Source organism: Microtus oregoni, unplaced genomic scaffold, assembly GCF_018167655.1.
Source record: "Microtus oregoni isolate MIOR12 unplaced genomic scaffold, Mior012 000012F_ref0000307, whole genome shotgun sequence".
Taxonomy (NCBI): domain Eukaryota; kingdom Metazoa; phylum Chordata; class Mammalia; order Rodentia; family Cricetidae; genus Microtus; species Microtus oregoni.
This window is the reverse complement of record NW_024543071.1, coordinates 7,917,417-8,061,227: the sequence shown is the minus strand read 5'-3', so window position 1 is coordinate 8,061,227 and position 143,811 is coordinate 7,917,417. Positions and strand designations below refer to the sequence as shown.

Here is a 143,811-nt window from a genome sequence, read left to right as displayed (position 1 = left end):
TGTATACCAACATGTGCACGTACCCCCCCACACACACACACATACACAGTTGATGGCCTGTCTTTCTTGCGATTAGTACGCACCTTACTTGCTGATGTAACTGAATGGCACTGAGAAGCCTGCCCAACCCTCTAACCTTTTCTAGCAAATGGTCTGTTCTGTTCTGGACACGAAATTCTGTCATAGATGTTGCTGAATGTTCTTTGGATTAGGTTTGTATATTTGAGGTCCTTAGACGTATCCCCCAAAGTGCCAACTCAGCGTTGGTACATCTTTAAGTCCCTCAAATCCAGGTCTTTATTGTCTGGCAGTGCTGGTGATTGGAGCCAAAGGTCCGTCCTCTGCCACTGAGCTGGGTCCTCAGGCCCCCATGTTCAGTACTGAAATAACCACATCCGAATTCCTCTCTGCTGTGCGCTTCTGTGCTTCTCACATGTATGAGTCTGAAAGTCGGCCCGCAGGTGTCTCTCTCAGTAGTGTTTAGATTTTTCATCACATATTAACCAAACATGACTAAAAAAATTACAACGATGCTCACTTTATTTTTTAAAAAAAACCTGCTGCTTTTGTTTTATATGCCTTCCCACAGTTATTATTCCTGGCATATGAGATTTTCCACCGGCAGGATCAAGGCTTAAAAACTGGCTTTTGCATATTCATTTGTCTGAAATTGTTTTATAAGCGCCTTGTCATACCTACTCAAACTTCATTATTAACCTTAATATTAGGTGAAGTAACAGTCCATCAACTTGGTGAAGCAACGCACACTCAACCACCCCGTTCTGGTGGGTGGTGGGGCCACTTCCCAGCCTTATCACGCTGCATCGTGCTGTGTGTCTCTACACAAACAACAGCTTTTTACCTCTCAACCAGTTTCTCAGAGATGGCTTTCCAAGAAGGGCGTTTCCCAGGTTCCATTCCCTTCAGGTCTCATGTCCTGGACTGAAAGGGTTTACTTGCTGTTTCGTTCACACTTCGGGCCCTCACGCCTCCTCTCAGGCCCTGCTCTCTCTCACCCAGCCCACCTTGAGAGGCATGTGTGATCGGCCAATGCTGGGAAGCCATCTTGACTTTGTTCTGGTCAATGGTCTTCACAGGAAATACCACAGTCCTTGAAGGGTTTGGCTGCCAGGAGACGTCGTGCAAGGGCTGTGGGGGAGAACCTTCTTAGCGTGTCCAGGGGAAGAACTCTCAATATGCGGGCTGGTTGCTGTCATGCTGGGGCACATGGGACATGGTTGGTGCTTCTTGAGAACTCGTGTGAGAATAGGTGATGAAGACAAGAAGAGGATCTCTGCACAACCCCCCTCCCCTCCTAGCAAAACTCCCAGGAAAAAACGTTCCTGGATCAGAAGCGTCCAAGACCTCCATGCTGCGTGCATGTCAGGACTGATCTGCGCCACCAGGAGACAGAGGGCATTGCATTGCAAGGTGTGAGTATCCAACTAGCTGAGCAGTAGAGGACTCTGTCTGCCTGATCCAGGGGACTCCTAATGGGCTGTCAGCACCACACAACTGATATATTGGGGAGCAGCATGGGCTCTCGGGGCCCGGGTTCTATCACTTGCCTTGTGTATCAGAGATGTGAATCAGAGACTCTTGTCATCAACAGTTTCCTTGGGATTTGTGCAATGGGAATAACGCTGGTACTTAGGGACCTTGGAAAGTTACAGTAAATCTAACGATGTAATAGATATGTGAACACGTGGTAAACACACACAAGAATGCTGGGTTTCTAAAACTGCCTTTGGCTCTCGTCAGCTCCCAGAAGAATGCTTCCTTTGTGCTTCTGAATGGGGGCCATGATGAGTGTGTCCTCTTCAGTGTCAGGTGACCAAGACTGACAGCTCAACACACACACACACACACACAGAGAGAGAGAGAGAGAGAGAGAGAGAGAGAGAGAGAGCGCCATGACATACACACACACACACACACAGAGAGAGAGAGAGAGAGAGAGAGAGAGAGAGAGGATCTCAATTATATGAAAGGGGAGAGAAACTTTGTGGGTGCCAGATTTCCCCATCACCTATTGTATTCAACATTGTATGAGAGATCTTATTATTCCTATGGAAAAGAAATAACTTCTGAAAAGTTAAATAATGGTATGCATGTTAGAACCGGCGTTTGAACTCGGTCTGTCCAGCTCTGTGACCTGTGTTCTTGCTTCGACAGCTTGTCATCTGTGTCTTTACTCGATGTGGTCAACAGATGAGGAGAACAGGCAGGAGGTTTTAGAGCAGTGATTCTCAACCTGTGGGCGGTGACCCCTTTGGGGGTCGCATATCAGATGTTTGCGTTATGAGTCAAAACCATAGCAAGATTACAGTTAGGAAGTAACAGTGAAATGATTTTGTGAGTGGGGTCCCCACAACGTGAGGGACTGTATTAAAAGGGGCAGCATTGAGGAGGCTGAAAACTGCTGTTCTAGAGGAAGGAGAATATACATGAATAACCTCCTGTGTATATCAACCGGCTGCTGCTGCATAACAAGCCAGTTCGAAAGGTAGCGACTTAAAATATTATACATGCCGTTAGGTCTCCAGTCTGTCTCCTGACCTGAAGGTTCTTCTAAATGGAATAGCCCCATGCATGCTCTTGTGGTCAGCCGTGGATTAACTGTGGGCTGATTTGTTGATCTTGGCCAGGTTTTCATACCTGTCTGGAGCCTCAGTTGAGACAATAAGGCTGACTGACTCAGCTCTGCCTCGCCTCTCTCTTATCATCTAGGAGGCTAGCCTGGGCTTGTCCTCATAGCTGAGCATACACGTGGGCAAGACCTTCTGGAGTCTGAGCTCAGAATCAGCCCACTGCTGCTCTTGCTATCCAAAGAAAGAAGCACCATTTCTGTTCCACATGCTTGCCCTGAACTGGAGCTTTTAATCCCCTTAACACTTCTATGGAGAGGAGCTACTAAGAACTTCGTTTTCACAAATGGGGATATTGAGTTACAGAAGTATTAAGCAAATTTACCCAAAGGGGCAGAACTGCTCAGTGGCGAGGACATGATTAGAACCTAGAATCCTCTCCCTTAACCACGGGTGGCTCACAGTGCTCCCCTGAGGAAGGGCAGACAAAGGAGCCCGCCTAGATGACACAGCGCTGGGCCTGGCTGTACAACAGTGGCAGGTAGCCAACTTAACCAACTTCTGTGACCTCCTTCTTGAAAGAGGATACCAAAAGAAGGGATGGGAATGGCCCCGAAGGGTGGCCTGGTCCAGCCTGGGCCACAGGCCCTATGGCTCCGGAAATTTGTGCTTGTTTACATCGAGAGAGCTGGGACTTCCCATCTCTGGCTCAGTGACAGAGCTGTGCAGGGTGAGCTGGGAAGCCCTGGGACCTCAGAGACCCAAACTGCTTCTTCAGCTCAGCAATGTCACGAAAATAGCTCTTGTCTAGGAAGGCAGGTACCTCCCTCCCCAGCATTTCCCCTCCAGCCCTGCCTGGGCTCTGAAGAAAATGACACAGAGCTGACTCCACACAGGACGGGGACGTGGCTGGGAAGAGGGCTTTATGGGGACTCGCCAGCAACAAAGGGAGGAAATGAATGTGCGGGATTAGTAATTATACCGTACACGTCCCAATTTGTATCTCAATATGTCATTTCCATAATAAAACTCCCGAAGTGAGCGGCTAATGACACGGACTCACGTCAGGGACTTCGCGGGAGGGAGGGGGTGGACCCCCCACCCCAAGAGCAAAATTGCCTTCGGTGGGGAACTCTTTCATGACAGACTGGCTGTTTACAAGGCAGATGCATCCCAGGAGAGGAAGAAGCAGCCCAAGGCTTTTGTGGAAAGGGAGTCAGGGTTGGCTGGGCTACTGCTGTGGCGTCTGGTCTCCAGAACTGTGTGGAGTTATGCTCCGGAATGAGGACGCATCGTGCAGGACCCCCAGACCAGATCAGAGGAAATGGAGATCTGCTTTGCGCTCTGAAGAGCCCTCACGGGAGGGTACAGGTTACCAACAGTCTTGTGCCTATGGCCGCCTCCTATAAAGCCCCCAAATCTATTACTGAAAACCTCCACACATGCTGTTCCTGCCCCTTTTTCTTTGTCCACTTGCGTGTTTGAGTTCCAAATTATATCACCTTGCGGGAACTGACCCTGACGGCACCTGCCGCCACCACGCACCCTATTTGCAGGGACTCTGCTCTCTACGGTCATGGTTTGGCACCCGCAACACTAACCACACCACAGGGGGATTGTTAGGTCCCTTTTTCACCCCTTCCCACCTCACCCCTGCCACTTTACCTCTGCTGGCCTGAGAATCCTCTCAAAATAAACACAGGTCACTCAGGGCCCTTCTTTGGGATGGAGAGGAGCCGGGAACCAGTAAGAGACCTCTCTCCACTTTCTCAGTGCCAGGATATAGTCAAGATCATCTAGCTTTTCCCAAAGCCCATTCCCCAGTTTCTAGCTGGTAGAATGGAATCCTCTGGAAATATAACAGAATCAGTGTCTGGGCACGAATAAAGTAATAATGGTGCCCTCGTAATTGTACGGTATTTTACAATCCCACAGCTCTCTGAGGACACCGTGTCAGCTGATTCTCTCATTACAGCGCTGTGAGGTGAGCCCACAGGTATTATAATGGTTCTCATTTCACCGAGGAAGCCGAGGCCCCACGAGCACCGTGCCAGGGTGCTTGGAACTGAGGCTTGAACCATGGTCTCCAGCCAGGGCTCTTTGTCCTCACAAGGAGCCTGTCAGGGTAGCTTTATGAAACGGAACAGCGGCAGGCTGCGATATGTCACTGTCCCCAGGACCACGACTGGAATTACTTTTAGCTCATTTTTTTTAAAAGCCTGTAGAAAAATATTAAGAACATTATAGACAAAAAGAATTTGGCTTTTATGAAAACGGTACTAGATGAATGGCCTCTCTTCAGGAATATACCTCCACTGAATTCTGACCTTAGAGCCTGGGTAGAATGAAGGGAAATCAAGAAAATCCTCTAGGTAGGAAACCTTGAACACACATTTTTCAATTGAAGTTCAATCTTTTAATTTTTCAGAATCTCCTTCTCCATCCACTGTCTTTTCCACCCAACCAAAAATCAATTTACACTTTCCCTTCATAAAGACAATCAAATCAAGTCAGGGGAGCAAGGGTCGAGGATGGGTAGGAAGCAAAATGCCATCTTTTCTCTGATATACAGAATCTATCTTATACACACATCACACACATATACACACATATATTCACACACATACATCACACACATACACACACCAACATACATTCACACGCACGACATTAAAGCAGTAAGGAACTATCTGCAGAATCTATCTTATACACACACATATTATGTGTGCACACACACACATAAACACATATATTCACTCACATACACACATCAACATACATTCACACACACGACATTAAAGCAGTAGGAAACTATCTGCAGGATCTATCTTATACACACACACACTCTCACATACACATATATTCACACATATACATTCACATGCACACACACAAACACACACACACACATCACACTATCCACGCATCTGACCACCTCTCTGTTGTCTCCAAAGCTGCCCCTTCCCTGAGACCCTGCTTTTGCTGCCCAGGCCCCACTAGAGGCTGTTCATCTTTCATTTCTCCCTGCTTGGCATACCCTAGCCCCTGGTTACCAAAGAATACGTTCCCAAATCCCAGGTTCACACAGGTCTTCGCCCCCACCCTCCCATTCCCTTTGTACCTGGTTTCACTATTCGTGGGATGACCAGGCCTCATGGGGGTGTAATCTCCCCCAGAGCTTGTTCCCCTGCTGATCTCTGTGAGAATAAAGGAAGGGAGAAAAGGAGGTGATATTTAAGCTACAAGCTATATCGACAAATGCACTTGCGTGTGCATAGACTTCTTTTGAAGGATTCACACAAAACCAGATATCTAGATGGTGGAATTCAAGAGTGAGAGAGAATGGTCTGTGTCACTGAGTTAGGCACTAGGGACACATCAATGGGCAAGGTGGGCACAGTCTATCCTCCTTGGCACCATCTGGGTTTTTTCATAGTCTCATTCTTCTTTCAAAATCAAAATAACCATCTTAAAAAATAAAACAGGAAACAGAAGAAAGACGTACCCACACTATTGAACATCATGCACTTGTTCAAAAGAAGGGAACAAAAACAGAGTTAAAGTTTCAGAGAAGAGAAAATTCAAATCACAATACTTTATGCTAAGTTATTTTCTCTGTATGTCTGTGCTTGCATAAATGAATGCAAACATAGGAAGAGCAATCTGGAGAGGTGTACACGGCTGCGCATGTGATAGGCCACATGAGAACTGCACTTTTAACACCATTTTATATGTTTGTATCATTGTAATGATTATGTACAAAAGAGAATTAACTCACTAGTTTTGAAAAGGGCCTGAGACCATAGCTGGTCTCAAAGAGACAGGATTCCTTAGGTCTTTGATGGCCACCTCAGCCCCAGATGGGCACCCCAAATCTAGTCAAAAACCTAAACGCTTCTCCTCTTGGGAAGTAAGCAAGCCTTCTTGTTTTGAAACCCCAAAAACTTGGTACTGGGGATAAAGTAAAAGCTTCAGCAAGGCTGGTGTCAGTGAGGCTGGTGTGGGTGGGAGGACCACAGAGCCTGGAACAAACCACACTGTTGATGCTGCCGCCAGGGCCCTTGCTCCAGGAAGCAACAATGAAAAGATATTGGCGACTTTGACAGGGAGGAAATTGCTTTCTTCTGTAGGAAGGAGGAGCTCTCTGTAGAGGACAAAAAGCCACTTGCCCTGACAAAATGTTTAATTAGAAGATAGGCCAGGAGAGTGGGAGGGACGCCGCTTGCCGGGGATCCTGGGGACTGTGTGCACACACACTCTGTTTTCTAGTCCTGTGGTCAGGGCTGACTAGGACTGTGCGGCCACTGGAGAAATGGTGTGGGAACAATTACTTTTAGGGCTGTCCTGGCCCCCCAAAACCACTGGCGTTGCCAGGACCTTAGTTTACTCTGTCTAGCCTAGGACAGTAATCTCCACCCCACTAGGGGTAGAGAGGAGTAGGTGGAGCCCCAGCATGGCATCAAATAGCTGTTCACTGCTCAGTAACCTGCAGATGAAGTCGGGATGGTTATCACACAGGCAGTTCTCACAGTGCTGAGGACACGGGCTCTCGGGCCCAAGCCTGTGAGGGAGATGCCCGGCCCTCTACTTACTAGCTGTGGACTTGGGCAATCACTTGAACTCTGTGCCTTGGTTTACCAGTCATTAAAATGAAGATGATGCTATTACTTTATCCACCTAGACTCCATTCCTAAGATGAATTGAAGTAGCACCCATTCACGTGTGCCTGGACCACAGTGTTCAACGACTGTGATATATTTAACAATGCCGAGCATCCGAAAGCATGTCCAGGGGATTTGGAGTTTTTATTCTCATTGGACATTATCTAGCTCCCCACTCCGGCTATGTTGGAAGTGAGACAGACCAGAGCATCCCTTCCTTCTGTAGCCAGACAAGAGACGGCAGGGAGGAACAAGGTCACCTTCACATCCTTGGTTATCCCCGCTGCAGAGGTGAGACTTGAGACATTTTTTTAGACACATTGGCCAGCCAGACATGTGGACTAAGTGCCCCCTTGCTGTACAACCAGATGCAGGGTGACAGCCATGGGGGCATTCGAGGGGGAACTGTTAAACAGTGATGGTCTGCAGGTGCTGCTGGCCACACCCTAGAAGCCCAAAATCTGTGGGTTGGCACCACTCAAACTTGAACTCAGCCATATTTAGGACTCACTCCTTCCCCACCAGCCCAATGCTCCTAAAAAAGTAATGTCTGCCATGGTAGCGGTGGGCAGGGAGCACCCCGTCACCAAGGACCAGCAGCAGGTGTTATAAAGCGGGCCATCAAAATGGCCACCTTGAGGCTGGGGATGTAGCTCAGTTGGTACAGGGCTTGCCCAGTGTGCACCAGGTCCTGGGTTTTACCCTCAGCACCACATAAAACCAGGCACTGTGGCACACAGTAATTCCCACACTATGAGGTGTAAGCAAGACTATCAAAAGTTCAAAGTCACCCTGGGCTATGTGAGACCTTGTCTCAAAACAGGGGCAGGGGCACAGCACTTATCACCCTTCTTAGATATCACATCTAAAGTGCCAATCTCCTAGGCAAAGATTATTTGCCACAGCCATCTCCTCGGTCACCAGAAACTGGCTGTCAGCACCTCGAATTAGAACAAAAGCCACACGATGGAGATAGTGTGTGTATTGGGTGTGTGCACAGAGTGGGAATGGACACATTTCTATACAGCTGGTGAGGGCAAATAAACCATGGGACAATGGAAGAAAACCGCTCTCTGAAGATACCACCAGGCTATTCCTGCCTGGGAACGTATACTAAGGAAAGAATTGAGAATGTGGACAAAGATTTTACAGCAGGATCTTTACTGTGACATTGTTTACAGCAGATGTTTACTGTGACATTGTTTATAGCAAGGAAAGCTATTTGGAAACATTTAGCTGTTTTTGAGAGGTGGGTTAATGATTGTGTTGCAGCAATACAATGGAATATTATGTAGCCATAATATTCACAAGAACATTGCAAAAGAATATACTCATTGACTGGAAAGATGCCCAGGATGGCTGTGGGCTGGTCAATAAATCTGTACAGTAGGATACATTTCATTAGAAAAAAAAACCATCGTGCTCGCTTCGGCGGCACATATACTAAAATAACCCTTCCGCAAACACACACATACCGTGGGCCAGGGGAGCTATTCTTTTAGGCAGAACTCGGTAGTGGATCTGTAAGTCTAATACACTGTGCATTATGATAACAAGTGTGTTATGTGTACATGCATGTCTTTGTGTGTACATGCCACACATGTGTAGGTGCCTGCTGAGGTCAGAAAAGGGTGCATGAGATCCTCCAAGCTGGAGTTCTGGGGGCCACCTGATGTGAGTTCTGGGAACTAAATTGCGTCCTCTGGAAGGGAAGTGTGTGCTCTTACCTCTAAGCCATCTCTCTAGCTCTGGCAATAAGGTTTTGTCTTTGTTTTGACATGTTTTAACTTTATACTGGAGAAGTTAGGAAAGTACAAAGTCAGGACCTTAGGTGAGGAAAGAGTGGTGTTTTCTGTATCAACCAAACGGTCACCAGCACTAACTGGGCCTGGATAGTATTTGAAAGGTAGATGGGCCTGTGCGTGACCGAATCCTGCTGTGTAGCCCAGGCTGCCCTCACACTTGGGATCTTTTTAGCTCCCGCTCCCAGGTACTAGGATCAACATGTGTGCCGCCACATCAGGCTTAGGTAATTTCCATGATATCGTTTTGTGTTTTCATCTCTGTGCTTCTATGACAATTGCTTTGAAAGATTTTAAATTTTTTGTTTTTGTTGTTGCTGTTGTGCTTTTTTGGGGGTTTTGTTGTTATTGCTTTTTGTTGTTGTCATGGATGTGGCTTTCTGTCTGTCTGTCTGTTTTGAGGACTAATGGCAGATCAGGTTGGAAGCCACTGAACTGAGAGCTGGAAGGAGGAATGGAGCGAGACGGCTTCAATCTCCCAATGCTCCAGAGTCTCGTCCGCTGCAGTCTCTCAGTGGTCAAAGCCCCTGCAAAACCTGTGAGCTTTCCGGATGACTTCTTGGGGGCACATAGTAAACTGCCACAAATTTCCAGGTCCTCTTTCCTGTGGTCAGACTTTCTTGGGGAGGATGGAGTGGACATGGTCTACATCACTTTACTGGGCAGACTTTGGCTCTGCCACGTGTCTACCTCAGCTTTTGATGAGGCTATTAAAAAACTAAAGAAAAGAAGAAGGAAGAAGAGGAGAAGAGTGGGATTGGAAATAGGGGAAGGAGGAGATGGGAGAGGAAGAAGAGGAAAGAAGATGGAGGAGGAGGAGGAAGAAAAGGAAGAGAGGAGGAGGAAGAGGAGGAGGAGGAGGAGGAGGAGGAGGAGGAGGAGGAGGAGAAGAAGAAGAAGAAGAAGAAGAAGAAGAAGAAGAAGAAGAAGAAGAAGAAGAACTGCTCCAGAGAGCTGTGCGCGGGAACCAGAGTGGGTGGCTACTGGTCCCAGGGCAGAGTGTGCATCTACATCTGGACAGTTTCTAACCATGATTCAACTTAGAATCTCTAAGCTCTATCATGGTCAAAAATGAATCACAGTCAGAAGAAACTGTCCTTCAGATTTTAAATTCTTATCTTTTCCCAGGCTAGCAATGGCAAGACACCAGTGGCGGGCTGTGGCCAGAGCTGCAGCTCACAGCTACTTTCTAATGTCCTCACACACACACCTGTCCTCACATGCTGTATTGTAAGGGGTTGGTGCTTGGTGTACTAGGTGTATAAATACATTTTTAATGTATAATAATTCCAATTTACTATGGAGAACATTAGGGTATAACCCACTGTAACTCCAGGAAGTCATGTGCATAATAAACACACACACACAAACACACACTCACAAAGTAGATAAATACTCAATAAAAATGAAAGAAAAATGTAGCTACTTCGGGCATTTGCCTTTTGTGGTAACTGACCTTGAAGAAGAGGGAACGTCACTTACAGAATTTTCCCTGACTGATTGGCTGCTGGGCTTGTCTGTGGGGGTATTTTCTTGATTGCTGATTGGTAGAAGTGCCATCCCCAAGCAGGCGGTCCCTGTTGTATAAGAAAGCTGACTGAACAGGAACCCACGCGTGAGAGCAAGCAGCATCCCTCCACAGCTGCTGCTTGAGGTTCCTGTCTCGGCCCCCACCCCATAGCATCATAACCTATAAATTGAAATAAACCCGTTCCTCTCTAGGTTGCTTTTAGTTGGCGTTTTTTGTTTTGTTTTGCTTTTGTTTTTGTTTTCATAGCAACAGAAAGCAAACTAACACACATTTCCATAATCAATTTTAGAAAAAAATTATTTATTGATGTATTTAAAATTTTTGCTAGGGCCATTGCTAGAAGATACATTAAATGCGTATCAGTAGTGGAGATCTGGCGTGCTTACTATGTACAGTCTTCTAATCTGTGAACGGGGATTCATCGCACCTCACCCTATTTATCTGTCCTCTTTGGCCCTTTCTGCCTGTGTCTAGCCCTGTGAATGCTGGGTGCAGTTCAGCCTTAACAGGTCTCTCATTGGGAACATTTTTTGCATAGTTGTAAAGGGTATTACATTTTCTTTTTGGTGTTCGCATATTCATTGCCAGTGTATACGGCTATAAAACAAATCTTGTACCTTGATTTCCTGTTTGGCATTGCTCCTGGGCTCTGGGTTTGTTGTGATTTTTTTTTCTTTTTTGGTAGGTTCATTGGGACTGTCTGTATAAACAACCATGTTGTGTAGAGATTGGTTTAATCTTATCTTGTCCTTACTAGTTATGTCCCTATTGCTTCCCATTCTTGCCTTACTGCCTTAGTGGGAGCTTCTAGACAGGGCCTCAGACTAGCACAAAGGATTCTGGGTGATGGAGTTTCTCATCAGGTTGTGTCAGTTCCTGCTTTTCTGAGAGGTTTGTCTTGTTCTTGTCAAGAATGGGAGCTGCATTTTACCAAGTGTTTTTCTGAGTGAACTGATAGGATGACATGGTCTTCTCCTTAGCATTGGGTATCACAAGTTTCCAAACACTGAGTCAGCTTTGCATCTCTGGAGAAACTGCCTGGTTAAGGTGCATGACTCACTCGACACGGCTGAATTTTCCTCACTAGCACTTCGGAAAGGGCCTTTGCATGTATGTACATGATGAATGGTGTGTAGATTTCTCTTTATGTGCGGTCTTTAATTTGGGTACCAGTACCACCTTTATACATGACTGAAGGAATATTGCTCTTCTGTTTCCTGAGTTTGTTCTGAAACGGGGTTAATTCTTTGTCTTTAAAAAATATATTTATCTATTTTTACTGTATATATATATATATATATATATATGGGTATTTTGCTTATGTATCTGTCTGTGTACCGCATCCATGCCTGGTGTCATCAGTGCCGGAAGTGGAGTTACAGATGGTTGTGAGCCCCTGTGTTGGGGAGCCGAGTTGGGGAGACTCAAATGGTGATCCCTGGAACAGTAGCCTTCTCTTACCTGCTGAGCCCTGATTTTCTTTGTAAGTTTTGTAGAATTCTAGACGCCTTTAATCCCAGCACTCGGGAGGCAGAGGCAGGCGGATCTTTGGGAGTTCGAGGCCAGCCTGGTCTACAAGAGCTAGTTCTGGGATGGGCACCAAAGCTACAGAGAAACCCTGTCTCGAAAAACAAACAAACAAAAAAAAAAATTCTAGAGTGAACCTTTATTTCTCAGGGATATTTAATTAATTCCATTCACAATTCAAATTGCTTAATCGTTGATGGGATATTTAAATTGTCTCATACTAAGTGGCTTGCGGTTCCCCTGTAACTGCCACGCCGTCCCTTTAGCTTGTTGATGTCTTCAGGGCTGCAGTAATATCCTCTGTCTCATTACTGACATTTATACTATGTGGGCCTCTTGATTTTTTCATTTGTCAACCTTGCTAGAGATTTGTCAATTTTATTGACCACTTCGAAGGCACGGCTCTCTATTTTATTAAGTTTTTCTTTATACTTTTTCTTTTATGGTTTGTCAGTTTCTGGTTTCATTCTCCTTGCTGAATCATTCCTCTTGCTGAGTTTGTTTCTGCCCTGCCTTTCCCGGGATCCTGAAGAGTGTACTTAGATTATTGACCTAAGATTATTCTAATTTATCCATGAGAGCTGTACATTCCACTCGCTGTTGCTTTAGCTCTTCTTCACAAATTTTAACGTATTATATTTTAATTTAATTCAGTTCAACACATTATTAATTTTCCCTGTGGTTTCCTCCTTTAATCCTGGGTTGAATATATTATTTAGTTTATAAATGTTTGAAGTTTTTTTATTGTGCTTCTATTAATGACTTCTAGTTAGATTCTAAGATGGCTGAAGAACAGACTCTAACATCTCAATACTTTGTATTTGTTGAGCCCCAGGACACAATCTATATTGATATTTTCTGTCGTCACTTGAGAACAAAGATTATGCTACTGTAGTTGGGTGGGATGTTGGATTCGTGTCAGTGAGATCATGCTGGTTGGTGGTGGTGTTCAGTTCTTCTCATCCCGGGTGATTTACTGTCTGCTTGTTCAGTCATCAGAAACTTCAGTCTCCCAACGAAAATCAAAGGTTTCTGTTTATGCATTTCTCTTCTCAGCTGGCTTCACACATTCTCGGGTCTGCTGCTCGGAAAAACTCCTTTAGAACCACGACCTCCTCACTGCGCCGGCCTCCTCAGCATGGTGTACTTTATTCTCTTTCTCTAGGGGCTTCTTTCTTATTGTTCAGATTTGGGACTTTTTTTTTATGCTTTGTCTCATATTTATAAAGCCATATCTACCTTCTTTTTATTAACATTCACATAATATGTCTTTTAAAATATTTTTGTCAACTATTTATGCTGATATAGTCAAGGTGATTTCTGATAGAAATATGATTGGTTTTTGGCAGTTTATTGAGTATATTAGAAGGTGGCAGCTTCCTGGGTTATAAGACAGTGTAAAGGGCAAGTATGTTTTTAATCTGCTTTGGCAAACTCTGTTAGAAGATTGATGAATTAGACTAGATATTGATACATCATGCTTAAATCTGGTGTTTCAAGATTTTGTCTTAGTTAGGGTTTCTATTGCTGTAAATATTTATGTATTTACTTATTTGTTGGGAACATAAGTGCGGCATGTAGGTTAGAAGACAACCTGCAGGGTTTGGGTCTTCTTCCTCCGTGGGCTTCTGGCAGCCGGAGCTCCCACCAACAGACCTGTCTTGCTAACCCCTCTCTGGTATTTTGAGGGTTTGTCTGTACAGATTCTTAAGATGTTTTTAGGATTATTATATAAACATAACAGTCTCCTGATACAATTTTATCAGTTTATACATCGATGCCCTCACTTTTCTTTACTCTCTCTCCCGTTCATAATTACCCCAGCCATTTCCTCCTCTGTTTAGAGCCATGCAGGTGGTCTGCCAGTGTTTACTTTCAATGGGAAGCATAACTTAGAAAGTTCTGGAAAAGGAGAGACTTGTGCTCAATCTACATTATTTTTGCTCACTGTGTCCTTTCTTTGCTCCTGAAGCTTCAAATTTCCTTTAAGGTTTCTTTCTCCTTTTCACAGCAAACTTTTAAAGCCATTCTTTGGGCGTGGCTGCTGGTGACAGAGGCTTTGAGTTTTCTTTATCTGGGAATGTTTTGATAGCTTCCCTTTGTTCCTGAACGATGTTTTCACTGGGAATTCGAGTCTCAAGAAACCTTTCAGGACTTGAAGAAGATTGTATCCTTTCTCTCTGGCCTTTTCCCGTATAAATGAAGCGCCATTGTTCTCTGGCTGCTCTCTAGATATTTTTCTTTGTGTTTAATTTTTAGAATTTTAATTACGGCGAATGCTGGACCAGATCTCTTTGGATGAAGCCTGTGTGGCTATGCACTTGTTAACGCTCTCCTCACAGCAGCCTTTGCCAGCGAGAGGAAAGTTTACAGGAGGAAAGCTCAAACCGGCTGATGGTTTGAGTGACAGACCTCAGTGATGGCCGGGAAGGCATGTCTGTGGGCACCAGTGGAGTGGTGGGAGGGAGCAGCCTGCACGCGGGGGACATTTTACATCCAAAGTAGAGCAGAGTTCACTTAGCTGCCTCCGCCGGTGCCTCCTCCTTTTCCTCTTCTTCCTCAGATTTGCTCTTTTTAATTGTGTGTGCCCCTGTGTGAGAATGCGCACCTCAGCGCAGACAGCCACAGAGTCCAGAAGAAGGAGTCAGGTCCCCTGGAGCCGGAGTTGAGAGCCACCTGATGTGAAGCCGAGGAACTGAACTCAGGTCCTCTGGAAGTGGAGTAAGCTTTCTTAACCAATGAGCCAACTTTCTAACTCCCTCTACCTTACTTTTTGAGATGGGGGACCCTTCACTAAACCTAAAACCCACTGATTTGATGAGACTAGCAGGCCAGAAAGCCCCAGGGACTCTTCTGTTTCTGGCTCCTGAGCACCACAGCTGGCTTTTTATGTGTCCTTCTGCTTGCACACCAAGTCTTTGGCCACCAGGGCTACCGCCTCTTCCTTGTTATTGCCTCTTTGTGCAGTTTCTAAGCCTCTCCCCTCCCTCTCCTCTCTGTCACTCTGCTCAACGGTTCCTTCTCTGCACCCCACGCCACCCCATCCACAGAACTTCTTCTTTTAATTATTGTACGTTTTCTTTCAAGAATTTTCATTTGACACTCTGTATTTTCTATTTCTTTACTAAGACTATTTTTTCATGTGTTTCCAACAACGAAACACCTTTTTTTTTTTGTGGGATTTGCTTTTATCTAGTATTGTCGGCCGTTTTTAAAACTGGCAAATAAGAGCTGTTTGTACAATGATAGGTTGAACATGTATATTCTGCTAAATGACTAAATTAAGAGAACTAATTCATGTGTCGCTCAGATCCTTTTCTTCATATACTTTTCTCTTGTGGCAAGGATACACACTCTCCTCTCAGCAATTTTCAAATATATGCCACGTTGTTATTAGCTATAATCACTGCATTGTGCAATAGATCTCTTGAGTTCCTCCATTCTAACTGAAACTTTGATTATTTGGCCAACAACATCCCTAACGCTCTCTTTCTCCTTCCCCTCTTGGATCAAGAACTTCCTGGTTCTTGGGATAATGAATGATTTTGTACTAGAGCTTGGGTGTTTTTTCCTGCTGTATTCTAAAGTCTTGATTCTTACTTAGAACTCCTGTTTCAAATGGCTTTTTCTGATATCAGAGTTCAAGTTTCCTTCCAGGCCTCCCTTGACATCTGGGGAAAATATTTAGTTAAACTGTAAAAGGGTAGGAGAGGACCCCCTGTGTGGAAGAGGACCCCTGTGAGGGAGAGGAGCCCTGTGTGGGGGAGGACAACCTGTGTTGGAGAGGATCCCCCTGTGTGGGAGAGGACCCCCTGTGTGGAAGAGGACCCCCCATGGGAAAGGACCCCCATGTCGGGGAGAACCCCGTGTGGGAGAGGACCCCCGGTGTGGAAGAGGACCCCCCATGTGGGAGAGAAACCCCGTGGCTCCTGGGAAAGGCATTCATTACTTCGGTTTGAAATGTCCTATCTTGAGGGGCTGTGGTGGCGCAAGCCTTAATCCCAGCACTCGGGAGGCAGAAGAAGGTGGATCTCTGAGTTTGAATCTAGCCTGGTCTGTAGAGCTAGTTGAAGAACTGTCTCAAAACTGAAGTCCTGTCTCACTAGTCTTTTTGAGTATGTGTCTGTGTGTGTGTGTGTGTTCATGTGTGTGTGAACATGTATGTTTGTGTGTGTGTGGCAGGAATACATGTGGCATTCACATCACAACCTAAGATATTGGCTCTTGACAAAGTCCCTTGTCTTGGTTTTCACTACATGCACAGCCTAGCCGGCTCTAAAGGTTCCTGGGGCCCTCCTGTCTCTAGCTCTCTGTCCAGCTTTAGGTGGGTTCTGGGGATTTAAACTTAGGTCCCTACACTTGAGCAGGAAGTGTTTTGCCCACTGAGCTATCTCCCCAGCCCAGGCTTGAAGGTCCTGGCTCCTATTTGTTTTTCTGACATTATTCCGGTGTAGGTGTTGTTATTCTCTCTTCTCTGATGTAATTCAGGTAAAGGTGTTATTCTGTCTTCTCTGACATCATTCAGGTAGAGGTGTTGTTATTCTGTCTTCTCTGACATTCCGGTAAGGTGTTGTTAGACGCTAGCATGTCAAGTGGAGAAAGGGTGGGACCACAGGTTTCCCGTGTGTTTGGCTGGAGGAGGGTGACTATTACAGTAGAGCTTTCTCTTCTGGAAGGTAGGCTGGCCCTGGTCATTTGGTCTTTTTTTGGTCTATAATTCCTGGTGTGTCTGGGTTGCTAGCTTTTTTAGATCCATGACTAGAATATAGAAGGTAAAAAATAAAATCCAGAGAATCAGTTTCGTGTTATTCTTCTGACCTGAGCTCCCTGGGCAGTCTGCACTTTCCTCTTCTTTCTAAGACACCTTACATGTGTTTTTTACATGATGTCCCAGTCAGGAAGAACAGATAAGAGGATGTTTTCCTTGTATTCCTGGAAGTAGTTTTCTCCTCTCCATTTCTGTTTACCTTTTATCCAAAGCACAGTCACTCTGGAATATCAATTCCAGTTTTTAGTCTAACTCACCAACTTCGCTAAGTTCTAAAAGTCTCTTACCAAGGGAATGTCTCCAGGAGATATTTCAAGTCATTCTTTCCAGGGGCACAATGAAGCCTAAATAGTTTAAGTACATTTCTGGGTAGCTCTGTTCTTGCAGTAAACTTAACCACATGAAATGGTGTTTTATCTTGATAGCTCAGAGGGAGAAGACGGCGTTCCATTTGCTATGGTTGCCTCGAAAACTCCACCATGACCAGCTGCTGGGCCTTGCCAAACCTGTAACCGGTGCCTGATGATGTGCCCCAAATTAGTTATCTGTAACCCCCACTTCACGTTCCAGGCTTGATCTTCTGAAGATGCAGCCTAAATTTCTATCAGGCGTTCTTTTCACCGGAGTTGAATCAGAAACAAACCTCTGGATCTTATCCAGGAAGGAGGGGTCTCCTTGATGTCCCTGGAGCCAGAGTCTCTGAGATTTCCTGGACAGCTTCAAAGGGAGTCCAGAACCCGACTGGTTTCATCTCCGTCAGAACGTGATGGAGACAGACTTTCTCTCAGGACCACGATCAGAAAGAAAGTTCGTACATGTCCCCTTTTTAAGACAACAGTAACGCAACCCCTCCGTGGAAAACACCCTAATATAATGGTGTTCTTCCTTGGTGGGAGGCAGATGTTTCTCCAGCTCTGAACTCTGTTATGTGTGTGTGTGTGGGGGGGGGGGACTGGAAACCCAATGAAGGCTTTTCCATGGGTTCCTAGTCTCTCCTTAGGGTCATCCATCCCCATGTTGAACAAACATGGGCAAAACGCTGCCTGTTGCAATCAGAAAAAATACAGCCTTTTATTGTGCTATTACTTGAGTCATTTGGGAATTTGGAGGAGGACTGAGGGGGGCGGTTAATGGAGACAGATGGCCAATGCAATTATCACTAGAAAAACAGGTTTGTCCTTCAGAAATGACAGCAGCAGTGGACTCTCAATGGCAGGTGAAATTTAAAAAAGGATTAGGGAAGGATTTCTACCAGGAGAGGGACAGGTGCGTCCAGAGTGCCGTGGTGATGGGGGAGGGCCTTCAACTTTTGAGTGATGCCTTCAGAATAGCCCGTTGGCATCTCAGCTCTGTCCCAGGAAATTTGACAATGGTCAGTATTGGTGGGTTTGGGGCCATAGTAAAGAAATCGGGGGCACAGACAGCGTGAGGGTGGAAGTTTCTCCTCTATCTCATGAAGAAGTGTAACCTGAGGACAGTGTGCTGTGCAGTTTTAGCAAACCAGATGTCCACATACATCTGAAGAGAGGGCAGGAAACCCACAACTCTCAGAGTGCCCCGCCCTGTGTGAGCCCTGCTGTTCCATTTCAGAGCCCTGGGAAGAGGTGGCAAAAGCTCCTTAGTTCTCCAGGGATGGCTGTGAAGGCAAGGCCAGAATTCCCACAGGCCGGTGGGTCGCAGAATTGTGAACGGGTTGATCATCTGGCCCAACCCTGAGAGGCGCAATGACCTGCGCTAAGTCATCTTCGGCTACTGAGAAGCTCACAGCTCATGACACTGGGTCCCTTTGTTTCTGTCAGCCCTTTCCTTTATTCTATGAGTGATCATATTTTAACAGACGTGGCCCGCGATTTAGTTTTCTCCTCAAAGCCCTAAAGGCCGGACCTAAGTCCTGTGTTCAGCAAAGGGATTGCCTATGAGGGTCTAAGCTGTACCCACAGCCATAGGGAGCAGCAGTCCCTGCTCCCCTTTTGCTCCCGAGCCTGTGAGGGGCTTCCAAGAGTTAGGAATGAAATAATAATAACTTCTTGATAAAGCCTCCTCTACAGTGAGCATTGTGCTAGGCGTTTTATAGACATAATTACATTTGATGTATCTGGGTCAGGAAATGTTTTTGGAGCTGCAGAGATGGTTTAGGGCTAAATCACTCATCGTGCAAGCGCGAGGACCTAAGTTCAAATACCCAGTACCCTCTCTCGAGCCAGGCAGTGGTGGCACACGCCTTTAATCCCAGCACTCAGGAGACAGAGGCAGAGGCAGGCGGATCTCTGGGAGTTCAAGGTCTGGTCTACAAAGTGAGTTCCAGGACAACCAGGGCTTTACAGAGAAACCCTGTCTTGAAAAAACAAAATAAAACAAACAAACAAAACAAAAAACAAAAACAGAGTCCCTCTCTCAATCAACATGGAAGATGAAGATTGACACCTGAGGTCATCCTCTGGTCAGCAAGTGTACACCATGGTATGCACACACCTACATACATACACCTACATACATACACTACATATACACATGCACATATAAACACACCTACACACACATCTATACAGATACACATACACTTACATACACACACACACCTACACACACACACCACATATACACATGCACATATAAACACACCTACACACACCTACATATACACGCATCACATATACACATGTACATATGCACAAACCTACAACACACCTATACACATATACAGACACCTACATACACACACTTACATACATACCAAATATACACCTACATAAGCACCACATATACACATGTACGTATACACAAACCTACACACACACCACATATACACACACCTACACATACACCACATATATACATACACCTATACCAACACCACATGCACACACATATATATACACACACAATTACACACATATACCACCTACACACCACATATACACACACAGCACATATACGCAGACACAAAGATTTTTTTAAAAGAAAATGCACTTTGTATTTATTCAATGCCCATGTCTTCATGTGTAGGGGGTGATATTATAACTCATGGAACAATTTTAAGAGTGAAACAAATTGTGCATGGAAACAAGGCCCTGGAATATTTTAAGCATTAATTACATAAATATCAGCTTTTACAAGTATAGATGTCCCCTTCTCAAGCCTCAGGCTTCATGTTTGCTAGACAGCTACATCACCACTTGCCTGAATTACAACATCTTTAACACAATATGGGTCCAGAGTGATGCTGTAGGCCTGTAATCTCAGGACTTGGAAGGCAGGAGGGTTAAGAATTTGATGCCAGCCTGGGATTCACAGTGATAATTTCTTTCAAAAACAAAAACAAAACAGTGTAAGACCACACAGCATGCGTTTATTCTGTATTCAAAAATGTTCATGTACAAAGGATGTAAGGTTAAAATTCACAATACAAGAAGACATTTGTTGTGGAATATTATTTTAGGATGTGTTATATCTGTTCATGCTGTGTAATGTTTGTTTAATGATGCAAAGATGTGTTGCATTCTTTTATGTTACATTTGTTCAACTATGTGAAGCTGTGTTACTTTGCCTGTCTAAAATACCTGATTGGTCTAATAAAGAGCTGAATGGCCAATAGCAAGGCAGGAGAAAGGATAGGTGGGGCTGCAGTCAGAGAGAATAAACAGAAGGAGATATCTGGGAAGAGAGATAAAAGAATGAGAAAAGACATAGGAGAGAGGATGTTGATAGAAGTTTCTGTCCCACTCGGTCCCATAGTCATTCAGTCCCAAAGAAACACACAGAGGCTTACATTAATTATAAACTGGTTGGCCTATTAGTTCAGGCTTCTTATTAACTAACTTTTACATCTTAACCCATAGTTCTTGTCTGTGTTAACCACGTGGCTGGTACCTTTTATCAGCGAGGCATTTTCATCTTGCTTCCTCTGTATCTGGGTGATGACTGCAGACTGAGCTTTACTCTTCCCAGAATTCTTCTATTTTGGTCACCCCACCTATATTTCCTGCCTGGCTATTGGCTAATCAGCATTTTATTAAACCAGTACAAGTGACAGATCTTTACAGGGTACAAGACCATTGTCCCACAGCAAGAGGACACCAAGGGCCAGCCACCCAGCTACGCGGCAAGCCACAGAGTAAGAAGTAAAGAAAGTTTTACAGAACAGAGAAAGATAAAAGTCCAGAGGCAAAAGGTAGATAGGATAATTTAAGAAAAGCTGCCTAGAAACAAGACAAGCTAAGGTTGGGCATTCATAAGAAAGAATAGTTAGTTATTTATTTGGAAGCTGGGTGATGGGCCCCCTCCCAAAGAGCTAAAGAGTAAAAACACAATCAACCACAGACAATTTTTTTTACATCAGTTCAATATAACACTTAATATGGCTTAGTTCTTGCAGGATGTGGAAGAGGAGTCCGTGAAAGGAAGAAGGCTGTCAACCTTACGCTCTGTCTTAGGAACTTTCTACTTAGTTCATCTGTGATGATGATGTAGTTCAATGTCACAGGTCTGGAGCAGGCTCCCGCATCTGTTTGCCAACATGTTATTGTTGTGTGCCTGCCTGTCTGGGGTGGGTGTTTTTAGAGTGTAGTTATATGGAAACAGCCTCTGATTATGCTCCTGACTTTGGCAGGTACGTTATAATTTCTGACAGTTGTTTTGACGTGACTCTTTGGCAAGGCACACGTGTCTGTGAGGCGCTTGGGCCTTTGTGCATCGGGATGATGCCTGGCTCTCCTTAATTTAACTATTCTGAGGTTGAGGGTGTGACGCAGGGCTGGAGGATTTGCTGAGAGTATCTGAGGCCCTGAGTTCAGTTACCAGCACAGGAAACATTGTTTAGCTTTTCTGACGTATCGTGCATTATGTCTTTGTCATGCTGAGGCACGTGTGATACGCAAAGGGTCGGTTAGAAACAACAAGAGGAAAGGGGGAAATGCGGAGGACCTCTCCTCATTCTTTGTCGCTACTACTCCCGTGGTATATGAGAGGACACAGAAGCCAGTCTGTGTAAATCCTGCTCTAGACTCTACTTGGAGTTTTCATTTGAGTTGTCTGAGGAACACAGGAAACAAGAGACCTGTCCTTGCATATCTGTATGTGTGCTGTGTGTATACTCCATGTGTGTGGCTAAGAAATGAGTCCTGTGAGGGCCGGAGGTCTTGCTTGCTCACCGTTGTGCCCATATTCCTAAAATGAGCCTGGCACACGGCAGACTCACAGTGTCTTCTGATGGCATGAACTAATGTGCATGCAGAATGCGTGCTGATGAATCCGTTACCCTGGATAAACACGCTGACTTCAGAGTTCATTAGTTCTGTTACCCATGAGCCCTGTGCTTGGGTCAGGAAAGGGAGGCTGAGAACAATTTACACAACTTCAGGGCCTTAGGAAAAAGAATTCAAAGAGGGGGAGAGAGGAAGAAAGTGGAGGAGAAGAAGAGAGATGGAAGAGGGGGAAGAGAAGAAAGCAGCTATGACTTCTTAAGGGGAGGATGATAGTTTATACCTGTAATCCCAGCCCTTGGGAAACTGAGGCAGGAGGATTATGACAAACTCAAGGCAGGCTGGGTTACATAGTGAGTTCCAGTCTGGATTACAAAGTAAGATCCTGTCTCAAAAGTATAATAATGTAAGCTTGGTGGTGGTGGGATTGCAGCTTTATCCCAGTACTCAGAGGGCAAGAGACAGGGGTATCTCTGTTGTCCGAGTTTTCTGTCCCACCTGGTCCAACCTGGTGAGGCAGCCATTCAATCAGAATGGCTATCAGAGGTCTATATTAATTATAAACTGATTGACCTATTAGCTCAGGCTTCTTATTAACTCTTATAACTTATATTAGCCCATAATTCTTGTCTGTGTTAGCCACATGACTTGGTACCTTTTTTGGCGAGGTGGTCACATCTTGCTTGCTCTGTGTCTGGGTGACCACTGCAGATTGAAACTTTCCTCTTCCCAGAATTCTCGTTGCCACGCCTATACTGTCTGCCTGGTTACTGGCCAATCAGAATTTTATTAAAAATAGTACAAATGACAGGATAAAAGACCATTGTCCCACAGCAATTTTCCTTGAGTTTGGGGCCAGGCTGGTCTTCAGAGAGAGTTCCAGGACAGCCAGAGATACATACAACTGAGACAAATACTGCACACATGTGCACAAGCGTATGCACATGCGCACAGGCACACAAGGTAAAACGTTTGTCAGGGATTAGGGACAGCAGATTCCAGTGTGAGAGGTCCGTTTTTCATAGTCCCCAGGCCTGGCTCATGGCCTTGGGCCTGGAGCTTCCATATCTTGAAGATTTTTCCTGCCACTGTTCTGTCTTTCAAAAAATAACCAGAGCACCAGGCCTGTAATTCCGCTCTTCTGGAGGATATGACAGGATCTCACAAGTCCAATACTTGGCCGTGGAGTGAGTTTGAGGCCAGCCTGTGCGGTGTACAGAGAGCCTCTCAAATACAAAAGTAAATTGGGGGGGGGGCGGGATTGAGAATACAGTTCCGTGGGAGAGAGCATTTGCTTAGCGTGTATGACTCTCTAGGTTGTTCCCTGAACAGAACAAAACGAGAACAAATGAGAAACAGACTGTTGCAGAGATTGGGACTAAGACGCTGTCTCTGCGTTTTGGTCTAGAACTTTACCAGCTCTGTGGGGTCACGCTGTTCTTCTCATGCTGGTCCAAGACCTGTTGAGCAGTGATGTTCTGGGTTGTAATTAACGGACATAGGGCAAGTGGGGGGTGGAGGAGGAAGTTGTCTAATGAAGCCTTGTTACCTCAAGTGAGGACAGTGAGACACCCCCCCCCCGCAAGGGGGGCAGCATTGTGCAAAACCACCCGCAGCGCCCTGGAAGAAATGTCTCCCTACACCCCTTCCAGGACTCTCAATCTGATTCACCCCCGACAGGTGTGCTAACGGGTTCAGGTCCGCTTCCAGGCTTCCTTCCGCTCCCTTTTCACAAGGCAAACGCGGTTCTTCCCGTTTTGTAGATGGAAACACAAAGGCTCTGAGAAGTGAAATGACTTATGCAAGGTCCCACAGCGGATGACTAGAAAGAAGACACCATCCTACTTGTAGCTTCCATTTCCTGTTACCTAATCTCTCGTTGGATCTCTGTTGTCTTGGTTTGCAGCACGCGCTGCCTTCAAATATCTCCAGAAAGAGCCATATTTAACCTCGTTAATTGCTGGGATCTCATTGTGAAAGCTTAGAATCTTTGGCAGAATCCATCTTTTTGTGTTCACGTCTGTACACACCAATGCACATGCAGATGTATGTACGGTATGCATGCCTGTGTGCATGTATGCATGGAGGCCAGGAGACAACCTTGAGGGCCGACTTCAGGCATGATGTCCATTTTCTTGGAAACTGATCTCTGTGTGGCTTAGAGCTCACCAGTGAGGTTGAACAAGCTGGCAAGTGAGGGCTCACTGTCATCTCTACCTCCCCACCCTGGGGTGACAAGTGGACACCACCACAGCTGGCGTCTTTGTGTGCTTGCTGAGCCTCAAACGAGGTCCTCATGCTTTCAAAGCAAGTACTTGACTGACTAAGCTATGTCCCCTGCTCTTCAATTTATCCACCCCCCCCCCATCTTCACGTAAGTATGGGGTTGATGTGTGTGGGCACGTGTGTACAGGCATTTGTGTGAGCACATGACGTCAGGAATCATTTTTAATCACCCTTCCGTGGCATTCTTTTTTTTTTTTTTTTTTTTTGGTTTTTCGAGACAGGGTTTCTCTGTAGCTTTGGAGCCTGTCCTGGAACTAGCTCTTGTAGACCAGGCTGGTCTCGAACTCGCAGAGATCCGCCTGCCTCTGCCTCCCAAGTGCTGGGATTAAAGGCGTGCGCCACCACCGCCCGGCTTCCGTGGCATTCTTTAAGGCAGGGACTCTCAAACCAACCCAGCCCTTGCTATTGTGACAGCTTACTAGCCAGTTAGCTCTGGGAACCCTCTGCCCCTGCCTTTCAAGGCTGGAATTGCAAGCTGGCCATCAGATGCACCTGGTATGTTATGTGGGTTCTGGGCATCTGAACTCCCATCCCTGAGGCCACGTCTTAAATATGGAATTAAGGCCAGACCTTAAATATGGAATATTGATAGCCAGGCATGGCAGCACATGCCTTTAAGCTTAGCACTCAGGAGGGGAAAGCAGGAGGACATCTGAGAGTTCAAGGCCAACGTGGTCTACTTAACAAGTTCAAGGACAGCCAGGGCTACACAGAGAGACCCTGTCTCAAATGGTCTCCCGATATATAAGTATTAAAGAATTTGGAAAACAATCGAGAACATGTCGATGAGGGAAAGACTCGATGGGATTCCCGGTTTTGCCCTAGGCCACATCGTGATTGCCTGGTAATTAGAAGAAAGAAAAACAAAACGGGAAGCAACTTTCTACATGGGCATCTTGTTACAGAGGAATCCCATCTTGTCCCCAGGTCTGTTGTTATTCAACAGCAAAGACAGAGGACAGCAGAGCCTCCGCGCCTTTTGGTAAAGGAACCTCAACCATCTGGCTCCAATGGGCTTCTGGCTTCTCCACAAAGACAACATTTAAGTATTTAAACTTTAATGTGAGTGGTACAGACTGTCAAATGCCTCTTCTCGCCACCCTGGAGCTGCAAAGCCACGTTAGCCAGGCAGGAAAACACATCCATCGCTCTGAGCCCCATGACCAAGCAAGGCCTCCTGCTTTATGTCATTTATGTTCTATAGCTAAGGGCAGGAGCCAGTGTCCTTCTTGCCCTTTGGTGAGCTCATAGTCCAAGAACGCTGTATGTGTTGGGCATTAGGTAGAAGGAGCTTGGAGCTGGCTGGGCCTGGTCAGAAGAAAGAGAATAGATGTCATGGAGGAGCAGGACCACCCAGTCAGCTCTTATCTAGGGCAGAAACTTCTTGTCCTCTGCCCAGGCCTCTACCCATAGCTGAGTGAGTCTGTGTGCTGGCAGGGAGGGGTTGAAGGTAGGGAGCACGCCACAGAAGAGGCCAATGGCCAGTTACCCCATCTAAACCAGTAGAGGGTTCAGAGACTCGGGATTGTCCTTGTCCTTGCAAGAGAATTCCAGTCCCCCGCCCTCTATTTTACGGGTTCTCTCTGACAGTCAGAAGCAAGATTAAGAGTGCCAAAGATGAGAAGCTGGCTCAGTTCACTGCCAGGTGATTAATTTTCAAAGGCAAACACACTCTGAGTATGAAAGCATGGCTACGGAAGTTCTGCAGATCATGACTCCGGTCACAGAACAAGGGGCAGGAGATCGCTGACCGTGTTTATGAAGACTGAGTGCAGAGACCACAGGCAAAGGGTGGGGAGGGACCTGACTGAGACGTTCTGGCCAGGTACAAGGAAAAGCAGAGGTTGGAGTGACAGCCTCAGGCAGAAAAGGCTAGGGAGGGGAGAAGGGAAGAGGAAGGAAGAACAGAGTCCCCAGAGCCCAAATGGTCCAAGAGGTAGAGCATCCCTCCTAGTGCAAGACGGGGAGTCTCAGTGGCAGCTCTTCCATTGCCTTCTCAGTAATTTACCGGCCTCTGTGTACATGAAGGCGTAATTACAGACAAAACGAGTCCTTTGAAGTAAGAGTATAGAATGTCTAGGGGAAGAGGGATAGAGAACAATCTCGCTTTAATATGTAAACGAGTTGATAGAAAAAAAATACTACTAAACAAATAAATAAGCCCAATGAACTCGAGGTTGGGGAAACAAGAGCCAGGCTGAGCAAGCAGACAGCCCACTCTCCTGGGCCAGCCAGTGTCCTAGCTGACCTCATTGAGCATTTCAGTTCACATACCTTCCTACCAGGGCGGCTGCATCCTCATTCCCTACCTGTTCTCTGCAGATATTCTCAGCAAGTTTCCAGAGAGGCCTGTTTACTTCTGGAATCAAAGCCCCAGAGAGAGGAGGGGTTCCAAAGGGCTTGAATGGCTTCTCCTGGGAAGCAAAGCTAATCGGGAATGGAGCTGAGCTTGTAACCCCGAATCCCGCATGCCTGTCCTGTGATAGAGCCCCTGAAATACCACTCTTTCTGCAGGGGCCAAACTTGATTAGAGAATCTGTTAATTGGGAGTTAGGAGGGGGATGAGAGAGAGAGAGAGAGCAAGGCGATACTAATATGATTTAACACTTCATGGGCTCTGAAAAAAAAAATAAGGAAGGGGCTTCAGGCTTTAGTTTGGCATATTCATTGCTCCACATACATGCTACCAAAACGAATATATGCAAGTAGAGTTTCTGCAGGACTCCAGGGGCACAGTTGCAGAAAGACTTTGGGAAACAAAGAGGCATTTCTCCTGCCTGCACTGTGTCTCTTGTGTGTCATTGCCTGGTGCTAAGAACTCACATAATAACCAAAAACAATGCCCCTCCGATGGGGGGGGGGGGACCTGATTTGGCACCAGCAGTGGTGTTTTCCATGGGAATGACGTTGGGGGCTGTAGCCGACTGTGGGAATAGTGCAAATCAGCGCTTTTTTTGTAGATTTTCTTCAAGCCATTGTTTATTTTGGCTTTGGTCAGATCCATAGCCCAGCTTGAAGATTCCCACTGGGCTTTCTAAAGCCCACAGACCTATGAGAGATGGAACAGGGAAAATAAATAATTACAGAACACCCTTCCCCTACCCCAGCGGTCATGTGTGGGGTGTGTCTGTCTCGGTGGGCGTATACAAGTATACAAACACACATGTGGTTTGCAATACCGTATATATGCAACCATTCCACCAGTAAGGAATTAAAGAGAAGCTCTGGATTAGCGGGTTCATGATCTCACTATCATCTTTCATTTGGGGCAAAGGAGACCAGAACTGTCTTTAAAAGTACCAGTTATTGCAAAATGTTATCAAATAAAGCTTGTTGGGGATTATGTCTACACAAAGCTTTCCAATAGTCCTTAGATGCTTGTGAACATTTAAACATGAACAGTTCAGAATCAGAAGGCTCTTAGAGAAACAAAGAGAAAAAGTTAGTCATTGTGCTGGTTACGGAATGAGCACTTAGCTTATCAGGAGGTCCTCTTTTTAGTCTAGCCCAAGGGTGCAGAGTTCAACCACGCAAAATTTGTCCCAGGATGAAAAAGCGAGGAAAGACTAGGTGGACAATTGCTGTATTCTTTTCCAAAATTGGAATGTGTTTATTTCTAAATTCCAGAAACGGTCTGTTCCTGTCGTAGAAGCAGGTCAGTACATAGGTCTGTTCTTTTTTTTAAGTGTTTGCCCATGTGGTACACACACATTAATGGTATAGAGACATGCATACATGGCACACCTGTGGAGATGAGACAACTCGTAAGAGAGTCTTCTCTCCTTCCATCATGTGGATCCAGGGATGGCAGCCAGGCCACTGAGCTTACCCCTAAGTGTCTTTCCTGGGAAAGCCATGTCCCTGACCATGTACATTCTTTAAAGATCTATTTCATTTTGTCTGTGTATACATGTGCGCCACATGTTGCAGGTACCTGAGGAGGCCATGCTGGACCGCTTGGAACTGGGGTACCAGGGAATTGGGAGATGCCCAGTGTGGGTGTAGCGCTGAACTTGGGCCCTCTGCAAGAGCAGCCAGTGCTCCTAGTGGCTGAACCATCACTCCAGCCCCTGGACTGGGTTTGTTTTACTCATTTATTAAAATTTTCTGTATGTGTTTGGGTGTTTTGCCTTCATGCATGTCTGTGCACCACATGTGTGCGTGGTGTCTGCAGAAGTCAGAAGAGGGGTGTCTGATCCCCCTGGAACCTCAGTTACAGATGGTTGTGAGCTGCCATGTGGGTGCTGGGAGTCAAACCTGGGTCCTCTGGAAGAGCAAGCAGTGCTGAACTACCTCTTTCCCATACACTTATTTTTTAAATGTGTGGATGTGTTCCTGGGGTTGAAACCCAGGGGTTTGTGCAAGCTAGGCAAGTTGCTTTAACCTTGAGTTATAGCCACAGCCCAGGGTATAACATTTTTTAGAACACACAAAGGTCTTCTTGCAGGCTCTATGGAAGGGGTGTGTATACAGGCTCTATGTGAGGGGTGTACAGGCTCTATGTGAGGGGTGTGTACACAGGCTCTATGTGAGGTGTGTATACAGGCTCTATGTGAGGTGTGTGTACAGGCTCTATGTGAGGTGTGTACACAGGCTCTATGTGAGGGGTGTGTACAGGCTCTATGTGAGGTGTGTGTACAGGCTCTATGTGAGGTGTGTGTACAGGCTCTATGTGAGGTGTGTGTACAGGCTCTGAGGGGTGTGTACACAGGCTCTATGGGAGGGGTGTGTACAGGCTCTATGTGAGGGGTGTACAGGCTCTGAGGGGTGTGTACAGGCTCTGAGGGGTGTGTACACAGGCTCTATGTGAGGGGTGTGTACAGGCTCTATGGAAGGGGTGTGTGTACAGGCTCTGAGGGGTGTGTACAGGCTCTATGTGAGGGGTGTGTGTACAGGCTCTGAGGGGTGTGTACAGGCTCTATGTGAGGGGTGTGTGTACAGGCTCTATGTGAGGGGTGTGTACACAGGCTCTATGTGAGGGGTGTACAGGCTCTATGTGAGGGGTGTACAGGCTCTATGTGAGGGGTGTGTGTACAGGCTCTGAGGTGTGTACAGGCTCTACGTGAGGGGTGTGTTACAGACTCTATGTCAGGGGTGTGTATACAAGCTAAAGAACATTTTGCAAAAAAAAAAATTCTATATTTAGAAAGTTATCGTTTTCAGTTTTTGTGACAAATATGTATGAAAGTGTTAGGGGCTGGTGATAACAAGACACAACTCCAGGGGGCAGCACTCTATGTGCAAGTGACTCCTTTAGAGAACAAGACCTGGTGTCCCAGGTAGATGTGGGGGCACACATCTTTAATCCCAGCACTCAGGAGTCAGAGGCAAGAGGATCTCTGTGAGTTCAAAGCCTGCCTGGTCTACAGAGCTAGTTCCAGGACAGCCAAGGCTGCTACACAGAGAACCCTATCTTGGAAAAAGCAAAATGAAAAGAAAAAGAAAACAAAACAAAAACAAGACAAAGTGAAAATCTTTGGAAGGATTTGTTTTGAGATGTTTTCCGGTGAAATGTGGAAAAGTCTTGTTTACCTCATTCATTCTGACTTAGATTCAAGGTACATCAGCAAAGAGGACCTCGGTTCCAGCTGAAAAAGGTCTCAGGAAGGGTTGCTGATGTAGCCCAGGGTGAGAACACGTGCCCAGCATGCACAGAGCTTTGATCTTCAGCAACAAAACAAAACAAAAACTTCTCAATACCACCCAGGATGTGCCGGTGTAGTTTTGACTTAGTCCACCCCCTCGAGCATCTTATCAGAGGTTTCAGGGATGTGGAAATGTTACCCAAGGTGGGTTAGAGGACTTGTCCAGTCTGCATGTAACAAAGCGAACTCCACGCTTCTTTAGCGGGCTCCGGAACACTTCTCAGCTCTCCCGGTGTCTCCCACAAACCTGTCAGGCCTGGCGGCTCTGTTTGCCAGGATTGGGATAAGGGTATAAGGATGGGGGAGGTCTCAAAAAACCAAAAAAAAAAAAAAAAAAAAAAGGATGGGGGAGTGAGTGCAGGCTGCTCTGAGGGTAGGCGAGGTGTGGTTCCCAGCCTGTCACTTCTCTCATTGGGCCACTCTGTCACATAAAAGGGGGCCAATTGTGGAGCTACCCTACCGTGAGCTTTGCTCAGCTGGACTGAGTTGTGTGGAGAGCTGCTCACATCTCCTCCCCCTTCCTGGAAAATTACTTTGCATTTGAAGGGTTGCAAAGGGGTGGGCAATCGGTAAACCGGAGAGGGCAGCCTCAAGATTTCCTTTGCCTGTGTGAAGGTACACACAGGTGCGTGAGTCTCTCTGTGTGTGTTCACGCGCGTGCGCGTTCACGCGTAGAATGTTTGCGTTGGGAGGAGTTTCTAGTTACTGGTGCTGTTTCGATTCTCCCAGTCAGAAGTGGACTTTTATTGTTTGATTTTGAAACAATGTCTTAATATTTAGCTCAGGCTAGCCTTGACTTAGCGACCCTCCTATTTCAACCTACCGAGAACTGGGCTTTTATTTAGTAATAATAATTTTTAAAAAGCCCTAGCAGCTGTTATTTACCGGGGACCTACTACGTGCCAGGCATTGTACTGAATTATTTTACTGTGAAGAAAAACGTTTTTGTGCAGATGCACCTGTAGACATCGAGTATTTTTTTTTTTTTTCCCAGTCGTGTTAAAAGAACAGTGCTCTCTACGCAGCTAGAATCTGGGGAGAGACGGGGAAGGGTGCTGGGATCGGCGGGGGGCGGGCACTGCCTCCCTAGTCTCCATTTATTTTGACCGGTCAGATGGCGACAGACTCGCACTAGGACCCAGGCGCCACAGCGCCTCCGTCTGTCCTGTAGGTTCATTCAATCTCCCATACACACAGACCCACACCGCGAGAGCGACACACACTCACACTCACAACTGCACTCAGCGAGCCTCGGGAAGGCAGGCCCGCTCCTTGCCCGGGCGCTTTCTCGGCTCCAGCAGGCCGGCTCTCCCAGGGGGCCCGCAGCTCGGCCGGCCGAGCAGCCCCGGACCAGGACCAGCTCGCCGGACCCCCGTGCCTCCATGGGCAAACGCGGGCGGCCGCGCAAGGAGGCGCGCTGCGAGGGCTCGGGGCTGGTCCCCGTCGCGCCCCTGGCCATGCCCCCGGCCGCGGCCGCGCCCCAGCCCCCGGAGCAGCCCGAGGAGCCGGCGGGGGCCAAACCCCGGTGCCCCTTCTCGGACATTTTCAACACGAGCGAGAACTCGATGGAGAAGCACATCAACACTTTTCTGCAGAACGTGCAGATTCTGCTCGAGGCAGCCAGCTACCTGGAGCAGATCGAGAAAGAAAACAAAAGTAAGTTTGGGGGCCCCGGCTGCTCGCCGGCGCCCAGCTCTTTCTTTCTCGCCCCCTTGGGCGACCCCTGTCGCCTGCTCGGCTCGCCCCCCCCCCCCCGCCCTACACACACGCACACATACATGAACCCTCGGCAGTAAAGCCGATGACACGGGAGAAAGGACACGCACGCACGCACAAAGCTGCTAAAGATGTAACAAAGACAGCGAGGGGAGAGGGGGCCTGTCGGTGCCTTGGTCTGTCGGTCTCCAGCAGGCCCGGAGGACGGCCTGGCCGAGGAGTGGGGGAGTGTTGTTGTTTGCTGACAACTGAGCTGGGAGGCTGCGAGCTCGTCTCTCCGAGGTCGCCTTTCTTCCTTTTTTTTTTTTTTTTTCCTTTTTCTTTCCGGAGCCTTCTCGGGCAGACAAGTGTTGTTTTTTTTGTCGCTCGTTTCCAGGGTTGGGTGGGGATTAGAAGCTGAAAGTTGGAAATGGTAAGCAGGGCTCAGGCTTCCAGAAAGAAAACACAGACACATCACAACAATAACAACCACCACCACCACCACCAAGCAGCTCTCCACGCCGTGGGCCCTGGCTCCGGCTCTTCCTCCTGCCTACTTTGTTTTTCCTCCCTTCCCACTGGGCTCGGGCCATCGTGTCTAGGGACACAGTTCCCCCATGCCTTCTTGGCCTTGGGATGCCACGGCCTCTGGTCCCCTCCAAGAAACAGGCCGGTGGAGCCAGGCAGCGCCAGCAGCTCTCCCTGGACCTGCGGTCCAGCGCGCGCTGGGTGTGGGGGAGACTTGGCGAGGGGGATGTGGCTAAAAGCAAACTTTAGGATTCCATAGAAACAATAGTTGGGGAAGAAGCTGTTGTGTACGTTTTCTTTATTTTCTGAGAGACGCACAGGGCGAGCAAGGCAAATGTCTTACTGGGTACCGTGCGTTTCCCCCCCTTACCCCCCCCCCCCCCCCCCGCCTCAGGTGGAGACCGATGCTTGGAACCCCACCCGGGCCTGGGCTTCCTTTCTGTATTTGTTTCCTTTTTGTCCTGCCGGTCGGGGCCCCCAGCTCTCGTCAGGCATTCGACTTAGCACCCTAAGGGGGGCACGCGTGTGCTGCCTCTTCAGCACCGTCCTCAGAATAATAGATGTGAGAAGGAAGACAGGGCCGAGGGGGGAAAGACTCACAGAGAGGAGAAAACCGAGATGTGTAATCTGCCAGAACAAGTAGGAAGATCAATGAAAAAGCGAGAGAGCTGATTGCAACGTGTCAGATCTTGCACAACCCCCCCCCCCCCCCGTCACCACCACCACAACAACCATCAAAACACAAAAACACCTTCACCAAACACATCCGGGCCTTTAGGGTTAAAGCGCAATTGTGGGGACTTGGTAAGACCAAAACAAGGATCTGTGACGGGAGGTCGGTGGTGCGATCTTTTCTTTCTCTTGTTGCCTCTTTGCTCAGAGTGCCTGCCTAGCTTGCGAGAGGCACATCGCAGTCAGGCTGTGTAGCCGAGTCGCTGCACGATTATTCATTGGTGTGTGTGTGTGTGTGTGTGTAGGGGGGGGGATGGGGGTGCGTTCGTCTGGAGAATAGTTTCTGAAAAGCCCAGGCTAGTGGGGAGCTGGGTGAAGAGGTGGTTTTGTTTGGTGTGTTTGCTTTTGTTGCAGGGGGAGGGGCGTGATTTCTTTAGTCGTCCCCCTCCCGGATCCCCCGTCTCTGGAGTCTATCCCGTGGCGCCGACTCTTAACTCGGGGGGTGCACCCAAAGAGGGCACCTTGGCAATGCTCAGCGAACCTCGTCGTCGTCCCCCCCCCCCCCCCCCCCCCGCCTCGCGCAATGAGATATGTTAGGAGGTGGCCAGAGATTCCCCAGCGTCTCGTGCCCCCCCTTTCATACCCGGAGACAATCGGAGCCCTACCCCCCCCCCCCGCCCTGGCCGCCTCCACCTCCTTGTTTACCCCGTGTCGGGGCTCCGGCGTGGCCACCAGTCACGTAAGCAGAGAGCCGGGCGCGCCCGGCTGGGCTGCCCCGCGCGGGGCGGGCCCGTGGTGGCCGAGCCAGGGCTCCAGAGGCTGGTACAGTTGAGGGGCTTCCTCCCGGCCCCTCTCCCAGGGTGTCCGCTCTGCAAGCCCACCGGCCCTGGAGAGGGGCTCCAGAGCCTCTGCACCCCAGTCAAAGTCAACTTCATGTGCGTAATCACCCCCTCGGCCCGCAGCCCCCCTCCTCCGACCGGCTCCCCGCGGGAGTATTTTTAGCACTCTCGCGTCTTTTCGCCGCGCTGTTTGGCTCAAAATGACGTGATGCCAACAGCCCCCAGATTTCCCCGAGAGCGTGGGGCGCTGCGCCGTGCCTGGCTCGGCTGCAGGGACTCAGCTCCAGGCCCTCGCTCCCTCCGCGACAGCTCACGTAGGCGGGGGTGACCCTCCCACAAACTCAAGGAGACCACCCGTCGGACCCCCCAGATTATTTTAACCGAAGCGGCCCACTCTGTCCACTTTACCCCCTCCTCTCTCCTCCTCCCCCCGAGTATGGCAAACGCCGAGCCCTACATCTGTCTCGCTTTATTGGGGGCGCTTCTCCGCGCAGCCGGCGCTCGCCGTTGTTTTCTGCTCGCTGCACACAATGCCCGCGCGTCACGGCGGTCCGCGTGTGCACAGCAATAACGCGAGTCGGGGGGCGGGTCGTGCGTGCGCCGGGCTCGGGCACTGCGGGTCGCTCCGCGCGCGCGGGGCTTGTTTTGCTCCAGAGCACTGCTTTCCGAAACGCTTACATCATTCAGTTGTTGTTGGGGAGGGGGGGGGGAAGGAGAGTGGATCTGGGCGTTCCGATAGGATTCCAGCATTTCCCTGGCCCACAGCTTTTTGGAGGAAGGAAAGACCCTCGTCACCTATGCTTTGTAGTTATTATGGTGGGGGTGGGTGCCCAGGTTTTGTTTGTTGTGTGAGTCTTTTTTCCTTTTTTTTAGGTCACTACTGCAAAGGGCATGGCTGGTGGGTTCAGGTGCACAACCTCCCCGCCTTCATTTCAGCGAGTTCCCGTGTAATCACTTGATCTCAGTTTCTCCGCCTCCTCCTCCTCCCCCTCCCAGCACTAGACACGTGGTTTCCACATGGAGACAAACTTCTTTCCTCCGACTGGACTTGACCTAGCTGCATCGTCCAGCCAATCGGCAGCATCCGCCTCTTTTGACGTCACGCGTTGCTGAGGCCGGAGGCTGGGGGGCGGGGCAAGGACGTGAGCCAGGAAATCACTAGGAGCTGTAGTGCAGCCAGCTAGTCCAGTCTTTTCTTAAAGGGACTCTCTAGTCAGTGACCAGCCGGCCCTTTCGACTCCATTTCGGGTTCTCTGAGCTCTTCTTGAGATGCGCCGAGAGCGCCTGATCACGCGTTCACACGTTTGGTCTCCAGAGTTTGCAAAGTAGTCACTTGCTTATTTTCCGCTGTAGTCAGAACTACTTTTTATTGCCTCTTTGAGGTTTCCGTACTGGGAGTGTTCACCAAGTTTTGGCCGGCCGCAGTGATGAATTATTTCCATTAGATGGGGTGATTTTCTTGAGGGAGGAGTTTGAATAGTTACTCAGTGTTGACCATGGACTAGCAAGGAAAGGGGTTCCCTAGGTCATGCAGGTACAGTCTTCTGAAATGTCACCTGGTATGAAGCTTCCAGAAATATTTATCACGGTAGGCAGTGACGCTGTTTTCACAGGCTCGGAAACAGCCTGTGGCATCATCGCCTATACACCCGTGGAACCCACTGGAAGGGAAACAGTTGCCGAGTACTACTCAGAAAAAGGTTTGTCTCTATTTTGACAAAGCCTAAAACTTACAAAATAATTGTTCTCTGAATAAAACTGGAAGTTGGGTGCTGGAAAGATGGGTCAGCAGTTGAGTGTGTCCTGTTCTTGTATAGAGGACCTGAGTTGTGTTGTGTTCTCAGTACCCTGTTGGGCATCTCACAGCCGGCTGTAACTCCAGTTCAGAGAGACCCAACGCCTCTGGCCTCCATGGGCATTTCCACAGATGTACACACGCATACATGCACATATAAATCCTAAGAGCAAAGCGCCTGTAAACCGGAAAAAGCTTTCGGTGTTTGGGGCAGGTGCTTTGGAGCCGCATCAGACAGGGGAGTGTGCCTGGATGAGAACAGAAGCGGCAGTGTACTCTGGAGTGGACTGCCCGGCTGAGGTAGGGCGTGTTCCTAGGGGCATGGACAGGGCCCGAAGCAGCTTCCTCCTGTTGGTGTAGGAAGCTTCAGCTGGAAGTTGCTGCTGTGTGGTATTATTTGGCCCCACCCTGCCTTCCTGACTTAATCTTCTCCGCCTGGCCATGAAACCCTAACTCCTGTCCAGCAGGTCCACCAGCAATCAGGGTTCACAGTCATGCCCCTGTCCTTGACTCAGCTGAGGACACCCTCATTCACCTACTCCCCAGGGTTTCTGTGTCCTACCCTTCCTTCATGACTCCTCCTTGAAGGCTATGGGCTGTTTCAGCTCACCGGCTGTCAATTTCTGAGTCAGATTAGTTAAGAGTTTGAAATACATTGTAGTCAGAAGGAGCAGAGGTCCAAATTCCTACTCTGTGGTTGGGACACAAGTTGCTTAGCCTCTCCGCAGCTGCCTTTCGTAAGTAGGGCATGTGAGCGTAATGATACCAGTTCCCTTACATCATCGCAGAATCACTGAATCACCAGCTTTAAGCATTTCCAGCGCCTGAAATACAGCACATGCTCAATAAATAGTGAGTTGTGGGGCTGGAGGGATGGCTCAGCAGCTAAGGGCTTGTTGCTCTCGCAGAGGATTTGAGTTTTCTTTCTAGCACACGCACCAGGAAGTTCACAACTACATTGACTCCAGCTCCTGGGGATACGACACCCTCTTTTGGCCTCCTTGGGCAGCAACGTGCACTTGGTAAACACACACACGCTTTTAATAACTTACTTGAGTGTGACAATCTTCAGTTTGTTTCCTATGTGTTCGCTTTATCTTTGCAGGGATAATAACGTCTTGCGTGTGTATGCGTGCAGGGTGTGCATACGTGCAGTCGGGTGTTGGATGCATGTGTGCTCCTCTCGTGTATGCTCTGTAGAAGCCAGAGGTATTTTTCAGAGTCCTTTAATGAACTTGAGGTTCACCAATTGTCTAGAATGGCTGTCCCACGAACTCTGGGGTTTGCCTGTCTGCCTTGCCCCCAGCACTGGGGTCACCGATGGGCGACAGCACACCTGGTTTGCCTGTGAGTGTTGGGGATCCAACCTCAGGACCTCACGCTTGAGTGACAAATGCCTTACTCTCTGAGCCTCCTCCCCAGCCCATTTATTAAGGTCTTACAGGATCAGACCGACTACCTTATTTCCGTATGCGTCATCTGTAAGGTGGGCACTTGCTATAGATTCCTTCAGGGATTGCATTTGCCATTTCTTGGCTGTGGCCTACGGTCAGATTTGGAGGTCAGAGGCATGATCAAAACTGGAAGTTCCGAGTTCTGGTTGTTCGGGGGCAGTAAGTCCAGGGCCAGCAAGGAGATGATGGGTCAGGTCTGGACAGCTGCATCTACAATCTGTCAACAGCTGATGGCCGAAGAATGACTAAATTCTTGCTTAGAAAGTAAGGGGCGGGCTGGAGAGATGGCTCAGAGGTTAAGAGGACTGACTGCTGTTCCGGAGGTCCTGAGTTCAATTCCCAGCAACCACATGATGACTCACACCCATCTATAATGAGATCTGGTGCCCAGAACACTATATACAAAATAAATAAATTTTTTTAAAAAAGTAGAACAGATTTTAAAAAAAGAAAGTAAGGGGCTAGAGTGACTTGTGCTAAATTGGAGGGCATTAATGTTCAAACAGGTCGTATCTCTGCAGGGCAGGCATCTCTGGATGAGTCCATTGCTTCCGTAACAAGTGCTGAGTGTCTACTCTGTGGTTGCCTTTTCCCCCTGCAAACAGTGTGGGTTGTTGATTCACAGTGGGGTGGACAGGTAGGGGGTTCATTTTTGGAGCTTCCAGGTACTGGGTATCCCGTGAAGGGGATCCAGGGGGTGAAGACAGGACTGTAGGAAGTTAAAGAAGATGAACTGAGCTGTTGCTGCTATGGGGTGGGGGGGGGGGGGGGGCGTGGAGGCTCCCTCAACTACATAGGCGAAGCAGCAATGGTTCAAACATCTTCTGTCTTTAAGTCAGTTTTTCACTGGCACACCCAGATGTGGGGTCCTCCTTCGGAGATGGCTGAGTAAGAGCCCAGAGGTGAGACAGGAAGACAGAGGGTGCTGGCACAGCAGCTGTGGCAGCTAATCACATGACCTAATATTAGAATGGGCTGCCATTGCTGAGTACGGAAAAGGGCTAGCACGAGACTAGCCAGGTCTTATCGTTTCCAGTCCGCAACCACTCTACAGCATGTGCGGTTTTATTACCTCTGTTCTGCAGTGGGGGCTGGGGGAGTGAGGAGCAGGGATGCTGGGTAACCTCTCCAAAGGTCATGTGGCTGGTAGCTGAGTTTGCCACCTGGGCCTCCAGTTCCAGAGCCCACATGCCTTCGCCAGCATACACGTGGACTCATTTAACAGCCGAGGAATGAAGTCCAGGCAGGTGACATGACTTGCCTAAGGTCGCCCCGCAATGCTGAGTGCAGCTGGTATCTGGAACACCCTGCTGGTTTTCCAGTCTTCCTGTACACACCTTGTTTAGAGAAGTGAGACCGAGCAGCCAATCAGAGAGGTTTTTTCCAATTCTTAGTTATTCAACTATCCTGGCCTTAACTCAAGTTCAGGGCTCCTAAAAAACACTGCCCCCTCCTGCTGCTTGTCCCAAGTCTGTCCTCTGGGCATATTAGAGGACTTGGGGCTGTTGCTATGGTACTGAGGCCAACTGCAGGTTCATCAAATTCTACATCTTTCGCCAAAAAAAAAACCAAAAAACCCCAAAACAAACAAAAGGAAAAAAAAAAACAGACCTTAAAGAAGCAAATTGGCCACTAAGATTAAGATTTGCATCGGTAATTGTGAGAGTTTTGTTTTTTGTTGTTGTTGTTGTTTTAGATCCCCCTGACTCCCCACCCCACTCCCTAGCCCTACCACCACCACTTTCTATAAATATAGTAGGATAAATATTGATTTAAACTGGGTTTCTGGAGGAGAAACACATGCTTGCCCTGGCTTGGTTTTCACTTAGATCCCACCAGCTCGTCGGGCCTGACACACCTAACCCCACACAGCCGGCCCTGGCTTCCAAGTGACCCCATTCTTTTGGGGAGGTGAGATGTGGTTTTGTGGCTTTTCGGTTTTTTTTTTCTTTAAGCGAGAGAAGGGAAAAAGAGGGAAAAGGGCAACAACTGAGCAAGAAACAAGACATTCTGCAGAACAAGAAAGAAGCAAGTGGTTTTCAATGGGCAGGAATCCCATTCTTTCTTCCCCCGCCATTTTCGGTTTTGTGTTTAAAGGTGGCAGGTGGTAAAACAGTCTCCTGGCCACAGGGAGTCCCTGCAGTCCCAGAGCACCCCCAACAAGGGGACACAGACACACAGACACACACACACACACACACACACACACACACACACACAGAGGGCAGAGAGCACACAGAGGGCAGAGAGGGACAGCCGCTTGCCCGCGGTGATACAGCAGAGGCAGAACAAGGCTTTTCTGTGCCACGATCTCCTCTGTGTGATAGGAGACCGGGCCACAGACAGAGCCCCAAACAGCTTTTGTTTTACAGGTCAGGTGCTGGTAAAACCAGCACTTCTCAAGCCTGCCTTACTGAGCCCAGGGTGTGTCTGGTTATTGCAAAGGTCATTGCCACATTCTCAGCAGTCTTTCAAAATGAAGCTAATTTGACTTTGCTGGACTGAGAGAAATGTTTTCTCTCATAGATGAGGGGTGGTGGGGAAGGAGACAACAGGCTGATGACAGTGAAGGTCACTCCAAGCCTTAACTGGAGGAGGAAAATTCCAGTCTTTCCGAGGGGACCGGGTGGGGTGCGGTTCCAGACTCAGAGTGGCGGAAGAGAAAGAAGTGGGGGGGAGAGAGAGAGAAAGGGCTCAGAGCGATGGGCACCTGCCCCTGGGATCCTGAGCTAGAGGCTCAGTCTTTGCTTCCTCATCTTGGCAGGATGCTGGGCTGGGCCCCTCGTTTGAGAAACACTGGGAAAGTTCAGGTGAGCCCTTAAGCAACAAGTCTCCAGGAAACACGTAGACACAGAACCCCTTTCAAAATAGTCTAGGCCAGAGAAATTCCTCTTAAAGGCTTTTATTTGTACTTTCTTTGTAGACCAGGCTAGCCTCGAACTCACAGAGCTCCACTTGCCTCTGCCTACAGAGTGCTGGGACTAAGGGCGTGTGTCATCATTGCTTAAAGGGTTTTGGGCTAAGACACTGAGTTAGGCTGTGGACCAGAATCGCCCTAAGTCAGTTATGTGCGTTCATTCATTCATTTGTTAAACTGCTGCCTATGGAGCTCACATTCCCCTTCCATTTGGCTCGGTGCTAGGAGAGCAGAGTGCAGTTGTCACCGCCCTGTGCTGGGTACTCTATTTCGGTGTCAGGATTAGAAAATTTAGTTACTTTTTTTGGGAGTGAGGAGTCTCATATAGCCCAGGCTAGCCATGAAACCCACTATGTGGATAAAGACGACCTTGAGCTTCTGATTAACCTGCCTTTACCTTCCAGTGCTGGGGATCCTAGGCATGCGCCACCATGTCCGGTGTATGGGTGCTGGGGATCAAACACAGCAGGGGAGGCAAGGACTCCACGCGCTGAGACACGTGTCTCTTCAGAAACTCATCTGTCTCAAAGTGAACCCCAGCAGTGGGTACGGTACTGAGTTGATATTTGTGTATTTGGCTCTATCCCCCGTTATGAACAGAATAAAAACTCATCCTGAGGTTCCAAAAGGCATCCCCGTGTTCAATCCCAGCGTTTGGAAGGCAGAAGCAATTGGGTCTCTGAGTTCAAGGCCAGCCTGGTCTACAGAGCAAGTTCCAGGACAGCCAGGGCAACACAGGGAAACCCTGTCACTGTGTGTGTGTGTGTGTGTGTGTGTGTGTGTGCGCGCGCGCGCGCGCGCGTGTGTGTAAGAAAGGAGTTCCTCCCTACCTGCTGCACCCTAGCCCCCAATCAAACATGTAAAAAGCCTTGTTTTTGTACCTCTAACGTCAACAGATCCGATGGGCCCTTCTGCACTCGGAGGACATTTCCACCAGGTCACGATACCCAGCCCAGATAGCATGCCCTTGGCCACCAAGTTCCAGTGTCTTCTAGGGAATCAAAGCCCTGCAGAATTAGAAAGATAAACACGCTGTCCTGCGGGAGGACGAGATTAGGAGATTCTAATTTAGACCAAAAGGGAGAGATTTGGGCTATCTGGCATTTGAAATGGTTTACTTTGTATATTTATTGTCATTGCAAGGACACAGGAATGAAGATGATTTCGGAGTTTCAACAGACAGGCTATTGTTTTAAAGTAGAGGGCAGGCCCAGGCGATTGGTGGCAAACAGGAGCTGCTGTTGTCTTTGTTTTCACTCGACAGGGGCCAGAGCTCCAGAATGACTCCCACAGCAACCTGACCGTTTCTGCCATGTCTCTTAGTCCCTTAAATTCTGATTGCCTTGTGTACAACTTCCCTTCATCCTTTTGGACCAGCCGTGAAATCCAGCTTCATGCAAAAAAGAAATATCTAAACTGGCCGGGAGCTAAACTCTGTGCTTGGTGCTCAGAGAGGGAAGCATGCCGGCTCTCCAGGTCAGGGGCCTATCCCAGTTCAAATATTAGCCAGATAGAAACCAATACCCAATTCTAGTCTGTCTCCTGGGAGTCTGGTAACCAGTCCCCAAAAGAGCTGCTGGCAAGCACAGCCTCCTCTCTGTTCTCCAGAGGAATGGTGCTAATGCCCCCTTTTACTGGGCATTTACTGTGTGCCAGCACAGTGCTAAGGGCTTGATATTAAATCCTCGCGAGCATCCAATAAGCAGGTGCTGTAATTACCTTCATTTTTATAGCTGCCCAGGGCTTCAGCCTTAGCCAGGCTGGCTGACTTTCCCAAGCCCACACGCTAACAGTGGTGGGCCTGCAGCTTAAACCCACTTTTCTTCCTTTGGGGTTTGGGAAGAATCGGGGGGAGCCTGAAGTTAACAAGAGGCAAGACCTGGAGGCTGGGGTGTTGGTGGGACAGGCTGAAGGCTCCAGGAAGACTGCTCCCTTGAGTGACTTCCTCTTCTCCGCACCCATCCTAGAGTGGTGGAGAGAAGCAGCCAGGGTTTTTCCAGCATTGACACAGAAGCCATTCCCTGGAGACTCATGGTCTGGGGTGTTTTTGCTTACTCGCTTATGCCACCTTGCCAGCACCCTCTGAGAAACTCACCCGACCAGTAGGGCACCTGCGGTGCTACAGGCTGGCTCTCAGGGCTGCGGATCCACACCCTGTCAGGCTCCAAGACTTCCTGGGACGCCCCAGCTTGTAGGACAACTGGGCTGGCGGTGCTTGCTTGCTGAGAAGGCAGTGTGGATTTCTGAGAGGAGCTTGAAGTCCCAGTTGCTGCCGGACAGTGTGGGCCAGCTGGTTCCTGTCAGCAGCATAGGTCCAACCCCCTCCTGGCCTGAGCAGGGCTCTAGAGAAAGGAGTGGTGTTAAATATAACTGGGTTCATGTCACTCACATGTGAAAGTCCTTCCATGGTTTATTTCCTGCCTCACTTAGGATAAAATCCAAACCCCTTGCTCTGACTTTCATCCTTGCTTTTCCGAGTATAGAGATCTCTAGGACAGGTCGATGAGCCTCCCAGACCCCACGCCACCTGCTAAGTCAGAAGCTGCATTTACCATGGTTCTTTGTCATTCATTGATCCCTTATCCCCCTTACCTTACTTTACAGTTTTACTTGCTTCTCCTCCGTCTGTCTGCCTAGACTGCAAGCACTCTGAGGAGAGGGAGCAAGCTGAGTTTTGTTCATCAGTGCATAGCATGAGGTGGATATCTAGGGAATATTTGCTGGGTTAATGATGAATTTTCTGAGCTAACTTTTAAGAAGAACACCCCTGCGCCAGTTGTGGAGGGGTCTGCAGCTATCATCCCAGCACCGGGGAAGCGGAGGAAGGATGATAGCCTGGGGTACATAGCAACATTTAGGGTAACCTTGGCTGTACAGTGAGACCTTGTCTTGAGAAAAAAGCCACAGAACAAAACAAACTGAGAGCTATTATTTAGACAGAATAGTCTAGAATACCGCAGGATGCAGCACCGTTGGTTCCCACCATTAAATTCCACGGAAATCCCATTCTAGCAACCTAGCTCAACCTCCTCAGGATGAAAACCATAGACCTAAGCAACTTTGCCTGGTCAAATGTGTGTGCGCGCGCGCGTGCGCGCACAGGAGGGGGGGGGTTGGGTGTTAGAAGATCCGCCTTCGAATCTAGTCACTGCCTGTGTTGCTTTCTGGGCCTCATCTGTCACACAGGAATCTCAGAGATGTGCTGCCTGTTAACCGGGCAGACTGAAGAGGCCTCACAGTGCATAGTTTGTGGTGGTTTGAATTAAAATGGCCCTGCAGGCTCTTAGGTAGTAGAGGAAGGATTAGGACGCTTGGCCTTGGTGGAGTAGGTGTGGCCTTGTGGGAGGAAGTGTGTCACTGGGGGTGGGCTTTGAAGTTTCAAATGCTCAAGCCAGGCCCAATGTCACTGTCTCTTCTTGCTGTCTGCGGATGCAGGTGTAGAACTCCCGGCCACCTCTCCAGCACCATATCTGCCTGAACACAACCATGCATCCTGCCACGATGACGATGATGGACTAAGGCTCTGACACTGTATGCCAACCCCGACAAAATGCTTTCCTATATAAAGTACTGTGGTCACGATGTCTCTTCACATCAAAAGAACAGTGACGGAAATATAGTTACAGGGCAGCAAGTTGGTAAATGGATTCATTTTGTTTTAGGCTCTGTAGAGATTCCTAACATTCTAGAATCAAGGTTGGAGCTTGATGTGGGGGTGAGATGACATCATGGATCTCTTTAGATGAGCCAAGAGCCTGTGTTTTATTGTAGATGCTGCACCTGAGGCTGAGCCCGAAGACCTGAAGAGAAGGAGCTAGGCAGGGGCTAGGTGTGTCACTTAGTGCCCAGGGCGTGCTGGGGCCTACTGTGACCCTTCACCAGTCTGTGCCACCAGGAAAGGGGTGGTGGTACCCACAGAGGGCAGGGAGAAGGGTCACTCCAGGCTAGCTTCCTCTAAGGGCCATGGCAAGAACTTGAACCTGGCCTTTAGCAGTGTGGTTGGCCTCTGGCATATTTTTAGTTTTTGGTTTAGTTTATTTGTTTGAGACAGGGTCTTGCTACATAGCCCTGCTGGCCTAGAACTGCTATGTAGATCAGTCTGGCTTCAAATTCACAGAGATATGCCTGCTTCTGCCTTTCGGAATTAATTCTGGATTAAAAGTGTTTCCCAAGACACTCAGCTCTTTTTATGATTTCATTTCATGTATTTATTATTTTTCAAAGGCTCTAAAATCAAGTTGCTTCTAACTGGGGTTGGGGAGACAGTCGATGACGGCCTGCCGCACAACCTTAGACCCAGGGGTTCCACGCTCATGTAAAAGTCTGCATGGTTGCAACTCCAGCACTGAGTGACTGCAGGAAGAGACAGGAGGATTGCTGGTTTGGTTGGTCATTCAGCTTGGCTGAAAAACAGCAACCTCCAGGTTCTGTAGGAGACCTTATCTCAAGAAGACATAGCAGAGAGGAATAAGGCAGGATACTCAGTCTTCCTCCGACCTTGGACTGGGCATGCGTTTACGTGCACGTGTGTGTGAACACACACGTGCACACACATTAATAGGAAGTTAATTTAAAAAAAACAAACTGGGAAAAAATGATCTTTGTACTAGCAAAACCTGAAAAATGAGTTAGCCTGGTAAGGTGGTAGAGGCCCGCAATCCCAGAACTTGGGAAGGTGGAGGCAGGGGGATCAAGGAGTTCGAGGTCATTCTTGTAGTGAGTTTGAGGCTAGCCTGTGCTAAATTAGACCCTGTCTTAAAACAAAACAAAAATTACAATTTATTTATTTATTTTCGCGATGTTAGGGATTGAATCCAGGATCTCAGGCAGGCTAGGCAGTCTCTCACCCTGAGCCACACCCCAGCCTTTTCTAGTTTATTCCTGTTCTTGAATATAGGTGAAAAATTCTAAGTAAAGCACAAATTATAGGTTTGAGAAGGGCTCTGAAAAAAAAATACCATTCCATGGTTGACCAGGTCGCATGCACAGGCATCACTGACATCATGAGATCATACGTGGCTGCAAAAACAAATTACAGGCGATTATGTGACACTCGAGACAAAGATGAGGTCTTGAGAACAGGAGCTTTGCAAAGGAAGGCGGCTGCATTACTCAGCAGGGACCCGGGGGTAGAAACTGTGTCCTTAGAGAGGGACCCGAGGTCAGGTCTGAGGCTTGCCATCGTCACCAGTGGGAAAGCAGCTGACAGAAAACCTTTCTTTAGGGAAAAATGAGCCTTCAACAGGAAAACAAAGCAGATTTGGGTTGCTTTCAGATCCTTTAAGAATGTAACTTAACCGTGACATTTACAGGATTGAGATGGGGGGGGGGGGTCCCACAGGCCTAAAAGATCTGAAAACTTACTTTCCTTTAGAGAGTGTGTGTGTCCCTTCTTTCTTTGACACGTGTGTCAATCCGAAAAGAAAATTCTAGAGAGAAGAAGGGAGCATCTTAAGACCTAGGTTTCAACTCTTTCTCCATCAGTATGCTGGCTGTGTGGCTTTGGCATGTTGGCATACTTCACTGAGCCTGGATGTTCTGAACTGAAAAAAAAAATGGACTCTCGCTCTGAGAAATCAGTTTAGTGATAGAAACTTCCAGGACTCAAACTATGAAATATTTTGGGGGAACATTCACTTGGCATCAATCTACCAAAACCCTTTTGAGTTCCTTACCCCTCCCTATGATGGCCCCCACCAGGGTTGGGTTTGAGGTGTGTTCTCTGTGGTGAGCAAACTTAGACGTGCACATTAGCAGAATCCTGCAATGCAGACTTATTGGATCCAAGTTCATGCGAGAGAGAGAGAGAGAGAGAGAGAGAGAGAGAGAGAGAGAGAGACACGAGTTTAGTATACCAATACAATCACCAAAATAGGCAGCCGTAATAAGGGCCATTTAATAAAATATAAAAAGCCCTTTTCTAAGGTAAGAGATGGGTCAGGGTGGAAGTCAAATGCAGCTGTTTGAGCCTTTGCCAGTGGTCTGATCTCACCAGAAACACTGGAGTTAAAAGCAACAAACTTCCAGATTCAGCGATCTGGGATTAACCACCGCCTCCTCTGCCGCTACCCCCTCCCCTACCTCTCCGTTTCTCCCCAGCCTGGGCACCTGGGTCGCTTGGTGCGTTTCCATGTGGTTGGGAAGTCAGCCGGCAGCCCTGGCGACTGGAGCCCTGGGAGACAGCAGCCACCTCTCGGGCTTAGCATTACGTCATCCCTTTAGACCCAAATTTATCTCGGCTGCACACAGCCCCGCTGCTCCGAGCTGCCTGGTGGTGACTTGAGAGCTTTCGCACCGAGTTAGACAAGGCTGACTCACTGGGCAGAGCCAAGGTTTTCAGTAGCTCTTCACGTTTCTGGACCCTGGAGGGAGAGGAGGCTGCTGCCGTCATGTGGGAGTGGGTGTGTTGGTGTGTGTGCAAAAATGGGTAACTGTCCAGGTAGTTGATTTCTAGGACCTCGGGATTCATGCTCCCCTGTCCGAACCTTGGTTATCTGACAGTTTTACCGATAATTGCTGCAAACTGTGCCTACACGGCAAACACTGTGCAGATTCCAAACCGAACAACGCCAGTGTCCCCAACAACAATGACTACGGACTTGTAACTGAACTCCCCGGACTTTTCCTCCTTTCTCCATCTCAACTGTCTGCCGAGACTATATGCTAAGCAGCCTCCATGTATGAGTTTGCAATATATCCCTTGGGAACTGACATCTACCAAACTGTACCCGGGGAGTGGAGGAGCAGGAAAGGCCCTAAGAGTGAAGAACTAGGCCTGCTTCTTCTGAAGCAGACTGAGCCCATCCACTCTCAACTGTGGTAGAGCTGGGGGACTTTTGCTATTTTCAAATCAAGAGGAAGAGAGACAGAGATAAGAGGATGGCAGAGCTCTGTGAGTTCGAGGCCAGCCTGGTCTACAAGAGCTAGTTCCAGGACAGGCTCCAAAGCTTCAAACCCTGTCACCAAAAATCAAAAATCAAAAAAAAAAAAAAAGCAACCCCTGTCTTCCTGTTTTCCCAACCATGTTTGTAGTGCAAATTGGCTGCATCTGAACAAAAGCAACACCGTGGCTGCCTCTGGGCTCCCCCTGGCTAAGCTGAGGGGGGTGTGCGGATTGCAGTCTCTTTAATTGCGCCTGGAAAAGGCTGGAGATTTCTGTACACGTGTCAGCCCACTGACGCCGTTGCCAGGGCTCCTTTGCCTTTGGTGACTCTTGTGGGGCTTTCCACCCCTTTGTCAGCTTCATAGTCAGTGCTCTAGGCTAGTTCATGTGGTAGCAACCGTGACATATATCCAGCCTTTTCCCACTAGTCTTCCCTTGGCTTTATAATTTAACCTTTGGAATCAAAGCCATTTTCAATCTGTGGACATTTTGAGGTTTTACTGTATTTCTTGATTGCATGCTACACAGGCTTTCCTGTCACTGGGCACAGTACACCATCTCTTGCTATCAAAATGACTTAAATTCCCAGGCCTTGGAATTTAGAGTTGAAAACTTAAAGGGGTTCTGCAAGTGGTAAAAGTGAACTTTTAAGCCCATAATCTTTCTTTTCTCTGTCCCCTGTGCCCCACATGGTTTCACAATATAACCCTTGTTGGCCAGGAACTCACTAACTCACTATGTAGACCAGGCTAGTCTCGGACTCACAGAGATTTATCTGCCTCTGCCTCCCGAGAGTGCTAGAACTAAAGGCGTGCACCACCACACCTGGCCCTTAACCTTATATTTTTCTTTATTTTCAACTAATAGGTGTTCTGAATGAGTGATACTTGTGTTTTTGAGACAGGTTCTCTCTTGGCTGTTGTGGAACTCACTATGGAGACTAGGCAGGCCTCCAACTATAGACACGCGCCGCACACACGCACACATGCACAGAATTTCTTCCTACCTCTATCCAGTAATGCCCTTGGCTGGGGATGAAGGGCAGCTGTTACCAGTGTGCAATGGGAAAACCCATATGATCTATCCCACAGCTGGAAAAGCACAGACCTTCTTTAAAGTCTAGAAAAGTCCCCCTGCCCCACTGTGGCTTGAGAACACCTGCTCCTTTTGGGTCTCTCTGAAATTGATGAACATCTATTTCTTAAATGCTGTGCCAAGTGTAATATTTAAAAGGGCCTGTGACCTCACTGGGGATACCACTCATGAAGAAGAAGGAGGAGGGGAAGGAAGCAGAGAGAGGGAAAAGGAGGAAGAGGGAGGGAGAAACACCAAGCAGAGGAGAGAGGGCATTAAAATGCAGCACGAAGCCATGATGTTTTTGAGAGGGTAAACGACCCCTCCCAAGATGTATCTTCTGCAGTAGCCGTAACAGGACCACAAGGAAGGGCGCAGTGTCTCCTTACCAAGAGGAGCAGGAGAACAAAGTCGGAGTGACTCCGGCTTGCTCCTAGAGTGTGCAGCACTTCCGCCATCTTGTCTTTTTTCCCTCTCCCCTGGAGAGTTCTCGGCTGGCATGGTTTTGTCTCAGGGGACATGTGGCAGTATCTGGAGGCATTTTTGGTTGTCAAGGGGTGGTGGTGTGCTACTGGCATCTAGTGGGTAGAGCCTACATATGCTCTGGGTATCCAACAATGCACGGAACAGACCCCGGCTTCCAGGAGGAACCACCAGATCCAAAGCATCAATAATGTCAAGGCTGAGACATCTCTTAGACGAAGGGCTTGGAGAAGAGGGTAGTGGTTAAGAGCAGCTAGTGGCTGCTTTTCAGTGTGCCCCCTGCTTTTTGTTTTTCTCTTTGGTTTTTTGAGACAGGGATTCTCTGTGTAGCCCTGTGTAGATCAGGATGACCTCTTGAGTGCTGGGATTAAAGCTGTGTGCCACCAGGCCAGCTCTCCTTGCTTGTTCAAGTCCCTGCTGTCAGTCCTTAAAAGAGGAGACCATGGAAGGAGCAGCCATTATCCTAGCTTCTGTTCACTGGGTGCCTAGAATGCACCTAGTGATGGAATTATTCCATTTAGACTTCACAAAGAAGCTTACTAAATATGTATGTTTCCTGGGAACAAACTCCATGTCTGTTTCTCTCAGTACTATATACATGAAGTCTGGTTCAGTGCCAGGCACGCTTTTGACCTCAACACCATGCATGGAAGACTTTAAACCCATTTTATATAGGGGAAAAGGAAGCTTGAGGAGTCCAGCCAGAGCTCCGGTTCCAATACTAAATCTTTATGTCCTTTCCTTGCAGCATCAGAATAGGTTTCTGTCTTAAAAACACTAATGAGACACCGAGTAAGAATCCAGTCCACAAAGAAAAGAGATTAGAAAACCTTTTCGTCACTGTCGCAGCGAAGGGGGAGGACCGCATGGACGTCCTCTCTGGCTCTCATTAAATGATCTCATGTTTCTGAACAGCAATTTTTGCTTCTCAAGTGTATATGTGACGCAGCCTTTGCAGATATGCTATTTTGCTTAACAGCGAGTGAGTGAGGAAACCGAGGCACTAAGTGCCACGAGTAAGCAGTAGATAGAGGACAGATTCAGTTAAAAAATGGATGCTCTAGGCCTTGAGCACCAGCTAAGAAATGAGTCTCCTTGGGAGCAGACCAAAGCTCAACCAACTCTTTTCCTCAGAAGCAAAGTCGTGTAAGTTTAATCTGTCCATCCTTGAACGAGAAAACGAAAGCCAAAGAGAGACTACATCTCCCAGAGGCCATCGCGGAGTCCTCCAGGCGCAGGCGCACTGAGGCGGCCCGTGTCCCTAGACTCCTGACGTGCAGTGGCGGGGCCTGGACTACATTTCCCAGGAGGCATCGGAAGGGGCGGGCGGGGGTGGTGCTCGCCGCTGCTCTGGTCCCTCCCCCGTGCTCGCGCGGAGAAGTAAACAAACCGCGCGCGGGCTGCAGGCTGCGCGGCGGGCGCGGCGGGCACGGCTGGGGCGGCGGAGAGCGCGCCGAGCCGGGGCCGAGCTGGCCCGCCCGCCCGCCGCACATGTCCCGGGGCGTCGTGGGACTGTAGCCGTCTGTGGCGCCTCCTGTCGGCGGGGCGCGGGAGCGCGGAGCCCATGGAGCGGGTGCGAATGATCAACGTGCAGCGCCTGCTGGAGGCCGCCGAGTTTTTGGAGCGCAGGGAGCGAGGTAACGGCTGGGCGCCGTCGCTTCGGGCCCCGCGCGGGGAGTGCTGCGCGGCTGGTGAGGGGAGGTGGTGCGCGCGTGTGTGGAAGTGCGTGCACCGGTGAGGGAAGGTACGCGCCCGCGCGTGGGGAGAGGGGCACGCGCGTGTGGTAAGGAGTGTGCACGCGTGCGTGGTGCGCGCGCGCGCGGAAGTCCACGAGCGCGGGTGGAGAGGTGGGCGCGCTGGGAAGGAGGTTTGCTCAGGAGTGCAGGTGAGTTCCCGAGTGGAGGCGTGGGAGACGCGAGCGAGCGAGGGCCAGCAGGTGCGCGTGCGTGCCTGCGGCGTGAGCGGGAGCTTGGGCGGGGGGGGGGGGAGGGCGGGGGGGGGGGGGGGGGAGGGCGGGGGGGGGGAGGGCGGGGGGGGGGGCGGGGGCTACCGGGGAGGACCCGGGGAGAGGGCGGAGGGCGCTGGACCTGAGCTCTGGTAACTTGAGACCAGTGGGTGGGAGCTGGGGAGGTGTGGATGCAGGAGGTGCGGGAGGCGGGGCCTGTGCGTGCCCCGGGCGGAAAATGTCCCCAGAAGAGCGGCTGGGCTGCGGGAGGGACGGACGTGCAGTGAGGTGGAGACCGGAGGGAAAATAGAGAAACTGGGGTATTGGGGCGTGAAGAGCAGCATTGCTGTCGTCAGGAGAGAGGGAGGCCTTCGTAAGACTTGGTGATCGAAAGAGTTGAGGTACGCAAAAATGTGGAGCCTGCAGAGGAAGTGAAGAGGTGAGAGAGTCAAGCGAAGGAATTTTTTGTTTGTTAAAAGGCAAGTGAAATCTTTTGGGGTTGTATGGGTAACTGGTGTTTGAAACTGGGACTTTTAAAAAGAATCCTTGGTGCTGAAGAGATGGCTCAGCCGCTAAGAGTCCTTGTTGCTGTAATGGAGACTCAGGTTCAGTTCCCAGCACTCAGGTAGGGCCGCCCTCAATGGCCTGTGGCTTCAGTTCCAGGAGATGGACTGTTTCTGCGGGCTTCCAGAGAACATTACATATGGTACACATACATATACTTATATACACATAAAAAATGAGATCCCTCCTTTTTAAAAGAATTCTTGGATGGAAAGGTTTTAGAGACGAGGGGGGAATTTGCTTTAGAAGCTTATTGGTATCTCTTGGCAGCAGGTTGGTCTGCGTGTGCTTCCAGATTGAATTTGTTCCTTAGGGTAGGGTCTTGTCTTAACTCAGGCTGGCCTTGGGACTCAGGATCTTCTTGTCTGGGCCTCCAGGGATTAAAGGAATGTACAGATAAACACTGGGATTTGATCTTCTAATCAGAAAGATTAGAAACATTTTACTTTTTTTACTTTCAAAAAAAAAGTGTTGTTACAGGACCTTGAATTTGTAGATCCATGGATTTGGCTGTCTGTATTCTTCTTATACCTTTCTTTCCTTGCTGTTTTTAGAGTGTGAACATGGCTACGCCTCATCGTTCCCCTCCATGCCGAGCCCCCGGCTACAGCATTCAAAGCCCCCACGGAGGTTGAGCCGGGCACAGAAACACAGCAATGGGAGCAGCACTACCAGCACTGCCAACAGGTAGCGGTTTGGGGAGGCTAGGGAACGAGAGTGAAGGAGCCAGACTCCAGGACAAACACTGTTGACCACTTTCCCTCTGATACCAACTCCAGAACACCACCCCCTAATGGGGATTTCTCTATAAAAGTGAAATGCAGAAACCATACCCTGGCTTTGTATGGAAGAAAATGCAGGAGAATCTTAAGAAGGCAATTAAAATGTTCTTGCTGGTGTGGTTACAGTGTCCCCATCTTCAGCCTAGAGGACAGTGAATTGAGACTTGTAGGCTGTGCCCATGCCCGTAGCTACCTGCTAAGAGTGATGTTGGACCAGTTTTCATTTTTCTTTCCAAGTTTATGATAGCCCAAGAAGAATTCTTTTGTTTTGTTTTGTTTTTGTTTTTTCGAGACAGGGTTTCTCTGTGGCTTTGGAGCCTGTCCTGGAACTAGCTCTGTAGACCAGGCTGGTCTCGAACTCACAGAGATCCGCCTGCCTCTGCCTCTGCCTCCCGAGTGCTGGGATTAAAGGCATGCGCCACCATCGCCCGGCCCCAAGAAGAATTCTTAAAAGTCAGAAATAGCCTGGCGAGATAGAAAAGAAAGTCAAGGCTTTGTTAAAGAAATAAAATACTTAGATATGTTAATGGGCCTGGTCCGGTAGATAAGGGGTGGGGGAAGACCATGCAGTGCAACATTTGAGTCTTCTTTCATGGAAACTGGTTGGGAAGGAGGATTTAAAGATTCCTGTCCTAGGATGGATTTTTTTCCCCAGAACATTCTTGTCTACAGGAGCTGAGACATAAGTGACTTCCCCTTTTTGGTTAGCGTCTGGCTGACTCTTTAGAATTTTGGTTCCAGAGAGCCAGTAAATCCCAAGGATTTGTGTTGATATGCAGTTTTTAAGAAGCCTTTCTTAAGAGAAGGGTATTTTTCCATTGCTAAGAGGGAAGTTAAAAGAAACCTTTCTCGTCCTGTAAACATTGTCTAGAGAATAGAAAGAATGATGCATTTGGCTGGGGTTGGATCCCTACAGGTCCCTGAGGCTCTGGGGAGCTCCAGCCAGGTGGTTTGGGTGAGGAGGTGACACAGTAGCATTGAAGCTAAAAGAAGCTAAAAGGCAGAAAACCCTAGGTTCCTGTAGATAACAGTTGCAGGTTCCTGCATTTTGACATCCTTGAGACAAAGCTGAATTTATTTCCCTCCTTCTGTTCACACCTTTAGAGCAGCATGTTCTCTCAAGACTGATATTTTTAAAATTAATTTTCTTAACTATAAAAATAGCCTTATGTCTGATATGCTATATTTATTTATGAGTCTAGATGGTCTCTTGTGGTATGATATGTTCATGATATATGCACGTATGTGTGTTAAATATATAGTGATAAATGTTTAGAACACGTATTTGATTGTCTTTGTCATTTCTTTTGGTTACACTGTTAGGAATTGAGATATATTCAGGAATGTATCTTTTAATCCATGTGTAGATTTGTCAGTTACTTTTCTATTCCTGTGACAAACACCACAACCAAGGCAACTTACAGAAGAGTTTATTGGGTGCTCTCTTACTGTTTCAGAGGGTGAGTCTGTGACCATCGTGGTGGGGAGCGTGGTAGCAGGCAGGCAAGCTGAGAGCTTGCATCAAGGCAGATAAAGAGACAGACAGGCATTTAGACAGAGTGCCTGACTAGGATGGTAGGGGCTTTTGAGAGCCTGCCCCCAGTGACACACCTCCTCCACTAAAGCCACACCTCTTACCCCTTCCCAACTGGGACCAAGCATTTGAATATTTGTGCCTTTGGGGGCCATTCTCATTCAGACCACCACAAGATTTAAAGAAAAAGTAAGAGGTTTTTTTTTTTTTTTTTTTGACATTTATGGAAAGAGTGCCATTTAGGAAACTGGGCCTGGGTTCTGTCTTGTTAGAAGGGTTTGGATTCTGTCTTCTAGAAGTCAGATCTTTGACTTCATTGCACATCTCTTCCAGCCCTTACTGTTTTCATCTGTAAAATAAGGTGTATTAGATACTCACCAGGTTCTTCTCACCTCAGTTTTGATTGACAGTTTCAGAACCTGGTTACTGTTGGTAATTACATGGATCACCTCATTATTACACATGTGGCGTTTTTACTAACAGTTCATGGGCAGCAAAGACATTCATAAGACACACAGTTCTAGATTTTACTAATTGCAGTTCTTTAATTTGAAGGTTTTGGTCCCTTATTTTTTACACTGAACATTAGGCTAACCTTGGGTTTGACTAAGATTTTCATTCATGCTCCTGTTACTAGGATTTTTTCTTTTTTTTTTTCTTTCTTTTTTGGTTTTTCGAGTCAGGGTTTCTCTATAGCTTTGGAATCTGTTCTGGAATTCACTCTGTAGACCGGGCTAGCCTCAAATTCACAGAGATCTGCCTGTCTCTGTCTCCTGAGTGCTGGGATTAAAGGTGTGTGCCACCACCGCCTGGCAGGATTCTTATATATGAAGCCACAGTGTTAATTATTGTGTCTTAGCATAACATGTCAGATACATTGTAAAACTTTAGGCATTTTAGGGTTCTGGTAATGTTCAAGGAAAAATATATTTACCCTGCACCACTTAAAACCAGTTTTTTTGTTTGTTTGTTTTGTTGTGTGTATGTGTTTTGTTTTTTGGTTTTTCAATACAGGGTTTCTCTATGTAGCCCTGGCTGCCCTGGAACTCATTTTGTAGAACAGGCTGGCCTCAAACTCAGAGAGATCTGCTTGCTTTTGTCTTCTGAGTGCTGGCATTAAAGGTGTGTGCCATCACTGCCCTGTGAGAAATACATTTTTTTCATGGGAACATAAATAACAAGCAAACAAGAAAAAGAAATTGATTTTTTTGTTTTGTATTTTTCGAGACAGGATTTAGAAATTGATAATATGTTATCTTACGGTAGGTCCAGGCCTATGCATGTTAGGTGAAGGTCTGTGATAGAGAACTAGTTTATTAAAGCAAAACGCCAGGAATTATTTATTAGTCATTTGTATAAATTTTCTGGTCCATGGAAATAGGGGAGCTAAATATAAATTTCTAATAGCAGGTATTTTGGGCTTGGTCTGTTTATGACGGTCACTGTAAGCTTCCCGTCATCTTCAGGCTTACTATGAGCATGAATAGATTCTTATTTATACTGGTTCTATAAAACAAAGATGATGTATTGAAATTCCTGTTTATCCCCTCGAGTGAGAGACCAGAGTGTATATGACACTGTTTCCTGTTCAGTCATCTGTGTAGAAGTTGTTCCTTTTTTATCATGTTTGTCCCTGGGGAATGAACCCTTCGCTTGCGCCTGCTAGCCAAGTACCCTGCCACCGAGCTGTACCCCCAGCCCAGCGCTAATGCCTTATGTTACCAGTGTTTCCACACTGTCTGTCTTGAAGCAATATTGTTTTCTGATATTGTAGCATCTTAGAGATACAGTGACTGCCTTTCCCCCTAATGTTCTCAGATATACTGTGATGTTCCTGATACAGAATGTTACTCTGTAAATTTATGTTTAGAGTTATTTGACTCATGACATAAATTTTCTCTTCCCCTTCCCCATAAGTCTTGAAATCATATTTTTACAGAAGTACAAAGGCGAGAAAATGAATTATATAATGTGATATTATAAATATGTACCTTGCAAATGCTAGAAATTTTATCTGGCAGTTGGGAGGTAGGACCTATAATATATAATTATTTTTTAAATACATCCTTGATTTTGCTGTAATCTTGGTCATACCTTTTTGGCACATATCCTAAAATTGAACTTACTAAGATGTTACTTAATTGCTGTTAGGGAAACTTGTTGCAATCGATGTCTACATGGAAACAACAAAGCTCAGAGTCTCAGCATGGCTGTTTGGTCTTACAACTGAGAAAAATCTCAAGAATTTGTCATTTTTAAAGCTCTGCTAAATGAGCCATGGCTTAGGTGTCATACTGACTTATTCTTAAGTATTTCTTAAATACATTGTCTTTTCTCTTGACTTTACTAGAACTTGTTGCACAAGTTCTAATTGGTCTTAATAATAAAAACCCGGAGCCAGATATCGGGGTAAGTGCCGAAAGATCAGAGAGACAAAGGAGCAAGCCACAGCCAGCTCTTACCCTGCTAATTCCTCAGCTGAAACAAGGACCAAGCTCCTGTCTCCTCCTGCCTTATATTCCTTTCTCCACCCAGCCATATCACTTCCTTTCTGTCTGTACAGACCTCCAGACCTCTATGGTTAAGTAGTGGCTAGCTCTGCCCTCTGGTCTTCAGGTAGGCTTTATATGTTAGAGCACAAACAAAATATCACAAGAATTCTTGTAGTCTCAGCCATCGTCTGCCCCCCAACAAGTGGTAACCCCCTCCCTGGTCTGGTGCACTTGGAACTATCATTCTCATGAATTACATTGGCTGGCTTTCTTTCAGTGCCTTTAACATACCATGTTTCCTTCTATTCCAAGGAAGTAGAAGTGTTCTGTTTCGTGTTGGCAATCATTTTTCCTCCCTCCTTGCCAAATTATCTTCAGTGTAGTCATAACTTCCTCCCGGAAGCTATTCTTAATCTGCTGTAGTAGATCAGGTCTCCTTCAGATAGGGTTTCGTGTTGTGTAAGGTGGTATCAAGCTTGCTTTGAGGCCCAGGCTGTCTTTGAACTCCTGATTCCCCCGCCTCCGTCTCCCAAGTGCTGAGATTACAGGCGTGGGCCAGCATGCTTGGCAGTAGATCAGATCTTTATATATTCCATGCCACCGCTGCTTTTCTTTTATAATACCCATTGTACTGTAGAAATACCATCATCTACTTGTTTCTAATATTTGTGGCCCATTTGTTGGGCTAAGACATTTCATAAGGACAAGGTCTGAGTGTCTTCTGCTGTTTTCTTTCTCCTTCTGTGTGTGAACTAGGGTCTCGTGGAAGGCAAGATGTCTCACCTCCCATGTGCTTCTGAGATTATAGGTGTGCACTATTTGGCTGGCTTTTGTTGTGACATTTATCTCTGCTACCTGGCAACACGTAGTGGGTGTTCCTCAAAGTATGGAAGATTGTCACACTCCAGGGGGACAGCTTATAAGGAAACGGAGCGTTTCTTGTGCCAGGTACCATATTAGACTGGAAGGAAAAACAATCTAAGAGAATGCAACGCCTGCTCAGCAAATTCTTGTACGATTGTGTCGTCAGAAATGTTAAGGGTAATACATTTAGAAAGGTAAACAGCGTGTAGTAGGTGAGGATTGAAAGTCTTCCCATTTGAGACAAGTGTACCGTTCTTCTAAAACAAGTGTGTTACTGTAGACTGCAGAGTGTTACATTTCATTTTAGAGAGCACTCGCTGTCATCCTATGTCATGAAAATGCCATCAGAAGAACTGTCAATGCTGGCAGCAGCACGGATGTGAACCTGTGACACACGCGTGGTCCTTGCCTTGTCACTGTCTTGGGGTGAGCTGGGAAGAAGTCATCAGCCAGTTCAGGCTTGAACTTTGAGTCGGTGTGTGATCTCTTTATTACCATGTGGATATTCGAGAATGCGGAAGCACCAGTAGTGTTCCAGCTGCCCCTGCTAAGATAAAGGAAGATTTTACAAAACCCGTCAGGTTTTCTTGTGCTTATAGGGTTTGGTTTAACATTCTTTAAACACAAAGATGTTCTTTGTTCATCTTAACTTATAAGGAATGATTGTATTTTCTATTTTCACCTTTATTCCCTTTTGATTGTCTTCAAGAGTTTGTAATTTTTGACAAAGTAGGATGCCTTTTTCTGTTTGTTTTTGTTTTTTGGAGATGGGGGTCTCATTAAGTAGCCCTAGCTAACCTGAAATTCTGTAGATCAGGCTGGCCTCCAAGTCACAGAGATCCACCTGCCTCTACCTCCTCAGTGCTGGGATTAAAGGCCTGGCACCTTTTTTTTTTTTTTTTAAATTCTTTAGTGTGTGTTTTTTAAATGTAGGTGTTTTATCTCCATGTATATCTCTGAATCACATGTGTGCAGTGTCATGGAAGCCAGATGAGGATGTTGGATTCCTTGGAACTGGAGTTAAACTGTTTTGATCCACCCTGCGGACCAGCACTTATTTTTAAAGGATAGTCACAGAGGATTTTTCTCAGTGGTAGTAACTTGAGTGGTTTATCTTTAAGAATGTTTCTGATGTTTGGAGAATTGTGTGGAGACTCATTTTTATGAAATTCCTTTTCCAGTTTTTATATTTTTCATATTAAAAACAGTTTCTGGGTCTTAGTGCTGTGGAAAACTTGTAGAGCAAAATTGCAGACTATGAGCAGTTAAATTCTTCATGATGCTGACAGCACTTTAGTACTTCCTGCATGGTGAGGAACAAACAGGTCCTTTCAAAGATGTTTTGTGGTACTGTCTTCCACCAAAACTGAGTTAAAGGAAAAATTCTCAAGAATTATGTGTCTCACACTAAACGAACTCAGATTTCCATTCGGGGCTTCATTGAAGCCCAGGCTTGCTCTTAGGTTTCGAAGACCTGAAAGATTTTTTGTATGTCAGTAGACACATGACGTGGAACTCCTTACGTCTTAAGGTAATTCTTGGTTTTATCTGTTACAGTTCTCTCCTTTAAATACATGTGGCCACAAGATGCTGTAAGTGATTAGCTATGGCACAGATAGTGATTAAGGTTAATAATGGGGACAGTGCCTCCCCCAGACATTACGATAACAGATAAAGCCAAGTGCCGGGTTTAGGTAACTCTTTGAGTTGTTGGTCATGAGGTCCATAGGTCCCCAGCATTACAAGCTCTTCCATTGCTCTTGGTTACTCTTCAGAACTTAGAGCTGAAGACATCACAAACTTGAAACATAGGACATGAAGAGATCAAGCAGGTACGGACCTAAAAGCTTTTTCTCGACTAGTTAGCTTTCATGGAGCTACAAGGTTCAACACATGCTAGCTACCAGGGGAGAAAGGTTACTTGCAGTGAATCTTGTGAGCTGCAATAATGCCGGCCTAATACAAGATGCCCGCCCGTATAGTGGAGGCACAGGTGTTACTGTAACCAGTCACTTTTTTCGCCTGGAGATTAAAACCCACTCCACAAGATGGAGCGTATGTAGTAATAAGGGCAGCAGGGCCGCTTCCCCAGCACCCCAGCCGCCCGCTCGGCTAGCTTATGCCCCGAAATAACAACACACAAACTGTATTCATTTAATCACTGCTTGGCCCTTTAGCCCTAGCCCTTACTGGCTAATTCTCACATCCCGATCAACCCATCTCTAATACTCTGTGAGAACCGGTCTTACCAGGAAGATTCTAGCCTAGTCCATCCTGGGTCGGAGCTTCATGCCCGGAGTGGGGCATGGCGTCTCTCTCAGGCGTCTGCTCCGGAGAGCAGAGCTGTGGAGTCTCTGAGCTCACTTCCTCTTCCTCCCAGTGTCCTATTCTGTTTTCTCCTCCCACCTATCTTCTAACCAATAAAATGGGCCAGGGCAGTTCCTTTATTAGCCAATGACCTTCCTCCATCATTTCCCCTTTTTCGGTTTAAACAAAAAAAAAATGGCTTTAACTTTAACATAGCAAAATTACATATAACAAAACAGTTATCAAGTAAAAGTTACAATAATCTTTATCATAACTAAGGAAAACTATAACTATAACTAACTATTCTTAACTCCATCAAAGACTCCAGAAAGATATAATATTACCTAAGTAAACAAGAACTAAGAAACTTCAAACTCTAGAAATGACAAAGACATCTCGCTGCCTGGACAGTCACCCAAAGTTCTTTTGTACCGTTGGGGCATCCATCTTCAGCCTTCAGGCCCATGGTATCCAGCAGACATTTCCATAAAGCAGGAAAATTCAAAGTCAGTTCAGTCACTATCTGTTGTGTCCTGCAGAATGTCTCGCAGACTCTTTCAAAATGAATCAGGAACCCCGAAAGATCATCTCACCTTACGCAAGTTCAGTAGTCCTCTCTCTGCGGGTTCTCTGTGTCCAGTTTATGCAATAGTCCAGGCAAGAGCAGTTTCTTGCCCAAATGGCTATCAAAACTCCATAACGAGCCTCTTCGATGCCCATCTTCCTCTTGAAATAGATTGGTGCTGCCAGGAGCAGAGTGTCTCATTGTCATGAAAAGTCCTCAGTTATTAAAACATTAAATGTCCTATTCTGTAATCTTTGAAAGACATGAAGAATGTCTATCTAAAATATATCTCTATATATCTAGAAAATCTAACTAACATGACTACAAGCTTTACTATTATCGATGATTATCCATTAACAACCTATATTTCTTAATTATACAGTACATATTTAAATGAACTACACAATCACAATACCTTAATCAAAATCAGAAACACTTATATATATAACAAACCTGACCTTAAATCTCTATCAATAAAGCAAAATCTATACTAATGTAAATTATTCATATCTATATCATATCCCCCTTTAAATGTAAAAGGACGTTTATAAACCATATTTGGGAACATGGGCGCAGTTTTTTCTCTCCAAACTGCTTCCTGCTGAATGGGGGCGTCGTTAATTAGGTCTTTCATGGTATAACCTGTGTGCTAGTTTCATCTCAGTTGGCAGTTGAGCGAAGCAATTTTCTGAAGGTGTTCACACCAACCCTTCAGGAGGGCGTGGTCCATCATACCAAATCGGAATAGAAGAAATGAACAGCGTCTCATCCTCTGTGAAAACAAAATAAGAAACTCCTTTCCAAAGCATCATGTCCTTAGATCCAAATTTCAAAGTTAAGGCATTTTCAAAGTATCTATGTTGGATTAGTTCGGCAGCATTTATAAACAAATATCTTTTAGCATCTGTTGCTCCTTCCTCAGCATTTAAATAATTTAAAGAGAGCATAATAGCATACAGTATCAAAATTTTCTGTGTATTTTCCATCTTTGTACAGCTTTGTTTTAACCTCGATTTTGTTTATTTTTACTTTTAACTCTTTGCTTTTTGAGACAGGTTCTCTGTATCTTTGACCTGAAGTAACTCTGTAGACCAGGCTGTCTTTGAACTCTCAGAGATCCGCCTGTCTCTGCCTCCCAGGCATTCGGGATTAAAGGCGTGTGCTACCACACACAACAACTCTCTTCCTTTTTTTGTTTTTTACTTTAAGAACTTCAACTTTTAGTCTGCATATATTTTTAACACACTGTAAACCATTTAAAAATTTTATTTGTCTTTGAATCTCTCTTTACTGTATATCTCTCTTTTTCTGACCACACGAGCCTTTAAATTACTGAGCAATATGGGTAGGATTAAAGGCGTGGCTTTGCCAGCTAGATCCAGTCCATTCCTTAGCTTTCCAGCCTCATGGCTGATATACAGGCTGTAGCCATGTTTACTGCAACAACTGTATGGCATTTCAAGGTCCCTGCCAGCAAGTGAGCTACAACAGACAACACTCACGTCCTCTCTTGGTAGCCGGCCCTCTTGCCTCAAACAGTCAGAGTTTGCCCTGGCAGGATGGCCCAGAAAGCCAGCATTTTTAAACGGCGCAGCTTTTTTCCTGCTACGGCTGAAAACCGAAAAGCATGCGTTCAGCTTTTCGTCAACACCATTTAGTGGCAGGACCTCTTAATGAGCTGCAGGCTTTGCAGCTAAAGCTGAGTCAGGAAGCCTCTCTTAGATGAGGTGCTTGCTTGCCTCTGGCAAGCAGAGCAGACCCGAGGACACAGCGAGTCTAGTTGCCATCAAACTAATCGTAGCACTTTACTCCATTTATGCTCTATTCAAAAGCTCTGTCTCCCGCAGGAGCCAGACAGAGATCGCAATGGCGGCACAGCCCCAGGAAGTCGCGCTTTAAAATGACACAGCGTTTTTTTTCCTGCTACTGTTGCCGAAGCAGGAAATCTCTCTACAGCACGCCACCAACAAACAGCAAAAATCTGTGTTAAACTCTCGCTCCCTTATTTTTAAGCCTTCTCAGGTTTTTTAAGTGGGTTTAGTTGTCCACACGTCTGGGCGCCAACTGTAGTAATAAGGGCAGCAGGGCCGCTTCCCCAGCACCCCAGCCGCCCGCTCGGCTAGCTTATGCCCCGAAATAACAACACACAAACTGTATTCATTTAATCACTGCTTGGCCCTTTAGCCCTAGCCCTTACTGGCTAATTCTCACATCCCGATCAACCCATCTCTAATACTCTGTGAGAACCGGTCTTACCAGGAAGATTCTAGCCTAGTCCATCCTGGGTCGGAGCTTCATGCCCGGAGTGGGGCATGGCGTCTCTCTCAGGCGTCTGCTCCGGAGAGCAGAGCTGTGGAGTCTCTGAGCTCACTTCCTCTTCCTCCCAGTGTCCTATTCTGTTTTCTCCTCCCACCTATCTTCTAACCAATAAAATGGGCCAGGGCAGTTCCTTTATTAGCCAATGACCTTCCTCCATCAAGCGTATGCCTGGTACTGTCCTATGTGGCTGGGTAGGTCATAGACCCAAAGAGAGAACCTAGGACTATTACTCTGCCAAGTGGACATCATATTAAACCAGCTTGTAAGATTAATTCATTCATCTTTCAACCCTCATCGAAGACGCTTCGTTTTATAGTAGATGGTGATTAATACAGAAACCTGCCCTGGCTGGTACCCGGAGAATAAAGAGGCGGAGCATTCAGCTCTAAATGTCTGTGTCACATCGCTTCCTCGCGAGGCTCAGGAACCATCACAGAAGGGCAGGAATAAAGATTTTAATTGGCAGAACTAGTAGACGCCTGCAGGAACATAGCATGTGAACTCTTACGGGCTGGGACTGCATGCAGAAGACCTGCACAGGATCAAGCCTGCCAAAATCCCAGCGAGGATGAAGGGGGGATCAGGAAGTCCCACCCCTCTCTGAGGAGGTACTGGCAGTTGATACCTGCTGTGGCAGGATGTCAGTTTTCTTCAGGGATTCTGGCTCTGAGGGGCTACTACACACCAGTAGATACCTGTGCACATGCATGTGGCAATAAATGGATTTAGTGAACATAAAATCTAAACAATAAAAGCACACAGAGTTGTTAGGGGATAACAGTGAAATTGGAGGGAGGTGATGGAGGTGGATTTGATCAGAACATACTGTATGCATATATGAATATTAAAACTTTTTTATTACCAAGCTGAGTTTGAAGACGTGTTCATAGTTGCAGCCTGATAGCATGGACTGTCAAGTTGGGGGCGGACATATTAGCCAGCATATCTACAGTTAAAAATGTTGGCACAGTGCCAAACAGTAGTGGCCTATGCCTTTAGTCCCACACTTGGAAGATAGAGAGAGGCTATTCTCTTGAGTTACAGAGCAAATTCCAGGACAGCCAGGGCTACACAGAAAAACCTTTTCCCCCCAAAACAAAACAAAGCAAAAAGTTAGCACATCCTTATTTGGCATATGTAGGTGTATTTGTATATTTACATAAACACACTGTATTTCTGTTCTCATGAAACTTCCCACCTAATGAAAGAAATACTCATGTGAATATATTATTTCAAAAGATGGTGAGCTTCTCGGAAACACAGAACCCAGTGAGGTATGTAACAGAGGGCCTGGTTAGCTGATCCCTGAGGGAGAGCTTCATGGCTCTGAACATACATAACCTTGCTTTTACTTATCCTGAACATATAAAAGACTTTCTCTAATAAAGGGTATGGTGTGTGTCGGTTCCCTGTACCTGCCCACTTCCCCTTGTCCCCCCACCGTTAATGTGCTTTGTTGTCCTACACAGTTTGACTCTACTTCTGTCAGACATGATTGTGTGTGTGTGTGTGCGTGTGTGTGTGTGTGTGCATACATACAATGTCTAGAAACTACACAAAGAAAAACATCTTTTTCTGAAACTGACTTAGTTCAGTTAATAAAGATACCTACAGTTGCATCCATTTCTCTTCATGGTGACAAAGTCCTATTGTGCAAACATTTTTCTCATGTTTGCTTATCTGTGACATCTTAAGTTATTGTAGGTTTGTTGTTGTAGTTATTGTAGTTTTGTTTCGTGTGTAGAATATTAAACCAGTTAGTTGTCTTTTGATGACATTCAAATAGTCTGAGGTGTTTTCTTGTCCTTCCAAGTGACTCAAGGGCTGAATTATGCTGCATGTACCTTGTATTGTAAACATGGAGACTTAAAACTGTGTCAAAGGGTGCATTTCTGTGGGTACAGAGGTGCATGCCCGTATTCCCAGCACCTGGAAGACTGAAGCAGGAGGATTGTGAATTTTAGGCCAGCTTTGTTTATGTAGTGAGACCCCATCTCAGAAATAAAAAGGGGGAAAAAGGTATCTTATAAAAATAGTAATAATTATCACCTGCGTGTAATATGCTAGCTGTGCATTTATAAAGTCCATAACATGTTATCATCTCATTCCGATCTTAGAAAACTGTATAAAGGGTAATTGTTTTCTTCAGTTTGTTCTGACATAAGGATTGTATTTGGATTGTATTTCATGCAACATCCTAGGTAGAACTAGAGGGGGAAGTAGAGGCCCTGGACTTGTTTCTCCAAGATTAGCAAAGACTTTTTAGTAATAATTCACCTGAAAATTAAGACTCAGACCTGTGCCTGTCACTGTGCCAGTGTTCTGCCTTTGCATCAGAAGCCCGAGAAAGTGGTCCATGGCTGATGTTTGTGATGCCATTTGAACCTTTATTTTATTTTCCAGTAACTATTGAAATTGCTAAATTTGATAAAGCCGTGGACTGTCTTGCATTCTGCATTTAATTAATGAACCAATCCAGTAAATCTTTGAAGACTCTAATAAGAGATTGTAAGGCCATGCATAGTGAGTTTGCCTTGATAATAAGAAGAAACGCGAGTTTCCAGGCTAGTCCTGCCATCACATGACCTGTATAGAAACTCTGACAATGTGTTCTCATCACACTGAACGTGCTAATCTTAGTTTCTGTGTTTGATCTTCCTCTGAGGCCCAGGCTGTTGTTGAGCCTGAAGTGATTATACTGCTTCAGCATCCCACATGCCGGGATGCCAGGCCTCCATCATCACCCTTGGCAGCAGGGTTATCTCTTTCCATCTGCAGGCTGCCCCGTGTGTTATCCTCTGAAGGCAGCGCCACAGTTTTGTTTTTGTTGCTGTGATGAAATGCCCTGAGAATCAGCTTGAGAGACGAGGTGTAGCCTGGCTCACAGTTCCGAGTTAGGCTCTGAAAATGCACGAAAGACACTGCAGGGCTTCAGACAGCTGACCCCATTGCATCTATCCCCAAGAAGTAGTGCAGAATGACCTCATGCCTGCATGGTAGTGCGTAATAGCGCAGAAGGATCGCATGCCTGCACGCCAGAATGTCATAAGTCCAGAATGACCTCATGCCTGCATGCTAGTGCATAGTAGTGCAGAATGGTCATGTGCCTGCATGCTAGTGCACAGTTCTCCATGCTTACACAGTTCAGAACCACCTTCCTAAGGAATGGTGCCTTCCACATTCAGGATGGGACTCCCTGCCTCAGTTAACACAATTAATAAACCTCTCACAGATATGCCCACAGGCCAGCCTAGGCTAGAGACCCCTCCTTTTCCAGGTGACTCTGCCTTGAGTCAGGTTAACTGTCCAAATCGACCCTCACAGGGGTAATCACACAGAGAGCAGTTGGAGTGTCCACCAGCCAGTGGGTGGGCCAGGACAGGGGTAATCACACAATGTGGGTTAATTTCTGTGCTGGTTGTAGGTTTTGTTATTAAGAGAAAACATAGTATGAAACTGTTCCCTGCTAAAGTTTACAAAATTTAAATTTTGCCATCTTTAGTGTCTTTTACTGCCTTTTTCTCAAAAAAAAACTATATATATGCCTTTAAGTGGGAACATGGACAAAAATACTCTTTAAAGAAGTAAAAACTGGGTGTGGTACATAAAACAGTAAATAGTAATAATATAATCAGTGTACTTTGAAGTTTTGCTCCACTGATTCCCAGAGTTCTCCTTTTCTACCCTTTTTGGATATAGGCATCAGAGTCCCGTCACCCTACGATAGCTGCAGTTTTCTGGGTGTGTGTGTGTGTGTGTGAGAGAGAGAGAGAGATGGACTTTAAGTTATGGAGTAGAAGATACACAGTTGTTTTCATAGATAATGTTCAGTTCACTGCGTAAGAGCAGCATTCATTAGGTAGTTGAAGGTTTAGAAGCAAATGAAACAGAAAGTGTGGACTCATTGAAGGCTGGCTCACTAACTAAGCAGGCTATGTCGTCTCCATGCCGGGACGGAGGCTGTTCTTTTCCTCTCTTGGCAGTGATTTTATGCAGGTTCAGTTTTCTCGTCCGCTCTTCCACTGCACCGACTGTGCCCTAAATAAACGCTGAGGAGCTTGTGTTAGAGTTCTGTTGTAGTCAGAGAAACACAGGGATCTACCCGCGTGAGATAGAAGTGCCTGTCCCAGTATGGGCCACACAGAAGGCCTCTCTTAAAGTGATGTTATTGGCAAAGGCCACCTGTGATTCGGTGCTGAACCAAAGATGTTTTTCTGTCTTTGGACGTTGATTCAGCAGAGAAGAGCCGTCTGAAAGGAAGAGCTGGCTGGTATTTGCTCTCAGAGCTGCGTCTCATTTAAAGGGGAGCATCAGCTAACCAAGAGGCTTTTCAGAGCGCCAGAACCTTGTGGAGAACTTGTGATTGAACGTTCCCTGACACATTGGGACGGCTTGGGTGGACCACAAGTTGTCACAGAAGCAAAAGGTTGTTTGGGAGTGTGTTGGTCTGCAGTAGATCAATTTACTCATTATTATTACTAACATCATCTGCATTATTTTCTGGGTGTGTATAATCAGGCACCTTCATCTCATACAGCTCATCCGAGGTTCATCCGTGTATCATTTAGTTACTTGTCTTTCAGTTTCTCTTTTCCTTGTAAGGATTATTTATTTCCAGGCAGATTTCATGTGTAACTGAACACCTGTCAATTTGTCTTACGCAGTATGCTCAACAGTGTTTAGAGTAATATATTTTTAGTTTTGTAAAAAAAAAAAATTTACTGTTGCTGGAGAGAGAGAGGGTTCAGTGGTTGAGAGTGTCGGCTGTTTTCTCCGGAGCGCCAAGGCTCAACGTCAAGCCCCATGTGCAGCTCACAACTGTCTAACTTTAGCGCCTGGGAATCCAATGCCATTTCCTGGCCGAAGGGCACCAGGCACATGGGTGCTACACTGACATACATATAGGCAAAACACTCATACATGTAAAAACTTTTTTAAAAAGTTACCTAGACAGGGTGGTATGGTCTGTGATTGTAGTATTTGGGGGGCTAAAGCAGGTGGATCAGGAGTTTCAGGCCAGGCTGGGTTACCATGCCTCCAAACAATAAGGGACTAACATTTCCTGAATGCGTACTATGTTCCCGGTGATTTTGCATGTTTTTTTTCCTCTACTTCTCACTATAACCTGGTGTGGGACAAATGCTGGCCAAGGCATGATGATATTTGAATTTTACAAATTAGGAAACTGCGAACCAGGTTAAGTAACGTTTCCCAAGGCTTCACAGCTAGTGTGAGTGCCAGGCTTTTGTTGCCTGACACTGTGGGTGTGTGACTTGTGTACATTGGTGTTCCCTGGTGTCCCTTTGGACTGGTCCACTCTGTTTTCCTCTAAATTCTAGTTGAAACAATCCCTTTAAGTAGGTTCCAAACTTGACTGATACCAAATATGTCCATCAATTAAGCCCCAAATCCAAGGGTACCTTCTCCAGGGTTTTCTCAGTAACCCCATTTGGAAGTAAACCACTGTCTTTGCACTCCTGTGACCGTTGGTGTCTTTCTTTGTGAACTTAGTTTACCTTTAGTTACAGTGATTCCTGTACATGTGTGAGTTCCCCAGCCAGAAACCCTTTCGTTCCTTGTAGTCTGAGTCGGTATAGAACCCGGAGAGCATTCAGTATTTGCTCTCTTAATATTATGTGTAAGAGGAGTAAACACTGGGAGACCAAGGTGGGATGGAAGTCATTAGTATGTTTGTGATTGCTTTGTTTCTTGCTGTTTGGGAGCCACATTAAATTCTGTGGTGGTGTAACTAGACGTGTCTTGGGTTTCCTACTTCAGTAAAAAGGTTCAGGTTCTTATCGTTTCTTTCTTTCTTTTTTTTTAATAAGACAAATAATAAGTCTGTTCAGGACAGGCAGAAGGGACCTGCTGTTTTAATTTTGTTCACAGCAGTGGGCCCGATTATGCTCCTTTGGTCTCAGCTTTTTATAATAGGCTCAGTATAGTGTTGGAATTCCACCATTGGTTATCACTGAATGGATTATTCTTTGTGTTTATGGCTACCAGTGGGATTGCCAGATAGGTTAGCATAAGTTTATGGTAAACTCGCATCTACTTTTCTATAAATACAGCGTTGCTGTTGATGGTATACTGTGGAATTTTATAGAGAGATTGTCTCTTATTCTTATTACTTGTTATCAGTTTTATTTTTAGAGGAAGGCAGCTAAACCCAAACTTTCCTTGCTAGGAGGGCACAGGAAATCTCACCATTGATTTTGAAGGATTTTTAAGAAGTTAAATTTCTCAACCAAGCCTTTTGGGAATTGCTGAGATATCTCTACTGTGCACGCCTGGCATCCACATAAAGGTGGGCGGAGAAACCCTACTCCACAGAGTTGCCCTCTGGCTTCCATGTGCACCACGGCACACGTGCCCACGCATGTACACACATATACAACATCAGTAGTGGGTAAATAATTATATCCTACCATTTCCTTTTTCACTTTTTTGCTTGAGCATTTCACGCAAACCAAAAAAAAAAAAATCTAAACGGAATAAACGTAGAGTGGTAGACTTTAAGCTCTGAGCTTTAAGGTCCAGGTTGTTTGGTTTTATGGTTTCTTTAGCCTGAATTGTACGTACATTTGCTGCTCATTTGGCTGAACTCTTGAGATATTCTAAGATTCTTTTTTCTTTTTTGAGGGAGAAGTGCTTCTATTAAGATAATCTCTTTGCAATGAGTGTCAGTCTTTTTCATCATGTGGAACTTTAATTGCCAATAAAGCAAAAGGTAGACAGACAGACAGACACATACTCAGTCCTCTGGCTGTTAAACTCAGGAACTCAATTCTCACAGATTGTGAGGCTCACAAAAATACCTGTTAAGATTTGTGGATCTACTGTTAAATATCCATAGGGAGGGGGGATAAAGTTAAAACAGTCAGTTAGGTATTATTTTGAAAGCATTTGACATTAACAAGGGTACGTAAAGTGATATGGGGCGTTGTAGCTCAGCTGGAGAGTGCTTGCTAGCATTCATGAGAGTGTGGGTTTGGTCTCAGTGCCACATAAAACCAGGTGTAATCGGGCATGCTTGTAATCGAGCACTTGGGAGGTTCTCAGTTACACTGTGAGTTTGAGGGTTCCTGGACTACAGGAAACACGGGCACTCACACAATGTAAAACGATCAAAGTTTTCGTCCTAACAACAAGAACTTAAAATCTCTTTTATCAAAGTCATGTTTTAAATTCTGGGCTTTTACACTAGTAGCACACTTATTTAAGGGAACTAGTGTAGCATAATTGTGATTCTTGCTAACTAGCTCACTGTATTTTGCTGTTTAGCATAGATTTGTTAGCCCTTGTAACAGTCATTTGAGGCAAGTGTAACGACTCAGGTCAGCTGAGTTGAGGTATAGAAGTCTGAATGCTGGGTGTTGAACTCCCTGGTTGTGGTAAACTGCTGATGAATCCCCCAGGGTGCCTTGCGGCTTTATTAACAAGCCTGGCTAACGCTCTCTTTTTTTTCTTCTTTTAGATCTACACACAATGAGTTGGAAAAGAACCGGTGAGTCAGTGATGAAGTGCAGCTTGTATTTGTTTGAAAGTAAACTTGCTGTTTTACCTGAGAAATGAAAGTGGTTGACAGTGTATGGATAGTTGTTATTTTATTTTTAAGATGTGTAAGTTTATCGATTGTGATACATTGTATTTTCTGGAAAAGGTGATTTAAGAAGTAAGCATGATACTGAGCTCATTTGAACTTGAGTTTGTGGGATGGCTTCCTTTCTGTCTCTGAGAACAAGTTAGCTGGGATAGGTTCATGGCTTAAAACATGGTCTGGCTAAAGGATTGTGTTTCTGGATTAGGTAATAAAGTGACAGACTTGAGTGCATTGGATCTTTGCGCTTTGCTCGCCCGGTTATTCATCCACTCAGCAAATGCTTGCCGATCAGAACTGTGTGGCCTCATTGCCGGACACACTGGGGAGTTCGCTGAGAACAGAGAAGGATGTTTAAGGCCATTTATTTGGTCCTTAAGGAACTCAAGTTTTGTGGGTGTGAGAGAGAGAATTGGCTACGATGATGGACGGTCACTTAACTATCATTTGAAGGGGGTCTTGAAAGGCTCTGTTAGACAGTGAGTGAGCAAGAGGTTCCACTTGAGCATGAGTGATGGCCACGTGCACGAGGCACTGGGTTCCATCAGTGACAGTGCAGTAAAATGAAACGAAAACTTAGAGCATGGAGTGCCAGGCATGGCAGCACACATCTGAAGACCCCAGCATCTGTGAATCTGAGGCATAGGAGGATCCTGAGTTCAAGGTTCACCTGGGCTGTGTAATAAATTCAAGAACAACCTGGTCTACTTCAAGCAAGATCCCGTCTCAAAAACAAAATGGGATTGGAGAGCTAGCTCAGCAGTTAAGAGAATTTACTTTCTCACAGAGGACCCAGGTTTAGTTCCCAGCATCCACGTGGTGGCTCTCACAACCACTCATTACTCCAGTTTCAGGGGATCTGACGCCCTCCTCCAACATCCCTGGGTACCAGGCATACACATGGTACACATACATACATACAGGCTAAACACTCAAATACATAAATAATACAAAAGCAACAAAACAATAAGACAATTAGAATATATCTTGCTTGGGCCCCATGAGTTAAATATTGCTAAACAAGTGGATCTTGTAATTATTTCCTCCTTATGGATGTGGCTCTCATTAGAAACCTGGCAAAAAGCTTTTAACACACATCAAGACAGTGTTTGGTAACGATGTGGGTAAGGACTTTGAAAAAATTGAGTAAATTTTATTTATTAATGCATATCATCACTGGCTTCACCACAGCATAGAAATGCGAAGGTGGTGCTTACCCCTCGTGTAAACAACCCCCTGCGAGTTGTCTAGTCCTCTGTCCTGCTGCGATGCTGGACGGCTTTGCAGAGGCGTTGTTCCATGGTCTTCTGCTGACCGTCTCGCAAAAGCTGACCGACAGCCTTCGTTTCTTTCTTCTCTGATTATTTCCCCCTTTCATGCTGCTGTTTGTCTGATTGTTTTATTCTTTTTCCCCTTCCCTGGGCCACCACTGAAAGGTGGTATAGTAACCTTTCCGAGACACAGCCAGCCGTAAAGGCTTCTTGTCATTAGGAACAAAACTGTAAGGTAGCAGCATGCACAAGAGGGCCAATGCCAAAAGGAAAATCAAATTGAATACTTAATGCCTTTCCTCTGGAAGGCTGCCAGCTTGTGGCTGAGCAAGACATAGGAAGATTTACAGGGGTGGGGGTGTTTCTCGGGAAGACAGCACAAGAACGTCTGAAAGCTCAGCCTGTATTCTTAGATATTTTTAGCGCCCACCAAGTATTATTTAATAGTTGTTATTTCCAGGGCACAGTTTTTATTTACACTGTTATTTAAAAAAGGTCACCGTGGATTTTGAGGCTTTTGAGGTCAGCGGCCTTAGAACACGCTCTTCACTGAGGGAATGAGTCTGTCAGAGTAGCAAAGCAGCCTGTCTTCGTCTGGAAAAGGCGTTCCTGGAGTAATTTTGTATTCTTGAAATTTTGCCACTTTATATATACATATACATATGTGTGATATATATATGTCAGAAAAAAATGTTTTCTTTTTAGTTTGCTCTAAAATCTCGACCTAAAGCTCTCTGAGTTGGTGGTTTTCTCTGAGGCCAGTGCAGCGGGAGTAAGAGTAGGTGGTGTACAATGTTAACACATAGTAGGGAAATTCCAGGCGGTTCTCCTAAAGCCCTGAGCTTGCTGAAGCCTGGGTTCTGGCCTCGAAGAGATAATAGCTAACAAATGTTGAGGTTCGTAGTCTTAGGTCTGAAAGCCCCAAAGTGGAGACTCGGGGCCAGGGACCCCTGTAGTACTTTGTTCAAATCACCATTCCCAGATACCTGTAGCTCCCTCATTCCAGAGCTTTCAGTAGCTCGGACACTTGGGGAGATCTCTGGAACTGGTTTCCTCCTGGCATCACTGAGTCAGGAAGGCGTACTGAGCTGACGCAGAGCACGTCCCTATGTCGTCTCTACATAGGCCCTGACAGGCCCAGCACTTGCATGTTCAGTGGCTCCACTTTCCTCGGGAATCCGTGAATTGTCTCACGGTAAATTGTTCCTCAGGAACCTGTGTGAATTGTCTCATGGTAAATTGTCCCTCAGGAGCCTGTGTGAATTGTCTCACGGTAAACTGTCCCTCAGGAACCTGTGTGAATTGTTTCATGGTAAACCTTCAGGAACCCGTGTGAATTGTCTCGGTAAACTGTCCCTCAGGAACCCGTGTGAATTGTCTCACGGTAAATTATTCCTCAGGAACCCGTGTGAATTGTCTCTACCTCAGGAACCTGTGTGAATTGTCTCATGGTAAATAGTCCCTCAAGAGCCTGTGTGAATTGTCTCACAGTAAACTGTCCCTCGGGAACCCGTGTGAATTGTCTCATGGTAAACTGTCCCTCAGGAACATGTGTGAATTGTCTCATGGTAAACTGTCCCTCGGGAACCCATGTGAATTGTCTCATGGTAAATTGTTCCTCAGGAATCTGTGTGAATTGTCTCACGGTAAACTTCATGAGTCTTTGAGATCCAGGTATTCGGATTTACTTGTCTGTTGGCTTACATATAAGTGTGGTCCTTTGACAGAGAAGAGACTGTTAGTGCAGGTCTGGATGCCACTTCATTGGGTTTTCATTTCCTTACCTCAGATTACTGGTGATGTTTTCTGCAGATTCAACAACTTCAGCAGGACTTTAGTGGTCAAGTACCTTAGTGCTGACTGCAGGGGAGGCCATTCAACCTTAGGAGATGCCATTCAGCTGAAACACAAGGCTCACCCTTCTTACCTCTTTGGCAAAGCTGGGAGGGCCAAATGAGGACACTGGACTAAGAACGCCTCGCTAGGCGGAGGGAGTGGCTGTGATAAAAGAGAATTAAGTTCAGTGGATGGTAATGGGTGTCCTCCGTACATAAGACGTCCTCCGCATCCCTGAGGGAAGGATGATGTAAACACTGACGGAGGACCTGCTCTGCTCCCCATCTCACAGGGCTGTTCTGATTCCAGAAGGTAGGAAAACAGAAACTGGGGGTCATAGAGTATTGAAAACTGGCTATTCTGGCCATCACAATTACCATTTGAAACAGGCTGGATGTGAACATAAAACAATCCGGACCGTGACCCTGGCTAATATGGTGGCTATGTTATTATTAAACTTTCTCTTCAGTGACGATTAATAAATACCTGGCATTGTGGTACATAAAATGAAAAATATGATTTAAACTTTATCCTGTATCCTTATGGTTAAAGTCATCATGGTTTGATATTCATAAGTTTATCTTCTAATGCCATGATCTAGTTTAGGGACCTGTTAATGTCTGGAAAGGGGCACCGACAGTGTTTTCAAACTGAAGCCCATTAGTAGTGTGTGATTTCGTGAGCCAGAGAAGAGAGTAGAAAACCCTGTAAATGCAGAACCGCAAAACCTGTTTAAATTCGATCATGACGTCAAAATGCTGTGTGCTGTAGTAAAAGATACCGCTGTATCACCAGGAAGAATGTGTGCTGACCCGTGACGCCGTAGGAAGTAGTCAGTGTGACAGAATTACAGAAGCCGGATGGTGGCACGCAAAGTTCCGCCCGTGCGCCGGTGAGATGGCTCACTGGGTACAAGTGCCTCCTGTGCACAGATCTGACAGTGTGTATGTGTGTGTTCTCCAACCCGGGCACGAATCTGACAGTTTACATGTGTGTACTCCAGCCCGGGCACGAACCTAACAGTGTGTATGTGTGTGTACTCCAGCCTGGGATCCACTGTGGAAGGACAGACTTTGTTTCACAGGTTACCCTCTGACCTTCCCATGTGCACTGTGGCCCTTGTGCCCACGCTGTCATATACATCATACACATGTGCATATGCAATAAAAATTATGTCCAGAAAGTAATAGATCACGTTGACTGGTGGGTTAGCAGAGTCCGTCACATTACTAATAGGAGGTAAGACCAGAAAAGCAGTGTGGGATTGGGCTGTGGGGTGGTGCTTGTACTTCATTTGGTTGGCAGTGATATTTGAGGCTTGTGTTTGTTCTTGTAGTGTTGGGAATTGAACCGCAGGGCCCCAGGCTAGGTAAGTGTGCCACCGAAATAATTACCCAACCAAGAGGATTTGAGGTTTTGTAGGGAAGATAAAGGGGTGACCAGAGCATTGACAGAGGAGGGGCCTACCAGCTGGTGTTGCCCTCCTAAGATTTCTGTCCTATCAGGACATGAAGGCTAGCCCCTACTACGTAGCCAATTTGAGGCCAGCCTTGGGAACATGAGACCAATTAGTAATTAATTATAAAATAAAATGTAGCTATAGAAGATGGGAGACCGGTTTGGTGTTTTTGAAATGGGGACGGAAGAGGACAGGATGAGAAGTACTCAGAGTGTTGTTACCTGCCACCGCTCGGTGCCTTTCTAATCTCAGAGCAGCAGGTGTGGGCTTCCCGAGTATGCATTTCTCTGTGTGCAGCCCCTCAACTGCCTTCTAATTAAATCACATAAAACCTATGGCCTGCGAGTCCCATGACTAACGTCCCATAGGAGAGTCCCTCTTTCCTGTGCTCCACCCCACCCCACAGAAGCACTGTGCTTGCCTGAGGACTTCGTGCTTGTTTTTTCTGTTGGGAAGCCTTTCTTCTAGCTCTCAGTCACTGTGTACGCCTCAACCTTAGATGTCTCCTCAGTGGTAAAATGTTTGTCTGTCGTGAGGCCCTGGGTTCAAACGTACAGACGCACTCTTATCTACCCAGCCAGTGTATCAAATTATAGTTACTAAGGAAAACTGAGGAATATATAAAATACTCTTGAGATCTCAGCATGAGTGATAATTTCATAGAGGGGAATAGAAAATTTAATGAATTATTGAAATGTAAGCAAAGTATATGATCTAAATTTACAAGTGGGAACATTTTTTGGGATTTTTTACCTGGCAGAAAACAAGTCTCTTTTTTGAGATGCTTGGTGCCTCCTCCTGTGCACTGTGGTATTGTGTACTACACAGATAGGGCCCAGACATAGATAAAAGGAACCGGTGTTCTTGATAAAGTTTACACTTTGTGAGATCTTACTCATTTCTTATTGTTTGCAAATGGTTAAACATTTTTATGAAGAAAACTCATGTATATATACTAAAAGGATAAAAATCTCAGAAATCATTTTAACTTTGTCTTAAAATTTTATTTTTTTATTATTTTATCTTTTTGAGACGGTCTCAGTCTGTACCCCCGGCTGGCCTGGAGCACAGAGAGCCACTTGCCTGCCTCTACCTCCTAAGTGCTGAGATTAAAGGCAGGCTAGAATATTTGATGTGTTCTGTGTATCACAAGTGTTTGCTCATGGTAATGAGTACGGTGTCCCACAGACATTTAGATAAACTTGATTTCCCTTTTGACATTGACCCTCTGTATGCATGCTGCTAAATTAGAGTTTTATTTCCAGAGCCCAGAGATACAGCCGTTTCAACAGTGAGTGCTTTGGTCTGCCCTCATCCGACTGTTGAGGATTCCTTGGTGGGAAAAGCATTTCTTAATTTGGTTTTAGCTACAGGTTCTGTGTGCTTGTAGGACATTTGTTTAAAAAAATACTGTCCACTTTTATGCACAGCAAGCACATTCTGGGAAAAAGAACACCTGTCTTATTAGGAAGAAATCCTTAAACTGGCTAGGCTGAACTTTCAGTAATGCTTTAACTAATGGTATTTAAAGCAGAGTTAGAGTAGGTTTCTGTAGTTTTTATCATGTTTGTCTCACAAAGCAAAATTATTTATTTGTGCATAATTAAATGTCTGAGGAAAGTACATGACCAAAAGAGATACGTGTCACCTTGGCACTCCTGTTAATGGGGAAAATACCATGTTGACTTTATTTCTGGTTGGAGTTCTTGTAGCAGGGACACCTTAGTTGTGAAAGTGTGCATGTGTTGTGTGTGTGTGTGTGTATGAAGGTTTTCTTTAAAGGCAACGATAGCAAAGCAATCCATACGTCTCCATAGATCATCAAACTGATCTGGCCTACACTAGTCCTCAGAAGCCTAGATTTCCTAATCCCCAAGCTAGAACTCACTCACACTACCGTCTAGGCACATACAAGACAATGTATTTTTCAGAAACCCTGTCCTGACCATACATAGCGGCCTCTAAACTCTTGAAAGTTCCCTCTTATGTCACTTCTTTGATATGCACGACTCTGTCTCTTTAGAGAGCACACACCTCCCTTCTAGACTGGACGCACCCCATGTGAGCACAGGCTTTGGTAACACCTTGCACTCAGTTTTTAGGTGCTTTTGACTAACAGGTACCCAAGTGAAGTAATAACTTTCTGTAGCAGGTTGTGTCTTTTGTCAGATTAAAGGAGAAGGAAGAAGTTAAATGTCAAGTCAAATTTAGCTGTGCCTCCTCCTGTTCTTCCTTCTCGTGCTCCTCTTCTTCGTGAATCCTGCAGCTTCAAGACAGAAAATATTTTAGGAAGACACAAAGCGAGATACTTGCAGCCCTGCAAACATCTTCCCTTTCCACTCCTGCTTCAGAGAGAACAGTTTGTCCCCATGGGATATTCTAGGTGGATGACCCACTTAGGAAATGCGTGGTGACTGCGAACGTGGGTGTGTGTCGCGGGACAGTGCCTCTCGAGTGGACACTTCTGCAGATGCCGTGGTGCATCCTCCATGTTTCAGCTGGTAGAGCCGACCAAGTATTCAGTTATAATTCGACTTTTACTATAAATGGCATAAAAACCAAGACCCATCTTTTTTTGCTCTTAAAAAAATACACATTCTTTCACATTATTCTATTTTTTTAATTTAGCCAAGTTCAGTTATGTAGCATAGGTTGGCTTTGAAGTCGTTTTTTTAGCCTAACAGCAGTAAGTGTTTGGCTCCTTTAAGAACTGATAGATAAGTTTGTGTAAGATGAGTTATTGGGCTGGGGAGAGATGGCTCAGTGGTTAAGATCATGTACTGCTCTTCCAGAGGATCTGAGTTCTGTTCAGAGCTCTCTCTCGCTCTCTCTGTCTCTCGCTCGCTCGCTCTCTCTCTCTCTCGCTCGCTCTCTGTCTCTCTCTCTCTCTCTCTCTCTCCAGCTTCAGAGTGATCAGGTGCTTCTGCACATTCTCTCTCTCTCTCTCTCTCTCTCTCTCTCTCTCACACACACACACACACACACACACACACACACACACTTAGAGTATTTTTAAATGAATTGGCATTTGCCTATCATTTAAAGTGTTGAACTGGACTCTGGGGGATGGCTCAGCAGGCAATGGCACTGGTCTCCAAGCCTGACAACCTGAGTCCAGTCCCTGGGATCCACATGGTAGAGAGAGAACCAGCTCGAACCAGCTCCCCAAGTTGTCCTCTGACCTCCATGTGCAGGCCACATGAGTGCTCCACATACACTTAAATAAATAGAACAAAAATTGGTTTCATTTGGTCTTAGAATTTACCAGACTGGGCGGTGGTGGTACACACCTCTAATCCCAGCACTCTGAAGGCAGAGGCAGACGGATCTCTGTGAGTTCAAGACCAGCCTGGTCTACAGAGCTAGTTCCAGGACAGGCTCCAAAGCCACAGAGAAACCCTGTCTCGAAAAACCAAAAAAAAAAAAAAAAAAAGAGCTAGTTCCATGACAGCCAGCGCTATACAGAGAAACCCTGTCTCAAAAAACAAAACAAAACAAACTACTTTATACCATTCTATTTCTGTCTAGGATTGTTTATTTATTTATTTAATTTGGGGGGGGGTTTCAAGACAAGGTTTCTCTGTGGCTTTGGTATGTGCCTCCACTGCCCAGCTCTGTCTAGGATTTTTTTGTTTAAATTTTGGAAATCTGGATTACAAACATGTCTGAATTTCACTTTGTACAATGAACCCGTGTTTCCTGTGAAGTGAAGCCTACTATCCAGGGTTTCTCGGTGCCCTTGATAGAGCCTGGAATCATGGGGTCCAGAGGGGCCGGGTGTTCTGCGGGCCCAGCAATGGGCAGCAGGGAAAGAGCAGCTTCTCTGTTCCCAGAGTAACACAGTTTGGTCTCTGCACCCCATTCCTATTTACCCCATTCCAGTTTACATTGAAAATAGGAAATACTCAAAATGCAGGTTTAAGATTTTCCTCTAACTCCTTGGGTTTGTTTTGAACTTCCTTTGGACACTAATCTATGGCGACTAGTAATAAGTAGTTGTCACATATCTGTGCTGGTGTCTCCTGTATACCATTAACCTCAATATGGAGTTTTCTGATTGGAAATCTCTGGTGGAAAGAGGAGTTCATTTGAAGTGGCTTAGTTCCCGGCACTGACAGACTCCTCGAGGTAATTACAAATCCACCGACAAGTACTTATTAGCGTTGGACTCTGCTAGTTACTAGGGAGAGCGAAACAACAAGTCCTGGGTCCTGCTCTTGATTATAACCTAACTAGGTAGAGCACAGATGTTATTACAAAGCCTCGGTAAAGAATATAATTAGGTGCTGGGTTGCGAGTGTGGCAGATGGGAGTTAAGGTAAACTCATTGTGGGGGCTGTTGTGGACTCCGGCTGGTGTGAACAACCTGGTCATGCTTGCTGATTTCTGTGATCTGCCTAGTATTCCAGTAGTTTATTAGAACAGGTCTTGGGTTTTCAGTATGTCCGTTTGAATTCAAGTGTAGTTTATCCCTTGCTCTGAGGTGAAGTCAAACCGTTCAGCACGGATAAGATAGACGGGCGCCTGAGTGTTTTCAGAGAATGGGGTACAGCCTTTTATTCATCTGGTTTATATTGCTTCCCTGCTGTGTCTGTGGCAGCTCAAATAGTCTTCTGTTTTTCTGAGACAGGGTCTCACTATAGTCAACAGTATCCTTGAACTTGTCTTCCTCGGGCCTCAGTTTCCAAGTGCTAGGATTATAATTTATGTATTTTTATTTTATGAGCATTGCCTGCATGTATGTCTGTGAGAGGATATCGGGTCCCCTGGAACAGGAGTTACAGGCAGTTGTGAGCTGTTATCTGGGTGCTGGGAATTGAACCTGGGTCCCCTGGAAGAACAGCCGGTGCTCTTAACCACTGAGCCATCTCTCTATAGCCCCCCCAAGTGCTGGAATTAAAGATGGTATCCCCACTCCAAGTTTTATACAGTGCCATTTTTAATTGAAAATAAAATTATATTCATACAGTGTATTCTGGTCATGGTTTCTCCTCTCTCATCTCCTCCTAGATTCTTTCCCACACTTCCAGCTCCATATCTTCTTTCTCTTTCTGTTAAAATAACAGACAAGCAAATAAAAAAGACAAACAAGGATAAAACAAAACAAAGAAAGAAACAGCTTAGAAATGTAGCAACACACATATAAACACACGTGCACACACAGACTCGTACAAACAAAACCCATCAAAACACAAAATCTAGAGGCCATGACATACAGGCAAAAGAAAGCAAGATAGATGTGCCCCAACAAAGTGTTAGGAGTCGAAAAAAAATGTTTTATCCATTTAGCATGTGTTTATTTCTCCTTCTGTTCTCAAGGTGATTAGTTCTTGGACTCCGTGATATTGTAGTTGAAAATGAAGAGCAGCAGTGCTCTCCTGACCAGTCAGAAGTGATTCTTTACATGGTGCTGAGTATTTGACTGGGACTTTTTTACATGGAAAAATTTCTTGAAGGTTCTTCATAATTGCATTATAGAAGAAATTATGTCATAAGTAGTCAATTGACATCCAGCGGAAGCATTCATATGTTGCTTAATTTCCCGACAAACCCCATGATGGAAAGACTTAAAAATGAACTTGGAAAATACTGAAATTAGATTATCGGGTTCTGTTAAATAGTTACATATGTCTTGCTTAATTTCTGTTTATTAATTTGTATCCGCCCAATTATAAAGTAAATTTGGAGGAAACAACTGAAAAAAAAAGTCCAAAAATACCATGGAGCTTGTTCTGTGTTGTCCGTCTGCTAGTGGGTGTGGGGCCCGTCCTCAGGTGTGATTTGTGTCTCTAGTGAGACTCCCTCCTTGCAGGTGATCGCAGTGCCATTTTTAATAGTTGCAGTTGTCCTGTGAAAAGTTTTCCCTCTCTTTGTGGTGCAAATGTTGGTGAAGACCCAAGTGCCTTGTGAAAATAAACAAAAACTTGAGATTGCCACACTCCACTTGAAGATTTTAGCTGTTTGGGGCTTACAGGAGTAAGATTAACAATTATGGCAGTGTTGGAGCAGAATGAGGTCAACATGTGTAACGGGAACTTGCCAGGGCCCTAAGTCTTTTAAGCACCATTCTGTTTCAGATGAGTGGTGAAGATGTTCATTTGAGTCTCTAGCATGCCCTGCCTGAGGCAGGCTTTGTAACTTAAAAGCACGCCCAACCCTCTGTCTTAAGCTTGCCTAAGAACTGATGCTGGCCTAGGATGTCAAAAACCCACACAAGGACGCACATTCTCTCCCTCTCCCTCCCTTTCTCCCTCCTTGCCTCCTTCTCTCTCTCTCTCTCTCTCTCTCTCTCTCTCTCTCTCTCTCTCACACACACACACACACACACATTCTCTCCCCCTCTCTCTCTCTCCCTCCCTCTCCCTCCTTGCCTCCTTCTCTCTCTCTCTCTCTCTCTCTCTCTCTCACACACACACACACACACACACACACACATTCTCTCCCCCCCCCCCCACACAAACACACACACACACTTCACAGAATGCTCTGCTTTTCACTACTTTGATCAGAAGTGATTGGAACAAGTCTGGCTCATTTGAAAGACCCTAAAACTACATGAGAAAGATTTCATAATCTGGAAATGCAAAGGCTAAATTAGAATATGCGAGTAATTTATAAATTGTAAAATACACATAGATTTCTTCACCAAAACCATGTCTAAACTTTAGGAAACTTTACAACTTAAAGGAAAAATTTCCAGATTTTTCTTTCTTTCTTTTTTTTGAAAAGGACAGTCCTACTTATGTATGTTAACTATAAAGGATCTTATAACCACAAATAAAAACAAATTTAAACAACACTTTTGTGTTGTAATAGGAGCGGCGGGGCTGCGTCCCCAGCACCCCAGCCGCCTGCTAGCTTATGCCCCGAAATAATTACACGGACACTGTATTCTTTTAAACACTGCTTGGCCCATTATATCTAGCCTCTTCTTGGCTAACTCTCGCACCTGGACTATCCCATTTCTAATAATTTGTGTAGCACCCCTAGGTGCGCTTACCGGGAAGATTCTAGCCTACGTCCATCCTGGGTCGGAGCTTCATCAATCGCGTCTGCCCGGGAGAGGGGAGCATGGCCTCTGAGCTCACTTCCTCTTCCTCCCAGCATTCTGTTCTGTTAACTCCTCCCACTTATGTTTTTAACCTATCAGGGTCAAGCAGTTTCTGTATTACTTAACCAATGAAATCAACAAATTGATATATGACACTCCCACATCATTTCCCCTTTTTCTGTTTAAACAAAAAAGAAGGCTTTAACTTTAACATAGCAAAATTACATATAACAAAACAGTTATCAAGTAAAAATTACAATATTTACATCTATTTTATCTTTATCATAACTAAGGAAAACTATAACTATAACTATCTATCTATTCTTCAACTCCATCAAAGACTCCAGAAGGATACAGTATACCTAAGCAAACAAGAAAAAAAGCAACTTCCAAATTCTAGAAATGACAGAGACATCTCGCTGCCTGGACAGTCACCCAAAGTTCTTTTGTACCGCTGGGGCATCCATCTTCGGCCTTCAGGCCCATAGTATCCAGAGACATATCCATGAAAGAGGAAAATTCAAAGTCAGTTCAGTCACTATCTGTTGTGTCCTGCAGAATGTCTCGCAGACTCTTTCGTGAATCAGGAACCCCGAAAGATCATCTCACCTTAGGCAAGTTCAGTAGTCCTCTCTCTGCGGGTTCTCTGTGTCCAGTTTATGCAATAGTCCAGGCAAGAGCAGTTTCTTACCGAAATGGCTATCAAACTCCATAAGGAACCTCTTCGATGCCCATCTTCCTCTTGAAGTAGATTGGTGCTGCCAGGAGCAGATATGTCTCATTGTCATGAAAAGCCCTAAGTTATTAAAATATTTAAAATGCCATATTCTATAATCTTTGAAAGATATGAAGAATGCCTATCTAAAATATATCTATGTACATCTAGAAAATCTTAACTAACATGACTACAAACTTGACTATTATGATTATCTATTAACAACCTATATACATTACATTTTAAGTGAACTACACAATCACAATACCTTAATCAAGATCAGAAATACATATACATATAACAAAATTGACCTTAAATCTCTATCAATAAAGCAAAATCTATACTAATGCAAATTATTCATACCTATATCATATCCCCCTTTAAATGTAAAAGAACATTTATAAACAATATATGGGAACATGGGCGCAGTTATTTCTCTCCAAACTGCTTCCTGCTGTATGGGGGTGCTGTTAATCAGGTATTTCAGGGTATAACCTGTGTGCTAGGTTCATCTCAGTCAGCAGTCGAGTGAAGTAATTTTTTGAAGGTGTTCACATCAACCATTCAGGAGGGCGTGGTCCATCATACCATATTGGAATAGAAGAAATCCACAGGGTCTCATCCTCTGTGAAAACAAAAGAAGAAACTCCTTTCCAAAGTATCATGTTCTTAGATCCAAATTTTAAAGTCAAGGTATTTTCAAAATCTCTACGTTGGATTAGTTCAGCAGCATTTATAAACAAATATCTTTTAGCAGATGTTGCTCCTTCCTCACCATTAAAACAATTCAAAGAGAGCATAATAGCATACAGTATCAAGATTTTCTGTGTATTTTCCATCTTTTTTTAAATATTTATTTATTATGTATAATTTATTTATTTATTTATTATGTATACAATATTCTGTCTGTATGCCTGAAAGCCAGAAGAGGGCGCCAGACCTCTTTACAGATGGTTGTGAGCCACCATGTGGTTGCTGGGAATTGAACTCAGTACCTTTGGAAGAGCAGGCAACGCTCTTAACCACTGAGCCATCTCTCCAGCCCCCTGTATTTTCCATCTTTGTGTGGCTTTACTTTTAACTTTTTGCTTTTTGAGACAGGTTCTCCGTATATCTTTGACCTGGAATAACTCTGTAGACCAGGCTGTCCTTGAACTCTCAGAGATCCACCTGTCTCTGCCTCCCAGGCATTGGGATTAAAGGTGTATGCTACTACATACTTGAACTCACAGAGATCTGTTCATCTCTGCCTTCTACACAGTGGGATTAAAGGCGTGTGCTACCACACCTTGACGTCACAGAGGTCAATCTCCCTCTGCCTCCCAAGTGTTGGGATTAAAGGTGTGTACTACCACACCCAACTACTCTCTTTCTTCCTTATTTTTTTACTTTTAAGAACTTTAACTTTTAGCTTGCATATATTTTTAACACACTGTAAATCATTTAAACATTTTCTTTGACTTTGAATCTTTCTTTTACTGTATATATCTCTTTTTTGACCACATGAGTCTTTAATTTACCAAGCAATATCAGTAGGACTAAAGCCGTGGCTTTGACGGCTGGATCCAGCCCATTCCTTACCTTTCCAACCTCATGGCTGACGTATTGGCTGTAGCCATGTTTACCGCCACAACTCTATGGCATTTCAAGGTCCCTGCCAGCAAGTAAGCTGTAGCATTATGTCCACAGACAACACTCAAGTCCTCTCTCTGTAGTCGGCCCTCCTGCCTCAAACAGTCAGAGTTTGCCCTGGCAGGATGGCCCAGAATGCCAGCATTTTAAAACAGCACAACTTTATTCCTGCTACGGCTGAAAACCGAAAAGCATGCATTCACTGTTTGAGTGTTTTGTGGCAGGACCTCTTAAAAGAGCTGCACGGCTTTGCAGCTAAAGCTGAGTCAGGAAGCCTCTCTTAGATAAGTGTGCTTGCTTGCCTCTAGCAAGCAGAACAGACTGGAGAAACTGCTGCTACCAAGACAACATGCTTTACTCCATTCTTTCCCAAGCCTTCTCAGGCTTTACATGGAATTCAGTCATCCACGTTGGGCGCCATTCTGTTGTCATAGGAGCGGCGGGGCTGCGTCCCCAGCACTTTTGGGCTTTATAAGATGATGGGTGTGTGTGACGTTTGGGTCACGGCCAGGTGGAAGCTTCTCTGGGTTGTACCATTCACTGGTGCCACTGATAAGCGCAAAGCTCTTGAGTGTTTGGATTGTCACTGAGTAGAGTCATTATGCCTATATGTCTTTAAACTCTTTGGCTCATTTTAGTCCAGCACAGTTCACAATTAGTCCTTTACAGTTGTTGTTGGTGGCTGGAATTGAACTCAGGACCTCTGGCTAGTGCTCTTAACTGCTAAACCATCTCTCCAGCCCCTACAACTATTCCTTTATAGAACACCTTGTATTTTGTAAAACTAAAAAAAGAAAGAAAGAAAATTCAGTCTCTTCCAAGTAAGTTTCTTTTTTTAAAAAAAAATAAGTTTTGCGATTTATTATGTATATTGCACACCTGTGTATCAGAAGATCCTGCTGTAGATGGCCGTGAGCCATCATGTGGTTGCTAGGAATTGAACTCAAGACCTGGAAGAACTGTCAGTGCTCCCAACCACTGAGCCTTCTCTCCAGCCCCCGTAAGTTTCCTTTTCAATTAGAAATTCCGCCTTTGCAGGCGAACATAGCACAGGTTATAGCACAGGTTAGGTAGAGCCAAGAGGCTTGCAAAGGAGAAGACTCTTCCTTAGAACAGCTGAATGCTGAGTTCTCATAAAGCTCTTGAAAGCATTTTTTTATTGCTGTATGTTGGGTCATATGAGGAGTGAGTGTGGTTTTCTTGGCTTGCAGTGTTAAATTCTGGTGTTTTTAAAGAAAAATCGAATAAATAAATATTGAGTATTTCAGCATTTCAAAGGATCCTGCCCATATCTTTTGCGAATAACAAATGTTGGTGACCCCAAATGCTGTTTCAGGCCTTTGACCCTTCATTATTTGAGAGGAAATATATGTAGACAGGTTTTGCAAGCATAGTCTCCAAGCCCTATCGGCTTCTCTGGTTGGACAGCGGTTTTTACTTCTTGTTGTAGCAGTGTGCAGCCCTGGTAAGTCTTCTCATCAGCTGTGATGGATCGCGGGTTTTCGCTGTCAGAGCTAACGGAACAAGTTTCCCTCCACTTGGCTTCTCCTTTCTCTCAGATCCATGGAGTTAAATGAATTCTTCTATTGATGTAATCAAAGTGTGCAGTTATCTGTCGACTAAAAGTAAATAAAACCAGGGAAATCTTACTGATGAAGCAAATTGTATATGGAAAATTAGCAACATTGAGCTAAGCCTGGAGGAACACAAGGTAGTCCTGGAGCTCCCATCCCTCTCTCACGTTATATTCCATGAGCTTTTCCAGCAGAGTCTGACTGGACTCAGACAAATGCAGATAGAAGCAGCTCAGATACAGAGCTGTGACCGTGTGCTTTAAGTCAGCAACTTTGGCTCAGTCCCTTAGGGAACCTTCTTCTCTTCAGAGAAAGCGTTTAAAAATACAGTTTTAAAAGATACAGTCCTGAGCCGGGCGTTGGTGGTGCACGCCTTTAATCCCTGCACTCAGGAGGCAGAGGCAGGCGGATCTCTATGAGTTCGAGGCCATCCTGGTCTACAAGAGCTAGTTCCAGGACAGGAACCAAAAGCTACGGAGAAGCCCTGTCTCGAAAAATCAAAAAAAAAAAAAAAGATACAGTCCTTAAGGCACATTCCATTGTGCTTGCATTAGAAGGACTTGCTGGTCAGTCCCTACTACACACTGAAGAACTTCACCAAAGGGTCCCGCTTGGCGCCAGGTGTTTTGCTATGCTAGGCACCGAAACACCGAAAGAAATTCAGAAATTTCTGTTCATTTGGACTCTGTGGTTAGGGACACACATGTGATGTAGGGTAATGAAAGACAAAACTCAGACAATGGAGTAATTTAGAAATAAGATGACGTATCAAAACATCAGTTCTGTGTCATTACTGAGATGTGGCGTATCTTACATTCTGTGAGCTTTACTTTCCCAGAGGTTCTGAACGGCCTGTTAATGCTTTAAGTTTGTGAAGCAAAGCACGTTGGCCAACATTTGTTCTTTGTTGTCCATTTCCTGTCCTAAATTTCATCACCCCTCCCCTCCCCCAAACAAACCACAACATTTTGATTTGGGGAAAATTACAATAAAACGGGACTTTAAAAATAATCCGAGCTAGCTTAACTGAATTGGCGGGTGTCCAGCAGAGTCAAACCGTTTGCCATCTGCTAGTGGTGAGCATGCTTCCCCCTGCGAATCACCCGGCTCTCTCCATCTCAGGTTCCTCGTGCTCAGGGCAAACTAAACATCCACATTTCGGGGACGCGTCAATCCTAGGCTTGCTCTTGTTCATTTAATAAATCATGTCTTTCTTCCTACGTTTATATACCCCCTTAAAACGAGCTGTTATACTAACACATCTGAGAAATGGGGCCATTCCAAAGGACACAGGCTTCCAGGCTTCCATTGTCACTTAGCTTCTAAACGGTTAAATCGTGAAGCAGGCTTCAAGGTCGCTTGTGCTGTATAATATAAGATCGCCACTTTATTGAACTTCATTTCTCTGCCTCCTGAACGGCAATTTGATTGGCTGCAGTAGAGCGGTTGTGCCTGGCTCTGGGTTGGATTGGGGTTCGTTGTGAGAGTTTGCCGTGAGCTGGTGTGGAGGAGATTTAATTCTCTCAGCATCTCGTGTCTCACAGCAGCTTATCTCTGCGTCTCCCATCTGATTTGCCAGCACGTAGGAAGTTTGTTTTGGTTTCAGAATGTACTTTACCCCATGGTTGCTGGCAGGGTACAATGCTATTGACATCACTGTGTTTCAAATAGAAAATTAACAAGTAGCTACTGTTGTGATTGCAGACTGCTTTCCCAGTCCCTGTGAGAGAATGCTTTTTCCTCTGGACAGTAATACTGCTCAGCCCCTTGGTACCATTAAACCAGCCAATGGGGGCTGCCAGAAAAGGGATGAACACCCACAAAAGACTGAAGAATAGAAAACTGTTAATAAGGCAGAAGTCTTTAATCTGTTTCCAAACTGATGTGAAAGATAATTAAAAAAAAAAAATCTCTTGCACCCACAGCTAAGTTTTGACAGTAGTCCAGGTCCGGAGCCTGATCCCTCCAGAGAGTAGTATCCTTTCCCTCCCCTGAAACCCTGGAGAGTTGCCAAAAGAAAATAAGCTATTTTGTATTTAGAACAAATTGCCACTGTTTTCTCCAGCGATGTAGCCCTATTTTCCCAGACCTTGAAACCTGGAATACAGAAAGTTCTTGTGTGACTGGAGAAATATGCTGAATGAATGATGAAGCTGGGTTTTGTTTTTGTTTAAAGAAAAGAAAAAGAAAAAACCCAACAACCCCAAATCCTTATAAACAGGTAGAGAGAGGCCGAAGGCATAGAAAGTGGACTGGGCACAGAGTGCACATGAGTGAGCCTTTCTTGTTACGTCTTAAGCGCTGGAGGCTCCTGCTGGGATTTCCAGTGAAGAGCATTTGCTTCTAGAACAAGATCTTAATGATTTTTTCCCCCCTGAGTGAGGCAGGCTGTCTAAAATGAGGTCTTGAGCCTGGCATGGTGGTGAAGATGGTGAGTGAGTGCCAGGCCCATCTTTGGAACAAAAGTCACAGTTTTGTTTTTGTTTTTTTTTTTTTAAAAAAAAGGAAAAAAGCTAACTTTTCTTTAGAGATGAATGCAGAACATTTAACAAGAAGCAATCATTTGTGTGTTCTACCTGCTAGTCTTGAAAACTCCGTGTAAAGATAAGGTCATCTGAATGTCGTGCGTGGTGCGCAGGCCCTTACTCCCAGCACTCGGGAAGCAGAGGCAGGTGGATCTCTGAGTTTGAGGCCAGCCGCAGAGTGATCTAAGACAGCCAGGGCTATATAGAGAGACCTTGTCTAGAACAAAACATGAAAGCTGTCGGGATTTTATTACTGTTTTCTTCCTCTACATCACTGAATATGAATTTTTCAACTTTTTTTCCTTATACCTAGGTTTTTAATGTATTTGTTTTCTATTTTGTTTTCTTCATGATTGCTTTTTGGCCATAATACTTGTAATTGTTACTACTACTTGCACTTAAAATTCTTTTAAAAATGTATTTCCAATATAAGTGTATGAGTGTTCTGCTTGCACGCATGCCTGGTGCCCGTGGAACCAAACCCCGTATCCTCTGCAAGAGCAGCAAGTGCTTGTAACAGTTGAGCCTTCTCTCCAGCCCTTGAACTCAAAATTTTAACTATAAAGTCAAAAACTTGAAATTGACCCAAAAATGGAACTTTAATTTCTAAATTTCATTTGGCATTGTTGTGCTAGCTTCTTATCACTGTAAATACTTTGATAAAGTTAACCTATTCATGGGTGTGATTTTGAAAGTATGTGGAAGAGAGAAAACGTGAGTATGAATATGGGTGCCCACAGTCATCAGAAGGGAGCACTGGAGCCCTTTGAGCGGATCTGAGCTCCTGGTCTTCTAATAGAAGAGTAAGCCCTCTTACTCGCTGGACATCTCTCCAGCCGCCGTCATGAGTCCTGTTCGTCAACCTTCTACTGTTATTAAAAGAGATATCAACTCTAATCAGGTTGAAGATGTGTCAGTTTCTTATTTCTTTGGTAGATCACACCTTAGCATGTAGTGGTTATAATTGCATCAGTGTTATTTATTTAGAAGCAAATCTCACAAATGCTTCCCTAACATCCAATTATACCGTTGATAGACTCTAGAATTGATTACTAGGCCAACTTTGGTGAGGGAGAGGGATCCACATACATGTACTAGAAGTTTACTTCTTCTCCCTTTATGTGCTCACTTGAGTATTGGGAAAATTGAAATAATAAAAAGTATAAATTTAATATCACTAGAATATAATATGATTGGGGCTGGAAAGATGGCTTAGTGGTTAAGAGCTCTCGATGCTCTTGCAGAGGACTGGGCTTTGGTTCCCAGCATCCATAGGGTCTGTGTCACAATGGTCTGTCGCTCCAGACCCAGGAACTCTAATGTTGTCTTCTGGCCTCTGTGTGCATTGCACAGACATGGTGTTGCGCCTACACACATTCAGGGAACATACAAATACATCTCTTAAAAAGCAGTATAATGAATACAGAACCCTAGTATTAACTATTAAAGTCATATGTAAAGGAAAGTCTCACGAAAGAAACATTAGTTTGACTGTGAGTTGAAAATTCTAACAGATGACTGGGTGTGGTTGCACACACCTATAATCCCAACATTCAGGAATTGAGAGGCCAGCATGGTTTACATAGCAAGATTTGAAAAGCAAAATTGTATTAAGTGCCCACCGTTTGGACAGTGGCGAGCGAGGCGGTCCAGACGGTGGGCAGGGCTAAAAGCATGCTTGGATGTGGATGAGATCCACAAGGGAATGGGTGTGGGAAATGTGGCTGCAGGTAGGAAGTAGAGAGCGAAACTGCATCTTCAAAGGGGCAAAGATTGCTGTTGGCAACTTTGAAGATCTTTATAGTTTCTAACTCAGCTGTTGGCAGGTGGGGCTTGCTTCCTGATGGGATGGCACTGGCCCTTGAGGTTCCTACCTCTGAGTTCCAGCCTGCATATACATTTGTCATAATTTGTCAAGTGTTCAGATTACCACTTCCTTTACACATTTCTCTCTCTCTCTCTCTCTCTCTCTCTCTCTCTCTCTCTCTCTCACCTTGTCTCTGTCTCATTTTTCTCAGCACTGCTCCCCTGTCCATTCTTTGCTTTCCAAATCTTTGACATACATAATCTCAGCCATTGGTCAGAAATGACATTCTCAAGTCCAAAGCTTTACTTAGCACTTTGAACACAGATTTCTGAGGTCTTAGATATTTGATATAATGTGATGCTTGGTGGCTTGTTTTTAATTAAGCTTGTTTGTTTGTTTTTGAGAGAGAGTTTAATTGTGTTTTATACCCCTGACTGTCCTGGAATTAGCTCTTGTAGACCTAGCTGGCCTGGAACTCACAGAGATCTTCCCGCCTCTGCCTCCTGAGTGCTGGGATTAGAGGCCTGCGCCACCACTGCCCGTTTTAAAATTTTTAAATTGTGCATATATGTGTGATCTCTGTGTGTGGGTATATGCACATGAATGCAGACGCCTTTACTCTCTGTGTGGGGATATGCACATGAATGCAGACGCCTTTACTCTGTGTGTGGGGATATGCACATGAATGCAGACACCTTTACTCTGTGTGTGGGGATATGCACATGAATGCAGACACCTTTGGAGGACCAGAGGACATTGTTAGATCCCCTGGAGCTGGAGTTGCAGGTGGTCCTCTGCAGGAGAGGTGTAGCATTGCTAACACCTCTTACAGCCGTCTCTCCGGCCCCACTTCTTCTAAGTGCATTTGGATTGGGTCTACTTACTTGTATGTAAATAATGTTTTCCCAGATTTTTTAAAGAAAAATATGACTTCTGGAAGACACTGTATTTAACCTTAGGTCTTCAGATACCCTCTTGGCTCAATGAAGAATATCTCCAGGGGTGTGCATAGCCCACCCTCCGAACTACTTAGATTTATTGTGAGCAAGTGGTCTTTAAAGGTTTTCCAGTAGTTGTAGTGATATTCTTAGTGGGCTAGGGGTCGGAGTACAGAGAGGTCATGAATTTGTGTCTAGTCCAGCTACGTTTCAAGTTCCAGTATATAGATGAGCCCTTTCATGCCAAAGTTAACAATATGGTGTGTGTGTGTGTGAACTTCATTTGTGACCCTTGTTGATACTTGGCTATTTTATGATACCAGCTGAGAAGAATATGAAGTAAAGGCAGTTTCTTTTTGAAAAGTATGAAGAGGGTCCCAGCTCTTTTGTTGTCATTGAGCCCCATGGCTGCCATGGTCAGGTCTCACACTAGGGAAAGACCACTTGCCAGGTTACTACCTGGGCGTACAGTGGAGTCGTGAGCTGTAGACGAAGCACAGTCACCAGATACTGGTTTATGGGAGCAGCTTGTCGAGCATCCTTGTTTCATAAACAGAATAAGGTGAACAGAATATGATCATATATGTTTTCATAAATAAAATTCATGAGCAGAAAGCAGTGTGCTTGATTTATCTGGATCCATTTTTAATGCTAGTTTTTAGAGTAAGCAGACAGATTTTTGTCTATCTTTAGAGACTCTCAATACATTAAATTATAGAGAAACTTGTGTCTATAGAATATGGAGGATAGCAGCTAGCGGCTGTCATATGCAGGAGCGTGGAGGGAGTGAGGAACCTGGCCACTGGCCAGCGAGCTTGAAGAATGCGGCTCCCGGGAGGACTCCCGGCCCATTGCGCCCATTGCGTAACGTTCAGCAGAGAGGAAAACACGAGCGCTGTCCCTACCCTGCACTTGCTTTCCATTCTGATGCAGTTACTTGGCAGAGTCTCGGCATCCCGTAGTGGAAGAATGAAGGACTGTGCCTCCCGGGGCATCGACCAGCACTGTTTGTGGGGCCAGCAGGGTTAGGTTTCTCACTGTTGGGCAGGGGGATTGGAGTTTCTAGAGAGGAATCAGGAAACACCAGAATCAAAACCACTACCGTATCATGGTTGTTGTTGTTTAGTTTTTTATTTTCTTGTTGTTTTCTGAAAGGGGATCCTTTCTTCCACCACCTGTATGTGCTGCTTTTAGTTGGTGCACCTACCCTTTAAAACACCCTGTTTGTTTTGTGATGTCCTGTTCAGGACTGCAGTTCACACAAGGATTGGAATAAAAGACATTGGTTCCTTCGGGGGGAAAATGATCCCACCCGGCCAAAATAAAGGCAGACAGATGCCAACTGTTTTTTTGTTGTTTTCTTTTGTTTTGTTTTGCTTTTTTTTTCCCCCTGTAACGGGCTTGTCCATTTTGAAGGTGTGGGCAGTTTTGATAGGCTTTTCTAATAGAGTTATTGGCTAGGAATTGCTACTTGAAAAATCTCACTTTAAATCTGACTTCAAAGCATCTTTGAAAATAGGAGTGTGAGTGTAATCTCTCCATGCTTCCAGTCTTAACTAGCAGACTGGGTTTTCCTCAAACGCCGGCCCCTGTGGCAGTATCCGTCTCCAGCCTTGCCGACTTAAACATTATAGTTAACAGTGTTAAATGAAAGTTCAGTGATGGGGGCTGGAGAGATGGCTTAGTGGTTAAGAGCATTGTCTGCTCTTCCAAGGGTCCTGAGTTCAATTCCCAGCAACCATATGGTGGCTCACAACCATCTGTAATGAGGTCTGGTGCCATCTTCTGACCTGCAGACATACACACAGACAGAATATTGTATACATAATAAATAAATATTTTTTTTAAAAAAAAAAAAGTTCAGTGAGTGCTGACCAGGAAGTTAACATTAAAAGAAAAAACAACAAAAAGCAAAACATCTTCCATCAAGTCTAATTCCATCGATCTTATAGTGTGATGCGCAGGGCCATACCTTTTACAAAACGTGGTTCTGGATATCAGTTCTTCTTAGAGGCTTTGAAAAACATCATTATATGTTTGGTTTTCCTCAGTGAGTATGGATTTGCAAATCAAACCAGACCTTCTGTGTCTCTTGTGGCCCACAATTTGGCAACCCCTAACAGGAGGTTTCTGAGCCACCAGTCACATGGGAAAGACCAGATGGCATCAGAAGACAGGCCCATCTAGGTCTTTGGGGCTGAGCCTGTATCTAGTTAGCCACAGAGACATGGGGTAAAGGCCACAGAGAGGCAGTGTGGTAAGTGGACGGAGTGGCAATGAGGTTCTTTTTCTCAGAATTTGCTGTAGAGAGAAAACTTACACAGCAAGGAAGGGCTGACTCACCTTAGGTTTATAAGCAGAGCGTACCCGCTGCTTTAGAAAGGGGTGGCAGTAGACATGTGGGATTCTGGAAAGCACTGCTCCCTCTTGGTCAGCTGCTGGCCCTCAACGGCTAGTAGACCTTCCTTGCTTTCTTTCCAAACGCCTATTTCACTTTCAAGTATGGAAACTCGAGGAAATAGTATTTAGCGTCCACAGACATGCCTCTTCCCTTAGGAATGCGCCCGGCTCACTGGTGAGCCTTCATGCAGACCCTTCCTTTGGAGAACTGAATTCCTCGGGTGTGGAGAATGGTGTCCCTGACCTGTGGGCATGGCATTTCTGGGTATGCTTTCTTGGTGGATATTGATCTTGGAGTATATTTATGTGACTGAAGAAGTGATGGCCATGAAAACCTTTTTCAGAATGAAATTTTGCCTTTTCTATTCATTTTGGGCAAACTTCATTAAAACTTTTTCTCTTGGTTTATTACTTAATACGTTTAAGTAATTTAATAAGACTCCGAGATTATTGAACTTAGTTGGTATGCCCTTATAGAACGCCACCTCAGCTGTTTTCTCTTGCATGAAAGAAACAAAGGCATTCATCAGCTTACAGGGTTTGTTTTAGATGGGTTTCTGTTTTGGGGTTTTTTGTTTGTTTGTTTGTTTGTTATTTTGATCATTTAGCTGTTTTCAGCCCTGGGGATTGAACCAGGGTCTGGTGTATTGTTGGTGGTCATTTATCACCGACCCTTGTCTCTAGCCCATAGTAGCAGTCTATTTAGGTCCCTTTTCCCCCTGTAATTACCTGAAAAATCCTTGCTTCATAGACAGATTTATTATCCTTACATTTCCAAAACCAAGTTTCACCTCCATGCCCTCCAGTAAATCCCCCCAAATTTAGATTGTTTGCTTGGTAGTTTCTTGACTCATCCAGCGTGAATGAGGTAAGTGGGGCGCGCTGGGGTCAGGACCAAAATCCCGTCAACGTTTTCATTTATTTTAAACTATTACTGTTGTTGTTATTTTGCTTTCCTCTACCAAGTAAATGTCTGACATGGTGCCGGCTACACAAAAAGAACACAGCAGGGGAAAGATGAACACGCCTTTCAACTCTTCCTTTAAACCTGCTAGTATTAGCCGCTTCCTGGTTTTCCCCTTTAAATTTGATGTTCTGGGACTAACACCGACCCTTCCAGTTGTTATTTTCAGCGGAGGACTTAGCATGATGAAACAAGAGTATGAATTGCCCTGTTCTAAATCAGCATAGAACTAGCTTTAAAAACTAGGATGTTAAAAGATAATTTGCTGCATACCCCAGAGTTCTGGAGTTGAGTTTGAACAAAACCAGTAGAGCCGCTCTGTTGTGAGGTGTGGCCGCTTGTTTCGTTCCGGCTGCTCAGCCCCAAAATAACCACACAGACACTGTATTAATTAAATCACTGCTTGGCCCTATAGCTTCTTATTGGCTAATTCTTACATATTAATTTAACCCATTTCAAGTAATCTGTGTATTGCCACGTGACTATGGCTTACCGGGTAAAGTTTCTTCCGGCTCCAGCAGGGCTACATGGCTTCTCTCTGACTCCTCCTTTTTCCTCCCAGCATTCAGTTTAGTTTTCCCTGCCTATCTAAGTTCTGCCCTGCTATAGGTCCAAAGAAGTTTCTTTATTTATTAATGGTAATCACAGCATACAGAGGGGAATCCCACATCACCACTCCTCTGACATGCTTCCTTAATTTTAGTAGTTGCTTTGTTTATGAAGAGGCTGAATTCAGAGCAGGGCCTCTAATTGCTGAGAAAGGCAGCAGCCTCCATTGCTCTCTGAAGCCAGGTCACAGGAAGATACTGCTAGGCAGACACCACAGCCACCCTAATGAAGCGTTTGAAGGCACTTTCACCACATGTGTGGTTTTGATCTGGATTTTAGTCTGCTTACCATGTCCACCTCCTCACCTGAGAGAGTTAGGGTTAGTACTTCAAAATGGTTAAACATGGAGAAATAAAGACATTGCTTTATCTACATTAAGTATGTCCAGTTGCAGCCTGGCATCAGTTATTAGACTTAACATGATGAGTTCTGGAATCTGTTCAGATTGTAGCTGAGTCTGTGGGCCCTGAGATAGTCCTGGCAGTTCATCAGCCCAACCTCTGACCTCGCTACCCTCAATCATCCTCACTCTCGGGGACATAATGGTCACACATCACCTTTTCTTACTCCTCTTTCTAATTGCTACATTTGAAATATTCACTTGATGCTGTTGTATTAAAACTCAGTGAGCTAATGAAACCATTTTAGTCTCCTTTGAGTGGAAAGTAAGGGCTTACTTTATTCCTGCTACTTAGGCTGTTGCAAAAAATTCCTACCCAGCCCCAAAGGAGTCCACAGCCTGCACAGCCTGCACAGCCTGCACACTGCTGAACTGTTAGGGGTGGTGGAGCACAGGCTCAGGACAGGGAGAGCAGTGGTGTTTTCACGTCCTTGTTACGTACTTGCTTATTATTCAGGAAGGCAAATCCATGAGGTTCTTTGGTAGCACATTCAGGAAAAATTCCCTCTGATTTTCCCAGAGAATGGTCTGTCAGAGAATTCAGGACTTTAAGTAAATAATTCTGTCGCCCCCTTTCCTTGTGTAGAAAACCAGGGTAAGTCACGAGAATGGAAGAGAGAGAGTTTAGCTGATGGGTACTAATCCACTTAGGATAGGACACGGAGGACTTCAGTGTTGACTGTAAAACCCACCTACCCAGCCAGGCGGTGGTGGCGCACGCCTTTAATCCCAGCACTCGGGAGGCAGAGGCAGGCGGATCTCTGTGAGTTCGAGACCAGCCTGGTCTACAAGAGCTAGTTCCAAGACAGGCTCCAAAACCACAGAGAAACCCTGTCTCGAAAAACCAAAAAAAAAAAAAAAAAAAACCCACCTACCCCACCTACTTAGTCACGCAGCTTCGCTGTCTCCATCATGCCGGATCATGTGAAATTGCCGCTTTCAGTACTTTAGAAGTACTGAAACTTTTGGCCATCAGGAAGTGTTTGTGGTTCCACCTACTATATAAACAGATCTAACCCATAAGATGGCTATGATTACCGAGCAGCGTGTGTGTGTGTGTGTGTGCGCGCGCGCGCGTGTGTGCGTGCGTGCGTTCATGTGTGTGTGTGTGTGTGTGTGTATGTGTGTGTGAAGGTGGAAGGAAGTGGAACCTGGTGCATTTTATATCTCCTTGAGGTGCCATACTGGAACCCTGCTCTAGCCTATGTTTCTAGGCACTCAAATCAAGTTCTAGTGCTTTAATCTTCTTTTTCACGTTAGTAGTACAGTAGGGAGTTTATGGAACGGACTAGAGAAAAAACTAATCCCTGGTAGGTGATAATGTCAAGTAACTTTGTCTACAAAGGACAGAAGTGGCAGGGACGGAATCAGGGACCCCTACCCCTGCGAGTGCAGGTACTCTGAGCAGTTAGGAGTGAGATGTGGTTGTTGGTTGAATAACTGAAGATGACTCTAGACTGTGTGTGTCTAGTGGAATACCCAGGCTGTGCTAATTTGATGATGTCTTTTTTAGACGAGCTCACCTGCGCCTGTGTTTAGAACGCTTGAAAGTTCTGATCCCACTGGGTCCAGACTGCACCAGGCATACAACCCTCGGTTTGCTCAACAAAGCCAAAGCACACATCAAGGTGAGAATGTCCACCTCCAGCTTTGCCCCAGTCTCCGGGTCCTGGGTTAATCATTAGCAGTGATTCCTAGTCGTGCTTGGGTGCAGCTCTCTGGACGATCCTCTTTCTGCACTGACCTCGAGAGAAACCTTTGTAAAAAAATCTTACCAGCTGATCTGATGGAACAACATAACATGATTAACTGAAATTATTTTTTTGACAGTGTGACCACTTAGACCTGAGAACACTAGGGCAATAATAATTACCTTTCTGATACCCAGAAGGAAGGCCGCTGTGCCCTCTTGTGGAGATGACGTTATCTGGCGTATCTCTCAGTATTTTTCCATCAGATACCACACTGCGGGAGGTTTCTCTTTTGTGAAGGTTACCTCATGGACTTTTATAGTTCCTTCTTATTCAAGTAGTCTATGCAGCACTTGTACACAAAAAGGACATTTTTGTGTTTAAAACAGTAAGTGCTTCTCCATATTTATATACACAAGGGTACATAAATACCCATAAATATGTATGTGTGTGTAGATAGATATCTGTTCATATTTTCTCTGCCAAAGAACAATGTTAAGCAAAAATCAGTTTTAGTGCTTTAGACTGGACTATACACAAATAAATAAAATTTCATCGTTTTAGAAACTTGAAGAAGCTGAAAGGAAGAGCCAGCACCAGCTTGAGAACTTGGAACGAGAACAGAGATTTCTAAAGCGGCGACTGGAACAGCTGCAGGGTCCTCAAGAGACGGAGCGGATACGAATGGATAGCATTGGGTCGACTATCTCTTCCGACCGCTCGGACTCAGAGCGAGGTAGGCAGCATCCCTTGACCTGCAGGCACCTTCGCGGTCTAGCTTTTGATCTCCTGGTGCTGGAGACCGAGGCTGCCATGTAGCATGTGTGAAGTCGATAGGAGCGAACTCTCCCATAGCAGCGTTCCCGACTCCCAGCTGTAGGTGTGTGCACCAGACACTGTCTGCTACAGACTTGCCATGCGTGTGTGTCTGTACTGTCCACTTGAGAGAATTTTAGACTTATAGAAAACACATAGTTCTTATCTACCTTTCATTCAGTTCCTTCTCACAGTTACTGAAACTAAGATGCTAACACTGAGAAAATGCTAGGCTTTATCCAGATTTTATTAATTTTGCCACTAATGTCTTTTGAAGTATTTTGGACACTGGCCAGTCTCTTTATAGAACATACTTCAGTTTGAATTTTTTTGGGGGGGAGCGGGGGAGGAGGTTGTTTTGGTTGTTTTTGTTTTTATGTTCTTTGATGTTTTGCCATGAATCTCAGGTCCCCTGGAACTATAGTTACAGACAGCTGTGAACTGCCATGTGGTTGCTGGGAATTGAACCCAGGTCCTTTGGAAGAGCAGTCAGTGCTCTTAACCGCTGAGCCATCTCTTCAGGCCCAGAAATTGTTTTTAGTGTTTTCAAATTATTAGGTTGAGGGTATACATTCAGGACAGGAAACATCACAACAGTGATATTGTGCCCTTTAGTTCATTGTCAGGGAGAGAGAATGATGTCTTATTGTTTGTGATACTAAGTTTTATCTGTGTATTTTAGAGTATCACACCATTTCTCTTCCATGTGTTCTAGAACATTTGTCTTTGGCAAAATTAAGAACAGAAATCACCCAAGAAAGGTTTGAATTTTCCTGATCTGTGTATACCTTCAGCCCTACACCATACCCCCAGAATGGAATACTGATGGTTGTTTGTTGTTTGAGACAGGGTTTCTCTGTTTAGCACTGACTGTCCTGGAACTCACTCTGTAGACCAAACTGGCCTTGAACTCAGAGTTCCTTCTGCCTCTGCCTTCTGGGTGCTGGGGTTAAAGGCATGGCCACTAATGCCCAGTTGAATTCTGATGATATTTAACCTGACATTTCGGAAAGTAGAACTCAAGAAATCTTGAGATTTTAAAATATTAGACAATGTTTTGTTTGTTTGTTTGGTTTGGTTTTCGAGACAGGGTTTCTCTGTAGCTTTGGATCCTGGCCTTGAACTCACAGAGATCCACCTAATTCTGCCTCCCTAAGCACTGGGATTACCTTCACCGCCTGGCTTCAACTTTTCTCTTCTCTTCTCTTCTCTTCTCTTCTCTTCTCTTCTCTTCTCTTCTCTCTCTTTCTTTTTAAGACTGATTTCTCCTTTTGATGGAAATTTCCCCATGTACTCAGAAGTACAGGACGGCGTGTGTATCCAATAGTGATGACAGCAGACAGCAGCATTCTGCTGTTCTTCCTTTATGGTTGGATGTAAATCATTAGGTTTTGAGAAAGAAGAGTATTGAAAAGTCCTGAGTTTTTAATTCTACTTCTATGAGAAAAAATATTTGACTTCCTTTTGGTTTTAAAATGTATATTATGAGTGTGGCCAGGTTTATGCACCATGTAATTTAGGTTGTATTTGAGGACTGTGCACTTGCTTGTCTTGAGGTATTTGGTTCAGTTTCAAGCATTTTTCTCTCTCTCTTTTACACACACACACACACACACACACACACACACACGGAGATGGCTTGAGGCTATACTTGATGCAAGAAAATCAAAAGCAAATTTCTCACACTTTAATGGTTGACTTATTTTTGTTTCTAAATATATAGAATTCCTTACAATGAATCATAGACATCTATAGATCCGTCTGTAGAGTGATATCACCAAAAATTTGGATGCATAAGCATACATTTTTCTATCTTTAATTTTATTTTCCCTCCCCCTCCCCCTCTAAAGCAAGCCTGATTAATAAACAACGCTGTGAATTAGTTCTTGGTTTAATGCAAAACAGATGTTGTTAAACCACTTGGGTTGGGATCTTTTAATATTAAGTCCTAATTCTCAAAAAGGCCGAGGCGTTCAGCGGGAGGTCCAGACGGCCTGGCGTCAAAGGGTTTTAGTAAACTTGCTGCTAAATTAAGACCACCTCTGTATACTAGATTCCCCTTTGTGGAAGAGATCTCTGATGACCTCACGGAATAACCTTTAACTTTTGAAAGTGCACTATATGGTTACTGATGTTCCTTTCTCCCCCCCGTTTTCCTTTTTGCAGAGGAGATTGAAGTGGACGTTGAAAGCACAGAGTTCTCCCATGGAGAAGTGGACAATATAAGCACCACCAGCATCAGTGACATTGATGACCACAGCAGCCTGCAGAGTATTGGGAGTGATGAGGGTTACTCCAGTGCCAGTGTCAAACTCTCCTTCACGTCCTAGAGCCCAGCACGACAGCAGTGCAGGGCGACACACCCATCGGGCCAGTTCAGTACCGTCTCTTCAATTGGGTTCATGACGCAGTCTCCTTCAAAACTAAACAAAACCATACTTGAACAAAAGGGTCAGAAGACCTGTATTTAAGCAAATACTTAACAAAAAGTGGGGTAGAGCCTCCCCAGTAGAACAAATACTCATATATTGGAAAGAATACGGTTCCTAACAGCAGCTGGAAACGTGTAATTATCTGGAGTTGACTTAGTTGACTTCTAAGAGGACAGTGGAGATTCCGTCTCCTTTCCTAGTTTGCTCACGCTGTGTTGAGTAGACGTTTAAGGGTGGGGTTATGAACCCTTCCTGAGCTTCTTGGCCCTAGAAACAAAATCAGACTTAGAGTAAGGAAAAGACAGGATAATCAGGCATTAATCTTGGATAGCTAAAGAGCTCTTAAAACTCAGCCTCAGTTTATCATGAAGCCTGTGGATGATCAATTCTTTAAAAAAAAAATGAATTTTTAAAAAGCTCATTTCGTGCTCTACAGAAGGAGAGACTCCCATGAAGCCTTTCGAAAGAGATCATCACGCAGCTCAGCTTTCTGTTGGATTCCATGCTAAGCCAGCTAACCTTACCTGCATTGTTAGCACTAGGGCACCCAACCGCCCGCTCGCACCCTTCAGCAACATAGGGGCAGCCCATGCATGACAGCTGTGTCACAGAAGGAAAAGCTCCATGTGCCTCTGTGTCTGCGCCGATCTGAAGAGTTGTGCACGCAGCATAGCAGGCCAAGGTCTGAGCCACGGCAGCATTTTTATTTGAGATTTTGATAACTGTTTATATGTGTTGAAAACCAAAATGGCATCTTTTTAAAGCTTGTCCATAAGTAAACATAGATGTCTTTTATAGTGGAAAAAACACGTGGGGAAAATCATCTATTTTGATGCAGCATTTGATAACGATAAAACACCTCACACCTCACTCTTTATAGTGCACAGAATGAATGAGGTCTGGGCGGGGTAGACAAAGGTCAATGCTGTTTTTGTTTTCTTTTAGGATCATTCCCCTTTACCAGCTTCTAACCATCTGCTATCCATAGTAGGCATACTATCATAGTTAACATAGTTAAGTTCAGCACTTGTCTCATTTACTGTAGGCCTGCATTTTCTGCAGGCGGTCTCCTTCCTCACGAACCCACTGTGCAGGTGCTACTGTTGCTCTTACCAATCTTTTCAGAAATGTTATCTTCTAAGTGAACTTTCTAGCCTGCACTTTGATGTCATGTGTTCCCTTTGTCTTTCAAACTCTGAGGTTTCTCTGGGCCTCTGCTTGGCCCTGGGAAGCCTTTCTGGAGACCTTACCCCCAGCTGTTTGGACTTTGTATTCTTTAAATAATTTAACTACCCTTAATTACTTTAAAAAAAAAGCTTTATGATTTTCATAACTTATTGCTGATTTTAATGGGTTGATAATTTCAGTCCTGTAGTTTTATTTTATGTTTAGATAGGGCTGGGCAAGGAAAAAGAAAATAAAAACAACCATATTTAGCAGTGCAGTTGAATTGTGTGTTAATGTCAGGACATGAGCTGTACCATCTTGTTCTCATAAGGCCTCAGCACACACTACTCACCCATGTTCCTTCTGTGCCTCTGAAAGTACTTCTTTCTCGGTTGTGCTGTCTGGGTGAAGTTCTCTGAAGCAGGTGCGAGACACTGCAGGCCTAGATACGGTGTGAGACCCGGAGGCTTCCCTTCCAGCCACCCCCAGCTGTGTATTCCACGCCTTTGGGTTTTCTCTTAGTGAAAGTAAATGGAAGCCATTAAATGGCTTCATTCTTTGTTGTTGCTTTGTTTGGTTTTTAGAGGTGGGATTTCTCGGTGTAGCCCTGGCTGTCCTGGAACTCACTCTGTAACTAGGCTGGCCTCAAACTCACTGAGGTGCTGGGATTAAGGGCGTGCGTCCTCACACCCAGCCAGCTTCATCCTTCTGTTCCCAAGATGACTGACATTTTCAGTCTAGGGCAAGAATTTGGAACATCACTCAGGCAACTTTATGTGCTGCTGTTTTCTGTATATACAGGACAGTGGGCTGTGAAGCCTTTGTTATGAACCTGCTACACATACATCAACACTACTTCCCCAGGTTTGCTCTTGGGGAGGGAGGACTCAGGTAGGTTGTGTGATTAAGTATTAACTCTTTAAAAGACAAATTAGTTTACAGCCAAGTTATGCAAGAAATAAAAACCAAATAATACTCGAGTTATTTTTGTTAATACCTTATCTGTGAAAGCGGAATAATTACTTGAGTGCCCACATCTTTAGGTAATTATCTCCTAAGTACATTTTGCTTTTCCATCAGAAATTTAGAAGTAATAGTAGTGACAGCTCCTGTTGCTGCTGTACAGTTAAGAAGTGTCTACCCAGCTCTGCAGCCCGGCAAGTACTTCCATTTTTCTTATTAAAAATTTTCACCTCCTCCCATCCCCCCCAACTAGTACTTTCCTGGCATGATAGTGGCTTTCAAACGTCACAGAGATGTCCTCTTGGGAATCTCTTTGGCTACCACATGCACAAAGTCTGCAGATCTCACTGCCTCATTAACTTTGTTTAAGGTATTCTTCCATGCCCTTAGAAAGCTGTAGTGCTAAAAGGAAACAGAGGTAATCATTACATACATGTGAGGGTATGTGCAGCTGTGTGTGTACCAAACAACGTGAGCATCAATCATTCTTTAAGCACCACGTATCTTTATTTTATTATTATTATTTTTTAGACTGCCTCTCACTGGCTTGGAACTTACCAAATAGACAAGGCTGGGTAGCAAGCCCCAGTCCAGTCTCTGCTGGGATTATTAACACTCCGCATGCATGTATTTTGTGTGTGCGTGTGTTTCCTTGCATGTATGTCTGCACAGGCATGCCTGGTACTCATAAAGTTCAAAAAAGGGCATCAGGATTGCGTGGAGCCAGACGACTGAAGCGCTGTGTGGAGGCTCAGAGTGGAAGAACCTGCAAGTGTCCTAACCCTGAGCCATCTATTTATTCTCCAACCTTCTTGAGCCTACTGGCTTTTTAAATTTTTAGTATAATTGTTTTTGAGACAGGGTCTCACTGTTGGCTATCCTGAAACTTACTGTGTAGACCAGGCTGGCCCAGAACTCAGAGCTCTACCCGCCTCTGCCTCCTAGAGTCCTGGGATTAAACATGTGCGCCACCATGCCTGGCTCTCTCTAGCTTTTCAAAACACGTGGAGTTTAGGCATTCTGCTCGGGTCCCTTGCTCTCAAGGGAAATAGTTTACCAACAGAGCTATCTTTTCAGCACTATCCACCTTTTTTTTCTTCTTTAATGAATGCAATCTCTATTTTCTTCATCCCTAAATGTCAAATTTTATTTTGACCCAATTTTACAGAAAATAAAGTCCTGTTTCTTAAACTTGTATTTAGTTCAAATGATCTACATCAAACTCCCAAATAGATGTGATTATAGACCTGGCTTAAAATTTTTATATTCTAATTTCTTTGTGTTTTGAGAGAGGGTTTCTCTGTGTAGCTTCTGAGCCTGTGTTGTAACTCGCTCTGTAGATCAGGCTGGCCTCAAACTCAGATCCACCAACCTCTGCCTCCCAAGTGCTGGGATTAAAGGCGTGCTGGCTCTTAAATGCTATTTAAAAAAAAAAAAGATTATGTAAGCGGGGCGGTGGTGGGGCACGCCTTTAATCCCAGCACTCGGGAGGCAGGCGGATCTCTGTGAGTTCGAGACCAGCCTGGTCTACAAGAGCTAGTTCCAGGACAGGCTCCAAAACCACAGAGAAACCCTGTCTCGAAAAACAAAAAAAAAAAAAAGATTATGTAAAATAAATTTATTGCATTTTAGTGATCATGTTTTTGTAAACCCAACCAGAGGCTGAGTCTGCTCTACGGTGATGACGACCACTGCATCACTGACTGTGCCCAGTTAATATTTAGTGATATGCTCGGCTATAAAGGAAAACTGTCATCTGTGCACCAGATCTGACAGTAAATTGCTTTTCTGGCTTTGCCCAGTTGAACCGGGGGCTTTATGTAAATGCCCTTCCACCCAATACACTAAAGACAATTTTACTTGGTTGTTTTACCCTTTTTCAGCCATAATTTATCACTAATAGCACAAGTAAAACGCTATACTTTTATAAACACTGCCGACTGGACTGAATAAAATGCTAGTACGTACAAACCGCTGGGCTTGATGCCCAGCATCCCATAAACCAGTGGGACGATGCAGACCCGTAATCCAAGCACTTGAGAGGCAATGGCAGGAGAATCAAAAGCTTAGTCATTTTCTGTGATAAAGTGAGCTAGAGACCAGCCTGGGCTACATGGTGGCATCTTGACAAAGGAATCGGCCAACAGACTTAAGTTATAGAGTTTCTTGTTTCTTTATCGTGGAATATGCTTAGAAATTTCACTGCCAAGACAATAACTGAACTTTCGGTGTTCACAACAGAAACAGAAAAACAGCATTGTTTTTGTTTTAAAAATGTAGCATAAGCCATAAAGGGTTTCTAAGGCATACATTAAAAAATAACTCAGTTTGTGAATAGACAAGTATCTCATACTTTGGAAGTCAGGCCAAACAAACCTAACTGCTTTTGGAGGAACAAATTGCAGGCAAAACCAAAGGGGTATTCGTTCCTTCTGCTACTCTGAGTGATGAAAAATTGGACAGCTACCACCTAGTAAAGAGTAGCCTAGCAGCTGATCTTGGGATTTAATTCTAATTTCCAGGATATAGGAGTCACGTGCTTCCTCCAAGCCTGAATCCTTTTTTTTTTGGGGGGGGGGGGGGGTAAGGGTGTCATCAGAAATTCCGCTGCATTTTAGGCTGGATGTGGTGGTGCAGGCCTCAAAATAGCACTGGCAGGCAGATCCTGAGGCTAGTGGTCTACATAGTGTGTTCCTACAAAACTAAAGAACACATACTACAGAGAAACCTTGTCTCAAAAAAACCTGGGGCTGGAGAAATGGCTCAGAGGTAAGAGCACTGCCTGCTCTTCCAAAGGTCCTGAGTTCAATTCCCAGTAACCACATGGTGGCTCACAACCATCTGTAATGAGGTCTGGTGCCCTCTTCTGGCCTTCAGAATATTCAAACAGAATATTGTATACATAATAAATTAATATTTAAAAACTGTATAAAGGTTTGGGTTTCACCATGGAGAACAGAACTAGCAAAGTGAGGCTATGGGCCTCAAGCAGAGAAACAAAGTAGCTCTTAAAAAGCCAACCTTTGTAATGAGTTTAACATAGCTCATTTAGCTATGTTCTTAAAAGACTAATCTGTAACACAAATTAGCTACCAGTGTTTACTGTGGGAACTAAACGACTAAGGTCTAAGATTTGGTGTTAACTCAATTTTCAGTTGTCAGCTACTAGACCTATTCAGAACTGCACTCAGCCACAAAGAACCACCTTCAAGTAAGCTGAGAAGGACCTGGAAAGTGTCTTTACGAATACATTGGCTAGACTGGACAAGTGTTTACAACGTCCCATCTGTAGTATCAGTTTCAGAATCACTTATATCTCCGCCTACACACATACTGGGAACAAGGTTACTGTTTCTTGTTAAAGCTCTTGAATTGCCTGGTGTGCTCCCTCTTCACTGCAGCAAAAATTCTTCAATTTACAAGTCAAAAATCCTAGTAAAATGTTTACATATATTCTTGGATTTATAAATTACTGCTTACACTGACTGCTCCATAGTAAAAATAATACGACTGAGCAGATACCTGTTGAACCTCCATAATTTTAAACAAATACAAAACTTTGGTTTAAACATACTTCCATTTTAATATTTCAGTTATTATCTAAGCTAGGCAAAAAGCCAAATCAAACTGAGTACATTTTTGGCTGATGTACAACATATTATTCACCTCTGAAATGTCTAGTTGTAAATTAGAAACTCCTAACCCAAGTCATAAGAAAGTCATCTGTCCTGTTATTTTAAGAGGTAGCTGTTGGTATTTTCAAGAGAATAAACCCAGCACACAACATTAAAACTATACTGGATGGACACACACCAACAAGTACTTTTAAAGTTTGAGTTAAAATAATTTGATGCCTTTTGGTTTGGTACCTAGTCTTCATAATCAGACTAATAAAGATGCCACTAAATATGCTTTCAATTTTTCTTCTGAAACCAAAGCTGTTCTTATTTAACCTACAGCCTAGTTCTCAGCTAAGGGTGCACAGCAGAATTACCTACAGTGTTTGTAGCAGACTTATTTTGGCCTGGGCAAGTCTGGAATAATACCCAGGCAAGACTGCTTGAGTTTTTATTAGAAACGCCACCACATCCCCGTTGAGTGTATTCTAGCATAGAAATGAAGTCAGGGTTTACTTGATGACGTTTCACTAGCAGTATCATGTATGGTCGCACTACAACTCTGAGTAAAGGAAGTCACCGTCATTCCACAGTAAATGGCAGTCATCCTTACAGTGTCACATCCATGTCAGATAGTGTCCCTCCCTCTGAATACGTATTAGCCCGATTCTTGAAGAAAGTTACAGAGAGCTAGTAAGTGGAGTCAGGGTTCCAAAAGCAGTCTGGTTCGAGTCTCTCCTCTTCTAATATGCTCTGTAGGTCTTGCTACATACATGTTAATTAGAACAGCATTTTTTTGGACTATTATAGGTCAACTTCAAGTTAATCAAGCTTTGAGAAGATACTTTTAACCTACTTAAAGAGCTACAAATCAGTATTTGAATTTCAGTTCGTCAGTTTCAGCTTTAAACTCAAAAGTTGCGGGGTGGTGGTGACACACGCCTTTAATCCCAGCACTTGGGAGGCAAAGGCAGGTGGATCTCTGTGAATTCAAGGACAGCCTGGTCTACAGGTGAGTTCCAGGACAGGCACCAAGGCTCCAAAGCTACAGAGAAATCCTGTCTCCAAAAAGCAAAAACAAACAAACAAACAAAAAACTCAAAAGTTTGTAACAAAACATGCTACACTTAGGGTTCCCACTTAATTTTAGAATACAGAGAGCATAACCACTTTATTTGCAAAGTGGTCCTAATCTTTTCAACTTTAGCATGTAACAGCCAGGTCATCTTTCCGGGTTATAACTTTTAGTTTAGTCCAAAGAAACCAACATCGTCAATGGAAAACTACGACAGCCCAAAGAGCCACATTTCATCTCTGACACGAGCTGCTGATTCTATATTGTACACCTATTTTCAGAACAAACGTAAAATTACTTCTATTCCTTTTCTGAGACAAAGCCCTTAAGGAAAAGATATACAGGTGCACTGTTTAAGGCAGAATGGTCCAGTTATTGTTCTAAGTACTGTTCTAGCATACCAAGGCAATATCAAACCATTTACTGTGTTTTCAAAGGATTTCCCTGCAACTGTTACTACATCATTTAAAACTTTCTTTTAGGAGTTCTCTGCTACCCCCCCAAGCCCTGGTAGTGGGGAACTGAAGGTCTTAAACATGCTAGGCAAATACTACCACTGTCCTTAGCCCAAGAAGCCCCCTTTCTGTCTTAACCATGTCTTCTGTCATGTTATTTATGAAGAAAATCATAAAAAGTATTCTACCTCACCACTGTCAGAAAAATTTTAGTTTACTAAGTCAAAATTCATGAAATTTAATTTAAAAAGTTTCATACACATTAATCCTTTAGGGTTCAATTTTTTATACCCAATGAAGGAATTCTTAGGGATTTATGAAACACTTCTCAGACGCAGCGTTCTCTTTTGTAGTAGTTCTGTGTACAAGACTAAGGCTCACTACACCAAGGCTGGCAGCCATGGATTCCACCCCTTTGTTAACACACTGGAGATTTAAAAACACTTTATTTATTAAAGTTAAACATACAAAACTGAAATTAACACACACCCTAAAAATTGTCTTCTTCCAGTAACAGGAAGACCCTTTTTCTATCTGTGTTTTTGGCTTAAACTCAACTTAGGATAACTGTGGTACTCACTTATACCAACAAATGCTGGCAACTTGATCTAGTTAATAAAAATTACAAACTCAGCTACATGAACATAATATACAGGGAAATTATGGTCAGATTAATGCACAAGAAATACAGGAAAATTCAATCATGAAACATTCAGTACTCTTGTTCATTAATTTAGCCTTAGGTTTTTTTTTTTACAAAAATAGTATCTACATTGTATACAGGGCTATACATCAGCTTTTTGTTTTCCCATATAAACATTACACATTCCCCAAAAATGGAAGCACTACCACAAGTGAAAAATCAACAAAGAAAAAAACAATACAAAACACCAAATAAACACGAGAGAAGGGGAGCACATCCTACACATGGTTTGTTTTTTAATATAAAATTCAAACTCAATGACCAAAAAATACAAGGTGAGTCAATTGTGGAAGTGACCTAACAGGCCCAGGAAAGAATTCAAGGAAAAACCTCAAACTAAATCCTGTCATTTATAAATTATCCCATGCTTGGGTTTGTCTGGACAATGGCCAGGTTATCATCAAACTGAAGATATCTTTAGCAGGCTGGCATTTTGCCATGATGTTCCAATGAACTGCTGGGATACATCAAGTGCAAAGCACCTGAAAACTCTAAATTAGGACTTACAAAATGTCTACTCAACATTAGTTAAGTAGGGGCCTGAAGTACACTGAGTCATCTAAGTGCTGATTTAAGCAGCATCATCTACCTAGAAAAGTTGCCTTGTTCAACAAACTCTGAGGGAACTGTGGTAAGTAGTAATGAAAAGTTAAATGAGAGCAGTTATCAAATGTCTTCAAGTTTCATTCTACCAAAGCCAAACAATGACAACAATGTATCTTCCTTACTCATCTAGCAAATAATTTACCTTTAGAAAAATATAAGAATAAAAAGGTAAATGTAAAGCCCTGCAGAGATGAAATCCAACAGTTTTTCTCATTATTGAGGCATCAAATGCCTGACATTGTATTTGGATGTGTCTTGATACTGTGTCATCGGCTTGTCAGCAATCCCGCAAGTTCCTACTCCAACTTTGCCCGTCACACTTTCCGGCGAGGCAAAAATACTCCTCTTCACCTGGGGACAAAGGAAACCAGTTCTGACCAGTGTGCGAGACCAAACCTCAACCTTCAATGCTAAAATACATTCACGTTCCAATATTTACAAAATGAATGGCTTTTGTAGAAAATATCACTACATACTAATATAAAGCTTATCTGTCTCAAGATTGTAGGTTTTCATTCTCAAAGTCCTAAATATGAACTGTTTATTTTGGTATGAATTTGATGGTGAGATCCACTGTGGTGCCCTCTGTCCCACTGCTCTTCAGAAGCCACATCCTGAGGCAGCATGGACAAGAATGAAAAGCCAAGCTATGGGTGAACATTAGGTCATCCTTATTTTGAGTAGCTGAATTCTACAGGTATTTTTTTTTTTAACTACCAAAGCATACCCAGAGAACTTAAAAGCTTTCTTAAACAAATGCTCAAAGTGAAAGTTTGTTTTTAAAAAAAGCAGAGCTCTGCATATTTTCTCCAAAGGCACCAAACAGTCTTAAAAATTTCTGATATAAACTCGTTTATCAGAGAAAGTGGCTAATGATTACCTAAAAGAATTGTTAAGTCAAGAACTGATTAAAACTGTGCCCTTTGGAAAACCTATACCTCCTTTCTTCATTTAGATGTTATTGTAATGACAGCTATATTTTCAGATCTACAACGTGATGAAAGATATACCAACCTGGCCTTTTTTGTTTTTAGAATAAGCCCTGTTGTTGAACTGCTGCCATTTCACCTTCTGGTCCTCTCTTTCCTGCTCAAGTTCTTTTATTCTCTGTGCTTTTTTCAAAGCTTTTTTCTTTTTATATTCACGTTGCTGGGCAATCATTTCTTTTCTGTATGGAAAACCCAGACATAAATGTCAATAATTAAAACTTAAAATATCACTTCTTTGTAACAGTGCAAAAGTAAAACTTACATACTAATTTATTAACAAAAGTACAACTTTTCATTAAAAAAACAATGCCAAAATCTGGGTATGGTAGCATGCCTGTAATGATAGGTGGTCACAGGAGGATCAGAAGTCCAAAGTCCTCCTTGGCAAGCTGGAGATCAGTCTGGGATACACCAGAGCTGTCTGTCATACAAAAATAAAAACAGGGCTAAAGAGAGATGGCTCAGCATGTAAAGGCATCTGCCACCAAGCCAAGCCTCATGAGTTAAGGTGAGTTTGAGCCTGAGAACCACAAGGCAGAAGGAAAATCAACTCCTTCAAGTTGTCCCTGACCTCCACTCATGTTGCAGTGCACACATGAATCCACACAATAAATAAATAGAAATCAAACATCACCACTCACTGAGTACTACTAGACATTTTTTTTTTATAAAAGGCAGACACAACACTTGCCAGAAGTGACAAAGAACAAAACACCACTTAGGTCTATTACAATATAAATCAAATCTTTCTTTTGGTTTGTCAAGACAGGGTTTCTCTCTATAACAGCCCTGGCTGTTCTGGAACTAACTTTGTAGACCAGGCTATCCTCGAACTCACAGAGATCCACCTGCCTCTGCCTCCTGAGTCCTGGGATTAAAGGTGTGAGCCACCACTCAGCTGTAAAACAAATCTTCCAACCAAGAGTTTTTATGTTTTATACCGTTTTTGCCAGCTGTGCTTTAGGAATATGAATATTTGATGCACGTTCATGCCTATAATCCCTACTACTTGGGAGTTGGAGGCAGCTGGATCAGGAATTTAAGTTGTGCCTCTGCTCAGCATAGAGTTCCAGGCCAGATTAGGCCACATGAAATCCATCTAAAAGAAACAAAAATCAACCTTAATGGCTGGCTAACTCTACCAATTTCTAAAAATACAGTTGGTAAAATATATGCGACACTTGGGAAAGTGTATGAAGTAATTTCATCAACACTGGAGGAAGACAGCAGGAGATCGGAAGAGTGGCACAGCCAGCACTCTCTGTGATGACTGTGGTGACATAGTGAGCAAAACCCTGGGTGTCCACAACTAGGATTCTAAGTAGAACCAGGGCCGAAGCTACCAATGTACTCTGCTTGCCTACATGAACTGACAAAAGGAAAAGAAAGGTTTTTAAGAGATCCTGATTCCCCTGTAGCAAATAACCATCAACATGAGGCTAAGTGGCTTTCCTTATAAAGAAGGCAAGAATAAAACAAATTAGGTTAAACAAGATTTTACAATCTGATTTCCTTATTCAAGGTGTTTAAATGTTATTTTAACAAATGGTATTTTTCAAAATTCAAGAACATTTATTTACGTAGCAACTTAAATTTTGGAAATTCTTGCAAATTCATAGACATATTTATTGGCTACACATGGAAGGAAGAAGGAAGGAAGGAAGGAAGGAAGGAAGGAAGGAGACAAGACAAGGCAGTGATGGCAGTAAGGTTGCATTCAGGCACAAATAAGCACAGGGACTCAGAAGTGGCTGTCAAGTGCTGACCTTGACTGCTGTTATCTAATAACTTCTACTTTCTGGCCCCAGGTTTTTAACCACAAGGTTTTGTTACTTCTGTACCTGCCACATTTTTTCTGTGAGTAAGACGTGCCTCCCAGGCATTTCAGAGATTTAATTGAATAGGCTAAGGCTGTTACACGCTATTTCACACGAGGCATATGTTAGTTTGTTCACCATCAACTATAGCGATGGGTCAGGCGAAACAACATAATATCCAATGTCATTGTTGACTTTGCTAACCCTTGTTTCAGTTATTCGTTTAGATGCTATTTTCGTAAGGAAACTGTCCTGGTAACCATGGTATCTTTTTTTGGGGGGGTCCCCTTAAAACTACTGCTATGTCCCTTCACAATTTCTATACTTCACTGTTTATGCGCCCCCCAACAACTTTTGCGGTACTAGGTACAATTATACTTGTTAGGCAAAGGCTCCACACCTAGGCTACATCCCCATCCCTAAGACACTCCCTTATGTGTTTTTTCTGAATATAGCTTCAGCAGGTACAAGGCTCAAGGCAGTCTCCACTGTGGTTTAGCCCTAGGACCGACTTACAGAAATACAGTATTCTTAGTGTAGTGCCCTCTTTATTGAATACATCAGTATAGCCTCCACTTTACCTAGGCACACATACTGATCCGATGTTGCCTATCTGTAAAACAATGTTAAACAGTGTTATAACCTCACTCCAATGTAGCCTGAATGAGTTATCTTTGCAGATTACTTCAAGCACCTAAATGGGAAATCCTAAAATGCTACATTAAAGTCAGTTACTCTGGCCAAATGTAATCTAAGCACTTACTTAAGTACCCAAGTACTCAAAAGACTGAGGTAAGACCAAGGAGCACAAGCTAGCCTGTGACATACAGTGAGTCAGCCCGTCTTGGGGAAACAGAAGTCGCTTACTTTGACATAGGTTTGTTGCCACTGTCCTCTTTTGCCTTCCTTCCTTCTTCTACGGGTTTGAGGTTCAACAACGGAGTCACTTCAGCATTGCCATAACCAGCAAAGGTGATTGCAGCGGTGCCATTTTCTTCATCTATCTCCTCGATCTCCGCTTCGTAACACCTGCAAAGATATCATGGCTGTAAGCAGGTGAGTAAAGATCTAGTACTCAGCCTACAAGACTTATACTGTAGTGACTCAATTATCATGTCTCTAAAATAAACTGCAATCGAATGACCCTCTTAGCAAAATGATGAGAGGTTTAAAGCGAAGCACCTGACATCAAAAGCCCTAATTAAAAATTTTGCCAGAAAAATCCCTTACACATCTACTCGCTATACTTACTCTCATTCAGAAAAGCTAGTTCTTAAAAGATTAATTTCAATGTATGCACTTGAGCACAATAAAATTACCAGCATTCACTTTTTAACTTGAGGAGAAACAAGTCAGAATATTTTAGAAAACAGCCATTCATTTTTCTTTCCTTCAGAATCCAAACCACTCTTCTCCCCAAATTTTAAACTAAATCTAAAATTAAGCTGTTAATAGCAACCACCCAAGAATTACACTAGTGTTATAAATCAAATTACCGACACAGATGATTAAAATAGGGTAGTCCAAGCTGAATAAAAGCATCTTACCATTGTATCTTACTAATTCATGTTATAGTTAGAGGGTTGTTTTTCTACACTTACTGTCCATCTTCACTCCAGATTGCCATACATTTGTCCCCTACTTTCCATGAATGAGTAGGCTGAGTAGAAGCAAAACTGTCTGAACTTGCAAGAGTTTCCGAAGGCTGAGTTGACAGAAGGTCTTTGGTCAATTCTATAACTTCCTAAAGAAAGCAAAAGCCGTAACACTTGTAATTTAATACTGTCAACTACTTTCTTGTTTTATAGCATCACTTCTCATATCACAAAGCAGTTATGTACGCTACACATACAGCTCACTGCTTTTGAGAATACTGTTTTCACATCCATAGAGTCTGAGGAACAGCACTATACCCTAATAAATAGTGAAACTGTGGTTTAAGCCTACATAGGCATCTTCAACTTTAAAAACTATAAGAAATAAAACTAGACAAGTTTTAGCCACTTCTGACTTCTAAATGCCTTTTGATTCTCTACAGTGAGAATCAAAGACTGAATCTGATTCAAGGTTACTTTTACAACCAGCATGTGTCTTCCATGCAACTACAGTTTTATAGGGCATTACTTGGCAGAAATATCAACCGTGTAACCAACATCTCTTTTATGAAATTCCCAAAACAATGGAAATAGTCTCATTAAACACACAATGTTTCTACTTATATCAATTTCTATTAAAATACTGTAAAACATAAATAAAAGAAACCAGTAGTTTTTCACCTCATTTAAGTACTAATTACCAAGTTAGAGCTAAAACAGCCTACACCTACTTAGCAAACAGTAGCACAGCTTCACTTTAAGAAAAAGCACGTAACTAACCTACAAAGGCCTCTCTGGGTGGCGGGTACTTTCTAATCCAGGCTTCTGTGTATTAGTTTGACTCAAGTGTGATAGGGGTGGCTAAAATCTTGCCAAAAATATGAACAGGTATTTAACTAATTATCTGCTACGTTCTTACTCTAATACAGACATACATTTTACCTGATTTTCAAAGAATTTGCCTACTGGTTTCCCACAGTGTTACACTTAAAACATCATTTTCTATGTTTGAAGACAAATATTGCAAAAGCAAACTCTTAGTTTCTTCAGGCATCCAATGAGGTGTCGTTAATAATTGTTCTGGTTCAACAGCCAAGAAAAGTTAAATTATTACCTCTCCTAAAGATTCTAAATCTTCCTGGCTACTTCTAAAATACCAATACTTGAACCAAAAAAATAGATATAGATAGATAGATAGATAGATAGATAGATAGATAGATAGATAGACAGACAGGCGAAAAAAGAATATTAAGTACCCGGAGAAAGGTCAGTTTGTGAATTTAAAAAAGCTACTAAGACTTGGATTTGAGCTGAAACCCAATAGAACCCACCCCTAAGGAGGTGACGCCTAGCTTTATATTCATTAGTCCTGCAGCACTTAAGACTGAACCTAGGGTCCTGTGTAAATCATGTAAGTGCCTTCAAATATTTAATTAAACAATTCTATGTAAAAAAAAAAGCAAGAGAGTTTCCAGTAATATATACAAAAAGAAGAGTAAATTACCCAATTTTGTTCTCAGTTAACCATCTTTAGAGCCTGGAATACAAACCAACAGCCCTGACTCAAGAGCCCACAAAGTCTTTATCATTAAATACTCGCATCTCCTGGGGGCTGGAGAGATGGCTTAGAGGTTAAGAGCACTGGCTGCTCTTCCAGAGGTCCTGAGTTCAATTCCCAGCAACCACATGGTGGCTCACAACCACCTGTATTGAGATTTGGTGCCCTCTTCTGGCCTGCAGCATACATGCAGACAGAATACTGTATACATATAAATAAAAAAATCTTTTAAAAAAAAAAAAAAAAAAAAAAGAAAATACTCGCATCTCCTTCCAGGGATCATGTAATTAAAGCACAAACATGCATTCTACCTCTGGTAAGAAGTCTCAGGTTTGACAGAACATTTATTTCCCCAACACTTTCACAGAAAAGAATCCTGAAAAACTATGCATAATTTTCAAAACCCTGTGCCACAATGGCCTTTCTTATAAACAAGAAAATCCAGGGCATTTACTTCTAAAGTCCTGGAACTCTTGTCATCTTACACGTCCCTCCCAGTAATTCATAATGAACCTCAATCTGTCTTCACATGTGTATGGACCAAAGTGTTAAAGAAGCTGGTTTATATATGAGGGGTCCTTGAAGGTACATACCATTAATTACTTTTCCTCCCCCAAGTCTGAGCTCTGGAACTGCTCCTTCATTGACAGATGGGCAGCAGTTATAGTAACCGGCAATTCCAGGAGCATCAGGTGCTGTGATCTACATATCAGCAGGTCAAAGGGGTGCACTCAAGCACTGCTTCCTGAAGGAAGGCGTTTCGGGGATGCTGAGAGCCACTGTAATATATGAGACAAGTGACTTGACCCCTGCCTCCTTTACAACAGTTTACTCAGCAACACAGCCTAATAAATTGACTAGTTTTGTGATTACTACAGACTACCTGGGGAATGAAAGAGCTAGCTAATCTGATTTTACTATACCCATTTCTCTTCTAAATAAAAAAAGAATTTTTTATTCTATATGAAAGACAGAAACATGGAAACCTTACTGAAAAAATAAACATAGGAATTAGAAGCCACTATGATAGCCCCACCCCAAAAGAAAACAAAGAAGCCACAGGCTTTAAAAAAAAAAAGAAAAAGAAAATCAACCCAACCAAACAAGATTTAAATAACAAGAAGGATGTCCCTAAAAGCAGCAAGTAGGTAGAGGGAGACCTCTACCAAACAGAAGCTAGTTCCTAGCTTCAATGCAAACAACCAGGCTGGAAGCACATATTCAAATATTTTTCATAGTTTTACCTAATCTTAAGTGATAACTTCTATCTTCCAATAGTTTTCAGTTCAAACCACACCTAGTAACCAAAATCAAACTTCTCATAATGAAATAAGAGGGGAAAAAAACAAAACTTATGAAGACTAGCCAAATAAAGAATTCTATCCTGTCAATATTTATGGTATTATTAGTACTTAAGCTTCTAAATCTGCCAACATCCAATATTTAATAAACTGTAGTTATTTAAAACAAAAAAAAATTATCTCCTCAGTTTCCCTGGCCATATTTCAATTACTTAGCAGCTACGTGTGGTTAGTAGCTGTAAGTGCCATTGAACAGCAAAGAACACAGTCACCATACCAGACAGTGCTGTTCTAACTGGCTATAGAAAAGAGGATACTTCCGCAGATATATGACTTGAAAGTCATTATTGCTTTGCCTTTTTTCTCTTTTAAATTGAGACAGTCTCACTATGTCACCACAGCTGGCATGGAACCCGCTAGGTAGACAAAGTTGGCTCAAACACACAGAAATCTGCTTGATTTGTTTTTTGTATTTTATTGACTCTTTCTCCCTGCAGTGCTGGGAACTGAACCATAGGGTATTTTTTATTGTAAGCAGTTACAGCCTCAGCCTCCAGATCATTACTATTATTATTAACTGAGCCCTAGATAAGCCTTTCCGGTAAATACTATTATCTACCCTAATGGTTTCTCCCTACATACTTTCCACTATAGATTTTTATATCAAAATAGCTGACCCCATACTCTAATTTACCCTGGAAACATTAAAAAAGACCTGGTGGTAATGCTGCTAGAAACTCAACTCCCACCTCTCCGTCTACCAGTTCTTCATAGAGCACCCAGTGCCCAGCTGCACACACGTGTTCTTCCAAGAGACAGGACTGTTTTGACGTCAGCCTCTGCTGACGGGGCAGGTTAGTGTGCCTGGCAGGTTAGTGTGCCTCTGTCCCTTCAGCGTCAACTCATACTCAGTACAGGTGAGCAAATCAAAGGGGCAGGCAGGAAGCACTTGGGTTATGTTTACAGAGGCCCTGGGAGTGTGAGCAAGTGTCTTCTAAACACCTCTTCTTACTGAAGGGCACATGCACCCCACTGGCCTGGCTTCTATAACCAAAGGAGAGTCTTTTTTTTTTTTTTTTGGTTTTTTTTTTTGGTTTTTCGAGACAGGGTTTCTCTGTGGCTTTGGAGCCTGTCCTGGAACTAGCTCTGTAGACCAGGCTGGTCTCGAACTCACAGAGATCCGCCTGCCTCTGCCTCCCGAGTGCTGGGATTAAAGGCGTGCGCCACCATCGCCCGGCAGGAGAGTCTTATTAAAGTAAAATTATCCAACATAGTTCGTTTTAAAAAAACAACATTTACACTATTTTAAGTCTAGAATCAGAGTTTGAAAATGTCCAAGTCATTTTAAATTACAAATGAGATCTTTCAGAATCCCAAATCTATTAAGCCCTCTTAAGTTGTACTTGGAAATTTTGTGGAGTTTTTTTGTTTTGAGGTAGGGTCTCACTGTGTAGCCCTGGATGGCCTGGAACTCAGAGCTCTGCCTTCTTCTGCTCCCTGACTACACTTCCTAAAGGTGTATACAGCTAGCAAAACCCAATGGTATCAATGGCCATCAAGAAGATAAAGGAAGGACTGATCAGACGGGACATAGAAGAAGCAGTTTGTCCCAAAGCCCTTCGGGACATGTCCTTCCAAGTTTCATACTTCCTATCTTCGCCTTTTCACTCCAGTCCAACTTAGACAAGGCTCAATAACTACAAAGTCAAGTCTTCAGTTCAAACACTTAACACCCACCCACCCAGACAGACAGCTATCTCTGTACACATTTTGTGTAAACACATCATGATGTGTTTTTATAAAACGTATACTCCATGAGTGTTGAAAAATAAGGCCACATTTCATTTTCAAATAATCCTGTGTCATCAAAAAGGACCTTAATCTGGCGATAATTTCCCCCTCTAATAGTATTACCTTTTCAACTACATTTCCTCACCAACGTGTTAAAAAAAATTAAACCGCTGCAAGGCTTATCATGAAATCCTAAAAGCACACACAAGATTTACAAACCCATGAGTGTTTCATTCATTTTGATGTACACCAAATGGAGGAAGCAAATTTAGAAGCCTCGGTGTCTGTATACAGGTGTACATATACTACACAAATAGGGAGCATCTTCATAGGTGCTCTGAGTGCCTTCTTGAAAAGGACAAATACTCTTCTCAAACAGCATCAGCTACAACAGTCCACCTGTACTTACTTGCAAGTCCTTCTTCAATTTCAACAGATCTTCATTTTCTCCGTTTCCAGACAGAGCAGCTTCTACTTGCTGGAGTTGGGCTTTGTAGCTAGCCAACTGTTTTGCTAGATCCTCGGACATCTGAGAAAAATGAAAAGCAAAGACCATACAAAAACTTAGTCAAATATCGAGCTACAAAAATGTTCCCCTAGCCGGGCAATGGTGGTGCACGCCTTTAATCCCAGCACTCGGGAGGCAGAGGCAGGCGGATCTCTGGAGTTCGAGACCAGCCTGGTCTATAGAGCTAGTTTCAGGACAGGCTCCAAAGCCACAGAAAAACCCTTTCTCGAAAAACCAAAAAAAAAAAAAAAAAAAAAAAAAAGAAGTGCCTCTAACTTGCCTAAGTTAATCACTTTTGTTTCCAACTCGAAGTTTTATTCATTTTTACTTTCTTCAGATTTAGCTAATCCACAAACTTCAAAGCAATAAATCACAAAGACGTCAGATAAATTTTATACAAAAAGACCTCCCAGACAGTATGCTACAAGAAAAAAAAGTGATTTCTTTGAACTAGGAAGGCAGTGTGGGGCTCAACAATGAAGACTTCGACGTACTTCTTAAAAGCTGAAGAAGTCAAAAATCAGAAAAATTAGCACGGACTTCCAAAGTCAGATGGAACTACACAAATCCCTTTCTTTTCCATTCAACTGTAAGTGTGCGTAGTTCCCCAAAACACACACTGTTCACATATAGGTAATCTTAGAAATCCGCCTTTCGACAAACTCAGCTCAGCGTCCTACAAAGTGAGTCACAGCTAAACCCTCCCTTTGAGTGCACGCAAACATACGGGTCCTCTGGGGACCATGTCCGGAACACTCCTGTCCACCGGAAGCCTGGAATCCGGAGAGACGCTTCCAGTCCGAAAGGTTCAAATAAGGCAGGCACCTCTCCTCCCGGTCACCCAGCACTCCAAAGCCCGCCATAATCCTGTCCATCATGTCAGACCAGGAAACTCAAAGCCTCAGCTCCCATGGAAACGACAGAGCCCAGCATCCTCACAGTGGACCTCTTCGGAAGGGCGCGAGCGTCTCCCCCACCCGACGGGTTCCCCAGGACGGCCACATTCGCCGCCTCGGCCCGCAGAAGCCTCCCCGCCGGCCAGGGTCGCCCACTCGGGGCGCCCAAGCAGACGGCTCCACGGACCGCCCGCGCCGGGACCCCGCTGCGAGGCCGGCGCCCGGGCTCCCGGGCTCCGTCTCAACTCCAGGCCGAGGCCCCGGCGAGGCCTGACCCTCCCTCAGAGGCTCGTTACCTTGGGCGGGGTTGGGGACGGGACGGCGGGCAGGGGCCGGGGAAGCGAGCCCAGCGGCGGCAGGGGCAGCTGCAGCAAGGAAAATAGCCACGACGACGAGAAGATTCGGTCGGAAAAGGAAAAACTCCGCCGGCGCCGAGGGGGGAGGGGAGAAAAGCCGGGCTCAGGCAAGAGGAATAGACAAGGCGAGGGAGATCTCGCGAGGCCAACAAACTCTCGCGAACGTGCGCTCGGGTCGCGTGACTCCCGGCGTCCTCTAAGCGGCCGGCGTCTGCGGCCTCGGAAGGCGGAGTGGGTCGGCCCTAATGGGCAGGAAGTGACGTGTTTGGGCTGCGCCAGGCGCAGAGTGCCGGCTCGTCTTACGTCAGTTCCGCCTTGTGGTGGGAGCGGCGAGTAGCTCGCTAGTGTGGGGGCGTAGACTCGCGAGCCTTTCCGGCCAGCGGCGAAGGGGGTAGGGGTTTAGTTCCGAGAGCGGGTCGGGCTTGAAGGCGCGACTTCACTCCCAGCCCGGGGAGGCAAGAGGCAGGCGGATGTGAATCTGAGGTCAGTCTGGTCCGCCTAGCGAGTGTCAGGCCAAGCAGGGTTGCCTGAAGACCCTGTAAGTCAAGAGAAGGGAAGCTTTGTTTTGTTGTTGTACAGAAGATAAATATAGCAGTAAAGGGCGTTGGAGCGATGGCATGGGAAAAGTGACCCTTTGAGGTGCTTCGACAATATCCATAGACGCTAAAAGCCACGTGGAGAAAGAGGGTGTTTACAGGGTCAAGGTATCGCACACAAGTATGAAGCATCAAATCTCAGGGACGATTAATAATTACAGTGATGAAATTTGGCATCCACCTATTTACCCAGTGGTCAACTGCAGCACCACTGATTGTGAGACAACCTGGCTTTATGACCCTCTTGACTGATTGAACATGAGTGGCTGTCACCCGTGAAGGAATATGATCAAGTCTTTTAGTTTAAAGGAAATAGAAGCATAAAGTAACATGTTGAATGGCCGTGAGGAAAGAACCACACATCTAGAATGTGGACGTTCTCTTGACTCAAATTATTCAAGAGTCATGTGGGGTTCTTTGTTGTTTTGTTTTTTGAGAGAGTTTCTCAGTGTAGCCCTGGCTGTTCTGGAACTCGTTCACTAGACCAGTCTGGCCTGCCTCCGCCTCCTGAGTGCTGGGATTAGAGGCGAGCGCCACCACCGCCTGGCGAGGGTAATGTGGTTTTAATGAAAAATGTTTTCCATCGTCTTGGGCATTTAAACTCTTGATCCGCAGTACTGTCTGGGGCGGTTTAGAGGTACTTCCTGGCTGGAGAAGTGTGGCGCCGACGGCAGGCTTCGAGAGTTGAAAGACTTGCATGCCACTTTAGCTTTAGCGCTCTACTCTGTATGCAGTTTATGATACCAGCTCTCAACGAACTGCTGCAGCTGCCATGCTGGCCTGTCGCGTCTGCCCTGCCATTTTAGACTCACTCCAGAACCATAAGCCAAAATAAAATCTCTTAAGTTGCCTTGCTCATGCTGTTTTATCACAGCAGCAGAAAAGGAAGTCATGCTATTATTAAAAGGAAAGGACTGTTTTAGATTGGGAGATAAAAAGACGAGCATGGTGGTGGCGCATGTGCCTAGTCTCAGTATACCAGAGGCAGACGTAGAATCAACAGAAGTTTGAAGACGGCTGGGACCGGTCGGTGTGTTCCAGCTCTGCCAGGGCTACATAGTAAGCCTATCTGCAGAGCCAGCCAGCCAAGAAGTAATAATGTGGTGTGTAGATGTTTACTGGACGGGCCAGGCTAGTGATGTGAAAAAACGCAGTGCATTGACTGACAAGATCAAGGTCCTGGCACCACCAGCCCCTACACACAGAAAACTGTGTGAGAATTTGAACATAGACAATATTAGATGATGCTTATGATAGGAATTTTTCCTAACGCGAGCTCTCTGCCGATGCAAAAATCACAACAAGCCAAATTAAAAAATATTCAGGTTTAATGGGATTTCTGCGCTCTCGGGTGGCCCCCATGGGGGAACCGGGAGACTGCTAATGCAACCACCAGGGGGAAGGAAAAGAGATCACAAGGAAACTTTCCAGGGAAGCAGTTTGAATAGACTGAGGGAGTGGTCAAGATTTTGGCGGGCTTGTCTTGACCCTCCTCAGGGGAGAAGGGTCAAGACTTGGTGGGCACAGGGACTGGGCCTCTAAAGATGGAGGCCAGAGACAGGGGCTTACAGCTTGGGTTCACTCTTGTTTGATGCAAAATTGCTAATTTTATTATGTGTGAAATTTATAGTTACTTAGGGGAAAGGCCCATGTTTAGGTATTTAGGAATACCTCCATGTAGTATGGCAAAAAAACTGTATTACACAGTTGGGTGTGGTGGCGTTATGAGGATAAGGAAATGAAGCCAGCCTCACTGCAAGTGACTTCAAAGTTAGCTTAGGCTACATGTGACTCACTTAAAAAACAAAAATGATGTAAAAATATTTACAGTATCCTTATATTCATATATATGAATATACATGTACCTATATATACACATATATGAGTGTTCACATGAAATTTAAAAGCAAACTGTTAGCAGTAACTGAATATTTTTAATTTTTTAAACAATCTTTTACATACCAAGCTTACAGTCCACAACCCCAGAGAACCTAGACAACAAGGACATACATGGATCTAAGTAGGAAGGAGAAAAAGGCAAATTCTCCTGAGTGAATTGGGAGTATGGGGGTCATAGAAGAGGGTAGGAGGGGAGAGGGAAGGAAGGAAGGAAGGGGAGCAGAGAAAAATGTATAGTGCAATAAAAACAAGCAAACAAAAATGGGCGGTGGTGGCACAGGCCTTTAATCCCAGCACTCAGGAGGCAGAGGCAGGCCAGTCTCTGTGAGTTCAAGGCCAGCCTGGTCTACAGAGCAAGTTCCAGGACTACTGAGAAACCCTGTCTCAAAAAACTACAAAAGAAAAAAGAAAACCCATAATTCATTGCATTTCCCATCAGATCCAATCAGAGGCAAGCATATATCCTGACATCTTTCCTGCCTGCCCACATGTGATCAAGCATGTCTGGTGTAGATGGGTCAAACTGACTTGTTAAGGGTAGTGAAAACACACGGCTTGTTATCTCCCATAAACAACAGCCTCCAGCATTTCAGGAACTGTCTGTTCTTGGGCACGGGGCTTATAGATCAGAGGCATTTTTTTTTTCCCGAGGATTTCTAAGACATAGTAATTAAAACTTAAAACATAACTTTGACTCTTAGGAAAGGATGGGTCAGACATAGCAGGGAAAATAGGAAGGCTAGGAGGAAAAGCCATGAGTAAGTTGGTGAAGGTGTTACTTAGCCTTGCACTCAGACAGGAGTTAGGCGGACCTCACTTGCCCTCTGCTATATAATGGGGCTCTGTGTGGCTTTCTGCTATAACTGTAACAGTAGTCTTAACGTGGTCTCTGTTTTTGATTTGGGTTTTTTATGTTTTTTTTACTGGTGCTCTGTCTGCTAGTGTCTGTACCACCTGCATGCAGAGCCCATGTGAAATTACCTGGCACGAGTGCGGAGGACAGAGAACACTCAACAAACCCGCTTAGGAGTTTCTTAGAGGGGGCGTGTACCGGCCTGAGGAAGTCAGTGGGGGGGGGGGGCTGAAGATGGCGCCTCCAGCACATGTGCACAGTGGGATGGCGTGACTACCTCATATGCAGATGACAGGGCTCATGCATGCATGAAAAGGCTTAGCTGAGTCATATGTGGATGATGCAACCACACATGCACATGTGGGTCATGCATGCGGAGTCCTTTAACATCCCAGGGCCATTAGGCACTTCTTTCTGAGAGCTTGTTCACACATGCATGGCCCTAGAACCTGGAAATTTTAGTCTTATTATGGCTGAAATTACATTTCACCCTTTTGTTTATTTAAAAAATTTGGGGAGTTTGGAGTCTTTAATGGGTGGGAATGGGGCGTCATAAGGTCTCTTATGACCTAGTCTGCTGATTTTGTGGGCGTTGGAGAGTTGAGATGCTTGACCATGTCCTGGGGTGGCTGATTACTTTGTGTTTTTTCCAGGCTCTGGAACTGGCTGTATGGACCTCACAAGATGCTGGAAAGGCAGAAAATTATGTCTGGAAAAAAATTTAGATACTGGTGACTAAGGGAGGAGAGTCCCAAGATGGTAGATAGGGTTTTTTTTGGGGGGGGGGGGTAGTGGAGGACAGAATTTCCCAGGGGTTTCTGAGACCAGGAATAATAAGGGAAGAATTAAATGATACTTATTCTGGGTGAGTCTGGTCCATTTAGATGGGTCCAACTGGCTCCCTGGAGCTTATAAAAAAGTTTGAAAATAAATAAATAAATTTTAGGCATATTAAAAGCTTATGATTACAAAGATAGAGTGTTGGAATGGAAGATGGTGGGGAGGAGGGAGGAAAAGAAGGGGGAATTGTTGGTGGATCTCAAGTTCAAGGCCAGCTGGTCTACAGAGTGAGTTCCAGGACAGACTCCAAAACTACATACAGAAACCCTGTCTCTGAAAAGAAAAAAAAAATACTGCATTTATATAATAGAACAATCTATTTTTAGGATTATTTGAACCAATCAACCATAAATTACAGTGGGTATGTGTTCCCACGCATAGATAGGAAAAAGGGAACCACTTGTTTTTTAATTTGTGTGTGTGCACACACGTGTTACTGTTCAAACGTGTGTTTGGGTGGAAAGGTAGGAATATACAGGATAGCATACTCGGGGAGAGCAGAAGGACCTCAGGCATTAGTCCTGGCCTCTGGCTATGTTTGAGAAAGTCTTGTTCACTAAGGCAAGCACCGGTCTTCCTGGATGGCTTGATAAAGTCTTGAGATTTTCCCATCGTGGTCTCCCATCTTGCTTGAGAAGTATTAGGATGGCAGATTTACTGCCATGCCCATCTTCCACATGGGTTCTAGGAATTTGAATTCTGGCCTATGTATTTTCAGGGCAAACGATTTACCCACCAAACCAGTGGTTCTCAACCATATAAGATATTTACATTACAGTTCATAACAGTAGCAAAATTATAGTTAAAAAATAGCAATGAAAATAACTTTACGGTTGGGATCAGTTAATACATGAGGACCTGTATTAACTGCCGCAGCATAGAAAGGTTGAGGGCCGCCGCACTGAGTGATCTCCCAAGGCCATAGAAGCTGTCATTTTTACAAAGACCAAAATGAACTCCAGAGTTTCACACTTTGGGGAACAGTAGCCCAGAATTTGATGTGGCCATATTTTATACTACTTTGCTGAAAATAAAACAATTACTGATACACCAATACTCAGAAATTCCACTAGGTGGCAGTCAAGATCTAGGCATCATCTAATACTAATTTTCTTTTTCTTTTTCTTTCTTTTTTTTAACTTGTTTAACACTTTTTAACAGTGATGGAGCCATGGTGCAGAAACATTGCCAAAGGGAAGTTTGGGGGAAGATGAGGAAAGAAAAGTAAATAAACCTACTGTAACCTAATAATAGTAATAAACGAGTAGCCAAATGACAAGGGCGACACACCCTCTGCACTCAGCTCTGATTGCGGTTTAACGCACAGCTTTTGATGTGTGCTTGTTGTGATTCTTCAATACATTTTATGAATTGTCGTGAAACCTTTTAGATCACCATGTGTGTTAAAATGTACATAGGAGCCAGGCGGTGGTGGTGGCGCACGCCTTTAATCCCAGCACTTGGGGGGAGGGGCGCAGAGGCAGGCGATCTCTGTGAGTTCAAGGCTAGCCTGGTCTACACAGGAAGTTTCAGGACAGCTAAGACTACACAGAGAATCTCTCTCTCTCTCACACACACACACACACACACACACACACACGAAATGTGGCTGACTTTGTTTGATCCCTAGTACATCTTGTGCATTTAACACCCACCCACTGCTGCTCCTGAAGCGCTCTCTGTGGTCCTGGCGGTGCATTTTGCATATGACTCAGGTTTCCATGCAAAGTCATTGGAGAGTGAACTGGGGGGCTGGGTGCCGCGCACAACGCCCCCGTGTCTGCGCTCTGTGCGCTGGCACCCAGTTAGCGAGCTTAGGGCAAGGGAGCTGGAGGTTAAAATACACAGACACAGACAGAGGAGAGACAGCGACACGGGTCATCCTTGAATTCCCCAAGAATGCCCCCTTTATTGTGTTCAGGGGCAGATTATATAGAGATAGCCATGCCCCAGCCAAACCCACCAGAATCCACTCTCCTGCCATCAGGAACTCCTGAAGGTCTCGTGCTCAGAGCAGCTGTAGGCACTCAGATCAGGGGATTACAAGAAATTCAGGATCTGGGGTCTCACTGCTCCCAACAGCTGGGGACAGTTGCTCTAGCCCTAGGCAATCCCATAGCGGGAGTTCTGGTGCCCTCCCTCACCCTGAGAAGAACCAGCTCTCCTGCTGCTCCAAAACCCAAGTCACTTACTGAAGGAGAGTTTGGGCCATAGACCACGGTGTACACCACTGTAGGCAGGAGAGCCATTCCTGGGTTTGGTGTCACTGATGTGAGTTTTGCTGCAGAAGTTCCCCACATTAGAAATGGTGACATCTGGAGCTAGAGGGATGGCCCACAGTCAGGAGTCATGTCTCTTGGTAAGGACCTGAGTTCAGTTCCCCTGCACCAAAGGTGGGCAGCTCCCAACCATCTGTAACTCCCTGACACCCTGTACCGTCTGCTCTGGCACCTACACTTATGTGCCCATACCCCGTTTATTTAATAATTTTTTTTTTTTAAGGAACTGTGAAAGACGCCTCCCTTTGGTCATGTTTTCATTGAGTTCAAGCGAATGGGGAATGGCTGTGCACTTCCTGCAGATGCCGTCTGCACAGCACTCTCTGGTCTGTGCCTGTGTGGTATAGCTTGCTTATGCATAAGCACCTCAGCTGCGAAAACTGAGCATTTCCTTTGTTGAAGAATTTTCTTATTTTTACACATAATTGGTGATTACCATTTTTGCTTTGTTTTTTTCTTTTGAGTCAAGGCTTTAATGTGTAGCCCTGGCTGGCCTGGAACTCATGTAAACCAAGCTGGCTTTGAATTCACAGAGATCCGCCTGACTGAGTGCTGGGATTAAATCCGTGTGCCATCCGCCCAGTCTATGACTGGGGTTGTTTACTCTGGCACACTGAAGGCTGAAAGTGAGTCTCATGTTCTGAAGAGGGCAGGGACCGATGCTGTTTTTCTGAAAGCACCTTCTTCGCAGGTAGTAAATGCATGACTGAACATTTATTTAAAAGATTTTAAAACTTTTGTTTGGCCTTGGCGACTTGTTTTGTCCTGTCACCACTGATACTTTTCCTGATTTTCTTTTTCAGTTTCAGCATGCCCCTTATTTATTATGTATACAAGTGTTCCGCCTGCATGTATCCCTGCAGGCCAGAAGAGGGCACCAGATCATAAGATGGTTGTGAGCCACAGCATAGTTGCTGGAAATTGAACTCAAGACTTCTGTGCTCTTAACCTCTGAGCCATCTCTCCAGCCTCTATATTGTTTTTTGATTATTACATATAATTTTCAATATAATAAAATTTTAAGACATTATATGTTATATAATATTTCAAATTATATATATTTTTAAGACAGTCATATTACGTAGCCCAAGCTAGTCTTAAGTGTCTTTTCTCTCTCTCTCTCTCTCTCTCTCTCTCTCTCTCTCTCCCTTTCTCTCTCTCTCTCATTCTTGAATTTTTGATCCTCAGTCTCCCAAGAGCTAGGACGATAGGCATGGGCCATGGGCCATCACATGTGATCACCAAATCTCTATTTTTTTGTTTTTGTTTTTTCAAGACAGGGTTTCTCTGTAGCTCTTGTAGACCAGGCTAGCCTCGAACTCACAGAGATCCGCCTGCCTCTGCCTCCCGAGTGCTGGGATTAAAGGCGTGTGCCACCACCACCTGGCTTCCAAATCTCTATTTTATGATCAAAGAAACACATGTTGCCAGTCTCAGCTAATACAGAACAGCACAGTGGACGGAGTCTTCAGTCCTAGCATGGATTCCCCCTCTCACTAGCACCGAGCACTTCAGCAGGGAGACTGTAGCTTCAGTAAGCCTGTGTTTCCTCCGTAATGTCCTTGTTACCACCTCTAAGACTGTGATTCTTAAGTTTATAGAAAGGCTTTTTGTTGTCTTCCATGAAGGATCCATTCCATAATTACTCATTCCTACCCCCTCTCTTCCTTCTGACTTTCTAGGCCAGCACGACAGGCCTGGCTTTTGTTATTCCTCTGCTAGTGAATTCCAGTAAGACAGACTTGACCCACGAAATCCTATCTCCCTCCTCCGCCACTGACCCACCTGCTCCCAGGTGTAGGCCTCTGGCGTGGTCACTGTTGATGCCCCTCAGAACTCCGGCTGTCTCCTACTCGTTGCCTTCAGTTCTTGGCAGAGAAAAGAATTTCTGTAGATGTTCTTCCCTCTCCAACACCCGCCTGAAATTATGCCGACTCACCCTTGAAATTGTGGAAAACGTAGGACTGGCATGGTTCAAATGCCCCCACTGAAAGCTATGCTCACATTTAATTCCCGTGTAAGTTGTTAAGAAGTGGGGCCAGACGACCCTTAGACGATGACTGGGTCGTGAGGTCTCTACCCTTGGGAATTATTGAAGTACTAAGTTCTCTCTTCACTTGGTGTAGCAGAAAAATAAAAGCCCAGAGTCAGAAATTGGGGTTCAACCTGAAGCTTAGAAAAACAAAACAGCCACTGGCTCTTACCTTTACTTCAGTCCGAAATGGCGATCCTGCCTCCAGGAATCTCAGAATGAGACTGTGTCTGAGAGCTGTCTCCTCCCGTCTTATATTCCTCTATAGTGCTGGGATTAAAGGTGTGTACCACTATCACCCAGTTTCTATGGCAAACTACTGTGGCTACTGGGATTAAAGGTGTGTGTCACCACTGCCTGGTCTGTAAGGCTGATCAGTGGGGCTGTTTTACTCTCTGATCTTCAGGCAAGCTTTATTAAAATACAAATGAAACAGCACTACAGCTTGATCTGTTGTAGAAGCCAATTTGGTCCTCTCTGTTGGATGAGTCTTCTCACCGTGTGCTGCCTGCTGCACGCCAACCAGAAGCCCTACTCGGGCCCTTAAAGTTGGACCTCCCACCCTCCATAACCGTGAGTTTAAAAAGCCGTCACCCTTCGTAAATCACCCAGTTTGCATTATTGAGCTAGGTAGCAGCACAAACAGACCGAGAGAATGACTGTGTTAATGCTCATTCAAACCAAACACCATGACAAAGTTATTACAGAAAGCGGAAGAGATGCTCACTGTGCCAGCACAAAGATCCCAGTTCAGATCTTCAGTGCCCACATGGCCATATACATCTGAACCCCAGCAATGGGGGTGAGGGAATCTTCAGTGCCCACATGGCCACATACATCTGAACCCCAGCAATGGGGGTGAGGGAATCTTCAGTGCCCACATGGCCACATACATCTGAACCCCAGCAATGGGGGTGAGGGAATCTTCAGTGCCCACATGGCCACATACATCTGAACCCCAGCAATGGGGGTGAGGGAATCTTCAGTGCCCACATGGCCATATACATCTGAACCCCAGCAATGGGGGTGAGGGAATCTTCAGTGCCCACATGGCCACATACATCTGAACCCCAGCAATGGGGGTGAGGGAAGAAAGCAAGAGGTGAGATCACTGGGCCTTGCTGGCCACCAGCTTAGCTGCAAACCTGTGAGCTCTAGAGTTCCGGTGTCAAATAACCCAGGATGCTATGCTGGCCTTTACCCATGTGCACAGGCACATACACACACACAAAATAAATAAGAAACAAAAGTAATTGTTGAAGATAAGTCGAATCATGAAATAGATTTGTAATAAAAATTACTAACTGTGGGTCAGATGTGGTGGCGCATATTTTTAATCCCATCCAGAGACCGAGCTGAGCCAAAGCCTCAGAAATAATCAGGGAGTCCTCGGTCCCTGATGCACACATGGGTACTACATCAGGAGGTTGGTTGGCGGGGAATCTGCTGTTGCAGGGTTCGGTGTCTGTCACTTTATGGGGCCCATGTGACAGAGTTACTGAGACTTTTCTTGGTGTTACATCCAATAAGTTTCAAGATATGATTTAAACAGACTCATGGTGTGCCTACAATCTCAATTCATCTGGTGGCTCCCTTTCTACTCCCAGGAATGAGTCATTTATCACCCTTGCCTGCTTGGTGGCACATGGCAGATGGTGCAGTTTCTGGTTCCACCTGGGGCTTCAGTCACCCTTCTCGCCTGAAGCAGCGTCAAAAGCTGCCTGTAAGATGGAGGCTCTTAGGGCAGGGCACAGCCTAGAAAGCCGCCGTATGTATAACATGGGCATCACCTAATCCCAGCATCAACTGTTCAGTAAAACGAATTTGAAGCTCTTCAGAAGAATGTAACCGAACTATGGTCTATATATTAGTCATGATGCGGAGATCCCAGTCCCTGGACACTCTGAGAAAGAAAACAGTGGCACATTTATAGGCAAGAGGAAAGGAAACCAGTCGAGATCAACTCTTTTTGTTGTTGTTACTGTTTTGTGACAGGGTTTTTCTTTGTAGCCCTGGCTGTCCTGGAACTCACTCTGTAGACCAGCGATGTAGAATATTATTCTAAGATGTGCTATATCTGTTTATGCTGTGGAACATTTGTTTAATGACGCAATGATGTGCTGCATTCTTTTGTGTTGCATTTGTTTAACTCTGTGAAGCTGTGTTACTTTGCCTGCCTAAAACACCTGATTGGAATAATTACGAGCTGAACAGCCAGTAGCAAGGCAGGAGAAAGGATAGGCAGGGCTGGCAGGCAGAAGGAATAAAGAAGAGGAAAAATCAGGGAGGAGAGAAGGAGGAGCAAGAGAAGGAGTGAGAAAAGAAGGGGCCAGCCGCCCAGCCGCCGCCCAGCCGCCGCCCAGCCGCCCCCCCAGCCTCCCCCCAGCCACCCAGCCGCCCAGCCAAACAACTAGTCATGGAGTAAGAGTGAAAGTAAGATTACAGAAGTAAGAAAAGGAAAAAACCTAGAGGCAAAGGTAGATGGGGTCATTTAAGATAAGAAACGCTGGCAAGAAACAACAAGCCAGGCTAATGCTGGACATTTATAAGAAATAATAAGACTCTGTGTGTGATTTATTTGGGAGCTGGGTGGTGGCCCTGCCAAAAGAATTAAGCAAAAAACAAACAAACAAACAAAATCCCAACAAGACCAGGTTGCCCTTGAACTCAGAGATTTTCCTGCCTCTGCCTCCTGAGTGCTAAGCATGAGCCACCACCACCTGGTTTAGAATTATTTTAAAATAACTAAAGTAAACCAGGTGGGGGAGGTGCATGCCTTTAATCCCAGCTCTTTTGTGGAAGAGACAGGAGGATCTCTATGAGTTTGAGGCCAGCTTGCTTTACAGACTGAGTTTCAGGATAGCCAAGGCTACACAGAGAAACCCTGTCTCAAAAAAACAAATAAATATGTAAATAAAATAACCAGTTATTCTGCTCAAGGACATGAACAAAATTATGTTCATTGCCACAATAGAAGATCACAATAGAAGATCAGACTCTTAAAAGAAAAAGGAAAAGTTCTAGAAGCAAAAATAAACTTAAAAATAATTAAGTTTCGTCAGTTTAGTATGCTGTGGAAGGTTCTTCCAGCTCAGAGCCCTGCCAGTATTCCCAGCCTTAGCCCAGTTACACCGCTGGGGCTTCTGAAGGGGCATCGCCCCTAATGCTAATGTTAATCAGTTTTTTCTTCTGCTTTTGCTTTTCTGATGAATTTGTACTCATCCCTCAACCCTAAGCTCAAGAACGTCATTTTGGAAAATACCCCTGAGGTGTCACCCTGGAGCTTCATGTCCTCCCTGTTGCTCCTCGGTGAGGCTGTTAGCCTATGCTAGCTCATTTCTGCTGTGTCTGGTGTTCACTTGTCCTTTCCCCAGTAGTTTTCCTTTAGGTCGTATTCATCTGTAGTGCTTCCAAACATGGCAAAGAGAAGGTGATGGAGCTTTCTGAGCATGTGAATGCCTGAGTCAAACAGAGCTGGAACTGGCCACCTATAAGGAACCTATCCATTTCTTAGCCACTATGTTCTGCTACAGTGATCCTTCCCAGATGAAAATATCCTGGTGAGAAAACCAAAAGAAACCTGAGCCTGCAACCTACAGAGAGGAGCCTTGCACATGTGATTAGGACGTTCTTTGATTCTTTCCTTTTTCCCCACTGTCCTGGGTGAGAGCCATCCTCTTGCAGAAGTTGTGGTATAGCCCTTACTTGAAAAATACATCATTTCTTTTTGTTTCAGAAGCTAAGCATCACCACCGTGCTCTCTGCAGTTTTCTTTTGACTAGCTCAGAGTTCTTACTTCACAAATAATGCAAGCAAGGGTCTTGAAATGTGAGATGTAGTAGGAGTCCGCTTTTGTGTTCCTGGCTGCCCAGACTCCCGAAATAACCACACAGAAACTATATTATTTGCAATACTGTTTGACCAATAGCTTAAGTGTATTTCTGGCTAATTCTTATATCCTAAACTAACCCATCTCGATTAATCTGTGTATGGCCATGTGGCAGTAGCTTACCGGCAAAGTTTTGGCATGTCTGTCTCATGGGCTTCTCCCTGACTCTGCCTTCTTTCTCCCAGTATTCAGTTTAGTTTTCCCCTCTTAGCTCTGCCATATCACAGGCCTAAAACAGTTTCTTTATTAACCAATGCTATTCACAGCATACAGAGGGGAATCCCACATCACCTCCCCTTTTCTGTTTAAATAAAAAGGAAGGTTTTAACTCTACATAGTAATTACATATAACAAACAGTTATCGAGCAAGAATTACAGTTACAATATTTATATCTACTTTATCTTTTATCATGGCTAAGGAAAACTATAACTACATATTCTTCAACTCCATCAAAGACTCCAGAAGAATATAACATTACCTAAGTAAACAGGAAGAACATTGTAAGCAACTTCCAAAACTCTAGAATTGACAGAGATATCTTGCTGCCTGGACAGTCACCCAAAGTTCTTCTGTACCATTGGGGTATCCATCTTCAGCCTAAAGGCCCATAGTAGCCAGCAGACTTTTCCATGAAGCAGGAAATTTCAAAGACAGTTCCACCTATATTAGCAGTTTGTCAGTCACTTTCTTCTTTGTCCTGCAGAATGTCTGGCAGACTCTTTCATGAAGCAGGAACCACAAAGGATCATCTAACCTTCAGGCTAGTTCAGCAGTCATCTATCTGTGGGTCCAGCACATCTAGTTCATACAGCATACCATCAAGCAGTCCAGGCAAGAGCAGTTTCTTGCCCAAATGGATAACCAACTCCATAAGGAACCTCTTTGATGCCCATCATCCTCTTGAAGTAGATTGGTGCTGCCAGAAGCAGATGTGTCTCATTGTCATGAAAAGTCCTAAGTTCTTAAACCTTTAAATGCCATATTCTGCAGTCTTTGAAAGGTTTGAAGAATGCCTATCCATCTGAAATGTACATCTCTGTACACCTAGAAAATCTAATTAACATGACTACAAGCTTAACTATTATAGATGATTATCTATTAACCTATATTTCTTAATTATACATTACATTTTTAAATGAGCTGGATGAACACAATACCTTAATCAAGATCAGAAATAACATATACACAGTATAACAAAATTGACCTTAAATTTGTATCAACAAACCAAGATCCATACCAACACAAATCTCTATAGCAGAGAGACACTATTTCTTTATGTTGGTGGTTCTCAATCTTGCTAATGCTGTGACTCTTTAACACAGTGCGTCATGTTGTGGTGACCCCCAACCACAAAATTATTCTAGTTGCCACTTCATAACTAATTTTTGCTATTTTTATGAATCGTAATATAAATATCTGATATGCAGATGGTCTTAGGTGACCCCTATAAAAAGATTATTTGACAACCCCTGATGGAGGAAGGTCATTGGTTAAGTAATAAAGATACTGCTTGGCCTGATAGGTTAGAACATAGGTGGATGGAGTAAACAGAACAGAATGCTGGGAAGAAGGGAACTGAGCTCAGATGCGAGGCCGCTGCTCTCTGGGGCAGACGCCATGAAGCTCTGACCCAGGATGGACATAGGCTAGAATCTTCCCGGTAAGAGCACCTTGGGGTGCTACACACATTATTAGAAATGGGCTAATCCAGGTGCGAGAGTTAGCTGAGAAGAGGCTAGATATAATGGGCCAAGCAGTGTTTAAAAGAATACAGTTTGTGTGTTGTTATTTCGGGGCATAAGCTAGCCAGGCGACCAGGAGCTGGGGCGGCAGGAACACAGCCTGCAGCTCCTACTACAAACCCCCATGGGGGTCGTGACCCCACAGGTTGAGAACCACTGCTCTGGTGAGTTTGGCCCAGGCCACACATGGAGCGCCTGTTATCAGCTCCTGTCTTTTGTAGCTGAAGGGAGACCCCTCCATGGTTTATTAGCCCGCAGTTTATTAGCCATGGCAGGAGCACCAACATAGCTAAGCCAAGGAAGCAAGTCAGTTGCCAAGAACAGTGAGTATGTCTGAGCTCAAAAAATCATTATCTGTCCACATATTTCTATGAATGCGGTGCATCCATCAAAATGAGTGGGTGACATTTGTCCCAGCCTGGCTGACTGAGCCAGGGCTGGATGAATCATTTTCTGTGTTATCGGCAAAGCTGGTCCCTGCCTGGTGGTTGGCACGCTCACCCTCTGAAGGGATCTTCGATCCGAATCAGAACTAACTGAATCCGAAATGGAGTCCGGTCACTGACCCATGCACTGATGCCCAGCACCCCCTGGCTCTTCCCCGCACTTTCCTAATCGCTGCTGCTGCCTGCTGATTTTGACTGTCTTCGTTGACAGTGAGGAAGAGTGGTCATGCCTTCTGGTCTGAGAAGGGGCTGGCTAGCATGCAGAGGTGACCTCACAGGGTTTTTCCACCTGGTGGGTGGGATTTTGGGAACACAAGTGTGTGAAAGCCCCGTGTTGTCTTTTAAAATCCCCTGGTGCTCAAAGAGGAAGTGCAGGGAGCAGTGTGGCAAAGCACTGGGAATCTCAGAGGATGCGGAGTCACTGGGCTCTGGAAACGAACCCTGGTTTCTCCAGTTGTTGGTTCAAGATGAGCAAATTTCCCTTTCCCAGGAATCAATATGCCAATGAGCCAGAGATCAGCTTGTCCTCTGACAAAGATGACAAATGTTCCATCTCTTCCTTCCCGGATCCTGCTGTGTCCTTCTGGCTTCTCTTCTGAAGTCTTACTCACCTCTAGGTCCTGCTGTCTCCCAGGCTCCTTCCTCTATATTCACCCAGTGGGGAGCTTTTCCTCTGAATTCCCTGGACACCTGTCAAAATCCCTTCATTGACATTTGCTCTAGATGCTTCAGGGACCATGCTAGTTCCCACGTGACTGCCGTGGATGGGGCTGCTCAGCTGGCAGCGAGGCCTGCTGGCCGAGCAATGGAACCCCTGTTGTGGCTCTTTAGAACCACCAATGTCCAGGCCTCATCTCTCTAGAGAACCACTCTAGTGGTGATTTGGGCTACCTACCGGTAGAACCACTAACTCCATCACCAGAGGATCAACCTAGTTAACGCACAGACACTCCAAACAAAGAAACCCAGGTCCTAAATGGTGGCTTGGGCAAAAGCCTGAGCTGTCTAAATTGGGCTGTCTCTTTGTAGGTACAGTGTTAGTTCTAGGTGACAGTGTTAGTGCCTAGGTGACAGTGTTAGTTCTGTTGCTTGTAGTCAAATGTCTTCTGGCTACCTTTTCTCTCCTTTCTCTTATTTCAGATGTCACTTGAAAGTGTTCCGCTTAAGAAAGACTGACTGAGCGCATGAATGAATTCAGTCACTGAGTGTGTCACTATGCTGAGGACTGAGGACATAGGATTGCCCAAACAAGGTCCCTGTCCTCGTAGACTCTATGTTCTTGTGAAAATAAAACTTCTCTTGGAGGTCAGACCAGGAACTTCTCTAGAGAAACAAGCTTTATGTCTCTACAACCGCAAGTAGATTTCTGCCACTATGTGAGGTTAGAGCAGGAACCCCTGGGCCCCAGGCTCACTGCTCAGGAATTCACCTGACTATCAGGGTAACTTTTTGTAGTTAAAGAAAAAGGAAATGACAAGGGAGATCTTGAAGAAAACATTGTCTACCGAGTGTATGACTCAGAGGAAAAGCTACATACAGCGTTCCTGATCCCGCACCTCTGTCCCCGGATGTGAGGCTGGAAACTGTGGAATGGATCGGGGGCCACAATGTGGAAGGGGTAGAAAAACTTTCTTTTTACTTCATTGATTTTATTTTAATGTTTTGAGGCAGGGTCGTGTAGATGAGGTTGGCCTTTAACTCACTGTGTAGCCAGGGCTGGTCTTGAGCTCCTAATTGTCCTGCCTCTGTTTCTTAAGTAACGGGATGACAGGCTTATGCTACTACCACCCCCAGCTCTGAGAAACCTCAGATGGAATAAATGAGTGATACTGGGAGCAAAGAGAAGTAATGGCCTGTTCAGTGTTGCTCTTCAACTCCATGGGAAGCTTTCAGGAGTGGCAGGCCCAACTCATGCCCAGGTCTTCCGTCTGCAGGAAGACAGCATAAAGATGCCTTCTGCTTAAAGACAGAAATTTACTTGGAACTCTTATGTGATACTACTCTACCATATATTATTTGCATAAAAGATGAGATGGCCCTGCCTGTCACATTTCCGGGGAACAGCAGCTAGGATAAGTGAAGAAAGAGTCTGGTTGAAGGAAGAGTCACCCAGAAAGTGAACCAAGGAGGTGAAATCAGGGCCGGCTGACCAGAGAGCAGATTCCAAGGAGCAGGGGACTGGGAAGGGCCTTTGATCTTTTGAAGATCAACTGGGACACCTCGGCACTGGAGAAGCCAAGAGGAAAGCCTTTGACCTGGTCCGGATAGCCGGCTCTTGTCATAAAACTCAGCAGCAGCTGACAGAAGGCAGCCTGATAAGGGTGGCCTCTACAGGAATAGGTGTCTGATAAGCGCTGTGTGACACACCACACAGATGTTTTTCCATCATCTCAGAGCTGTCAAAGTCCAGCTCATCACAGTGCTTTCTGCTACAAGATGCCGGCCGAGCATGGTAGAGACAGCCGAAGGAGGGTCCTTGCCCTCAAGGAACGGATATTTCAGCAGCAGGAGACTGTTGCTAGCATCAGCAGTACACGATGCACAGGGAAGATTCAGATCTGAGAATGAGCTATCAGGATTGCTGGGGAGGAGCTGGAGAGACGGCTCAGTGGTTAAGAGGGCTTGCTGCTCTTCCAGAGGACATGGGTTCAGTTCTCTGCACTCACATGGCAGCTCACAACCATCTGTAACTCTAGTTCCAGGAAATCTAATGCCCTCCTCTGGCCTCCAGGAACATAGACCTGGTGCACAGAAATATATCCAGGCAAAAATAGTCATATACATAGAATAAAAATAAATAAATCTTAAAAAAAAACATTGACCAAGAGATACCTGTCAAAGCAGGGAGATGTTTTTCTATGGAGGTGAGTTTAAGTTGGGGTCATAGCCATGTGACGAGAAGAGGCAGCTGTTCAAAGACTAGGGCCACGAGCACCCCAAGCAGAAGGAAGATTCCGAAGTAGGAACAAAAGCAGACTGAGGAAGGGACAGAGAGAAGGCACTGTGACCACAGCACTGTGGATAAGGAGACAGGAGAGCGGGGAGTCCGCAGAGGAGGGTGCCTAGATCCCCGGAAAGTTTGGAGTTTACTCTGAAGGCAGCGGGTACTCACAGTGTATCGCTAGCACCTGATTTATTCTGGAAACATGAGTCAGGCTAAGGAGTGAGGGTTGCACTGACAGACAGGAACAGGGGAGTAGAAGAGAGCCTGGGAGAGAATATTAGACATGGTGGGCCAGAGCTGGGACAGTAGAGCTGGATGTGGAGGAAGTGGAGTGTTGGGGACACACTGGAGCACAGGAAGTGGGAGGCACTAAGGGTTAGAGGTGAGATGTGAGGAAAGAGGTGACCCAAACACCACTCGGTGATAGCCTAAGCAGTTGACTGAATGCCGGTGTCACTGATAAAACCCAAGAAGCTCCTACTGGGGCAGGAAGGAATTCATATTATCTGTCTCAGCTATGTGAGACATCCAAGCAGAGATGACAGATGGCCATGGGAGAGCGCATGCCTGGAGTACAGGGTGGTGTTCAGTCTAGAGCTGCTGTGTGGAATTCGTAGATGGAGATAGAGATGATTGGGATGAGGGCACCCAGTTAAAGGGCTGCAGATACAGTTACAGATCCCTGAGTACTGCCCACTCTGAAAAGAAGAAGAGAAAGAAGGATGAGGAAGGACCCACAAGGAAGGAAGAAAAACAGACATCCATGGTGTCACGGAAGCCCAGACACATGTCTCTAGAACAAGGGAGTTGGTGCCCAGAAGGAATATTGCTCCCTGGTTGGCTAAGAAGATGAGGACAGAGACCTAACCACAAGCTTTGGCAAGATACCCCTGATAGGGTCCTGCTTGGTGGATGGCTGAGGACGACAGCCACGTGCAAGAAGAGAGCCCAGGAAGGGAACTTGTGGATCTCAGAAGGCTTCCTGGCCAGGCCCTGGGGAGTCTGGAGTAAAGTCTGGGGTACATTGCTGATCTCTCCTTGCAGAGATAAGCCATTGTTTTCCAAGAGCGGGAAATTTTTAACTTTTTTTTTTTTTTGGTTTTTCGAGACAGGGTTTCTCTGTGGTTTTGGAGCCTGTCCTGGAACTAGCTCTTGTAGACCAGGCTGGTCTCGAACTCACAGAGATCCGCCTGCCTCTGCCTCCCAAGTGCTGGGATTAAAGGCGTGCGCCACCACCGCCCGGCGGAGCGGGAAATTTTTAATTTTCTTAGCTTAAACTGACAAACGAAGCTAGGTGGTGGTGGCACACACCTTTAATCCCAGCACTCGGGAGGCAGAGGCAGGTGGATCTTTGTGAGTTGGAGGTCAACCTGGTCTACAAGAGCTAGTTCCAGGACAGGTTCCAAAGCTACAGAGAAACCCTGTCTCGATAAACAAAAACAAAACAAAACAAAAATTGACAAACAAAACACATGTCTTAATTGATGAGGTCTTCTTTGAATTGAAATGAAGTTTACATAGACAGAATCAATCATTTAATCAATCATTGTGGGATCCAGTGCATCAGCAGCGTGGTATGGTCACCACCTCTATCTATTTCAAAGCATTTCTGTCTTCCTTAGTGGGCATGGTACTTTCTCAGAAGACATACTTTCATGTGACTTTAGTTACTGACTTTTATTTTGGATTGAGGCGCTGGAGAATGTACCCAGTATCACACAGTGTAAATATCTATACGCCTGAGCCTTGGCCCCACTTCCACATGCTAGCTTAGTGCCGGCATTCCTAAGTTTCATGGCATATTAAATGTTTCATAACACAGCTCCTCTGCAGAGCGACAGGCCCAGCCCATTCCATAGTCTCCTCTCCCATGGGTGCTACTGAAACACAGCTGAGACATTCCCTGACCTTGGCACAGGCAGAGTCCCACCTCTTTCCTGTCCTTCCTCTCAGAAACTGAGGGTTGCAACTGACATCTCTGTGGTCCCACTTGTCACCAACAAGGCAGCTGTGAAGTTAATGACAGGGCAAACAAAAAGCTGGCGATAATTAGGCACTCGGATGTTCAAGCGTTATTGTTATTCTGGGGGGAAATCAATTAGCCGAATAGGAAAGTGCCATTGAGACAAACATTTATTTTTCTCCCAGCACGGCTCCAGCTGGGGAGCTCAGGTTCAGAAGGCACAAAGGTGTTTCTGGTTTAGTAGAACTGAAAATGTATTTTCAGAAGTCTGAGAGATGATAGGGGCTTTGGGGAGTTTCTTTTTGTTTCTGGGGGAAGTCTGGGGATGTGGCTCAGTTGGTAGATTGCTTGTCTGGCAGGGGTGAAGCCCTGGATTCAATCACCAACATTTATTATTTAAGCTAAGGTGTGCCATCCTTGTAACCCAGCTTTTGAGAGATGGAAGTGGAGGGTCAGAAGTTCGAGACCATCCTTGGCTATAGAAGAAGTTTGAGGGCAACCTGGGCTACAGTCTCTGGATTTTATTTTGTTAGGTGGGATGGTATGAGACAGGGTTTCCCTATATAGCCCTGGCCTGAAACTTGCTCTGTAGATTAGGCTGGCCTCAAATCCACCTGCCTCTGCCTCCTGAATGCTGGGATTAAAGGCGTGTGCTAGACCACCACCCAGCTCAGACCCTGTTTTAAAAACAAAGCATCAAAGGCTGGACAGTGGTGGCACTCACCTTTAATCCCAGCACTGGGGGGGGGGGGGAGCAGAGGCAGGCTGATCTCTGTGAGTTCAAGGCCAGGCTGGTCTACAAGAGCTAGTTCCAGGACAAGCTTCAAAGCTACAGTGAAACCCTGTCTCAAAAAAAAACCAAACTAAACCAAACCAAACAAAACAAAAAAACACCAAAACCAAATCAACCAAACAAACAAACAAACAAAATCCCAAAGCATCAAAATCAAACAAGTCTCTATGCATGGATATGGAGTACATCTGTCCATTTGGGTATATGTGGAGGTCAGAGGTTTTGTATCGGAATGGCTTCTTCAATAGCTTCTCCCTTTATATTTTTGATACAGGATCCCTATTAAAGCTAGCTTAGCTGTTTTGGTTAGACTGGCTTGCTGGTCAGCCCCCAGGGATTCTCTTGTCTGCCCTCCCCACTCCCCAGCACGGGGCTACAGAAGTGCTTGGGTTTTATGTGGAAGCTAAGGATCCAGACTCATCCTAACAGCAAACTCTTCACCTACTGCACCATCTCCCCAGACCCAAACCCTAAGGTTTCCTGGGGGGGTGTGATCACAGGACAGTCATTTATTATATGTACTCTGTCACCTTGGTAACAGTGACTGCAACCCCTTTTCCTTCTTGTTGGTAGTTACAAAAGTGCTCAGTGGGAGCCTGGGCCTATCCTCTGATAGGAGTGCTTTCTCTGGAGCGCAATTTTGATGTCTATAGAAAAAAAGGCAAATGGAGCAATGACATTTTGGTTCAGTTCCTCATTGTTCAAACATCCGAATTTAGCCAAGCGGATATTCTCCTAAGGTTGTATATTCATGCTATTTTGTGTGTGTGTGTGTGTGTGTGTGTGTGTGTGTGTGTGTGTGTGTGTGTGAATAACACAGAACAACACAGGAAACGCTCCTCCTAGTGCCTGGGATGTAACAGGAACTCAGTAATTATTAGCTATGTCTACTTGGGTGGAAGAGATGATCCTTACAGATCTACGAAGGCCAGGCCAGGTGGAGCAGCCTAAAGGAGGTCTAACCATGCACCTTCTGTGGGCCTTTGGGGTCTCCTGCAGCTCGAGGACTCTTGAGCATCCTGGCTCTCCAAGACTCCCTCCCAGCAGGGCCTTTTAGCTTTCTCTGTGTTTATCGGCTTTCTCTCCTTGCTTGGGCTCTGAGAATCACAAATAGCCCCGGCAGAAGGAGTCAGATGCTCTGAGTCTCCCTGTGCTAATGGACGGTCACACACCCCCTGCCACCACAGCTGGTGACAGGCTTCAGCATAATGGAAGGCATTTTAGGATCTATTTTTCTCTCCTGGTGGAGTGCATTACTCACCTACTCCTGTGTGTCACAAGGAAGGAAAGCAGAGAACACAATAAACCACCAAGGATGAGTCAAATCGCAATAGAGAGGCTGGGCTCCAAGGCAGGAGGCTGCTGCTGTCTTTGCATTCCTGAGAGTCAAATTGCAAGGTGTCCTGAACTTTCTGCTCCCTTCATCTCGGGGGGAAGAAAGGCAAATGGGACTGTGTTCCACTGTGCTGTCAAGGTAGAGAAACGGAAAGGGACGCTCTAGAGCTGCTTCCTAAGGCCTCCGGAGATGGGAGAGCAGGGCGCCAGGCTTGTCCACCCCACCTCCCAGCTCTTCGGTCTTTCTTTCTCTCCTTGGTGCCCATGGCTTTTCAGCCAGCTCTAAGTCTGTATGGGAAATGTCCCTGTTCTCCAGCAGCGCCCAAGGCCCTCTCAGCAAACAGCCAAAAGAGGCTGTGTTCATCCAGGGGAGACTTGCCTCCCTGGAAGGGGCCACCACTGGCCTCTACATCCTGAAAAAGCTCTCTTCTGAAGGTGCCGAGGAACAATTTCATGACCACTTGGTGGTCATTCTACATTTTCACACCATTTCTGTTCTCAGTAGCAGATCAGAAGAGGCAGAGGAAAGGGCAGTCGGATCTCCATGAGTTCCAGGCCAGCCTGATCTAAACAGCAAGCTACAGTCTGGCCAGGGCTACATAGTGAGGCCCTGTCTGAACAGCAACAGCATCATCATCAACAACAACCAAACCAGAAAGAAAGCTCTAAAGAAGGTTGGGGTGAAGTGGGGTGTAGGATAGAGACAGACAACACACGCCGTTGAGGAATTAGCCAGCAGCCTCTGTCTTGTCTTGTGTGAGGTATATTTTGAGCATCTTCACAGGCCACTGGGACAAACGCCATGAAAAATACACATTTTGACATGATCAGCATACCTGAGGCCGTCCCAGGGAGCTTGCAGTAATACAGGCCCTTTCTGTGTTCTAAGGGATTCTGGGCTCCTGGGCATCATGTGGAAACCTCTAGCTTAGAAATCTCCCCAGGTGGTCCTGATGCCCCCTGGCTTTGGGAACTATGACACAGGACCACATTTTGAAAGGAAGAGATCACATGTCAGCTACTCTTCCCTGGGACACTCATTTATTTTTAAGAATTGATTGTTTGAGAGCCTGCCTCACAAAAACAAAACAGAAGTTGCTAAATTTAGCATCTAGAGGTTCCTTGGCCAAGGGTGTGCTACTCTTGCTCACAGTGACCCGTACCTCCAGCTCCATGGGGTCTGATGACCCATTCTGGCTTCTGTGGGCACCTGAGTACACATGCCACATACACGGCACCCACACATGGCATGGGGGTGGGGGAGGGAGGGAGACAGAGAAATAAAAATAAAATTGGTCTTTTAAAAATTAGAAACTTGCCAGGTGGTGGTGCACACCTTTAATCCCAGCACTCGGGAGGCAAAGGCAGGCGGATCTCTGTGAGTTCAATGCCAGCCTGGTTACAGAGAGTTCTAGGACAGCCACGACTACACACAGAAACCCTGTCTCAACAAAAAGAAAATCTATTAGAATTTTTTTTTTTTTTACATTTTCTCACTTATTTTTGTGTGTAGAGGGGTGGTGGCATGCGAGCCGTGACTCATATGTGGAGATCACAGGGCAATCTGTGGGAGTTGGTTCCCTCCCTCCACCATGTGGGTCCCAGGGATAGAGCTCAGGCTTGGTGGCAAGAGTCTTTATCCGCTGAGTTGTGTCAAAGGACCCTGAGTGGGGGAGATGAGCTTTGTGACCCAGTGAAGAGAGCAGTTGAGACAGCAGCCCTGATGGCCTTTGCTTTTACCAATTACTAAAAAGAAGTCTTTCAGTTCATTAATGCTCAGGCCTTTTTGTCTCATTTGGGCCAAACTGCAAACCAAACAAAAGAAACCAACAAAAGAAACTAGTCTTCAGACCCAGCCCTTGGATTCCAGAAACGAGTGTGGCCTATCGTGTGTGGCCTATGGTGGCCTTTGTCACACGTATTTCTACCACAAGCACATTTGTAGGCACACTCTCCACAGATCCACACAGCATTACACACACACACACACACACACACATACACACCACATACTCCACATTCAATGATATACATTCACACACATTTAATACACATTTGAAGCATGATCAATACATAGCCCCAAGAATTAGATGGCTCAGTCCACCCTCCCACCACACACTGTCACCCACACCCAGCACGCACTACTCAACAGATACACATGAGCAATAAACATGTTCCAGCCCATACAACATATGACATTCTTGCAGATGGTTACACAGTCTCAGTCCCTGTGATACTGGGTTTTCTTTGACTTTATTGTCCATCAATCTGAAGGCGTGACAACCTGTAAGGAGCCGGGAACGATTACCTACGCTCTACAATGTTGGTTTCATATCTCATCTGCCCAGAGAGCAAAGGAAAGGTATAGGGCAAGTAATAGTTCTGTCCATGAAGATGTCACCTGCCCTGTGAGCTCTTTCTTTACCTACCCCTTTCTACCTTCATCTGTCATCATGGCAAAGTTGACCCAACCAGATCAACAAAAAGTTAACATGTACTATGGCTTTTAAAGGAGAAATAGGTCGTTCTGAATTATCTCCCACAGAGCATTGTTTAGAGAATATTTCAGAAGCCGCCTGACCATTTGGACAAATTAATTGACGTCAACTGTTATAAACCCAAAACTTCAGCAAAGAATTCCGTTAGCAAATGGAATCGATGATCTTGTCATATCTAAAATTAATTTGCTTTTGTATCCGAGCTCTGACGTTAGCAACATTCTTCAAAAAAAGAAATTTTAGAAAGGCCCAGAGAATTCTGGGTAATGGCATGTAAATGAAGAAGATCGTGGTGTCCGGTGTTCTCTCCTGGCTGGTACTAGACTCTGGGACCATCTCGTTTGGCAAGAACTGCACTGGGTAGAATGCTCCACCCCCTTAGTGGGGCTGTTGTCAGAGTCTGCTGGCGGGGACTCATTGTCCTTACCGAGCTCCTCTTCGCCTCGCCTGCCAGCTTGCTCTCTTTGGTTCAGCTCCATTTTCAGCATCCCAGGCCTGTAGTGATATTTCGATCCTCCCCGTTCCAGACTCTAAGCATCTGTTCAGTATGCAAACGTGTCTGGGTCACAGGTGCTCCACTTCCAGAAACCCCAAGGAAAGTCACGTGATTTCTATGACGCTTTAGTACTTTTGTTGCTTTTAGTCTTTATATTTTATTTCATGTCACAACATACCAGCCTGCCACTATGGAAATTAAAACAGAAACAACAACCAGATCCATTACCTGACATCGTTTGAAAAGCAGTAAAATAGATGTTAAAAATGTAAAAATTCTTTCTATGAAAAGACACAGAAAAGATGGGAAAGACCATAAAATGATGTGTGCAGATTTGTGGTACATGAATTGTCCAGAGGGGAAAGGG

At 45.0% G+C, this 143,811-nt stretch overlaps 2 protein-coding genes across 7 annotated transcripts; one reads left to right on the top strand and one right to left on the bottom strand.

Moving 5' to 3' along the window:
- The first annotated feature begins 31,198 nt into the window (after window positions 1-31,198).
- On the top strand, window positions 31,199-101,158 carry Mxi1 (MAX interactor 1, dimerization protein). 4 transcript variants are annotated; one of them, XM_041661304.1, is made up of 6 exons: window positions 31,199-31,665; window positions 51,413-51,545; window positions 69,199-69,228; window positions 96,016-96,130; window positions 96,758-96,929; window positions 99,176-101,158. In XM_041661304.1, exons 1-6 carry the CDS (start codon window positions 31,392-31,394, stop codon window positions 99,337-99,339), a joined length of 888 nt encoding a protein of 295 aa, XP_041517238.1. In that variant the 5' UTR covers window positions 31,199-31,391; the 3' UTR covers window positions 99,340-101,158. The 4 variants fall into 4 exon arrangements, with proteins under 4 accessions (XP_041517238.1, XP_041517239.1, XP_041517241.1 ...); XM_041661305.1 differs by lacking the exon at window positions 31,199-31,665 and adding an exon at window positions 49,716-49,986 and having other exon boundaries at window positions 99,176-100,880; XM_041661307.1 differs by lacking the exon at window positions 31,199-31,665 and adding an exon at window positions 50,571-50,733 and having other exon boundaries at window positions 99,176-100,880.
- A 5,989-nt stretch (window positions 101,159-107,147) lies between these two features.
- Window positions 107,148-118,917, bottom strand: Smndc1 (survival motor neuron domain containing 1). 3 transcript variants are annotated; one of them, XM_041661730.1, is made up of 6 exons: window positions 118,779-118,917; window positions 117,488-117,607; window positions 112,435-112,577; window positions 111,701-111,862; window positions 109,042-109,195; window positions 107,148-108,378 (listed from the first exon to the last, which is right to left on the bottom strand). In XM_041661730.1, the coding sequence occupies exons 2-6, from the start codon at window positions 117,605-117,607 to the stop codon at window positions 108,241-108,243; spliced, it is 717 nt and encodes a 238-aa protein (XP_041517664.1). In that variant the 5' UTR covers window positions 118,779-118,917; the 3' UTR covers window positions 107,148-108,240. The 3 variants fall into 3 exon arrangements, with proteins under 3 accessions (XP_041517664.1, XP_041517666.1, XP_041517665.1); XM_041661732.1 differs by lacking the exon at window positions 118,779-118,917 and adding an exon at window positions 118,081-118,212; XM_041661731.1 differs by lacking the exon at window positions 118,779-118,917 and adding an exon at window positions 117,867-117,973.
- Between the last annotated feature and the right edge of the window lie 24,894 nt (window positions 118,918-143,811).

What these genes read in the sequence shown, in the direction of transcription:
- Mxi1 (XM_041661304.1), top strand. Translation starts at nt 31,392, where the DNA reads ATGGGCAAACGCGGGCGGCCGCGCAAGGAGGCGCGCTGCGAGGGCTCG. An exon ending in AATGAGTTGGAAAAGAACCG is followed by an intron (nt 69,229 to 96,015) that starts GTGAGTCAGTGA and finishes TGTCTTTTTTAG; the next exon opens with ACGAGCTCACCTGCGCCTGT. An exon ending in CCGCTCGGACTCAGAGCGAG is followed by an intron (nt 96,930 to 99,175) that starts GTAGGCAGCATC and finishes TCCTTTTTGCAG; the next exon opens with AGGAGATTGAAGTGGACGTT.
- Smndc1 (XM_041661730.1), bottom strand. Translation starts at nt 117,607, where the DNA reads ATGTCCGAGGATCTAGCAAAACAGTTGGCTAGCTACAAAGCCCAACTC. An exon ending in AATTGAAGAAGGACTTGCAA is followed by an intron (nt 112,578 to 117,487) that starts GTAAGTACAGGT and finishes TGCTTTCTTTAG; the next exon opens with GAAGTTATAGAATTGACCAA. An exon ending in ATCTGGAGTGAAGATGGACA is followed by an intron (nt 111,863 to 112,434) that starts GTAAGTGTAGAA and finishes ATATCTTTGCAG; the next exon opens with GTGTTACGAAGCGGAGATCG.